This window comes from Copadichromis virginalis, linkage group LG10, assembly GCF_057382275.1.
Source record: "Copadichromis virginalis isolate Kocher_CV1m ecotype Utaka linkage group LG10, C_Virginalis_male_GT1.1, whole genome shotgun sequence".
Lineage (NCBI taxonomy): Eukaryota > Metazoa > Chordata > Actinopteri > Cichliformes > Cichlidae > Copadichromis > Copadichromis virginalis.
The window spans coordinates 825448-945000 of NC_140627.1; the positions used below are offsets into that span (position 1 = coordinate 825448).

General features: G+C 44.1%; 3 protein-coding genes and 2 pseudogenes across 10 annotated transcripts in view; 2 read left to right on the top strand and 3 right to left on the bottom strand.

Moving 5' to 3' along the window:
- Positions 1-15311: 15311 nt before the first annotated feature.
- On the bottom strand, positions 15312-76640 carry sim2 (SIM bHLH transcription factor 2). Its single transcript, XM_085469345.1, has 11 exons — positions 76466-76640; positions 70028-70110; positions 39216-39305; positions 38867-38975; positions 30827-30912; positions 28582-28781; positions 28170-28276; positions 27731-27878; positions 27499-27652; positions 20450-20771; positions 15312-16052 (listed from the first exon to the last, which is right to left on the bottom strand). Exons 1-11 carry the CDS (start codon positions 76638-76640, stop codon positions 15364-15366), a joined length of 2163 nt encoding a protein of 720 aa, XP_085325471.1. The 3' UTR covers positions 15312-15363.
- Positions 45269-46576, bottom strand: LOC146699594 (uncharacterized; annotated as a pseudogene).
- On the bottom strand, positions 46745-56911 carry LOC146699595 (uncharacterized; annotated as a pseudogene).
- Positions 76641-89432: 12792 nt separating the features above from the next.
- On the top strand, positions 89433-97864 carry riox2 (ribosomal oxygenase 2). Of its 4 annotated transcripts, none has more exons than XM_085469355.1 (10): positions 89433-89656; positions 90219-90665; positions 92289-92408; positions 92490-92618; positions 93755-93858; positions 94719-94821; positions 96346-96511; positions 96588-96676; positions 96773-96883; positions 97612-97864. In XM_085469355.1, exons 2-10 carry the CDS (start codon positions 90228-90230, stop codon positions 97762-97764), a joined length of 1413 nt encoding a protein of 470 aa, XP_085325481.1. In that variant the 5' UTR covers positions 89433-89656; positions 90219-90227; the 3' UTR covers positions 97765-97864. The 4 variants fall into 4 exon arrangements, with proteins under 4 accessions (XP_085325481.1, XP_085325483.1, XP_085325484.1 ...); XM_085469357.1 differs by having other exon boundaries at positions 89433-89644; XM_085469356.1 differs by lacking the exon at positions 89433-89656 and adding an exon at positions 89663-90089.
- A 1285-nt stretch (positions 97865-99149) lies between these two features.
- Positions 99150-119553, top strand: part of tiprl (TIP41, TOR signaling pathway regulator-like (S. cerevisiae)) — a 21556-nt gene continuing 1152 nt past the window's right edge. The window contains exons 1-11 of one of the 5 annotated variants that reach the window (XM_085469365.1): positions 99171-99254; positions 100155-100282; positions 100710-100889; positions 101207-101306; positions 101380-101511; positions 101606-101701; positions 101799-101861; positions 115767-115859; positions 116324-116500; positions 117044-117115; positions 119030-119072. In XM_085469365.1, the coding sequence (XP_085325491.1) occupies positions 100158-100282; positions 100710-100889; positions 101207-101306; positions 101380-101511; positions 101606-101701; positions 101799-101861; positions 115767-115859; positions 116324-116500; positions 117044-117115; positions 119030-119072 (1081 nt within the window). In that variant the 5' untranslated portion in view covers positions 99171-99254; positions 100155-100157. Of the gene's footprint in view, positions 99255-99276; positions 99513-100154; positions 100283-100709; positions 100890-101206; positions 101307-101379; positions 101512-101605; positions 101702-101798; positions 101862-106737; positions 107295-114202; positions 114322-115766; positions 115860-116323; positions 116501-117043; positions 117116-119029; positions 119073-119553 lie in introns of those variants that run through there. The other 4 variants (XM_085469361.1, XM_085469360.1, XM_085469362.1 and 1 more) reach the window with 4 other exon arrangements.

Consider the following 119553-nt stretch of genomic DNA (forward strand, 5'->3'; position numbering starts at 1 on the left):
TAAAATTTTAATCACGTCAGCAGTAATGACACCCGCTTATGTCAACTGGACATCACTATTATATTTCAGTTCAATTCAGTTTATTTATATAGCGCCAAATCACAACAACAGCGCTTTATATTGTAAGGTAGACCCTACAATAATAGATACAGAGAAAAACCCAACAATCATGTGACCCCCTATGAGCAGCACTTTGGCGACAGTGGGAAGGAAAAACTCCCTTTTAACAGGAAGAAACCTCTGGCAGAGCCAGGCTCAGGGAGGGGCGGGGCCATCTGCTGTGATTGGTTGGGGTGAGACAAGGAAGACAGGATAGAGACATGCTGTGGAAGAGAGACAGAGATTAATAACAGATATGATTCAGTGCAGAGGTCTGTTAACACATAGTGAGTGAAGAAGAAACACGCAGTGCATCATGGGAATCCCCCAGCAGTTTCAGTTCAGTTTTCAGTTTTATTTGTCATATGCAAGTTAGCACAGGGTCAACATCGCAATGAAATGTATTTGGCGAGCAGAAGACAGTCACTCAGCAGAATGGTACAGTAGAAAAAAATAAAATAATAAATAAATAGAAAAATAGTAAGAGCAAAATATTAATTAGATATAGTAAAAGAAAAAAGAGATTTTCAGTTAACTGACTAAATATATATGTATGTATATATAAATATATGTACACACTAGTGATTAAATAAAGAAAATCTTAAATAGGAATGTGAGGGGGGGGGCAGATGGGATATTGCACAGGAATGAGCAGCGGTACAAACTGAACAGTACAAAAGTTTTTGGTTTTTGTGGCAGTTGTTACAGTGTTGCACTTTTTTAAAATATAAATATCAATGAAGTGGAGTGACCAGTGCAGCCTACACCTATTGCAGTATAGAGCGAAGTGCTCTAATAGGGTGATATGGTACTACAAGGTCATTAAGATAAGATGGGGCATGATTATTTAAGACCTTGTATGTGAGGAGCAGGATTTTGAATTCTGGATTTAACAGGAAGCCAAAACAGGAGAAATCTGCTCTCTTTCTAGTCCCTGTCAGGACTCTTGCTGCAGCATTTTGGATCAGCTGAAGGCTTTTCAGGGAGTTTTTACGACTTCCTGATAATAATGAATTACAGTCGTCCAGCCTGGAAGTAATAAATGCATGAACTAGTTTTTCAGCGTCACTCTGAGACAGGATGTTTCTAACTTTAGAGATGTTGCACAAATGGAAGAAAGCAGTCTTACATATTTGTTTAATATGTGCGTTGAAGGACATGTCCTGGTCAAACATGACTCCAAGGTTCCTCACAGTGTTACTGGAGGCCGAGGTAATACCATCCAGAGTAAGAATCTGCTTAGAGACCATATTTCTAAGCTTTTCAGGGCCGAGTACAATAACCTCAGTTTGATCTGAATTAAGAAGCAGAAAAGGCTCACTCCTGGTGGCCGATTGGCGGGGCCTGGCGCCTGTGGCCCGGCTGGGCCCCTTCCGGGGGTGGGATGCCCTCAGGCCTCTGCCCTCTGGGCCTGAAGCTCGGTCGTCTCTGGCACAGCTGGCTGCCAGCAGAGCCCGCGGGCACGCCACTGCAACCCCCTCTGGCCTCTGCTCCGTAGCTGCTGGGTGACCTCTCGTTTGGGGCTCTACTCAGCTCTTCCCAGGAGGGTGGCACGGTTCCCCCCCCCCCTTTTGGTGGTCCTCCTCGGGTCCTTGTACTCTGGGGCCTCTGGATATCTGGGGCCTGGATCTCCTCCATACCTGCTTCATACCCTGGTGGACGGGGCTATGGCTCCCCACACTCCCTAGCAGATCGTTACATGGAGAAACCTTTGGAATGCAAGCATGCTGATCCACACAGGTATGCACACAGGTGTACACACGGGTGTTCACAGACGCGGACTACAGCTTTCTTGGCTGCTGCCTCAAAGCACATTGTGCGCTGTCTATCTTGCGTGCTGCACAATATCGTTTAATATTTAGTATCTACTGTTATCTACTGCTAGCTAGTTTATTGTGATGGTGCTGTTTTTTATTATGTTGCTCTTTGTTGTTTGCTTTCTCTTCTGTTTTTTTTCTCCATACAGGTGATCCAGGTGTTTTGTTTGTTTTTTTTCTTTCTTCCCCCCTTCTCACCGTCTCTTCTCCCCTCTGGTTTTCTTTCTCTCCCTCTCTTTCTTTCATTCTTTCTCCCTGTCCTATCCCCCAGTCATGTCTGTCCCGTTTGTAGCAACTGAAAATAAAATAAATTCATAATTATAATAAAGGTCAATCAAATGGACCAATATGGCAAGGCCATGATGATCCACTTGGTAAAATAAATCCACTTGGCATCTTTCTTGGCCCTAAGACAACAATTCTGATGCTAAAGATCCAAACGGGACACAAAAAAAAAGAAGCAGAAAGTTAGCGGCCATCCAGGTCTTTATGTCTTTAAGACATTCCTGCAGTTTAACTCATTGGTGTGTGTTATCTGGCTTCATGGACAGATAGGATTAATATTAAATCAGTGTGTAACTTTGCCAAAAAAAATGTGGGCCCATAGTTTTCTGTGGTCTCCTCCCCAACGAGTGACATGTTTAGCTGCACGTTCTCCTTCAATTGGTGGCTGTCTGAGTGGTGTCCAAAAACCTGCGTGGGCTTTACTGACTCTTGGGAAATCCACCCAACTCTTCCAAATTTGTTTTTTTTCTTTTCTTATCAGATTCTCCTTTTTGCAACACCTTTTCTTCATCTTTATACTTATCACCACACTATGCTTATCTCCTAGAAAGATAAATAATTTCCTTGTAAATAAAAACAGTAACTCATCTGCCCAAAGCATTTTGTAGATTGTATAGCAGCAGTGGCAATCTCCACTTTTTAACTTTTTTCTTGAAATTGAATTCCACCTTTAATCTCAAAAAGTTGGAATTCAACATTCTCGCAAAAGTTGAATTCCAACAATGGCGGCAGCTACTTAGTTGTAATATTACTCTTTCTGGGTCTCAAAATACACTTTTAAGATATTTTGAGGCGTGAATGTAGTTGTGTAAATGTCAGATATCTGCTCGGTTTACAAGACATCACATATTTGCGTCTTAATTAATGTCCCCTGCAGGGCTCCGTACAATGCTCTGTAGTAATTATTAGACTCAATTATATAGGCTCAATATTAGACTTCTTCAAAATACAAAAGAACCCACCCACCACTTTAATCTCACTCTGGGCCTTGTTTTGACATAAAGGATGGAAAATGAACATTTAACAGTGTTTCCTCTTTTGTGATTATTTCCTGATAACATTTACAGTTTTGGGGGGAATACATCACAGCAGATGTCGTTCTGAAAGTGCTGTAACTAACAGTGGGTGGATTAAGAATATAATCCACCCACTGTTATCATCTTCAATGCCCTGTACACAGAGCAGAGCAGCTATCTGAACACTACTCCCACAGAGGCTGATTATCTTGTTAATGGTATTATTATCTTCACTGTATAACTCTGAATACTGTGGGAAAAGTCAGAAGTACTTAACTCTGATAAAACTCTGAAAAAATAGTTTATTTATCTATTTAGAAAAAATACCCTTCATAAACCATCTTACTCTTCATCACTTTAAGAAAAAGATCAACCCTAGGCGTCCCCTCAGCACTGTGGCCAGGCTGACCAAAAGTCTGAACTGCCAACCATTCCTTTAATCTGAACTAGACTTCATGAACTTTTTAAATCATTAGATAAAAACATCCATAACCGTAACATTATGCACAGCTGCTTTTAGTAAAATTGATATTACAAGCAAAGCGTTGAATAGACACGCCGGTCCACCGTGTCCAGTCATGCTTTGCTTCTCCAAAACGTGATGTATACACACATGCAGGAGTTGCAGTTAGCTGCGGGAACAGCAGAGGGAGATCATCATAATCACGGGAAAGCATTTAAACAGACATTATTAACACATTTACATGCAAATACATACTAGGAGACTAGCTTCATTGTTTCTGGCTATTAAGGACCCTGGAATGCACTTTATAAGGTTTTTGCTCACTATCGACTTTGTGGATTTAAATATATTACCTCCCCCTGTAGGGTGGAGTGCCCACTCCGGGTCGGGGATGAGTTCCTGCCCCAAGTGGAGGAGTTCAAGTATCTCGGGGTCTTGTTCGCGAGTGATGGGAGAAGGGAGCCGGAGATCGACAGACGGATTGGGGCTGCAGCTGCAGTAATGCGGACGCTGCACCGGTCCGTCGTGGTGAAGAGGGAGCTGAGTGTAAAAGCGAAGCTCTCAATTTACCGGTCGATCTACGTCCCTACCCTCACCTATGGCCACGAGCTGTGGGTAGTGACCGAAAGAACGAGATCGCGGATACAAGCGGCAGAAATGAGCTTCCTCCGAAGGGTGGCTGGCCTCTCCCTTAGAGATAGGGTGAGAAGTTCGGCCATCCGGGAGGGGCTCAGAGTAGAGCAGCTGCTGCTCCACATCGAAAGGAGCCAGCTGAGGTGGTTCGGGCATCTGACAAGGATGCCCCCTGGGCGCCTCCTGGGTGAGGTGTTCCAGGCATGTCCCACCGGGAGGAGGCCCCGGGGCAGACCCAGGACACGCTGGAGAGATTATATCTCTCGGCTGGCCTGGGAACGCCTTGGTGTTCCCCCGGATAAGCTGGAGGAGGTGGCTGGGGAGAGGGAGGTCTGGGCCTCTTTGCTTAGGCTGCTGCCCCCGCGACCCGGCCCCGGACAAAGCGGATGAAGATGGATGGATGGATGGACCTCCCCCTGTATTTCCATGACACTGGGTTGGATATTTAGTTAGACTCCTTCGCTCCAGTTTATGTTTCTGAGTTAGTTTTGATTATTACTTCCTCCAAATCATCAATGTGTCTTTTACACCCCGTTCCTACAAGACTCAAAGAAGTCCTGCCATTTATTAATGTTTCAATCTTAAATATGATCACCCTATCTCTATTATTGGGCTACGTACCATAGGTCAAAAAGCAGTATTCAGTATTGTAATTCATTATTATCTGGACATCCTAAAAACTTCCTGAAAAGCCTTCAGTTGATCCAAAATCTTGTAGAAAGAGGAACAGGGACTAGAACGAGAAAGCGTATTTCGTCCATACTGTCGTCCCTTCATTGGCTCCCTATTAAATCCAGAAGCAAATTTAAAATCCTCCTCATCATAGAGCTTGAACAGTTGGTCCCCGTCTTACCTTAAAGACCTCACAGTACAGAGCCTGTCAAACAGAGCACTTCTCTCTCAGACTGCTGGTTTACTTGTGGTTCCCAGGATATTTAAAAGTACAGGGTGGGCCATTTATATGGATACGCCGTAATAACATGGGAATGGTTGGTGATACTAAAGTCCTGTTTGTGGCACATTAGTATATGTGAGGGGGCAAACTCCTCAAGATGGGTGGTGACCATGGTGGCCATTTAGAAGTCGGCCATCTTGGATACAACTTTTGTTTTTTCAATAGGAAGAGGGCCATGTGACACATCAAACTTATTGGTAATGTCACAAGAAAAACAATGGTGTGCTTGGTTTCAACGTAACTTTATTCTTTCATGAGTTATTTACAAGTTTCTGACCACTTATAAAATGTGTTCAATGTGCTGCCCATTGTGTTGGATTGTCAATGCAACCCTCTTCTCCCACTCTTCACACACTGATAGCAACACCGCAGGAGAAATGCCAGCACAGGCATCCAGTATCCGTAGTTTCAGGTGCTGCACATCTCGTATCTTCACACCATAGACAGTTGCCTTCAGATGACCCCAAAGATAAAAGTCTAAGGGGGTCAGATCGAGAGATCTTGGGGGCCATTCAACTGGCCCATGACGACCAATCCACTTTCCAGGAAACTGTTCATCTAGGAATGCTCGGACTCGGCACCCATAATGTGGTGGTGCACCATCTTGCTGGAAAAACTCAGGGAACGTGCCAGCTTCAGTGGATAAAGAGGGAAACACATCCTCATGTAGCAATTTCAAATATCCAGCAGCCTTGAGGTTTCCATTGATGAAGAATGGACCCACTATCGTTGTGCCCCATATACCACACCAAACCATCACTTTTGTTGTTCCAACAGTCTTGGAGGAATCCATCCAATGTGGGTTAGTGTCAGACCAATAGCGGTGGTTTTGTTTGTTAACACCATTCACATAAAAGTTTGCCTCATCACTGAACAGAATCTTCTGCATGAACTGAGGGTCCTGTTCCAGTTTTTGTTTTGTTCATTCTGCAAATTCTGTGCGCCGATCTGGGTCATCCTTGCTGAGATGCTGCAGTAGCTGGAGTTTGTAAGGGTGCCATTTGTGAGTAGCTAATATCCGCCGAAGGGATGTTCGACTAATGCCACTCTCCAGTGACATGCGGCGAGTGCTACGCTGTGGGCTCTTGCTGAATGAAGCTAGGACAGCCACTGATGTTTCTTCATTAGTGACAGTTTTCTTGCGTCCACATTTTGGCAAATCCAACACCGAACCAGTTTCACCAAACTTAGCAAGCAGTTTGCTGACTGTAGCATGGAGATGGGTGGTCTCGTAGGGTGTCTTGCATTGAAATCTGCTGCAATGACCCGGTTACTGCGTTCACCAGATATCAACACAATTTCGATCTGCTCCTCACGTGTTAACCTCTTTGACATGTCAATGGCTGTGAACAAAGAGAAACTTGTAAATAACTCATGAAAGAATAAAGTTACGTTGAAACCAAGCACGCCATTGTTTTTCTTGTGACATTACCAATAAGTCTGATGTGTCACATGGCCCTCTTCCTATTGAAAAAACAAAAGTTGTATCCAAGATGGCCGACTTCTAAATGGCCACCATGGTCACCACCCATCTTGAGGAGTTTGCCCCCTCACATATACTAATGTGCCACAAACAGGACTTTAGTATCACCAACCATTCCCATGTTATCACGGTGTATCCATATAAATGGCCCACCCTGTAGAATGCAGAGATGATCGTATGATCGTTGTTGTAAAGGCTCACCTTTTAGCATTAATTAATAATGCCTTCGCTACAAGTCACTTAGCACTTTCAGACCACACCTACCCCGTATCCTCTCTTCAACGGAGATACAAGCATCTTCAAGGTATCCCATTAACCTTTACTAACAAAGCAGCTCCACTACTGCTCATAGGCTCTGATCATACCCACCTTATTACGCCTATTGCACCAGTTAGACATGGACCATTTGGATCTCCTGCAGCAGTCAAAACCCGCTTAGGATGGACACTCCAAGGTCCAATCACAGACTTCCAACCCCAGAGCAGTTCCACGCATGCCCAATGTTTATTCACATCTTCCAGTTCAGGTTCAGGAGAACCGCTCCAGCACATCCTTGTGTCCGCTGATGGCTCTGAATTCATTCAGCCACTTCATACTCTACCATCAGCAGTACCTATGTCGTCACCGGCAGTGCCACTATCACCAGTTCCACCGCCTGTGGCTGCCATTCCGCCAGTGGTCAGGGCGCTGCCTGCTCCTGCATCACCTGGTCCTGCCTCTGCCAAGCCCCGTACATTGCCCCCAGCACCTGCAAAACTGCCCAACGGTCTGCAGGTCTGGGCCTGCCGCTGCATCCCACGCGGTTGGCATTTGGACCTGCTTTGCCGCCACCGCTGGCTACATGGTCGGCCCCCTGAACTGTCTGGCCTGCATTGTCGACCTCTAGGTCGACCCCCTGAACTTATAGTAGACCTGTAGCATGTCTGATTCCTCTGCCCCCGCTTTGAGAAAAGGAGCATCTCTAATCCTTTGAACATATTTCTCAGTAGAAATATGGGAGCGGCTGTTGTAAAGGCTCACCTTTTAGCACATTCACTTCACCAGATGCACCTTGTTTCTTTTCCTCACCTTTGATTGGGTGTGGTGCTTGGCCTTAATTGCACTCACCTACCCCTCACTCTTTCTTCACTCCCACATGGGGCGGCAGCTGAGAGAGAGCAGTCCATGTGTGTCTTTCTTTCCTCTCAGCTGCATTTGAATAAAGCACCAAATCCACACTTTAAGCTTAAATTTCAAAACTTACATTTTAACTACTGATTTTATCTACTGTTCTGATTTTATCTGTTTTGATTTTATATACTGTTGTTTGTTTGTTAATTAGTTAGTTAGTTTATTTGCTTGTTTTAATCAATTGTAAATCATGCTTTTTATTTGTTCTTGTTTCTAATGTCTCTGTAAAGCACTTTGAATCACCTTATTGTTGAATTGTGCTATACAAATAAACTTGCCTTGCCTTGCCTTGCCTTGCCTTTACCCGTTATACAATAAAACGACAAAACCTGCAAATGATGACTGCTTATTCTCATTCTAATCCGATGAGCCCATGATGATGACTACTGAAACCCTGAACCTTCCTTCCTCCAAAACATGGTCCTCCGAGCCGGAGTAGCGTTAGCGTCATGGATTCACAGCAGCCATTGACTGAAGATTTGAGACGTTCCGGTCGTGATAGTCGACCTCCTGCCTACCTGCAGCAGTATGACGTTCAGTACCCTGGAGCTAGAAGAGCTACATGTGAGACAGAGAGTCAAACAGAATGCCAACATAGTGACAAAGACACACATGGGCTGCAGGATCCTGTCGGAGAGTCAGAAAGACAACCAGAGACATCCCCTGCTCCTTTACCCACCAATCAAGATGAGGTGATGAGGGAACTCCTGATGACAATGAGGGAGATTAGGCAATTCATGATTCAGTTATCTCCTCCCCATTCTCGCAGTTCCTCCAGATCTTCAATTCACACTGTCTCTGATGAAAGCAAATCCTCTGTTTGCGGTTTACAAGCCATTCCCCAAACACATCAGCAACATGAGCAGTTCCCAGTGATTGATCCAGCAACATGTCAATCACCCTCTCAGCCCCCCCAGGTTAGCCGTCACTCTGGTGCAGTTCTGGCTGCTAGCCCTCCTTTCCCTAATTCAACAATATTAGATGCTGCAGTTCCTTCAAGTGGTTTGCCTAGACCAGTTTTTCCGACACCAGATGAGACTCCTTTTAATTTCCTGGCCACACCACTGCAAGGTCCCCACCAGATTTCATGTGTTCAACCTGCTGTTCCTCTAGATGAAGACCCCGCTCAACCTCTCGTTTGCATTCCAGAACCAAGGCAGCACCCTCCTGTAAAGCAGCAACCAGCTACATCTGATGGTTTGCATGCACAAAAACCTTCAGTACCCATTACTGCTAGTTCTAGTCACCCTGTTAGCACTAGAACACATGTGTATAAGCTTGAGGGTCCTTCTTTCCCAGACCTTACCAGAGAAGATGAAATCCAGTATAGGCTGTTACGAATGGCCCTTACTAACCTGCTTGACCCTCATGAGACGGAGCACTTTAAATATCATGTCCTCCTCGATCATCTGAAAGTAGACCAAGCTAAACGGTTAGCTATTTCCTTTTCCTATGCTCCTGACCCATACACTCAAGCCATCAAAGCTCTTGATGAGCGTTATGGGCAACCAAGACAGCTAGCATTGAAAGAGCTACGGAATATACTGGAGCTTCCTCCTATCAGAGCAGGTGATGGTCGGACTCTGGATAACTTTGCTCTTCATGTGCAAGCTTTAGTTGGTTTGCTTAGCACTATGGGTGATCAAGGACGGACAGAACTAAATTGTGGCTCCCATGTCGATCGCCTACTTGAAAAGTTGCCCCCAGAGCATTCCAGTCGCTTCAAACGGCACATTTACAGGGAACAAGGAGATGTGACGTATGACTTACCTTTGTTCTCATCCTGGTTGCAAATGGAATGCAAGGACAGTCCTGTTTCATCCTTTAACCAGCCACGACCTGCCCATAAGTACACCTCTCCACTCACAACAATATTACATGGGACAAATGCATCCGATCCTGTACAGGCAGCACAACCCATCATAATGACTAAGGCAAGATGTGCATATTGCTGCTCACCTGAACATCACATTAGTAAGTGTCCCGAGTTCATTCAGAAGACAAAGGATGAGAAAATAAACTGGATAAAAGCAAACAAACGGTGTTGGCGTTGTGCTAGGACTCATCAGGCCGCAAAGTGTGACCTGAGGAAAGCATGTGCCACCTGTATGGGACTACATCTACAGATCCTATGTGATGTAAATAAGAGATCTAAAACTGAAACTAATCCTGTAGTGAGGACACTACACTTTGATAGATCTAGTGATTGTCCCAGTGTCCTTTTAAAGGTTGTGAAAGTGCTCCTGCGAAATGGCAAAAGAACTCTTGAAACATATGCAGTACTTGACGATGGCTCCCAGCGTACCATTCTTCTGACATCAGCTGCACAGCATCTCAATCTAACTGGGGAAGCAGAGAGATTATCACTTAGAACGGTCCGTCAAGAAGTTGAAACTATTCAAGGTTCTTCCGTAAGTTTCAAAATCTCACCCATCGCACATCCAGAGAAAACATACACAATTAATAATGCCTTCGCTACAAGTCACTTAGCACTTTCAGACCACACCTACCCCGTATCCTCTCTTCAACGGAGATACAAGCATCTTCAAGGTATCCCATTAACCTTTACTAACAAAGCAGCTCCACTACTGCTCATAGGCTCTGATCATACCCACCTTATTACGCCTATTGCACCAGTTAGACATGGACCATTTGGATCTCCTGCAGCAGTCAAAACCCGCTTAGGATGGACACTCCAAGGTCCAATCACAGACTTCCAACCCCAGAGCAGTTCCACGCATGCCCAATGTTTATTCACATCTTCCAGTTCAGGTTCAGGAGAACCGCTCCAGCACATCCTTGTGTCCGCTGATGGCTCTGAATTCATTCAGCCACTTCATACTCTACCATCAGCAGTACCTATGTCGTCACCGGCAGTGCCACTATCACCAGTTCCACCGCCTGTGGCTGCCATTCCGCCAGTGGTCAGGGCGCTGCCTGCTCCTGCATCACCTGGTCCTGCCTCTGCCAAGCCCCGTACATTGCCCCCAGCACCTGCAAAACTGCCCAACGGTCTGCAGGTCTGGGTCTGCCGCTGCATCCCACGCGGTCGGCATTTGGACCTGCTTTGCCGCCACCGCTGGCTACATGGTCGGCCCCCTGAACTGTCTGGCCTGCATTGTCGACCTCTAGGTCGACCCCCTGAACTTATAGTAGACCTGTAGCATGTCTGATTCCTCTGCCCCCGCTTTGAGAAAAGGAGCATCTCTAATCCTTTGAACATATTTCTCAGTAGAAATATGGGAGCGGCTGTTGTAAAGGCTCACCTTCTAGCACATTCACTTCACCAGATGCACCTTGTTTCTTTTCCTCACCTTTGATTGGGTGTGGTGCTTGGCCTTAATTGCACTCACCTACCCCTCACTCTTTCTTCACTCCCACATGGGGCGGCAGCTGAGAGAGAGCAGTCCATGTGTGTCTTTCTTTCCTTTACCCGTTATACAATAAAACGACAAAACCTGCAAATGATGACTGCTTATTCTCATTCTAATCCGATGAGCCCATGATGATGACTACTGAAACCCTGAACCTTCCTTCCTCCAAAACAATCGTTGTCCGGTCTTCTTCCTCTAGCCCCCCACCCCGCCCGGAACAGGATTTTCCAGAGGCTTAATATCCAAGTGTCTTCAGGCAATATACTGAACCCTGGGTTTCCTCTAATGTGTGTGTGCGCGCGCGCGTTTGTGTGCGTGTGTGCGCGCGCGCGTTTGTGTGCGTGTGAGTGTGTGTGTTATTAGGTGAGGCTTGTTGGCATTATATGCGTACCAGTCGAGTGTTCCTCTCATGTGGCTGATGTGATCACACACAGATCTATTTCTTGACTCTTCATTTGTCTCCAGCACCTTACACTGCTGAGCTCTCCTCTCCAGATGAAGTGGCAGGAAATGTGCAAAGTGGACGCAGCATGTTGCTTTCATGGGACCTCAAAACTTCCTGTATCTCAGACATAACAGGCCATTATGGAAGTCATCATAGTGACACTACTGTAGTGTTGTCGGTTCATTCACAGCATAAACGGACTGGTTCTCTTTGAGATTGCATTTAGATTAGTTTAGTAAAAATGCCAGTGCAGCAACTGCACCATTCAGCTGTACTGTAAACAGGAGTTTGTGATGATGCACACACAGATTTACACTTGATGTGCACAAATTCACCAAAACTGAATCAAAGATCATTTAATCTTTAATCTCCTAGATAAAAGGTCAGTCTTAATTATTTATGACCACTTTATAACACTCCCTTTCTTCCTTCATCCTCCTGTACCATCACAATATTATGAAGGTCATTTCTGTTCTCAGTCCTTTAGCCCACGGGTTCTTGTGTGACAGAAGCAGATATATTAAGTAAAAGGGGTGAAGAGACACCGTTAAGCTGCTGTTGGTGCCAAAAGCCATCTGAAGATTATTAAGCAAATGGCTCTCTGTTGGATCCATACTCTCAACATCCTATTAAACAACTCAAGTCTGCAGGTTGCTGGGGTCAAAAGGAAGCGCTCCCTTTTTGTATTAAGTGTGTGACACACATGTACAGCCTCGTCGGTGGACACGCACACACAGTTCAGACCATTAAAGCGCTGTGATGACTCTTCAGAAGGCAGATTTTAAACTGAAGGAAACAAAACCAAAAGAAAAATGACACTTAGCTGCGTGTGGCTTCATTTAAGCACCAAAGTCACTCAGTCTGCTTCGTGTGATCGGTAAATGAACCGGTTTTTTTCTCCTCTCAGGAGCTCAGTCTGGGTAGAGCTTTTTTTCTCCTCCTCTCTTGTGTATTTCATAGTTTTTCTCTGACCTGTCTTCCCAATGTGATGTTTGTACAATGTGTGTATAGTCGGTAACATGTACATGTAATGATGCAAGTGACAACTGAAGGCATAATCAATCAATCAAAGCGTTTTATACAGCATGCCTCATTCACCCATTCACACAGGCACGATATTCTGCACTTAAGTGCTTTCACACACATTCATTGGAGAGCAACTTTGGGTTTAGTTCCTTGCTCAAGGATATTTGGCATGCAGCCTGGACCTGCCAGGGATCGAACCACTGATTAGCAGATGACCTGCTCTACCTCCTACAGCCAGCCTGTCTGCACGAACGCTAGCTGCTCGTTCAGGACCTATTAGGACTGAAAGGTTTTACACTAGCTCCAGTAAACTAGGCCCTGTTTACTGGTACTCAATCAAGCCCATCATTGCCATAGTCATGAAATCCTCAGCTGGCAAAAGTAAAATACGGACACTGGGCACTCCTCCTTCACAGAGGTGTGTGTCAATGATTGTTAGCAAAGAAACCAATAACTTCATAAATATCAAGATCATTTTTAAAGCTCTTAGAAAGCTGAAAAATAGGAGTTGTACAAAAATATTTGTGCTTCTCCAAAATGTCCATGTGAAAGTAATAATGGATTGGATTTATATAGTGCTTTTCAAGGCATCCAAAGCGCTTTACAATACCACTATTCATTCACTCTCACATTCACACACTGGTGGAGGCAGCTACAGGTGTAGCCACAGCTGCCCTGGGGCAGACTGACAGAAGCGAGGCTGCCATATCGCACCATCGGCCCCTCTGGCCATCACCAGTAGGCGATAGGGTAAAGTGTCTTGCCCAAGGACACAACGACCAGGACAGAGAGCCCGGGGATCGAACTGGCGACCGTCCGGTTACAGATACGCTTCCCAACCCCCTGAGCCACGGTAACCAAAGTAACCAAAAGGAGAAACTGCACATGATGCAGCAGCCTGAACATGTTGTCCTGTGCCTCCACTCTGCACCAGTCTTCAGCAAGCATAACACAACACAAGTCAAATTAATGAGAATACAGTGTAAAAAAAAGTCTGAATACTGTGTTTGAACAGGAAGGGCAGCAATGACCACTCACATTTGTGTTGAGGTGGCAACAGAATATCCACTGGAAAACGTAGTTTCACTTAAAAACGTCTTTAAATTTAGGAGCGCTGAACTTTGTTATGGACAGATTGTCAATGACCACATAAAGAAACAGGAAGAACTGATTTGAAAAAATGTTTTTTTTAAAAATAGCTTTATTAATGTAATTTTGATAAATTACAAATGTTACTGACATGCTGGTGTAAAGCAGGTTGATAGTGTGGTACAGTCTGGAATGAAAGTGTTTGGCTAAATTAGCAGTATGCAGTACAAAGTTAGCTCCGGTCAGTAACAGGTTAACTAAACACACCATCAGGAAACAGGAACAAACCAGTCTCTTTCCAAAGCTATACCAGTCCTTGTTTGAATAATATAATATTACAAACCCAGCTTATTACGCTTGACTTTAATTTGATTGCTTTCACAGAAAATTATTGTTTATAAAAAAAAAAAGTGCAAAGGATGAAAAAACACAAGCAGACAAACATTAATATTTAGGGTTAAAATGCTGAACACCAGAATACTTATAATAATAATTTTTGGCAAATGTTTTTAGGTTTTTGGTCGTCATTATTCAGCCTTAGAATGAGTGTTATCATAAACAAACCAACGTGATTCGATTTATATGAGTAAACCTAACCCTAACCCTGAAACAAGCCCCTGTTAGAAGACAGCTGTTAACAGTGAAATCAAATATCAAGTCTTCTGATCTGTCACAGATTTGAGTTTTGATAGTGTTTCATCCTGTGTTGGTCGTTAACTTATCATATTTTGAGTTTTAACGAATAATTTCAGCTATGCAATAAATATATGAAAATTCACAACACGTCTGCTATGCAGTATTCATGGCAGCACAAGCAAACACAGCACAGCTAAAACACAGGCAGACTAAAAACATCAAACTTTACCAGTTTGACAACAAGTTCAAGAGTTACAGAAAATGAAGGTGAACAATGAAATGAGCTGAAGACTAAACTGTTCCCATGGAACCATGGCTGACTGTGACCTACACCCGTTTCCACACCTTGGCTCGTGTGATTAGGTAGGGGGTCCATTGCCCCTCTTGGGGGGGACACTCCCACAGGGCTTAAATCTGTGACTCTCCACAATTTGACCCTAGAACTGAAGAAGCTTCTCGGATGAGAGGTGAAACGTCTTCAAGCAACTTAAAGAAGTCCAGAGGCTTTTCTTTCCGAGCTCCGTAGACTACGATGACCTGGATGACTGAGGCTTCACAGACATGTTCCCATGGAAGTGACACATGGACAAACACACCTGCTATGAAATGACTGAAGTAACAGTAGTAATATTTGCATTTCAAATATTCTGATCACATGATTCAGACATTATTCCATCTTTAAGTCCTAAGTTTAGGTTACGATCAAATCATTCATTCATTTATTCAGTAGAAAGTAAATAAAATACTTTCAAACGCTGCATTACTACATATGCTTTACAGAAAAGTTCTAAACCTGTTTTAACATGATGTAATCAGCTGCAGTGTCAGAGCTATGTGTGCAGACACGGATAAAGCCTGCTTCTCTTTCTGGGTCACCTCTCATTCGTGATGATGACAGATGTGCCAGTGCGGTGTGGGGTCTCTCTGTGGCTCTCAGGAGATGAGCTGGAGCTGGGACTCTGGCTAGTACAGTTGTAAGACACCATCTCTTTACCTTGGTAACAATGGCCATCTGTTATATTGCTCAGTGAGGCAAAAGGGGAGGCCTTAATAGGACCAGGTTTGCCCAAGACTTGATGAAAGTTTAAAGACATATATGGAGCTCCTATACCTGTCAGCATTCTTGTGTCGTCTGCAGATCTGGACTGTGGCTCCGTGGCAGCTCCAAACTGCTGCTGGTCGTCAGCAGGTTGATGATATTCTGCAGCAATGTGACTGTAAGGGGTCTCCATCATACAGAGCATCTTCTTCTGCTCAAGCACTATCTGCACAGGGAGCGACTGGCCTATGCCATGCAACAAGCCACCATGCTCACCTTTACCAAGTACCAGGCTGCTGAGCACAGGGCAAGCCAGGGCCCTGTCACCTTTTGCATAATGTTGCATGTCCTGGTTTAAAGCTTTACTCCCCTTTGCGGCATGAGGCTGGGCATGTGGACAAACTTTGCTATGGACGAGTGTGTAATGTTCACAGAATTCGTCCTTTAGCCTGCTGTTTGAAAGAGGGTTCATTCCACTGGGACAATCATCCTGGTACCTACGGTCAGCTGCCAGTACAGGCCCTATTAAAGAGAAGACATGTTCAGAAGTTGGCTTGCACCTTAATTAAAATGACATGAGCACTCTGCTGAATGGCTCCTAAGGAGTTTACAGTGTTATTCATAAGATGTCAGACTGTCAGTGTTTTAATGAATCCACCTATGATGTTATTGACAAATGCATGTTTTCCTGAGCTTGCATTCACTACTGCAGACTAAGCTTTAGTTTAACATTCTTCCATTCTGAAAACAACATGAATTGTGTGGATATGAATATGGACTTGCAAGTTAAAGCTACAGCTTTCTGTTGTTGGTGCGAGTGGCAATGCCATTGAAAGCCTATCTGTAACACTGCAGAGATCAAGAGGACCGAATGCATTTCAGAACAGCATCAGCTTTACAAGCTGGCTAACCTGGAAAACACAGAACAATTCAGAAAAACACCAGACTACAAAAAATGATTCTGTTGGCTTCAATATGGACTTCCTACTTGTGTTTGTGTAGTCTGACATTTGTTCAGAACCAGAACTCCAGACCCTCAGTCCTCACTGGACCATTATATTTCAAGCAGCTTGTGAAGCCCAACTCCTTTACCACTGCTTTCACCAGTTGCCTCTTCAGGAGAAACTTAACTGCTGTTTCCCTGTGTACAGATTGTTCTGCATAGAGCCAGCAAGCTATTTTGTGTTCTTGGGAGACCTGTTTGTGGGCACCTTTGCCATCAAGCTGCCTCTTCTAAGCCTGGACATGAAGGAAAAATACATACTTCTAGCTGCTGGGCTCACTCACCCGTCTTCCTGACCTCACAGCGCAGGCTTTTTCTTTTTGGAAAAAAAAGATCTGAATGACAAAATTCATCAACCACTGGGAGGTGGCACGAGCATTCTTTATCCCAAACGGTAGCACTTTAAACTGGTATAAGATATCATAAGCCACAAATGCTGACATCTCACAAACACGTTCTGTCAGTGGTACCTAACAGTACCCTTTCAAAAGATCAACCTTACGTACTTAGCCCTACCCACTTGGTCAATGCAGTCTTCCAGCCGAAGTATGGGGAAAGCATCTGAATTCGTGACATGACTGACCTTCCTAAAATTCACCTTCCAAAAATGATCTGATCATCTGCTGGTTATTAATATCTTGTTAAATGGCATGAGTCACTGTGAATTAGTCACCACCAGCACTGTGTGTGTGTGTGTGTGTGTGTGTCTGAGCATTTTAGTTCATGTTATTTGTTCAGTTAAATGTTTGCATGCTCTCTGTCTTTTGTTCATCTGTTCTGTGACAGAGGGGAGGTCAGATGAATTTGTGTAAATATCCCTCCTTAGCAGCTAACAGTACAGGTGAGCTCCACGCCCCATCTGCTGGCTCAATCACACCAATCTGGAGCATGTAAAGCACTTCCTCCTTCGCCACCTTCCATTTGTGAGGGGACAGATGATACATGTTGTTTGATTGGGACTGCCTCTCCCACATCCACATCATCAACAATCCTATCAGATATTCCAGGCACATCCTGAAATAGCTCAGAATAGCAGTCAACTACCTCCTGCCTCTGGAGCTGCTCTGGCCTCTGTTTTATATAGTCTGGCATTAACAACCTCAGACCCACATAGCAAGCAGGTCTGGCCCAGATTGGTGTCATGGCAGAGTGTATGTCAACCAGATGTGCGCCATGTCTGACAATGATGGCGCTATTTATGTTCCTTTTTTCCTATTTTAGTTAGAAGACCCAAATGCCATGTTGCAATACTATACTGTTATGGCAGCCAACGTTTCAAATGCAGATTTGACAGGTTTGTGAGTGTACACTTTATCCAAAACCTAGTGAGGGTTTACTCATGTTTGCCAGTGAGTGGCTGTAGCTCAGGAGGTAGAGCAGGTCACCTACTGATTGGAAGCTTATTGGTTCGATCCCTGGCTCCAACAAGGTCCAACAAAGTCAACCATTATGTGAGCAAAAGGCTCATCCTCAACTGGAAAAAGTTGTAATGGTGTTACTGGGTTAGATACACTTGGCTCTTCGACAACCTGACAAACATGGCAGCGGCACCAAAATAATTTCATATCCTTCCACATACTAGGCCAATATAGGTGTTGGCTAAGTTTCTCCAAGGTTTTCTTTGCAGCCATGTGTCCAAACAATGACGCATGCACCAACTGCAAAACCTCCTGGCGACAACACTTTGGCAAAACGACTTGTTCTGTTGTGGCCCGGTCCTCATCAGCTGGCCTAGAAGGAGGCCTCCACTTCCTGAACAATGTGTCATTGTGAAAATAGTAACACTTTGGCACATCTTTAGCCTCCTGCACTTACTGCTGACCTCATAGCATGTTCCAGGGAAGGATTATTCTGCTGCTTCTGCACCAGAGACTCCCAATTCAGAGGGTCCTCCTCATGTTTTACTCACATGACCTGTTTATCTCTTCTGACAGCTGTGAAGAGCACCCATTCCTGGGTCATCACCTATACCACCACATGCTTTATTCCCATCAACAGATTGCACATCACAGCCATTCCAAGTGCTTAATAGGGAATCAGAGAGGTTAGTAAAAGGGTGGTTCACAGGGGGGCCACACATGCAGGAAAAACTTCAGGAAACTCCAGCTCTCTTGTCTTGGGGGAATCCACTGCGTAATCACTGACAGACAGAGCAACTTTAACCCAGGCCACATCATTGGCCATAATCAAATCGATAGATCTAAAGGAGAGATTTGTGACTCTGCTACATTACAAAGCCTGTAACCAGCTCAGATCTCAGGTAAAGCTTGTATACCTGCAGGATCTCATGACCCCTCCTACACCTCGCACAGTGGTGAACTGTGGGAGACAGTGGCCTCAGACATAAATCCATCATATCCCTGTAGTTCATTGAGAGACTCCCGAGCTATTGTTACAGACCTACCGGCCTGGTATTATTTTGCCTTCTTGGTAACCAGGGCACTGATTTTTCTTGTGTGTAATTTATGGCGCCAATAACAACGAGGCTCTGCAGGAGAATTCTGGCTCCTACTTTGGAATAGAGCTGATCCACTGGGCTGTTGTATCAAACTCTTTTCTTGTCCTGACGGGTGCCAGGTCCTGCTTCCACCCTGACCATATGGACCATCCTCACTCCTATCCTCATTAACTCTCCTCCTCCCCAGACTGACTCCCACCTTAAATCCACGGGCAACTTCATAACAATCGTCCAACTCTGTGGCCTCCGGGGGCTCACAACATCACATTCATTGAGATAAAAGTCAACCTCCCTGGGAGCACTCACTTTAAATTGCTCCAACAACATTAGGTCCTTCAACTTATGATGATGACCAAAAGCCTGAGATGAATTTATCCAACAATGCAAAGCAACTTCCTGTCTATGCCACATATCCAAATAAGACTCACTTGGTTGTCTCCCCAGCTCACGTCACTGCCTGCGGTAAGTTTACGGAACACCTACCATAAGAAGGCGTCATATTTCAAAAGTGGCATCTAGCGCTGCTACTGCTCTGAACCATCAAAGCCCACTTGTCTTCAGGCCACCCACTATCTATAGCAACTTTTTCAAACATCTCAAAAAACACATCAACAGCATCTTCATCAAATGAAGGCATAAAAACACGAGCTCTATTCAGATCGAATCTATCATCACCTTGGCTTCCTTAGCTTTGTTCACCTCTCATTTACCTACTCTCTCCAGGCAAGTCCCTTCCCTCTTTTAACTCTTTCCCTCCTTTTGCTCCATTATTTGCTGTCACTTTTCTCCTCCACCAATTTTCTACGTTGCCTTTGCTCTAACCGCACTTCTGGCCGCAAAACCTCCATTAGGTGCAGCGCAATTGCAGGTTTAGCCAGACCTTCCTCCAGCGAAACCTCCTCTTCTCCTGCCAGATCGATCAATTCATCCTTCTTCAACCTCCTGAACTGCTCGCTATGTCCACCTGTTCCTGATGTCCTCGTTTATAGCCACTATTTAAGGTAGCATCAGTCCTCGCTGGACCATTATATTTCAAACAGCTAGTGACGCCTGGCTCCTTTACCACTGTTTTTGCCACTTGCCTGTGAGAGAGAAACTTGCCCGGTTCCCTGTGTACAGATTGTATTGGAGAGACCCTTGCTAGAGAGCGATGAGCTATTGTGTTCTTGGGAAAACATCTTTGTGGATTTGAATTTTTTTTATCACTGTAAATAAAATCACTGAGCTGTAAAAGTGAGTCCTGCCTGCCCAGTGATCCTTGACGCCCAGGCTGCTTCCACCACAAATGGTTTAGTGTTAGGTCCCCACAGTGGCAATTCTACTGAGGTGGTTTTAACAGAAGTGGGGTTGGGTGAGAGTAGTTAAAATATGGTAAAACAAAATCTAGAATATGGAATGTCAGAATGAGATTTAATCATAGAAACCTAGACTATAAATCAAATTAAATAAAAACGTAACCTTTGTATTTGTTGGCTGCTGTGGAGTTGCTGATGTTCCATCCATCAGTCCTTTTACTATGCAGGGAGCCGATGATTTGTTGAGATAGCTGAGAGGAGGGAACTGAGCTGGGCAGCTGGCTCTGAACATTCAGATGCTGATGATGGGATGGGTAATGGAGAGTCAGATTGTAAGTGGGGCTGCAGGACACCTGAACTCCTTCAGGTCTCAGGTTGGTTCTCGTCTCCTTGCAAGGGGTCATTGGGTACAGGGATCTGTCTTTCAACATCCCCTTTTGTGACGAGCAGTATGAGAGGTCCGGCTGGAAGAGGCGAGGAGCCTTCTGATGTTCATAAAAAATACAGGGATGGTTACTATCTTAGGATAACACTTTATTTCAGTATTTATCAAAGTAGCTCTGTAAGACAATAAAATATTTGATTATCTTTTTCCTACTAGATCCCTTGTAAGCCAAAAATGGTTTGAATTGTTCTTTGTTCGCTGTAATCATCAGGGTCAAAGCTCTTCTGAGTAAAATTCAGCAGAAGCTTAAATGACATCTCAACTTATTCACTGTCGGTGGGTAAAACATTCTGTGTTAGTTCAGAAAGTATTCAGCACTTCATGTGCTTCAGTGTTTGTCATATTCTAAAACTGAATCCTTATTCTAAAAATTCATTTTTCATCTCAAGATTCTACACACAATACCCCATAATGACAACGTTAAAGAAATTGCTTCAAAGTCTTGCAAATTTAGTAAAATTAAAGAACAAAAACATAACACGTATATTATGTACCTGTTGTACATCTTGTTTCCACTGTTCATCTATCAAATGTTTCTACAACTTGATCAGAGTCTACTTGTGGTAAATTCAGTTGATTGGACATTACATGTAATTGGATTGGAAAGTACATGTAACACATTTTAATAGTTGGGATACAGATTTGAATATTTTCATGGGTACTGGACCACTGAACTTGCATTTCTTCACAACCTTAAAATCTCAACATGAATAATCACTTACATATATAATAAAAAAAAACAATTACATCAACAAAAAAATAAACAGAATACACCCCCAGCGGATGTGATTCAGCCCACATCTCTAAGTTGTGTGAGTCCAGCAATAAAATCTCTTCTTGTAGAATGTGCAAAGGAGCAGTGAAGTGCAACTCTGTCCTGGGACTTAAGTAGAATTTGTAAAGTTCATGGCTTGTCCAAAGAATTTCAGTTTCTTCTCAGATCAATCATCTCAACAAATCCTGGAGGGGTGGCTCGCCATCTTTGGACTGGTACACCCAAAAAACCTGAGAAAACGGGTTCTCCTGAACCCTCAAATAGGCGAGGGTGCGGCGTCATAGCACAACCAGAAGAATCCCAGCAATAATAAAACTCTCCTCCAACTAAACAACAGTTGCCTGGCAGCTTGTTTCCTCAGCAAAATCCGACTAAAGAGGCAACAACGTTTCTCACTCAGAGGACCTGACTTTTTTTCTCCCCCCTCTTCTTGATCTCCGTAGCTGCTTCAGGTAAAATGCAAGGAGGCAGTACTCCCAAACTGTGTACTTTACAGACCATTGGGACATCATAAACACCGGCTCTTCAGTTATTTAAAAAATAATTTTACTTAATTAAACTTGATAATGAAAAAAAAGTCAACCTCAATGATAATGCACTGAAACCCTTAGTAACTAGGGTTACACCCACACCTGTCTATGTAAGGTCCCACAGTTGACAGTGCATGTCAGAGCACAAACCAAGCCATGAAGTCCAAGGAATTGTCTGTAGAACTCCAAGACAGGGTTGTACCGATGAGAGGGTCAGTCTGACAGAGCTCCGCTTGATCTGTGGAAAGAGGAGACCTTCCAGACAACCATTTCGGCGGCACTCCACCAATCAGGGCCTGTATGGTAGAGTGGTCAAGGTGGCCATTCCTCATTAAAAGGCCCATGACAGCTAACTTGGAGTTTGCTAAACAGCACTAGAAGATTGTCAGACCATAAGAAAAAACATTCTCTGGTCTGACACGACAAAGACTGAACTTTCTAGTGTCATGTCTGGAGAAACCAGGCTCCGCTCATCACAAATCCGTACAGTGAAACTTGGTGACAGCATCATGTTCTGGGAATTCTTTTCATCACCAGGAGCTGGGAGACTGTAATATAACCACTGTGTGGCATGCAGCCAGGAAGTGGACCCCAAAGCAGGACTTGTCATAAGACAAGACTTAAATTTATAACAACTGGCAACTGACAGAGCAACAAAAACAATAGTGGAGCAAAATGATCAGAAACTGGGACTAGAGGTAGGCACAAACCTGGGTTTCTAAATATGAGGAAAACGAAATGCAGAAATAATACCTAAAACTCCAAATGCTGGGTCCCAGTCCCAGGATCAAGACTGAGATTAGTCAAGGTTGAGGGAAAGATGAATGCAGCAGTGTACAGCAGTGAAGAGTTGCTGTAGCACAGCTGGTAAAGCAGGTCGCCTGCTAATCAGAGGGTTGGTGGTTCAATTCCAGTCTGTATGCCAGACTAGGGCAAGATACTAACCCCAATTTAGCGTCTGAATGTGTGTGAATGTTAGGAGTACTGACATAGAAAAAAGTAATTGGGTAAATGGGTGATTAAGGCAAGTTGTGCTCGTAGTGGAAAAGTACTATATAAGAACCAGTCCAATTGTTATTTGCAAACATCCTTGATGCTTCAAGTACAGTCCCAATCAAAAGTTTAGGACCACTTGATAAATGGCAAAAACTCGTATTTTTAACATGGATCTTAGCAAGTTGTTAAGATCCAGCATTGCAAAATATGAGTTTTTGCCATTTTTCAAGTGGTCTTAAACTTTTGATCAATCCATCTCTAATAATGGGCTACATACAACAGACCTTTGAGGTGGCAGAAATTATGGCTTATTTGAGGAGTTTCATTCAGGTTTCAGAGCCCATCACAGCACAGAAACAGCTTTAGTGAAGGTTACAAATGATCTTCTTATGGCCTCTGACAGTGGACTCATCTCTGTGCTTGTCCTTCTAGACCTCAGTTTAGCACGATATTTTTTTTTACATAGATTAGAGCAATTCAATTCTGTTCAGTTCAGTTTCTTTTATATATTCCCAAATCACAACAGCAGCCGCCTCAAGGTGCTCTATATTGTAAAGTACTGACTATGTATTTATACACCACTCTGCATTTAATCATTATTTATTATTAATCTCTGGCTTGCTTCCACACTGTGCCTTTTATCCCATTTTCCTCCCATCATCCCTAACTGGTGGTTTCAGATAGCCACCCCTCTTTAAACCTTGTTCTACTTGTGGTTTCTTCCTTTTAAGAGTTTTTCCTTCCCACTGTCGCCAGGTCCTGGGTTATAAAGGTCATCTCATTGTTGTGGTTTTCTCTGTATTATTGTAGAATCTTAACCTTCCAGTATAAAGTGCCTTGAGGTTACTGTTGTTGTGATTTGGTTCTATATACATAAAAATGGATTTAAGGGAATTTAATAACCTGCCCCAGAGCTTCCAACACAGCAATAACCTTAAGCACACAGCCAAGATAACAAAGAAGTGTCTTTGGGACAACTATGTGAATGTCCTGAAGTGGCCCTGCCACTGCACTGACTTGAACCTGAGTGAACATCTCTGGAGAGATCTGAAAATGGCACCAATGCTCTGCATCCAACCTAATGGAGCTTGACAGGTCCTGCAAAGAAGAATGGAAGAAACTCCCCCAAAATAGGTTTGCCAGACTTGTTACATCTCAAAAAGATATGAGTGTGTCATTGCTGCCACAGGTGTTTCAACAAAGTACTGAGCAAAAGCTATGAATACTCTTGTTCATCTGAATCTTTATTTGTTTATTAATTAATTTCTATTTGTGTTATTTCAGTTATTACATTATATGTAGTATAGTATGATGATGTATAAGGCAAGACAGGCAAGACAAAAAATAATATAGAGGCTAAAAATCCTCCAAACATACAGCACCTGGAACACAAAAATTAGAAAATACTCGGCTACCTATAGTGAGAGAGAGAGAGAGAGAGCGAGAGAGAGAGAGAGAGCGAGAGAGAGAGAGAGAGAGTGTGTGTGTGTGTGTGTGTGTGTGTGTGTGTGTGTGTGTGTGTGTGTGAGAGTGTGTGTGTGTGTGTGTGTGTGTGTGTGTGTGTGTGTGTGTGTGTGTGTGTGTGTGTGTGTGTGTCTTTATCACACATATAGTTGATAATGAGGGTGGGAAGCTGTAGTGATGCCCCCAAAAACCTGGAAGGAGAAAGAGATGGAACCAGGACAACTGTGCCATCCACGGCCCCCAAGAGTACCAAAGACTCAATGCCAAACATTTTCCGTACATAGGCTGTGAATACTTGTACATGTTATGGTTTTGTTCTTTTTATTTTTAAGAAATCTGCAAAAATTCAAAGCAAATGTTTTGGACTTTGTCAAAATGGGGTATTGTGTGTATTTTTTGAGGTCAAAACTAATTTAATCCATTGCAGAATAAGGCTGTATCATGACAAAATGTGGAAGAAGTAGAATGCTTTCCAGATGGTAAATGGCCTGTATTTGTATAGCGCCTTATAGCGCCCTAAGGACCCCAAAGCGTCATCCTGTCATCCACCCATTCATACACTGGTGATGGTAAGCTACATTGTAGCCACAGCCACCCTGGGGCACACTGACAGAGGCGAGGCTGCCGGACACTGGCGCCACCGGGCCCTCTGACCACCACCAGTAGGCAACGGGTGAAGTGTCTTGCCCAAGGACACAACGACCGAGACTGTCCACTGTTGATATCCTCCTCTGCTCCCCTTCATGTGGGGTCCCACAGGGCTCCGATTTAACACCCTCACCCCAGCCCACCGCCTTTCACCCAGGGCAACTCCAGACTGAGACAGAGTCCAGCCCCTCTCAAAGAGACTGGTTCCAGAGCCCAAGCCATGCTTTGAGGTGAGCCCGACTATATCTAGTTGCTACCTCTCAACTTCACGCACTGACTCTGGCTCCCTCCCTGCAAGAGGGGACATTCCATGTTGGAACTGCTAGTCTTGGTAGCTACGGCATCTCCTGTGCATGGTGGGCCAACAGGAGGATGGGCCCATGTTCCTTTTCGGGCTGTGCCCGGCCAAGCCTCATGGATTAAGGGCCAGCCACTAGACACTCAACCTCGGGCACCCTCCACAGGCCTGGCTCCAGGGCAGGGCACCAGTAACCATATTGCTGGCAGGGTGAACTGTTCCCTTGATCTTATACTCAGAGTGTTTTGAATAGTTCTTTATCTGGTCCTTCACCCAGGACCAATTTGCCATGGGAGACCGTACTGGGGGCAAAAGCCCCCCAACAACATAGCCGCCGGGATCCCTGGTACTCACAAACCCCTCCACCAAATCAAGGTAGCCATTCACAGAGGAGATTGGCAGACTGGGGTGGTGGTTCCCATCTTTGAGAAGGGGGACCCGAGGATGTGTTTCAACTATAGGGGAATCACAATCCTAACCCTCCCTGTAAAAGTCTTTGCCAGGGTGCTGGAAAAGAGAGTCCATCTCTTAGTCAAATCTCGGACACAGGAGGAACAATGCGGTTTTTGTCCTGGTCATGGAACACTGGACCAGCTCTTTGCCCTCTCAAGGATATCTGAGGGTGCATGGGAGTTTGCCCAAACAGTATACATGTGTTTTGTGGACTTGGAGAACTCATTTGACCATGTCCCTCAGAGTGTCCTATGGGAAATGCTGGAGTATGGGGTGTCTGGCCCAACAACTGTTGCAAGAGCTTGGTCCACATAGCTGGCATTAAGTCGGACCAACTTAGACGATGTACTCAGCCAGGCCTGCCCTTTGTCACAGATTATGTTCGCACTTTTTATGGACAGAATTTCTAGACGTAGCCAAGTAGCGGAAGGTTTTCATTTGGGTGGTCTCAGAATCTCATCTCTGCTTTTCGCAGATGATGTGGTTCTGTTGCTTCATCAGGTGATGGCCTCCAACTCGCACTGGAACAGGTGGAAGCTGACTGTGAAGCCGTGGGAATGAGAATCAGCACCTCCAAATCTGAGGCTAACGTCTTCAGTCAGAAAAGGATGGGTCAGGGAGGAGTTCCTGCCCCAATTGGAGAAGTTTAAGTATGTCAGGGTCTTCTCTTCTTAGGCTGCTGCTCCCACATTTCAGCCCTGGATAAGTGGAAGAAGATGGATGGATGGATGGATGGATGGATGGATGGATAGATGGGAGAAGAAGAGCAGGAGATTGACAGATGGATTGGAGCTGCAACTGCACTGATGTGGCTATATCGGTCCATCGTGGTGAAGAGAGAGCTGAGTGTAAAAGCGAAGCTCTCAATTTACCGGTCGATTTACGTCTCTACCCTCACCTATGGTCACAAGCTGTAGGAAGTGACCGAAAGAATGAGTTCGTGGATAGAAGCGGCGGAAAGGCCTTCTCCAATGGGTGGGTGGCCCTGAGGAGTTCGGCCATCCGGCAGGGGCTCAGAATAGAGCTGCTGCTCCTCCACATCGAAAGGAGCCAGTTAAGGTGGTTCGGGCATCTGACAAGGATATCTCCTGGCCCCCTCTTGGGTGAGTCCCACTGGGAGGAGGCCGGGCAGCATGTCCCAGGACATGCTGGAGCGATTATATCTCTTGACTGGCCTGGGAATACCTTGGTTTTATCCCGGGCAAGCTGCAGGAGGTGGTCGGGGAGACGGAGGTCTGAGCTTCTCTGTTTAAGCTGCTGCCCCTGCCACCCGATAAGTGAAAGAAGATGTATGGATGTTCTATTTTTACGCTTGTATGAGCAGATATGTGTTGTTATTGTTTGTTTGTTTTTTACTGTGTCTTATATTTATTCTGCTGTAGACCACTTTGGTCCTTTCTGGTTGTTTTAAAGTGATTTAAAAGTAAAGTTGGTATGGTGGCTCACACAAACACAGTTTCCCTAGTTTTGTAGTTTGCAATATTAATATTTCTGTAATGAAACTGATATATTATTTTTTGCTATAAGAAAGGTGGGAAATATTTCATTTATTTCTATATTTCTCTGGAATCTTAATAACTTCTAGGTCACGTGGAAGTCCTACCTCAAGATAGGGAGCTTCTCTTAGTTTGGTCTTCATCTTGACTGCTTTGGTTCTGAATTGTCTGCTGTGGTCCAGAGAGGAAGTGAGACTTACACCACACTTAGTGACTTGACTCTGATCTTCAGATAACTGTAGTTCCTTGCTTTCAATGTCACTGTGTACAATAAAACAGGTATATAGTCTGCATTGTTTCATGCAGGTTTTACATTTTAGAAGGAGGCTGCTGACTCACGTGAGGACGTAGTTCACACTGACAATACAGTGAGGTCTGGATGAACGGCTGTTGTGGACAATGGTAGCGTAACTCTGCACCCATACCCAACCTCCATGCTTTGATAGCAAGCGGTAATACTTGGTGGTGACCTGACCCTTCACCAGCACTGTAGTAAACACAGAGATAAACTGGTCAAATCTCCCTATGTAATTATCTTTAGGTTAGTTCTTTTAATTTAGTTAGCATCTAAAATTATTATTTATTTGTCAGTAACCATGCACAACAACATTGTACCAGATTGAACTACTTTTCATCCTCAAGGCAAATACATACAACATTAATCAAGCTATAAATGCAAAATACAAATCAAAGACAATGTTTTAAACTCCTCACAAATGTTCACACATAAGTCACTCCATCCTCCCCCATAAATACCACTGAAAATATTTAAACTTACATAAATGATGAGCGTATCGTAGATGGAAAATGTCACAGGCATGAACGTGGTGGTAAAGAGTCTTGTCTATCAGGTCCTGAGGCTCGTAGCCTGTCAGCTCTGCCACCCTGACTCCCCAGAAAAGAATAACAGGTCAGGGCTGATTTGAACATTCATATGTGGAAGTGAATCATAATGTTCATTTAACAGCCCTAAAATGTTTTAAAATAGCTTTTTGTTAAGCTTATATACCAATATTTTTTTAAAGTGAATATTGTTTAAATTGCTTAATGTATTATACCTGCATTAATCCTTATTACTAGATTTATCTTTACGTTGCTCATTTATTGTGACGATGAGTTTTAACAGGTGACAGAATATCATAATGTCATGGTTTTCCTTTATCTACCCACCTTCTCAACATGTCTCCTACCTCATGTCCAAAAAGATGAGCTTGAAGTCCAGGCTGGCTCTGAACATGAACATGTTACTATGGAGTTTGATCTCAGTGATACCACTGGGAGGCAGGGAGTGTCCAACTGCTACCAGGCCCATAGTCTGATAGCATGATTCATAGAGCACCATGTCCACCATGTACTGACGCACTTTCAGGTAGCCACTGCAGTGGATGACCTGGGAAACAACGGTAGGAAACAAACGTCAATGCATTCAAAAGGAGCTGGGACTTTTCCAAATCAAACTTCATTGTTTAACCAAGTAGCACTTTATGAAACAACTTTTATAGGATTAAATTTTGACAGTTAAACTATCATTTAACAAACCATAATGTTCAAATCACAGTCACCCAGATTCCACTGTGAAATGCAGCTTTCGTATTTGCGTGCATTTCATGTGGATCACATGCTCCTTTTTGTCGGATCTGATCTGGGCTCTAGAGAGGATGCTCAAGAAATATGTGTGCCACAGATGCACTGATTGTGCCCCTTTTAAGTTAACTTCTCAGACATACAGTATCTCAAAAATGAAATGTGTTCATTTAACAATTTAAAAACAACCCTCCTGTGCCGCTCCAATAGTAGTAGTAATAATGGTAATAAATATTTAATATTTTCAATATTTTAATATGTAAATATTTCAATTTTACTTCTATATTACTACAATATAAATTTTATAATATTTTTATAAAATGTAATTATTCAAATTATCAGAATAATATTGAAGTATAGAATTACAGCTTTAATTTAAGGGGTTAAATAAAATGATACATGCACTGGTACTGAAATAGCACTTTAATATAGCACCTCATCTAAATACACAAAGTGCTGTCTTACTACAAGCCTTATTCACACACACACACACACACACACACACACACACACACACACACACACACACACACACACACACACACAGGAAAGTGCTTTTAACCTAACACATGCCTCCTCCACGACTCCTCCCGGCTGCATACCCTTGGGAACTATACTGGAACCTGAGTTGCCCTTGATGCATCCATTGCAGTGTAAATGAGTGTCAGAATGTTTGACATTCATGCACTCCTTACATAGAAAACAGCAGCTTTTTGAATTAATGAGTAAGCTTATAATTAACTGTTTGTTTAGCATTTACATGCATGTGGACATTGGAGCACTTCGCTCTCGCTCTGCAGGCCTACTTGTTGTTCCTAGAGTATTTAAAAGTAGAATGGGAGGCAGAGCCTTCAGTTTTCAGGCTCCTCTTCTGTGGAACCAGCTTCCAGTTTGGATTCAGGAGACAGACACTATCTCTACTTTCAAGATTAGGCTTCAAACTTTCCTCTTTGCTAAAGCATATAGTTAGGGCTGGACCAGGTGACCCTGAATCCTCCCTTAGTTATGCATGTTTCGTATTCACTCACCTTTTTCACTCACTATGTATTTATACATCACACTGCATTTAATAATTCAGTATCATTAATCTGGCTCTTTTCTGCAGCATGTCTTTTGTCCAGTCTCCCTCCCCTCGCCTCCAACTGGTAGATGGCTGCCTCCCTAAGCCTGGTTCTACTGGAGGCCTCTTCCTGTTAAAATTGAGGTTTTCATTCCTACTGTTACCAGGTGCTTGCTCATAGAGACAAAATAGGACAAAAAGTGTGCTTTAAAGTTCCCTGGAGCTTGTGTGCTATAGCATACTACAAAAGCAATCCAAGAGTTTTGCAAGGCAAGAAAATTGAATATATGTTAATGGAAAGTAAGTCATCTGATTTCAAGCAAAAAGAGCATTGCTTTCAATAAGTTCAGATGAAACTGAAGGCAGAGAGACCCACAAACAAAAAGCCAATGAAGGCAGCTGGAGTAAAAACCTGACAGAGTATCTCAAGGGACTAGACAGAGCATTTATTGATGTACATGCGGACATGGGTTTTCATCCAAGCATTAAAGACACAAACACACAATGTGTGCGGTGTGTCTGTGAACAATCTATACACTGAACTGTATTCAAAACACCATGAACATCCAAGTCAGTTAGTCAATCAGTAAATCTATTACAAAGGACGGGGGTCTTTGTTTTTCGTTAAAAAAAAAAAATGCTAAAAAAAGGACTGGAAAATCATCAATAGGAAAAGGGAAAATTATTTTCATGTCACAAAGGAACCAAGATAGGAAGAAATTAGAAACAAACGCACCCACTGAACTTTGGTGTCCTTGTTGGCAGATTTGTCATCCACTGGCTTTACATACCTTATATCCTCCACATGTCAGCCCTGCATTTCGTTTGGCAAGAACACACTTCATCCTCAAGAAGAAGGACCGCTCAATTTCATACTCTGTCAAGAAACAGACAAAAAATAGTTCAGAGGCATTACGCATGTTATATTATTTATATTATGTTCCATTTTTAACACTTCTTCAACAACTTCCATTTCTCACCCGGTTGCCACTGCACAACCTTACCATAATCCTGTCCAAAAGCTCTGGGACAAGAGTTTCTTAGGAGTACAGTACAGTAAAAAATTGGGGTGGGGGTGGAATGCTCTTACGAAAGCTTTCTTTGTCTTTAAGCAGTTTACAGGAATAGTGTCCAGGCTTGCAGGTTTGTGGAAAGACATCCAAAGCTGGTGGATGGTGGCTACTTTGTGTTCCATTCTCGATCACACTGCTTCAGTAATACTGAAGTCCGGGATCTGGAGAGGCCAATCCATAGCTGGTGGTCTTTCGTTGTCTTTTTCTTTCCATGTATGCTTTTACTGTATTGGCAAGATTTCTGGAATCATTTTCATGCTAAAAAATAAACCTCTTGCCAATCAGGTGCTTTCCAGAAGGTATTGAATTGCATTGTGGATCTAAATTCAAGCATTTGGTGTATCTTTTGTGTTCATAATACCATTAACTATAACAAGATCCTTAACACCACTTGCTGTACCCCCAAAACCATGACTGAGTCCCCACCGTGTTTACAAATGGCTGCAGATAATCACTGTTTTACTTATTTTCCTTTGTCCTCTGTAGATTCTGACAATGATTTGAACTAGAAATTTCAAATGTAGACTCATTACTCTGTAAGATTTGTTGCCACAGATTTTCAGTCCATCGCTTGTGTAATTTGGCATACTTCAGGTATTTCCCTTGCTTCCCTTCCTTAACCCTCTCAAGGCAGGCGTTGCCGATTTGCAAAAGTAAAAACTAACAACTTGATTACCCCACATACATATTTTATGAGGGTTTTTTTTTTACTCAGAAGTACCACTGCAGGACTTGGTTGTGCATTAGCAACAAAAAGTTTAATTTGAGCCTGAGAGGGTTAAGAATGGCTTCTTGACAGCCAGACTTGCACTGAGATTATTTCTGGTGCGACTTCAACAAATAGTAGATGGATCAAGTGAAGGGGCAGATACATATCTCAGGTCGCATGTCAAGTCTTCACTGGATTTTTTTCTGTTTCATAAAGACAGAAATTTGACCCATTTTCATCTCCTGTACACTTTTGTTTTGTCTTCTACTTGTCCAGTTATCTCATTGTTTTAGGATATATGACACAGCATGCTGAGATATACCAAGTTAATAGCTAATAGCTCTTTGTGAATTGTATGGTTACATTGTAACTTTGGTTCTCTGAGTAAGAGACTATATCTATTCTTTTACATATTCCATATGCATGGGAAATGAATGGGAAGGAAGTACCCGAAAATATATATGCCTGCTGCATGATATCTACAACCCAGTGAGACAGTCTGGCCTTTGACAAGCGTCTACCAGGACTCCAAAGTTAAAACAGGTAAAAAGCTGATCAGTCTTCCTAATGGTCTGAGTGCACCTAATATACTCTGTCAAGACTCAGACAGAGCACAGAGCAGCCTGGCACAGGCTGTCTTCTGTCCTGAGTTGGCCTGTAGGGTTGGTACGGAGGATAAACCCTGCTGCTTCCAGTAAAAACCTGCAACAGTCTTTATGGACTAATCACTAATCCTTCTGGAAAATGTTATGTCTATCAGAACAGCTGTTTTGAGGGAAATTCAGTTCAAATCAGCATCCTTGAGGCTTGAAGGCAGGTTGGTGAAGTGCACAAAGGTCTGAATCCAAATCCCATAGGGGAAGTGGGGATCTAGACTGGTGAATTGTCGCCCTCTGGGTACCTTTTAAAACTGGGAGCTGATTCATTACCACTGAGTGGAAATGAATCACCTCTGATTCACTCCGGATGAGTGATCATATTGGTCACTCAGCTGGAGGTGAGTGACCAATATAATCTGTCTTGATCAATGCCACAATACCTCGCAGGGTAACTGCTGATTTGCACGCCTCCAGTTAGGATTGCAAGAACTGCAGGATGATCTCCACTGTAGCCTCATGGTTGGCCATCTGGTGGGCCATGCATCAGGAGCCAAACAGTCCCCAGTGATACAAGTAGGCAGTCCTAGTGGGTTCTTGCATAGACTCTTGCATAGTTTGTACCACCAGTTCTGGTAGCCACAAGGCAAGGAGCCTTTTCCTCAGGGGCCACACATCAGTCTGTGGGAAAGGGGAGAATAGTGTTCCATTCACCTAAGACAGGAGTTTCCTTCAAACCAGGAGCTGGCTTGTCACAACCTGGTTGCCAGCTTGCAGAGGATGTTAGAGTCTAGGCCCCCTTCCTGTTGATGTAGGCTGCTGTGACTGTAGTTACTGTGCTGTCTGTACTGATGATGACATGATAGCCTCCCAGTCTTAGCAGGAACTGCTGGAGTGCAAGGAACAGAGCCATTAGCTCCAACACATTTATATCCAACACATAACCCTGCTCTAATTTGAGAGTACCTTCAAAAGTGGAGAGCTCAGTGGAGCCTCTGTGGCACCAAAGTCCCTGCCTGATGAGACTGCTGTGGGCAAAGGCCCAAACTCAGAAGGCATTGCTGAACATGCCATGAGGCCCATGAGGCAAAGAGCATTCCCCAGCTGACCCAAAAGTGTAGCCTGAAGAGGGCGAGCCAATGTCTGAGTGGCCCTGTTGGAGTCCAGAGTCATACCTAGAAAAGTTGTGACCTGGGATGGGTGGAGCTTGCTCTTTTGGTAGTTCAGAAGCCAACCCACAGGCTGGACATGTTCTAAGAGCACAACTACATGGCTGCAAGACTATTGTTCTGAGACTGCACAGACCAGCCAGTCATCCAGATAATTCAAAATTCTGAGACCTCACAAACTCATAGGTGCAGGAGTAGTTGTTACAGGGACTCTGTGTGAGAACTGTCCATGGTATCTAAGAATCACAGTGGACATCGTCCATGGTTTGTCCCTAAAGCCAACTGTGCTGCCCTCTGCTGACCTGGTGGCACAGTGAGACTGTATGGAGAGTTCAAGGCCACTCTCAACACACAGCTCTGCATGGATAAGTACCCAGTTCCACACATTGAGGACCTGTTTGCATCCCTTGCAGTAAGTTAGACTTATCAAATGCCTAACTATAGATTGATGTAGAAGAGAATTCAAAGAAGCAGTTGACAGTTTACAGTGCTTTGAGGTTCTCGAAAAGCGCTATATAAATGCAATCCATTATTATTATTATTATTACTCAAAAAGAGCTATTCTGCTTTAATTGTTTCCCCTTTGGGATAACATCATCACCAGGCTTATTTCAAAAGGCTATGGACCAAGTGCTTTTTGAACTACCATACACTCATTGTTACCTGAACAATGATGCTAAGCTATTATGTACATTTCATTCCTGACAGTGGCTACACTGTCCTGAATGAATTGCTCAATAAAGAGAAGAAATGACAGTAGACATCATACAGATACAGAGAAACTGGCAACTCATTGGTAGAAAAGCTTGCTGCTGCATTTGAGAATGATAGATAAAGAAAGAACCTGGCATCCCAGTGCCAGAAGGGTTCATTACAGTGAACCCTTCTGGCACTGGGATGCCAGGTTCTTTCTATATCCATCATTCGTAAACTGCAGCAGCAAACTTCCTACCACAGAGCTGCCACTTTCTCTGCACAGATGTTTAAAAAAAAAAAAAAAAGGCACCGGGTTACCAGTTCCCCTTCTCTCTATCCCTCCTTTGGGAAATGCAGCATGCTTTTTGGCACCAGAATGCCAGGTTCTCTTCCCTCATTCGCAAGCGCAGCAGCAAGCTCCTCTCCCAACGAGTTGCCAGTTTCTCTGCATCTGCTCTCCCCCCGCTTCAGGACACCTACACCAGGAGATGCCGGACTAGAGCAGCGCAGATACTGAAGGACCCGTCCCATCCTGGCAACAAACTGTTCCAACTTCTGCAATCTGGTAGAAGGTTCCGCATCTTCCGGGCAAGGACAGAGAGACTCAAGAGGAGCTTCTATCCCCAAGCCATCCGTGCCCTAAACACACACACCCGCCCTCTCACATCATCTATAATTGACTGAGACAGGACTCTTCCAGACACTAAACCAAGGCACAATGTACATTTCAATTCCTTTAATTTTAAATATGTTTATATTGTCTATCCTGTAAAATAGTCAGATATCTATTCATATTAATGTACAGAATTCACCTGCTTGCTGCTACTACTGCACATTCACCCAGTACATATACTATATGTGTGTATATATATATATATATAATGTTCTTCCTCTACACCCCCCCCCCCCCCCCCCAATTTTTGCACATGTCGAGGAGCGTGTCAGGCTACATTTCACTGTGTGTTATACTTGTATAACTATGCATGTGACAAATAATAAAGAACCTTGAACCTTGAACCTCTATAATTGCAAAAAGCAGCACCGAACCCTTTTAGCACTGGGATGCCAGCTTCTTTCTATATCCATCATTCACAAAATGCAGCAGCATGCTTTATAGCACTAGGATGCCAGGTTCTCTTTCTCTATCCCTCCTTTGCAAACAAAGCAGAATGCTTTTGACATCAGGATGTCTGGTTCTCTTCACGTATTTGCAAATGCAGCAGCAAGCTTTTGGCACCGGGATGCCAGGTTCTCTTTCTCTGTCCCTCATATGCAGCAATAAGCTTCTCTGCAGCTATCACTGCAAAAAGCAGCAGGGAACCCTTCTGCCTTCAGGATGTCAGTTGTCTGCCATCTGTCGTTTGCACAAAACAAAAACAAAAAACTTCCTGATACCAGGATGCCAAGTTCTCATACCAGTTTTTTGCTCTACTGTCCCCCCTTTGCAATTAGAAGTAGCAACATTTTCTGGCTCCGGGATGCCAGTTTCTCTTCACTCTATCCCTCTGTCACAAATGTAGCAGCAAGCTTTCCTTTCTGGGATGCCAGCTTCCCTGCATCTATCAATCTTTCACAAAATCTAACAGTGCACATTCCTGGCACCGGGTGCCCAGTCTCCTTCACCATATCAGTCATTTGCAAACACAGCAGTAAACATTCCTCACACCAGGATGACAGTTTCTCCGTTTTGTTCCCTCCTGTGCAGAATGCAGCAGCAAACCCTTGTGGCACCGGGATGCCGGGTTCTGTCCTCTATTGCTCCTTTTAAGAGATCTGAACTCCACCATATGCATAATTCCTCAAGGCGTCCCTTTTGAAATCGGCACAGTAGTTATTGCTACCTTACCCAAAGCAAATTAACCAGCCAGGCATCCCCTCTCCATCTTCTGCCCCAAGACAAGCTCACTTAAGCGTTTATGACCCCTCAAGCCATTACTTCAAGTCTCAAAATCCCAGCATACATCACTGTTAGAGCTTCAGTTCCGAGTCAAGTCATGTTGCTACATGATGAAGGGTTCCCCTTAATCATCTATCAAGGTCTTTCGTAATTTTGAAATTCCTTTGATCTCTTCTCCTGCAATTTCTTCCTAATTTTTCGAGCTCATCCGCTCCACTCTATGGAATCCTCCACCACCTTATTGAGGCCATGGGCTACTTATCTTCGCTAGCCTGACTACCAGTTATATTACTGCAGAGGTCTTTGACCTTTGTAAAGCACAGTTATTACTGCTTTTAGGGGATGCCTTCTTTGGGGATCTGCCATGCCCAGGAGCCGCGGCCAGTCCCCTCCGAGGCCTTCCCCAAACTGCAGCTCAATTCATGTTTAAGCCATTCACCTTTGTCTACTAAATTCAATTCAATTTAATTCAATTTTATTTATATAGCGCCAAATCACAACAAAAGTCGCCTCGAGGCACTTCATAGGTACAGAGAAAAATCCAACAATCATATGACCCCCTATGAGCAAGCACTTTGGCGACAGTGGGAAGGAAAAACTCCCTTTTAACAGGGAGAAACCTCCTCGGGGAGGGGCGGGGCCATCTGCTGCGACCGGTTGGGGTGAGAGAAGGAAAACAGGATGAAAGACATGCTGTGGAAGAGAGACAGAGGTTAATAACAGATATGATTCAATGCAGAGAGGTCTGTTAATACATAGTGAGTGAAAAAGGTGACTGGAAAGGAAAAACTCAATGCATCATGGGAATCCCCGGCAGCCTACGTCTATTGCAGCATAGCTAAGGGAGGATTCAGGGTCACCTGGTCCAGCCCTAACTATATGCTTTAGCAAAAAGGAAAGTTTGAAGCCTGATCTTGAAAGTAGAGATAGTGTCTGTCTCCCGAATCCAAACTGGAAGCTGGTTCCACAGAAGAGGGGCCTGAAAACTGAAGGCTCTGCCTCCCATTCTACTTTTAAATACTCTAGGAACCACAAGTAGGCCTGCAGTGTGAGAGCAAAGTGCTCTAGGGTGATATGGTACTACAAGGTCATTAAGATAAGATGGGGTCTGATTATTTAAGACCTTGTATGTGAGGAGCAGGATTTTGAATTCAATTCTGGATTTAACAGGAAGCCAATGAAGGGAAGCCAAAACAGGCGAAATATACTCTCTCTTTCTAGTCCCTGTCAGGACTCTTGCTGCAGCATTTTGGATTAGCTGAAGGCTTTTCAGCGAGTTTTTAAGACTTCCTGATAATAATGAATTACAGTAGTCCAGCCTGGAAGTAATAAATGCATGAACTAGTTTTTCAGCGTCACTCTGAGACAGGATATTTCTAATTTTAGAGATGTTGCACAAATGGAAGAAAGCATTCTTACATATTTGTTTAATATGTGCGTTGAAGGACATGTCCTGGTCAAAAATGACTCCAAGGTTCCTCACCGCGTTACTGGAGGCCAAAGTAATGCCATCCAGAGTAAGAATCTGGTTAGATACCATATTTCTAAGATTTGGTCACATGGCAAGTGGATGTTGACCACAAGTTGGTGCAGTAAGACAGAGGAGCTGCCACACAAATATATCACCCCAATGTGGCGAGTGTGCTAAATAATTGAGATGAGTTGGGGCTGGAGGTACTAAATTCACCTATTCCACTATTTCAGCCCTATTAGGGCTGGCTGGCTGGCAATTCCTGGTGGTTTGTTCTGAACTTTGCGATGCCAACAAGGCCCTTGACTGACTTCATCTGAAAGGTTACCCCAGACCTGGTCCAGTGGATGGAGCAGTGCAAAATGCCTTTCTTGAAGGTGAAGAAGGCTCTCTGTGGGGAACCACTGCTCCACACACCAAACCTTTCCCTCTCTTTTATCCTGCAGACTAACACCTAAAGCAGAGGCCTGCCGTCAGCAGATAAGGGGCGGTCAACTGCCCAGTTGTGTACATCAGCTGGAAACTGTCAGAACTAGAAACCTGGTATAGTACTGTTGAAAAAGAGGGCTTGGCAATCTGGTGGGCAGCACACTCTCTTTGTTATTACCTCCTGAGATGCCCATTCACCCTCTGCTGGATTGTACCCCACTGCAGTGGCTCTGTTGCATGAGAGATGCCAACACCCAGATCACCCAGTGGATTTTGAAACTTCAGCCTTTTAAATTCAAGGTGGTCCATAGGCTGGGGACTCAGGTAGTTGTAGCTGATTTCCTTTCACAGGAGGCAGAGTTGGCTTGTACACACAATCCGAACATGGGGCACATTTTCTTAATTCTATGTTGTTGTTTTCAAATTCTATGTTGTTGTACTTTTTCAACATGTTCAAAATAAAGATTCAATCAATCAGTCAATCAATCAATCAATGACCTCTGCAAACATGGGCATATATTATAAATTTTTAAAATATCTTTTGTATGTATATCACATCATAACATCATTGTAGTAGGAGGGGTGTTACAGATGGTGCCAAGGGAGGCTGGCCAACACAGACGGTTCTAATCATGCATCCCATACTTCAGTAGCACACCGCAACCGGAGGAGAGACAAGAGGAGCAGCCAGGCATGGACAGCATCGAAGAACAAACAGTTAATTCACTTCAAGAATAAAATATCAACTACCACTGTGTGGCACACAATGGAGAAATAAGGTCTTTAAGTACCTGGCAAGAAATGTTGCTGTGGGGCCTGGCGGAGACTCAGCACTGCTGTCATCTCATCATGGTCTGATGGGTGGATGTACTCAAATATACTGTTTCCTGTTAGCTCCACCTGTGGCACACACATTTGGAACATTTAGTGATTAGTTGCACAAATGCATTAAATTCATATAGAAACAAAAGAGTGTTCTATTTATGCCATGTCTGAAGTGTGTTGAAAACTCAGTTGTTACATGACACATGCTTCTATGTTACTTATACATTTTTCTCCAGATTGTTTGGTTCAGAAAATCTAAACTTATTCCTGGGTATACTAGTCCACATGAGAGAGTGCTGAGGTGGATTGTCTTACCTGTGACAGACCAAGGTGCACTGATGCCGTTTCTGATATGTACATGATTTTTCCATCTGATGCAACAACAAAAACAAACCCATCTAGAGTCTGAGGGAGAGAGCAACAATGAAGGTACTATTAACAACAAGTTATGTTGACGATAACTACTAGACCTGCCCTGAGGTCTAGTAGGACATGCATAGATATGGGTCTGCTGTTATAGTCCATAAGAAAATCTGAAGCCGGACTGAAACTCTTGAAATAAATAAATTCCTCTGTGGATGATCAGTTAGGTGTTTACAGCTAAAAGGAGGGTTGGAGATTGGCCTATAATTAGCCAAGACAGTTGGGTCAAGTGATGGCTTTTAAAGTGATTATAATTACTGCCAACATAAAGTTCATTAACTGAAAGAAATTTTTCATATTTAAGATTGATGAATAAATTAATGGTAGGGCTTCTTTGAGCAGTCTTGTAACAATACAGTCTAAGAGATCTGTTGATGGTTTGGAGGAAGCTGAAGTTAACTCAGAAAAATAATTTGGAGAGAAAGTATCCATCCATCCATCTTCTTCCGCTTATCCGGGGCCGGGGTACAGGGGCAGCAGCCTAATAAGAGAAGACCAGACCTCCCTCTCCCCGGCCACCTCCTCCAGCTTATCTGGGGGAACACCAAGGCATTCCCAGGCCACCCGAAAGATATAATCTCTCCAGCGTGTCCTGGGTCTGCCCCAGGGCCTCCTCCCGGTGGGACATGCCTGGAGCACCTCACATAGGAGGCGCCCAGGAGGCTTATCAGATGCCCAAACCACCTCAACTGGCTCCTTTCGATGTGGAGGAGCAGCCGCTCTACTCTGAGCCCCTCCCGGATGGCTGAATTTTCCACTCTATCTCTAAGGGAGAGGCCAGCCACCCTTCGGAGGAAGCCCATTTCTGCTGCTTGTATTTTCGGTCATTACCCACAGCTCATTACCATAGGTGAGGGTAGGGAAGTAGATCGACCAGTAAATTGACAGCTTCGCTTTTACACTCAGCTCTCTACACCATGATGGACCGGTACAACGTCTGCATCACTGCAGCCGCTGCACCAATCTGAAAGAAATAATTTAAATAAATAGTAATAGCATTCTGCAATTCTGGCAATAAAGCTGATGACAAGTTTAGTCCCACTTCTGGGTCCTGCATTTTGGGTCCTATCCTCCCTCCCACACACAGCTTCTCATGACAGATTTGAATTGAATCAGTTGGGTTATCACGTGTCAGTACAACTCTGGGTCTTGCCTGCACAAAAGCTCTGGCTGTACAAATAACTACCATATACCACAAAATGTGACTTCATGATCAAATTAGTATTTCGCACCCATCCATGAATCACCACCTTATCATGATGGAGAGGTTTGTGTGCCTATAGGGGCTATGTTGTCTGGAGCCCCTGGTAGGGTCTCCCAAGACAAACTGGTCCTAAGTAAAGCGCAAGAAGAGCACAGAGATGTCGAGCTCAATGCACAACTGGAGGTCTACTGGAGAGGGGTTAAACTCTTTTGTTGGACTTATGTGATAACCACAGTCTGCATAACTAACACCATGTTTGAACATAATTTATGTGTAAGTGTGTATGGCAGCAGATCATGGTAGACTGAAGATTGATGTTTGAATTTGTAATCGTACACTATATTGCCAAACTTATTCCATCGTTTGCCTTTCATATGCAAATTAACTTGAGTGGGATCCTATTCTTAATCCATGGGGTTGAGTATAATGTCAGTCCACCCTTTGCAGCTATAACAGCTTCAACTCTTCCGAGAAGGCTTTCCACAAGGTTTAGCACCTTAACGCCTAGTGTGTCATATTTGTTACATACAGGGTTTTTTGTGAGTTTTTGAGACTTCAACATCATTAATGTGATCCTTTCCCCCCCTGAAAAACCTCAATAAATTGCACATTTTTAAGCAAAATGCCACATGTAATAAATATGCCAAAATTAAAAGTCATGCATGGAAATTAAAATGTAATTAATTTTTTAAAAGACATTTTTTCTGATGGTTCAATAAACTCCTTTTTTTTAAATGGTTGAGAAAGCCTGGCTTGCAGTCTCCACTCTGCCAAATGTCTTTTGGTGGGTATTTTGCAGCACTGAGAGTTTCTTCCAGTGGAACTATGGGGCCGTGCCTGGCTTCTGAAAAACAACGCCACAGCAAAATCCCCCTCCACCAAACTGAGTTGCTATCATTCCCAATCTTTTTCACCTTTTTAACAGTTACCTTTGGAATATTTTGTAGTGAGGTCAATCAATCAATCAATCAATCAATCAATCAATCAATCAATCTTTATTGGCAGACTTCATGTCCATAAGAACAAGACAGAAACACCCCCCCCCCCCCATAAAATAAAACACAAGGTATAAACCTTAAAAATATATATATGTATATACATATAAACATATAAAGCATTTGTAAAAATATAAAACCATAATATACATAAAACACAATTACTTAAAAGAAATCAATAAATACACAAACACTTCAACCAGTGCTTTCTCAGACTGGATGAGTAATGGGAACCACTCACTGTCGGATCTGTGAGCGCTAAAATTATACTGTTACTAGAGCCATCCAGTCATTCTCTAAAATTGAACATTAACTTTCTTAAAAGTGTTTTAAAAGTCCAAACACCCACAGCTACAAACATCTGGCTGGCACTACCCCTTCTAGGTAACCTGCAAAGGATTCTCATCGCATCATTTTATGCAACATGCAGCTTCTGCATGCTACATTGTTTGTAGGATGACCACAAGGGGGCAGTATATAGCGGTGTGCAATACGCTTTAAACAAAGCCACTTTAACTGGAAGTGAACAAAAGCTGAATTTGCGAGCAATAGTATTTGCCTGCACATAGAGCTTACACCGCTGTCTGTATATGTCGTCATCATCATTCATTTGCTCAGTAATAAACCTGGCTGGAGCCTACAAAGCCACACCCCTCCCCCACATTGGACAATCGGACCATCTCTCCCTGTTCCTCACACCTAGGTATTCACCACTCATCCAACGTGTGAAACCTGCTGTGAGGACAATTAAAGTGTGGCCAGAGGGGACAGACGCAGTGCTCCAGGACAGATTTAAAAACACAGACTGGAATATGTTCACGCACACAGACCTGGACCAGTATGCCTCATCTGTACTGGATTACATCTCCGAAACCACAGACAGTGTCACCACCCAGAAACGGATCACCATGTACCCCAACCAGAAGCCTTGGATGAACCGGGATGTTCGTCTCCTCCTGAAGGCCCGCAACACTGCCTTTAGGTCAGGAGATGCACACGCCTACAGCACAGCCAGGGCTAATCTAAAGAAGGGCATCAAAAAAGCCAAACACCATTACAAAAAGAAGGTAGAAGAACACTTCTCCAACTACAACCCCGACGCATGTGGCAAGGACTCCAGCCCATCACACACTACAGGACCACCAAACCCTCCCCCGCATCCTCTGATGTCTCCTTCCTCAACGAGCTCAACAACTTTTATGCTCGTTTTGAGCGAGGGAACCCCACAACCACAACCAAAGCAGACATGACGCCAGACCACCAACCTCTGACTCTCTCCCCCACCGATGTAGGAGCGGTGCTGAGCAATGTCAATGTCCACAAGGCTGCAGGCCCTGATGGCATCCGCGGGCGTGTTCTCAGAGCGTGTTCTGGGGAGCTTGCAGGAGTGCTCACAGACATATTCAATCTGTCCTTGGCCCACGCTGTGGTACCGGCCTGCTTCAAATCCACCTCCATCGTCCCGATACCCAAAAACTCCAACCCATCTTGCCTCAATGATTACCGCCCAGTAGCACTCACCCCCATCATCACTAAGTGCTTAGAGCAGCTGGTCCTAGCACACTTCAAATCCTGTCTCCCCCCCACCCTGGACCCCCACCAATTCGCATACCGCCAGAACAGGAGCACAGAGGATGCAGTCTCCATCGCACTGCACTCTGTCCTCTCACACCTGGACAACAACAACACCTACGCCAGAATGCTGTTTATAGACTTCAGTTCAGCATTTAATACAATCCACCCCTCACAACTCATCAGGAAACTGACAGACCTGGGTATCAGTTCCCTCATCTGCAAATGGTTACTGGACTTCCTGACCAACCGCCCCCAACATGTCCGGCTGGATAACCGCTGCTCATCTACCATCACAATGAACACCGGTGTACCACAAGGCTGTGTGATGAGCCCTTTCCTCTACTCCCTCTTCACCCACGACTGCAGACCTGCTGATGGTTCCAACACCATCATTAAGTTTGCAGATGACACCACGGTGATTGGCCTCATCAGTGACAACGATGAGGCCGCCTACAGGGAGGAGGTGGATCGTCTGGCTGAGTGGTGCGACACAAACAACCTGCTGCTTAACACCGAGAAGACCAAGGAGCTCATCGTAGACTACAGGAGGAATGCTGACCCACATCCACCCATCCACATTAAGGGGATGGCTGTGGAGCGTGTGAGCAGCTTCAAGTTCCTGGGAGTCCACATCTCCGAGGATCTCACCTGGACGAACAACTGCTCCAAGCTGGTCAAGAAGGCTCACCAGCGCCTCTTCTTCTTGAGGACTCTGAGGAAGAACCACCTGTCCTCAGACATCCTGGTGAACTTCTATCGCTGCACCATCGAGAGCATCCTGACCAACTGTATAACAGTCTGGTACGGGAACTGCTCTGCCTCGGACCGGAAGGCGTTGCAGAGGGTCGTGAAAACTGCCCAGCGCATCGCCGGAGCACCACTTCCTGCCATAAAAGACATCTACAGGAAGCGGTGTCTGAAAAGGGCTGGGAAAATCATCAAAGACACCAGTCACCCATCACATGGACTCTTCACCCTCCTGCCCTCTGGGAGGCGCCACAGGAGCCTCCGGACTAAGACCACCAGGTACCGGAACAGCTTCTTCCCCACAGCTGTCAGACTCCTGAACTCTGCCTCCTGACATCTGACCCACGTTAAACTCATGGACTGAACATACACACACCCACAATGGACAACTGTACCCTCAAACACACAATAATAACATGGACTGAACCACCACTCACAACCACCAGCACTTTATATAGCCTCTGTAGAAACTATCTACACCCTCACTTATCTTAACTGCACTACTGTATAGCTCTGTGTAAATAATCATTCTGTGCATTCGATAATCTTTAATCCTACAACTGTTTATAACTTGCATAGTTCCCATTTCTGTATAGCTGTATATCTCAGATTCTGTAAAGTTATTTATTTCATATTCTGTATAGTTTTTCATATTTATATCCTGTCCATAGCCTGTACATAGTTTGTACTCACTACAGCCTGTACATACTTATAGTTATAGAATATTCACAACATACTTCATACCGTGTACATTATAACATACCATAATAGACCCATTGCTGTAATATACTCACATATCTATATTATTGCTAATATATATTGTAATATATCTATATCACTAAAGCACTTCTGGATGGATGCACACTGCATTTCGTTGCCCTGTACCTGTGCATGTGCAATGACAATAAAGTTGAATTCTATTCTATTCTATTCTAAAGTGACCGAGGTATTCCACCTTTTTATGAACTTCAAGAGTTTTTGGGCCAGTTTAAACAAAGGGAAATTTAGCTGTTTATCCTGCTTGGTTCTACATATCAAAACAGCACTTTTAGCAGAATCGTACTTTATGTCATATTGCACACCATATTCAGTACAGACATTGAGAAGATCCTGTAACCCAGCACTGCTTGGACTAAAAACAACCAGGTCATCTGCATACATAAGATGATTTATCAATGTTTTACCTAATATACACCCAGTGTTACAGGCTCTCAGCTGTATGGACAGATCATCAACATATAGATTAAATAAAATTGGAGACAAAATCCCACCCTGTCTAACACCATTGCTGACACCAAAGGGGGAAGAAATACTGCTTCCCCATTTAACCTGCATGTTCTGATGAGCGTACCAGTAAGAGAGAATCCTCACCATGTATTGAGGAACTCCCCGTGTCTTCAGGTTATCAAAAAGTTTTCTGTGGTTCACTCGATCAGAAGCCTGAGAGGCATCAATGAAACACATGAGGACAGATGAATTTTTAGCCCTGTACAAACTGACTATTTCCTTAAGTGCATATATGCACATGTCAGTGCCGTGCTTTGGTTTGAAGCCAAACTGATTATCCAGAGAAGAGATGAACACACTAACTCTGTCAAACAAGATTCTTTCTAACGCCTTAGATAAAATACTGGCTAGTGCAATCGGCCTGTAATTATCCAAACAGCTCACTTTTGCAGCTTTGTCCTTCATAACTGGTACCAGTAAAATACACAGCACTGAGTCTGGTAATATGCCATGAATCATAAACCCAGTGAAGCAGAGCGCTAAAAGAGGAGCTAGCCTTAAACTAGCATGTTTTAAATGTTCTGCCGTGATGTGATCCAAACCAGAGGATTTATTATCAGACAACCTATGAATGGCTTCATATACTTCATGTGTCCTTACACTTATTGTGTCATTACTCATGTCAAAATTGTCCTCATATGGTTCACTTTTTATACAGTTAAACAATGCACTGTAATGCTGTCTCCATAATGCTGCAATGTTACCGGCCCAGAAACACCTTCAACAGTTGATGGTAGAGATGGTTTACAGTTATTAAGAGCTTTCACCTCTTTCCAAAAATCTGCCATATTATTACACAGCATTTTCCAAAGAATCCGCTCTCAGCATTTGCTCATGTTTAGTTATAAAGCGAACAGCGTACTTATATCTGGCATTCGCACATTTTTTCTGTTCAAATTCTGGGCCTTGTTTAGGTCTTCCAGCCATGGCCCAACATTTATAAGCTATGCGAGCTTCATCATGGTACATGGATACATGTTCTTTCCAGCCAGGTCTGATGTTAGGTTTCTTATGCTTATATTGTTTATCAAGCAGTGTACCACTTTCATGCAGAGCAGTCACTATATCATCATACACATGCAATAATCCTTTCTGTCATCGTTGTATTTTTACTCAGTTGTATATAGTATTTGTATTTGTATTCTATTTTTATCTTATTGTATATTTATTTTATTTTATTCTACTGTATATAGTATTTTATTTTATTCTATTCTGTACAGTTGTGTACTGTATTTATTCTTATTGTATTCTAATTTTTGCCTCATAACTTTTGCACTGTCCACTTCCTGCTGTGACAAAACAAATTTCCCACGTGTGGGACTAATAAAGGTTATCTTATCTTATCTTATCTTATCTTATCTTATCTTATCTTATCTTATCTTATCTTATCTTATCTTACACGGAGCAGAGTAAATGTTTATGCACAGCATTCTTACAGTTGACATCTTTACACAAAATAGCTTCTTTGGGCAAAGAAATGTTGTTCAGATGTATATCGGTATCACTATGATAAGCTAAGAAATCATCTTCACCAAATGTTGACCAGTCTAATTTTACACTGGTAGCAATATTAGCAATATTATTTCCAGTTGTTGCTGGCATTTGTTCCACATTCACAGTAAAACCAAAAGTGTATGGTCTGACAGAGTTACCTCATACCTGATAGTCATGTTTGCTAAAGCTGCATGTCCATCAGCTGTACAGATACGGTGGTCCAGCCTGTCACGGCGGGGCGAGCTATGCACAGTAGCTCGGCATGCCTGTGTAGCGTGCTGACTAGACCCAAGCGCGGCTACGGCTAGCGGTGGGTTTGGAGCAGACACGCAGTTATTCTAGTAACGATCAGTGCGCGAAGCGTGGCTTCGGAACTGTCGTTACAGACAGAGAGCGAGCGGAGCCGGGAAGAGAAAAAGGATTGAAGGGAAAAACACTCACGGTTGCTGAATCAGGCGGAGACTGACGTCGGCAGAGTTTCGGAGCTCCTGACACGAAGAGAATGATGTCTGAGCGGCGAACAGGTGGGTGGCGTCTCTCTTTTAACCCCGGCCCCATGATCAGCTGATCACAGCTGTTCACCGGCTGACAGGAACCCCCCCCCCCCCCCCCCCCCCCCCGAGGACCGGCACCCGACAGGCCAGGACGGCGGCGACGGAAATCCGAGATGAGGGAAGGATCCAAGATGAAGCGGGACGGCACCCAGGAGCGCTCATCAGGGCCATAGCCAGCCCAGTCCACCAAATACTGGACCCCCCGGCCCCGGGGACGGGAGTCCAAGATCCGTCGGACAGTGTAGACAGGACCCCCATCGATGATCCTGGGCGGGGGCGGGGCCCGGGAGGGGGGCGCCAGCGAGGAAGTGACGCGCCGCTTAAGCTGCGAGACGTGGAAAACCGGATGGACCTTCATGGCGGGTGGAAGCCGGAGACGGTAAGCCACGGGGTTGAGCCGGGCAGTGACTTCGTACGGGCCGACGAACCGGGGAGTGAGCTTCTTGGACTCACCGCGCAGCCGCAGGTGCCTTGTGGAGAGCCAGACGCGGTCCCCCAGCTGGAAGCGGTGACCCGGGCGGTGGCGGCGACGATGCTGCCGGGTGTACAGAGCGTTGGCCTGGGTAATGGCAGCCCGCGCCTTGATCCAGGCCTGACGACAGCGGCGGACCATCCGTTCAGCAGCAGGCACGTCGACCCCCGCTTCCTGATGGCTGAAGATAGGAGGATGAAAACCATGACAGACCTCAAAGGGCGAGAGACCGGTGGCGGAAGAGACGTGAAGGTTATGAGACAACTCAGCCCACACCAGGTAACGAGGCCAAAGCGACGGTTGGGCGGAGACGAAGCACCGTAAGAAGCGCCCCAACTGTTGATTGGTCCGTTCATCCTGCCCATTGGTCTGAGGGTGATAACCGGACGAGAGGCTGGGAGACGCTCCTGCTAACTGCAGTCGAGTTAGCAGGCCGCACGCTACACCGGCATGACAGAAACAGCAACTCAGGTAAAAGCAGAGGAGGGGGGCTATGTGTTTACGTGCATAACGAGTGGTGTTGTAACAGCAGGATCATTCACACACACTGTTTTCCTGATTTGGAGGTTCTGGCAGTCTCGTGCAGACCTTTTTACATCCCGAGGGAGTTTACAGTAGTTATTGTGATAGCTGTTTATATACCGCCGGATGCTAACGTTAGCACGGCTCTCAGCCTCTTGCTCAACACCATAAACAAACAACAGCTTGCCCACCCCGATGGGGTTTTTATTGTCGCCGGCGACTTTAACAAAGCGTGCCTAAAGACTGTGCTTCCTAAATTTGTCCAGTTTGTGGACTTTGCTACGAGAGGAGAACACACTTTGGACCATGTCTATTCAAACATCAGGCATGCTTTCAGAGCGACACCCCTCCCCCACCTGGCTGGATCTGACCACCTCTGCATGTCCCTCACCCCCACCTACACCCCCCTGCTGAGAAAAACAAAGCCCCAGACAAAGACAATAAAAACCTGGCCTGAAGGAGCCCTTTCTCAACTGCAGGACTGCTTCTCAACAACTGTATGGGATTTATTCTCCAGCCACAACCTCCAGGAGTACACGGACACTGTACTCTCGTACATCAGGAACTGTGTTGACAATGTCACCGTCAACAAAAGGGTCAGGGTGTTTCCAAATCAAAAACCCTGGATGAATAGCGAAGTGCAATCCCTCCTAAAAAGCCGCAACACTGCCTTCAAGTCAGGGGACAGGGCTGCGTATAGGGCGGCCAGGGCAAACCTGAGTAGAGGCATCAGGAAAGCTAAGGCTGCCTATAGGAGGAGGATTGAAGATCACTTTGCTGACAACAACCCCAGAAAAATGTGGCAGGGGATCAATCACATTACCAACTACAGAAGCAATAACCAGGCAACATCTAGGACTGATGCCTCACTGGCTGAGGATCTAAACCGTTTCTTCGCCCGCTTTGAGACGACCAAGCCCTCAGCTGCCACACCACTTCCACCCGCCCCCAGCACTGGCACACTAACACTTAGGGAGCACCAAGTGAGGTGTGTTCTAAGGTCAGTGAATCCCAGGAAGGCGGCAGGTCCTGATGGAATACATGGAAAGGTTCTCAGAGCATGTGCTGACGAACTGACCGGAGTCTTCACTAAAATCTTCAACCTTTCCTTGTCATCAAACACCGTCGCGCCCTGCCTCAAAACCTCCACCATCATCCCCATCGCCAAGAAGACAGCTGTGGCCAGCCCAAATGACTACAGGCCTGTTGCACTTACGCCTGTAGTGATGAAGTGCTTTGAGAGACTGGTCTGTCAGCACATCAGGGCCGGTCTGCCTCCCACTCTGGACCCCCACCAATTTGCCTACAGGACAAATCGTTCCACCGAGGACGCTATCACCATAGCGCTCCACACTGCGCTGAGTCACCTGGAGCACCGAGGAAGCTATGTGAGAATGCTCTTTCTGGACTTCAGCTCAGCATTCAATCATATCATCCCGGAGATCCTGGTCCAGAAACTGTCTCACCTGGGACTCTCCACCCCCATCTGCCTCTGGATCAAGGACTTCCTGACAAATAGACCACAGTCTGTCAGACTCTGCCCCCACCGGTCCAGCACCATCACACTCAGCACTGGGTCTCCACAAGGATGTGTTTTGAGTCCCCTCCTGTTTACGCTCTACACATCCGACTGCTCCCCTACCCATCTCTCAAACACCATCATAAAGTTCGCGGATGACACCACAGTGGTTGGACTCATCTCAAGGGGGGATGAGTCGGACTACAGAGATGAGGTCAACAGACTGACTGAGTGGTGTTCAGTTAACAACCTCCAACTGAACACCACGAAAACTAAAGAACTTATCTTGGACTTCAGGAAGGGCAGAGCAGACCCGGCCCCACTTTACATTCACGGGAGCTGTGTGGAGAGGGTACACTCCATGAGGTTTCTGGGCGTGCAGATATCTGATGACCTCTCCTGGACTGCAAATACTACAGCGGTGGTTAAAAAGGCCCAGCAGCGTCTCCACTTTCTGAGAGTGCTCAGGAGAAACAACCTGGAGGAGAGGCTGCTGGTGACATTTTACAGAGCCACCATAGAGAGCATCCTAACGTACGGCATAACAACATGGTATGCAGGGTGCTCAGCTGCAGACAGGAAAGTACTGCAGAGGGTCATCAACACAGCCCAGAAGATCACTGACTGCTCTCTGCCCAGCCTGGAGGTCACTGCAAACTCTCGGTACCTCAGCAGAGCTGGCAATATCATCAAGGACCACTCTCACCCCAGCAACCAACTGTTTGAACTATTACCGTCAGGCCGACGGTACAGGTCACATAAAACCAGGACAAACAGATTCAGGGATAGCTTCTTTCCCAGAGCTATCACCGTAGTAAATAAGCACAAAAACAATTGAACCTATTCCATACCGTCACTGTCATTATATTATGCTGCTATTCATACTGTCATCATATTAATGCTGCTATCCTGTATATATTGTACATACTATTGTTTGAGTACTTACGATTGTTGTTTTTTTTTGTACTTTTTATATTTTACATTTATATTTATTATTGAAACTTGCACCAAGGGAGTGGCACTCCAATTTCGTTGTACTCTGTACAATGACAATAAAGGCTATTCTCTTCTATTCTATTCTATCAGGCGGCAAAAGGCTTTCCAGAACCTGGCGGTGAACTGGGGCCCCTGATCGGAGACTATGTCCTTGGGGAATCCGTGAAGCCGGACGACATGGTCCAGGAGGAGCTCGGCCGTCCGTTTGGCGGAGGGGAGGCCGGCCAGGGCGACCAGGTGCACCGCCTGAGAAAACCGGTCCACAAAGGTGAGGATGGTGTCAAGACCGTCTACAGATGGGAGGCCGGTAACAAAGTCAAGACCGACATGGGACCAGGGCCGTCTCGGCACAGGGAGAGGGCGAAGGTCGCCAGCAGGCGGCTGGGTGGAGGACTTGGCCCGAGCACAGGTGTCACAGGTGGAAACGAAGTCATGGACGTCCCGAGTCATGGAGGGCCACCAGAAGGCACGACGGAGGAGCTGGAGGGTCCTGTCGGGCCCTGGGTGACCAGAGAGCGGGGAGGAGTGAGCCCAGAGCAAGGCCTCCTGACGGCACCGGGATGGTACATAGAGCCTCCCAGCCGGGGTGTCAGGCGGAGGCGGTTCGGCGGTCAGGGCATCCCGGATAGAGTCCTCCAAGGGCCACCGAAGGGGGGCAGCGAAACAATGAGACGGTAGGATAGGTCCAGGGTCTGACGTGAGGCCGTCCTGGGCGAACTGCCTGGAGAGAGCGTCTGCCTTGGTGTTCTTGGAGCCAGGGCGGTAGGCGAGGTGGAAGTTGTAAGGTTCGAAGAATAAGGCCCAACGGGCCTGCCTTGGGTTGAGCTGCTTGGCAGAACGAATATGGATCAGGTTCTGGTGATCAGTTCAGATCAGAAACGGTTCTTTCGCTCCCAGGAGCCAATGCCGCCACTCTTCCAAGGCCCACTTGATGGCCAGGAGTTCCCGGTCACCGACACCGTACCGTCGCTGCGTGTCAGAGAATTTCCTCGAGAAATAGCAGCACGGGTGAAGTTTCCCATCTGGGCCGTGTTGAGAGAGGACGGCGCCAGCGCCAACATCGGAGGCATCCACCTCCACCACAAAATCTCCGGCAGGATCAGGGTGGAGCAGGACGGGAGCCGTAGCAAACCAGCGGATAAGGTCTCGGAATGCCTGTTTCGCACCAGGGGGGAGGCAGAAGGGCTTGGGCAGGTTAGCTGGTTTGGTGAGGGATGTCAGTGGGGCGACAATGGTGCTGAAATTGCGGATAAAGCGCCGATAGAAATTGGCAAAGCCCAGGAAGCTCTGTAGCTGCTTAAGGCTGGAGGGCTGAGGCCACTGGGTCACGGCTTGGACCTTTTGCGGGTCCATGGTCAGGCCATTGGAGGAGATGGTGAAGCCCAGGAAGGTGGTGGACCGCTGATGGACGGCACACTTTTCCAGTTTGCAGAACAGCTGGTACTCGAGCAGCCTGCTCAGCACGGCCCGCACATGGCGAATATGGTCCACTTCGGTGCAGGAGTAGATCAAGATGTCATCCAGATAGGCGAACACCAACCGGTCCAGCATGTCCCGCAAGACATCGTTGATCAGATGTTGGAAGACAGCAGGGCTGTTGCAGAGGCCGAAGGGCATCACCAGATACTCCCAGTGCCCGTTAGGGGTGATGAAGGCCGTCTTCCATTCGTCCCCTTCCCTAATCCGCACCAAATTGTAGGCGCTGCGTAGGTCTAGTTTGGTGAAGATGCAGGCCTGGGAGAGGGAATCGAGTGCGGTGGATAGCAGAGGAAGAGGATGGCGGTTCTTAACAGTGATTTTATTCAAGCCCCGGTAGTCTATACAGGGGCGAAGCCCGCCGTCTTTCTTCTTGACAAAGAAGAATCCCGCAGCTGCAGGGGAGGTAGAAGGGCGAATGAAGCCCTGTTGGAGAGCCTCAGCGACGTACTCCTCCATGGCTTTGTTCTCTGCGGGTGACAGCGAGAACAGGCGACCACGAGGAGGGACCGCTCCCGGGAGGAGCTCGATGGCCATGTCGTAGGAGCGATGAGGAGGGAGAGCAGAGGCTCGCTTCTTACTGAAGACCTCAGATAGGTCATGGTAAGCCGGAGGGGTCTTATCCAGATCAATGGGCTCCGGGGGTGACGCCTCTTCTGACTTTGAGTCCTTTCCAGTGCGGAAGAGAAGGCAGCGGCGTGAACACTGGGGACCCCAGTCCAGGATCTGGCAGGAAGACCACGAGACGTGGGGGTCATGTTGACGGAACCAGGGGTATCCGAGGATGAGAGGAGAGGAAGTGGCCGAGACTACTAAAAACCGGATCTCCTCCTGATGATCCCCGACAGACATGCGGACTGGCTGGGTCTGGAACTGGATCGGGTAGGGTTGGAGTGGTCGCCCGTCTACTGAGGTCACCGGGAGGAATCGGTCGACGGAAGTCAACGGAATGCGAAGCCGAGAGGCCAGTTTTTGATCGATGAAGTTCTCAGCAGCTCCGGTGTCCAGGAGGGCTTCAGATGAGAGCCGTTGGTGTTTCAGGTGAAATGTTACCGGTAACAGAAAACGAGAGGGGTCAGAGGAGTGGGAAGGGCCACAACTTAGACATTCACATTATTCACACTCTCATTACACATACATATAGGATCTTGGGGGTGGGCACAATCACGGAGTCCAAATCACCATCAGGGTGTATACCTCACCCCTGACGTCGTTGCCCACCTCTCAATTTTAAATACACTTAGTCATTGAGGGTTAGCAGGAGGGACTATGCGCTTACCTGCTGCTCCTTGGCAGGTAGCTCCATGCCCTCCTGGGTTTTAATTGCACCTTAGAACACATATGCATCAACACCACAATGAGCGGGTGGAGGGAGGTTTGGAGTCTTCTCCCACCCCCATTCTCTGCGGCCTGCTGGAGCGGGAGGGCTAGTAGGAGGAGTTGGCCGTCCGACTGCGGTCTGGGGTGTGGGGCCTCCCTGCTGCTGCGGAGTCGGGGTGGTCTGCCTCTCCCCACCGCAGGGAAAAGGGTAACACCACCTGGGTCTGGGTGCAATTCCCCCCTCCAGGGGCAAGGGTACCTAGACCCGGTTTGTAGAGTACGCTTGGGGAGTGTGATTGTGTGTACAGCGTCTCTTTATGTCTGTCTCCACGTTGGTTGAGTGTGGAGTGAGTGCATATGAGAGCATGAGGGTGGGAATGGATGTTTGTGTCTGTGTGTGCCTGTATGTCTGTGTCTATATGTCAGGTTGGGTATCAGACGCCACCTCTCTGGGGACACCTCAGGCCCTCCAAGGTTTGGAGGCCTATCTCCACCCACCACCACTTCCCATGCCGGTGGCGGACTCCCTCAGGTGTCGGTGTGTTGGTGGTTCTTTGTGTCTGGGGGTGGGCGTCCGGGTACACACCGGCTCACTCCTTGGCGGCCGTTTGTCGGGGCCTGGGGCCTGGGGCTCGCTCGGGCCCCTTTGGAGGTGGGGTGCCCCCGGCCTCTCGGCCTAGGGCTCGGTCACTCAGGCGCAGCTGGGGGCCGGCGGAGCTCACGGGCGCGTCACTGCAACCCCCCCTGGCTTCTGCTCCGTGGCTGCTGAGTGAGCCCTCATCTGGGACTCTCCTCAGCTCTTACTGGAACAGTGGCGCGGCTGCCCCTCTGTTGGTCTTCCATGGTCTCTTGTGTTCTGGGGGCCTCTGGATGTCTGGAGTTTTGATCTCCTCCATACCCGCTTCACACCCTGGAGGACGGGGCTGTGGCCCCCCCACACTCCCTAGCAGATCATTACATGGAGAAACCTTTGGAATGCAAGCATGCTGATCCACACAGGTATGCACACATGGGTATTCACAGACGCGGACTAAAGCTTTCTTGGCTGCTACCTCAAAGTACACTGTGCGCTGTCTATCTTGCGTGCTGCACAATATCGTTTATTATTTAGTAAATACTGATATCTATGACTAGCTAGTTTATTGTGATGGTGCTTTGTTTTCTCTATTATTATGTTGCTCTTTGTTGTTTGCTGTCTCCTCTGTTTGTTTGTTTGTTTGTTTGTTTTTTTTTCTCCATACAGGTGACCCAGGAGTTTTTTTTTTGTCTCTCTTCCCCCCCCTTCTCACCGTCTCTTCTCCCCTTGGGTTTTCTTTCTTTCTCTCCCCCTCTCTCTCTCATTCATTCCCCCTGTCCTATTTATTAAAAAAAAAAAAAAAAAAAAAAAAAAATGACAAAGGATGAACTGAAGCTCTGCCATCACGTAATGTCGCATACTGCTGTTTCTGATGTCATTTAAAAAAAAAGAAAAAAAAAGAAAAAAAAAAGGAAGGGCCAGGTGGGACACCCCCGCAGTCTACCTGGCGTCGTCGTTTCCCGGCCGTAGCGGGCACTGGGGACGACGGTGTCGAGCTGATCCACAGTAGGCGCAGAGGCCCTCACGCCAGCGTCTCTCTTTCTCCTCTTTGGGGAGTCCACCCAGCTGCATGGGCTCCTCGCTGAATGTGCTGCTTGGGCTAGCCGTGGCTCCATCAGAGGGGGGTGGAGGTCGCGAAGACGTGGTCCTCTGAGGCTGGAAGGGTTTGAAGACCCGAGGGGTATGGCGAGGCCGCGACATCACACATTGGTCAATCTTCAGTGCGAGGTCCACGGCCTCATTCAGGGTTTTAGGGGCCTCACGGCCGGTCATCTCGTCTCGGATGTAGTCAGCCAGTCCCTCCAGAAAAATAGAGCGCAGAGAAGCGTCTCCCCACTGTAGCTTAGCGGCCAGGGTGCGGAATTGAGAGGCAAAGTGACAGACGGGTCGGCTGCCCTGGCGTAGATGAAGCAGCTGTGACTCCACTTCCACTTCGCTGCTCGGGGGAACAAACGTCTTTTTTAATTCCTCCACAAACAGGGCATAGTCATTGCAAGCTGCCGATTTATTGTAGTAGAGAGCCGCGGCCCATTCCTGAGCCTGGCCAGACAAGAGAGAGGTTAGCAGTGCAACCTTTGCACGGGCGGTGGCGTATTTAGTGGGCTGACACTCGAACAGCATGTCTAAAGTGGCAAGCAAACCATCAGGCCGGCCATCAACTCCGTTCCACTTGTCTGGTAGTCCAATCCGGGGTTCCGCGCTCACCGGCGCCGGCTGACGTTGCAGCGAGGTGACGGAAGTGGAAAGTTGGAGGACAGTTTCGGTGAGGGACTCCACTTTTGTGCACATCCGATCTACCACACCGCGAAGATATAGAACTTCGGCTTTCAGCCGTTCGAATTCCGCTGGGTCTATAGCGGGCTCAGACATCCTGTCACGGCGGGGCGAGCTACGCACAGTAGCTCGGCGTGCCTGTGTAGCGTGCTGACTAGACCCAAGCGCGGCTACGGCTAGCGGTGGGTTTGGGAGCAGACACGCAGTTATTCTAGTAACGATCAGTGCGCGAAGCGTGGCTTCGGAACTGTCGTTACAGACAGAGAGCGAGCGGAGCCGGGAAGAGAAAAAGGATTGAAGGGAAAAACACTCACGGTTGCTGAATCAGGCGGAGACTGACGTCGGCAGAGTTTCGGAGCTCCTGACACGAAGAGAATGATGTCTGAGCGGCGAACAGGTGGGTGGCGTCTCTCTTTTAACCCCGGCCCCGTGATCAGCTGATCACAGCTGTTCACCGGCTGACACAGCCATGATGTACTATGCCAGGCTTCACTTATGTATGTATAGCTGTCTGCAGGCAGTAACACTTTGGTAGACAGGATAAGATTGTTAACTTCACAAAAGTGGGTTAAGTGGTCAGCAAACCGAGAACTGCTGTCTGTGAGATCAGCATTAAAATCACCCAAAACATATATACTTGAATACTTGAATAAATAAAACCAGCCTACTGAGGTATTCTTGCTCATTTTGACAAGATTCATAGGGAGTATAAATATTAAGAATGATAAAACTGATATTATTCTGTGTATATTGTATACACCAGTCTACATTCAGTCTAACGGGCTTTATCACAGGGTCTATTTTTTTGTCCCAAAGCACAGCAACCCCTCCAGGTATTCTGCCTCTGACTATAGCTGTGCTGAGATCAGTTGTTGATTCCCCCACTCCCAAAAAACTTGCCTTTAGACAGTTAAGTTTTCCCAGGTCGTGTTTGGACAACCATGTCTCCTGCAAGCATAAAATGTCACATTCTGCAAGCAGACTGTCCACAACAATCCGTCGAGCTCTATCCTCTGCACTCTGTCCCAAACGTAGACCATGACAGTTGTAAGATAATACCCGGATAGACATCTTCATGTTGATACGTTGGTACCAGAAGGCGCAGTTATCTCCCCTGCTGGATCCACTGTGCTTGGCACCACCGTACCGGGCTTACGAGGTTCATAAAAACGCCGGACCAGAGCCCCTTCAGGCCAGAGTTCAGGATTGTACATTTCACCCACATCATTACATTCAGCAGTAACCTTGAAAGAGCCGAACCTGCTATGTTTACTAGCAATTTTTTGACAGGTCACATCTCTTTTGAGTTTCTCTCTCAAATACAGAGCAAGAGTTTCTGCATCTACATCCAGGGCAAATTTAGTGGCAAATACGCTCACCAATTTAGTTTTCACAGTTCTGATTGTACTCACAGCTCCAGGGCCGATAATCGATACAGGTCCAGGCCTCTTATTGTGTCCAGTGGTAGCAGCATGCATTCCTGAACCCGAATTAACCTTCTCCAGCTTGTGACGAGGCTTGCCATTTTTCACAACTTTACTCCATTGTGGGGAGCATGTAAGAAGCACTGTCTCAACGGGATCCTCCGTTGTTGCAGTAGTTTCCATATTACGACCTGAGGCTGTCGTCGGAGCCCGATCTTGATCACATAGCAACATCTCCGGACAAAACGCTGAAACTGTCCCAGTCCTTGAAGCAGCCAAAGCTCCAGCTCTCTGCCTTCCGCGCGGGCCGCCTTTACTTCGACTCCCCCACTGCTCCTCTGGGTGTTTCCCCAGGGCAGGGGTCAGCAACCTTTAACATCCAAAGAGCCACTTGGACCCGGTTTCCACGCAAAAGAAAACACTGGGAGCCGCAAATACTTTTTGAAATCTAAAATGAAGATAACACTGTTTATATTGTTTTTTTTTACCTTTATGCTTTGTGTGAACAACTAAAGTAAGTAAGTAAAGTTTATTTATTAAGCGCTTTTCACAGACAGGCAGTCACAAAGCGCTGTACACAAATATTAAAATAAACAATACAATCAATAGACATTATGCACAATGTAAAAGATCAAATGTAAATAATGTAAAGAATATAAAATACTCAGATCAACAAAAGGCTTGTTTGAAAAGAAAGCAACTAAAGTGTGTTGCTTATGAAATCCATGAAGTGCTACAGAGCAAATTACATTTTATTTATGTAATTAACACATTTTGAACTCTTAAAGAAATATAACAAAAGGAAAGCTGAACTAAAATGATCCATGTAGCAAGGAAAAACTGTTGTGAGCCGCCACCCTCATATCGCCTTTGGGCTTTTGGAGCCTTGACCTGACTTTTAAAAAGTAATTGGAAAAAAACCACTATGCTGCTAAAAATAAATAAATAAATAGATATTTGCAAAAAAAGTCTGGCGCTGAACAGAAATTGTCGCGCTATGCTCCTTTGTTTATTGTGCATAAATAGTGAATTGTCCTGACACGATATTGTGTTTCGCTTCTGTTATTATGGTACATTGACAAAAACATATACTTTTATTCACAGGATAAAACAGTTGGTTTGTATCACTAATTGCCCAGTACGATTACAGCATACAGTCTTATTGTCACTGCTACATTTCTGTAACGCGTACCAGAAATTATTTCTACTACTAATTAATTACCATTGAGTTCAAAGGTCCTATTAATAAACGGTTAACGAATGTGTATTTATGAAGAAGATTTGTGAGACTGGTAAACTTATGATACGTACGATGGTCTTTCGTTCTACACGGTGCATTTCAAGGTCCTGCACCCATCCGTCGGTAAACTGTACCTGGGCTTGTTGCAGTGACCTGAAGTTACTAAACTTCATGAGTGTATGCACTCACTCCAAGAACTGTATAATTATAAATATGAGCGTGGTGAAAGTTGGGCAGCACGCTAACGTCTTTTGTCCCTCTGTGTGCTCGTAAGGATCTGACACTTTCACTGGTTTGATTTTTTTCCTTGTATCTTTTCTTTGACTTTTCATTAAGTCTGTCTTTGTACGGACCGGCATTGTTCTCCTTCGTTTTGTACATACCTTTTTGGGGGGCAAAGAAAAAGCAAGAATTTATTGGAACCGAAGAATGAACGTTTTGCGGTGCTGCAAATGCTTGCATTTGATGCGGTACTTGGATTGTTTTGCCACGAGTTCCCGGCATGCAATGCGCGAAAGTCACGTGGTCTTTCAATCTCTATACTGTTGTGTTGGTGTGTGTTGGGCTGTGAGCTGAAAAGCTACAGCCGGCTGTGTGCGCACAGCAACCGTGTGTGAAAAGCGGTCAATAAAGAGATGCTGAAAAGCGTGTTCATGCAAACATCGTCGGGTCTGCTGTGATATGTTTACAATAAGACTTATGGTCCCAGGACTGTAAGCTGTCAACTGTGAGGCGTGAGCGGTGTTTGTTTTTAACATAGTTCAGGGTGGAGAACAGCTGCTGACATAATGTGGATCCGAAGATCCATAATTGGCCTACCTGGGGTTGAAAGTCTCGATAAATGCACGGCGTTTCGGGGGGTACACCGCTTCCGCGAGTGTGACGCTTATTTTCAGCAATGAAAAAATAATAAGATATAATTTTATTTTTATATTTCAAAATCACAATAATCTTCCAATTTAGAACTACAAGTTAAAAAAAGAACTAAACACAAATAAAATACACTTCAGCTAAATACCTAAATACTAATTTATTTTCCCAAACCACCCGGAGCCGCAAAATAAAGACTAAAGAGCCGCATGCGGCTCCGGAGTCGCGGGTTGCCGACCCCTGCCCCAGGGGAAAGTGGGAAGCGGTCCCTGACCCCATTCAGTGTAACATGCTCAGCCGGTACCTCAGGCCGACACTCAAGAGCAGTCACACGTTGGTCGACCTCCACAGCATTGGTCATAACTTGCTCGCAGACATCCGCCTGTAGTTTAACTACATGTTTTAAAGCACCCACCTCAGCGCACAGCTGGTCCATTCGCTGTAGTAGACAACACATCCATGCTGGAGTATGTAACAGGCGGCAAATCATCCAGGTGATGAGAGACAAATCTTGGGATATTCTCCCCACACTCATTCAGCACTTTAAGACACAAATTAATATTGTTGGTGTCTTTATGCTGTCCTTTATATCAGCGGTCCCCAACCTTTTTTTTGCGCCACGGACCGGTTTGTGACGACAATATTTTCACGGACCGGTCTTTAAGGTGTCACGGATAAATACAACAAAATAAAACTAGTACCGGTACCGAAAAAAAGAAGATTTATTCATAACACATGTGAAAAGACCCAGGAAAACCGAGTTAACGAAAAAAAACGCTAACAAAATAACGCTGAAAACCGATAAAAACCCTGAAAACCATACATTTCACACCCGACTCTCACTCTCGCGGCCCGGCACCAAATGACTCACGGACCGGTACCGGTACCGGTTGGGGACCGCTGCTTTATATCCAACGACTGTGAGGTAGTGAGGCAGAGCTCAAACAAAACTTTCTTGGAGGCTTCAATCCCCTCAGATTCAAATGTGTTCGTGGCCAACAACAGAATTTCATCCTGACTTAAAGTTTTGATTTTTACAGCAAGGAAATTAAGTAGCTCATCCTCTACAATTACCTTTCCATCAGTTGTTTTATATGATCTGGTTTTAATCGTAACCGTATGAAAGTCGGAGCTACGTCTGCACCACCACCTGCTACATCCGCCATCTTGCCCACAAGGTATTTTCATGACTGAACTTGTTGCACAAATGGCATCCTATCATGATACCATGTTAGAATTCACCAAACTCCTCAGAGTGACTCTTCTTTCACAAAAGTAGAAGCAGTCTAACTCATGCCTAGGTGCTTGATTTTATACACCTGTGGCCATGAAAGTCATTCTGACACCTGATAATGATTTGGATGGGTGAGTGAATAGTGTCAACATAGTGTAATTTCAGATTTGCAGCTGCATGTTCTGGACTCTCGGGTGAAGAGAAGATGTTCCACACCTCTGTTGGTGAGGCGGCTATGCAGATCTGTAGCCTGAAATCTTTGGTGCTTGTCATGACAGTATTAGCCGCGCCAAACAGTATTACTGAAAAAGCTACACATAGCTTTTGGCACTGATGGTGCTTTTCCAGATGTGCAAGCTGCCAATTTCACAGGCACGAATGCACCCCCTTCCTATCAAAGGTGCAGGTTTCGAACTGAGTGCTGATAACAAGCTGGAGTCCTTAGTCCTGACAAAAGTTAATTTTAAATTAGCTTTGGCCCAGAGAAGATGGCAGTGATTCAGAATCAAGTGTATTCTTCTTTGTATGATAGAGATTTATCACTATAGGTGAATCACATTTTGCACCCTCACTGTGAAAGTCTATGCCACGAGAAGAAGATTCCGTTCATTAGTCGAACCTCGGATACAGGAGGAACAATGCGGTTTTCATCCTGGCCATGGTACACTGGACCAGCTCCTTATCCTCTTGAGGATACTTGAGGTTCAAGGGAGTTTGCAAAACCAGACTACGTGTGTTTTGTGTACTTAGAGAAGGCATTCAACCCTGTCTCTCGGAGTGTCCTGTGGGAGGTGCTTCAGTTTGCTCAGTACTTTGTTCAAGTACCTTGGGGCGATTGTGGCTCAAGAGTTGGGAGTTCGCCTTGTAATCAGAAGGTTGCCGGTTTGAGCCCCAGCTCCGACAGTCTCGGTCGTTGTGTCCTTGGGCGAAACACTTCACCCGTTGCCTACTGGTGGTGGTCAGAGGGCCCGGTGGCGCCAGTGTCCGGCAGCCTCGCCTCTGTCAGTGCGCCCCAGGGTGGCTGTGGCTACAATGTAGCTGCCATCACCAGTATGTGAATGGGTGGATGACTGGATGTGTAAAGCGCTTTGGGGTCCTTAGGACCAAGTAAAGCGCTATACAAATACAGGCCATTTACCTTTGGCCACAATACAGCCTCAGTTTTTTTTGAGTATGATGATACATGCTTGGCACACCTATTTAGGGCAGTTTCTCTCACTCTTCTTTGCAGAACCACCAAAGGTCCATCAGGTTGGATGTGGAGCATTGGTGCACAGTCACATGCATGTTTAGATCTCTCCAAAGATGTTCAACCAGGGTTAAGCCTGTGTGCAAGTCTGCAAAGAGTTCAGTCTCTGTTTCATCTGACCAGAGTATTTTGTTTCTCATGGTCTAAGTATCCTCCAGGTGCTTTTTAGCTAACTCCAGGCAAGCTGTCATGTGTCTGGATGTGTTACTGACTACGATGACCTGGATGACTGAGAACCTTCACAGACACGTTACTGAGTAATGGCTTCCATCTGGCCACTCTACTATGCAGGATTGACTGTAGGAGTGCTGCAGAAATGGTTGTCCTACTGCTAGGCTCTCCACAGAGCAATACTGGAGTTTTGTCACAGTAACCATCAGGTTCTTATTCTCCATAACTAAGACCTTTCTATCCCAGTTGCTCAGACTAGTCGGGTGGAGGTGGCCAGCTCCAGAAAGGGTCCTGGTGGTTCCAAACGCCTTCCATTTATTGATGATGGAGGGCATTTTGCTCATTTGGATGAGGTGGAATTTGAAGACAATTCAGGTAAACATACCTTAATGACTGCCAAAAGCTGCCGGTTCTCCCTACAATGCTCTTGTCCAATGTATAGTCCTTATGGAAAAAGATGGATGAGCTAGAAAGCTTGGGTCACACTGAAACATGACGTGAAAAACACTTGTGGCCTTCATCAAGACATGGCTCTGTATCCAGATCAGGAGAAGGAGCTGGCACTAACTGCATCCCTTTGTGTCTGGACCGTTCAGTGGAAACCACCAACAAGCAATGGGGAGGTGTGTGCTTCTACATCAGAAACGGTCCTTTAACACTGTGGTGGCTCGTGAGAAGCTCTCGTGACATTGAGCTGTTAACAGTCTCACTCCGACGCTTCTACTTGCCCTGTGAATTTCGCCAGATGTGTTTCACAATTATTTACACTCAACAAAAATATAAACGCAACACCTTTGTTACTGCTCCCATTCCCCATGGGATGGACGTAGAGACCTAAAATTCATTCCAGATACACAATATAACCATCCCTCCCAAACAGTGGTCACAAATCAGTCCAAATGTGTGGTAGTGGGCACATCTGCTATATTGAGATAATCCATCCCACCTCACAGGTGTGCCACATCAGGATGCTGATGTGACATCATGAGTAGTGCACAGGTGTACCTCAGACTGCCCACAACAAAAGGCCACCCTGGAATGTGCAGTTTTGTCTCACAGCAAAATGCCACAGATGCCACAAGCAATGAGGGAGCGTGCAATTGGCATGCTGACAGCAGGAATGTCAACCAGATCTGTCGCCCGTGCATTGAATGTTCATTTCTCAACCATAAGCCGTCTCCACAGGCGTTTCAGAGAATATGGCAGCACATCCAACCGGCCTCACAACCGCAGACCTCGTGTAACCACACCAGCCCAGGACCTCCACATCCAGCAGGTTCACCTCCAAGATCGTCTGAGACCAGCCACCCAGACAGCTGCTGGAACAATTGGTTTGCACAACCAAACAATTTCTGCACAAACTGTCAGAAACCGTCTCAGGGACGCTCAACTGCATGCCCGTCGTCCTCATCGGGGTCTTGACCTGACTCCAGCTCGTCGCCGTAACAGACTTGTGTGGGCAAATGCTCACATTCGATGGCGTCTGGCACGTTGGAGAGGTGTGCGCTTCACGGATGAATCATGGTTCACATTGTTCAGGGCAGATGGCAGCTGAGAATGTCCCAGTTCTTGCATGGCCAGCATACTCACCGGACATGTCACCCATTGAGCATGTTCGGGATGTGCTTGACCGGCGTATACGACAGCGTGTACCAGTTCCCACGAATATCCAACAACCTCGAACAGCCATTGAAGTGGAGTGGACCAACATTCCACAGGCCACAATTGACAATCTGATAGACTCCATGCGACGATGTGTTGCACTGCATGAGGCAAATGGTGGTCACACCAGATACTGACCGGTTCTGGGTCCCCAGACCCCCAATAGCGCAAAAAACTGCACATTCCAGGGTGGCCTTTTGTTGTGGGCAGTCTGAGGTACACCTGTGCACTACTCATGATGTCAGATCAGCATCCTGATGTGGCACACCTGTGAGGTGGGATGGATTATCTCAATATAGCAGATGTGCCCACTACCACACATTTGGACTGATTTGTGACCACTGTTTGGGAGGGATGGTTATATTGTGTATCTGGAATGAATTTTAGGTCTCTACGTCCATCCCATGGGGAATGGGAGCAAAAACAAAAGTGTTGCGTTTATATTTTTGTTGAGTGTATATTCATCTGTGTGACGATGCCTCTGTTGCATCTCTGCTGATTGCTGATGTAGCACAGAGGCTTGACACAATTTGTCCAGATGCCCAAAAGTGCGTCATCTTTGATTTTAAACATTTAAAACTGAACATTTGTGACAAGTTGTGCGTCCACGTCGTTGCCCCTGCCTTCCCTTCGATCACCATACCACAGCAGTGTGTATTTATTGCACCCATACACCCTCTTCATGGAGACTCCCATGTGAGGTATAACTTGTGAGATGCTGGTCAGAACACAGCATCTCATCTCTTCAGGCTTGCTTTGGCTGGTATCATTTTTATAATACATGTGGTAACAACATTAATGATCTCTGTTAATCTGTCTCATCCGATGTTCCCTCTAATGTTTCATGTGTCTGAGCGAACACACAAACTCCCGGAGCGTCCCTTGGACCACTGTGAGCAACAGCAGACGTGTGCACTGTGGTCACGCCAGCATCCAATCCATCCAAGTTACATGTTTATTAAAATAATCAAATTACTACGGAGCCCCGCAGGGGACATGGGAGAAAAAAAAATTAAGACAGACTTTTGCGAGATCTCGCAAAACAAACTCAGGATCTCGCAAAAGTTTTGCGAGATCTCGCAAAAGTTTTAGCCGCATTCTTCCCGTTAGCTCGAAGCTAACGGGAGGTCGAGACCTACTACAGCTGGGAGGAACACCGCTTTCCCGGCACATCGTGCCTCGACCGCCCGGTCAGCTTCGAGCCGGCGTCCGAAGAATGTGGTTAAAAGTTTTGCGAGATCCCGAGTTTGTTTTGCGAGATCTCGCAAAAGGTTTGCGAGATCCCGAGTTTGTTTTGCGAGATCTCGCAAAACTTTTGCGAGATCTCGCAAAAGTTAATTTTTTTTTCTCCAATGTCCCCTGTGGGGCTCCGTAAATCACAGCATTTATGTTAGACTACTTTTAATTACCTGCTTTAGTCCACTTACAATGAAAATTTAAATAAATCTAGTTCATGACCTGTGCAGCATTTTAACACTATTGGAAGGAAAAATAACCTGAACTCCAATTTCGAAAACACAACTTCTTCTTTTTTATTTTTTTATAAAGCTCTGACTGTATTATGAGTCTGTGGTCTGGGAGAGAGTCCTGTAACTCTGTCTGCAAATACAGTAAATAATGACCAATGTTGGGCAATTAATTACATGGTTACTTCTTCAAAAAAGTAACTGAGTTATGCAAACAACAAAGTTTTTTGCAGCTGTTTACCTAAAAATGCAGCCAAAGCGTTTTTTAAACAAACATTTCAAACTATTTACAGAACAATCAGCTGTTCTGCATCAAATCTGATGCCACACAAATTATTTGTGCTGCTCCAAAAAATAATTTCTGTCCACTATGAGATGAAGGAGAACAACAGCCTGATACCTGCAGGCCTGACAGCAGCAGATGTATCACTGCTGTAACACCTGTAACACTCAGCAGGCGCCTCATTGTTCAGTAAATAGAAACAACGACAGTATTCAGGAAGAAAAACAAACATTGCAGATATTTTATCATAACTCTGGTTTTACGTGGCCGATCAACACGATTTAAAAACTGCTATAAAGTCCACACTTTGTCCGTCAGTTGTTCCGTCTGTCCTGCTCACATCTCCAATGGTTGGACACGTTGTCATTAACGTGGCTTCACTCCACATCAGCCGCTTTGCTAAAACACCGGCACATAAGGACGCTGTCATAGCCTGTCAACCACGTTGATTAGCTGCATACGAATGTGAATCGCATCATTGGCTGGATTATGGCATAAGGTGGCATCGTTCTAATCCCATCCAGGAGCAGCCAGTCACTGACTAACATGCAGAACAGAATTGTTAACGGATTTATTTTCATTTCAATTCAGGTTAGATTTTTTTTTGTGTGCAACGCAGATTTTCTGTGCGCAGAGAGCGAGCCAGCATTGCGCAGCTTAGAGGGAACATTGGACTCATCATATATCACTTTTGTCTGGACTCCACCTAAAAAGTTATTTATCCAAAAAAGAAACGTTGGATAACCAAGGAAATCAAAGCATTCATCAATAACAAAGAAACTGATATACAGATGTGGAGACGTTCCTGAGAAAAAAGCTTTCTCCAGAGAGGTACGAAATTAAAAACGCTAAACAAAGTATAAGGCTAAAATTGAGGTGAATTATAGAAATAAAAACCTTACAGCTCCCTGGCAGGGAATCAAAAATATGCCCTCCATTAATCAGTATGCTAATGCATAACAGCTGTACTTGCATGACTAGTAATGGAAACCTTTGAAAAGATCCTAAAAAGTGTTATTGTGTCCTTTAAGGTCAAGGTCAAGTTTATTTATATAGCACATTTCAAACAGCCGATGCTGCACAAAGTGCTTAACAATATAAAAATGGTATTACAAAGCAACAATGTAATACAATATTAACAATAAAAAACAATAATAGGACAATAAAAGAATTAAAACAATAACTAAACTAATTCAAATAAGACCAAAATGCTTGGGTCATAGTGTGTTAAAAGCCAGGGCATAGAAATGTATCTTTAGTAATGATTTAAATTGCTCAAGTGTTTGTGCAGATCTAATATTTAAGGGGAGACTATTCCAAAGTCTGGGACCTGCCACAGAGAAGGATCTATCACCACGAGATTTGAGATTAGTCCGTGAGATGGACAACATTAGTTTTGAGCTAGACCTCGTGGTTTTTCCTGGAGCATAAACAGAGAGGAGCTCAGACAGGTAAGGAGGAGCTCAGGCATTAAGTGACTTAAAAACAAAAAGTAAAAGTTTAAATTGGATCCTGTAGGAGACAGGAAGCCAGTGTAAAGAAGCTAAAACTGGGGTTATATGCTCTCCCCGTTCGGTACCAGTTAACAGGCGAGCAGCTGCATTTTGAACCATCTGAAGACGATGGATGGAGGCCTGATCTAGACCATAACACAATGAATTGCAGTAGTCCAATCTGCAAGTAAGAAAAAGGTGAATAACACGCTCAAAGACGTTAGCCGGGAGGGATGGCTTTACCTTGGCCAGCTGTCTTAACTGAAAGAAGCAGGACTGAACTGCTGCACTCACCTGCTTATTCAATTTAAAAGAACCATCAATGTAGACACCAAAAAAAACCCAGACACAATAAGCAGTCTGAGACATGAAAACGGAGAACTTATACAGTATATATAAATCGGTCCACCACTCATTTACACATTTGCCAGTTCTTTTTAGTATGTAAACCAGGGGTGGGCAACTCCAGGCCTCGAGGTCCTGCAGGTTTTAGACGTGTCCTTGATCCAACACAGCTGATCCAAATGGCTAAATTACCTCCTCAACATGTCTTGAAGTTCTCCAGAGGCCTGGTAATGAACTCATCATGTGATTCAGGTGTGTTGACCCAGGGTGAGATCTAAAACCTGCAGGACACCGGCCCTCGAGGCCTGGAATTGCCCACCCCTGATGTAAACCAACAGCTGCTGGACTTGGTATGAGAAAAGATTTATAATTACGTTTTCTGATGACACTGTCCTCTTGTCCTTGCTTCAAGGCAGGGGCGGATCTAGAGGGGTGGCATGTGCCACCCTAAACTGATCTCTTGCCACCCCTATGCATATGACAGTGTTGTTTATTAAAATAAGGTAGCATTAACACTTTGATCCCAGCAGCAATTAAAATTGAATAAAATTGAACTGACCACCACCACAAATGGTTCAGCCCATAGCGTGGACTGGCTTTACTTCTTGTTGTCAGTAGCAACAGATGCCTATGACCGTGCCAGAGCACATTTGAACAACAAATGGTGGGTTGGTCTGGAAATGGAATGAAGGTGAGTGTTATTAACCATCTGTGGTCCACGGACACGCTGCACCTCCAAATCACATGACTGATGTAAGCTGACATAGCAACAAGCTGCAGCCACGCTGAGTCTGTGTTTCAGCTTGTTTTGAAGGTTCGGACTTCAAAGTATACACCAGTTTTTACATTTTAATGACAGGCCACTAAATCCAGAGTTATGATTAAAAAAAGAAGTATAAGCAGTTTTTAAAAAAGCATTTTCTCAGGACAGCATAAAAAACAGTAAAGAAAGAACAAAAGCCACCTCTTTCCTATCGGTGGAAAAATGTACCATAGATAAATAGTTGTATATAACTTTACTGTTTACAAATATGTGCACAGCTTTTTCAAAATTTACACGTTAAATTTGCATTTCAAGTTATATATAATAAATCATTTACTAAACATTTCTGTGTTTTTCACAGTAAAATAATATAACTACTACTAGGATCTTATATTTTGTGTGTGATTTCAGATCAGTTGTGTTAATACAGTATGTCAATGAAAAAATAACTGCAAATTCAGACACGTGAGGTTGAGCTGAAAATGATGACAAAAAAAACATTGTGAAATACAAATGTAAAATCAAAAGCAGTGAAAACTGGACATTTTGGACCTCAGAGGGTGAAATCATGAAAAAATTAGATTTAAATTCTTGTTCATGACGGTGCAGATTTCTGACATTTGGTGTAAATTTAAGCAACAATTTTATTTTTTCTAACAAAAACTTCAGTTAGACTTGTGTTTGTATGTGAACCGCCCCATGTTGTGTAGCTTTCTGGATTTTATACTTATTGGGCTACATATTTATTCATTATACAGGCTGTACAGTACATCTAATCAAAGTTCACATGTGTTATGTAATTGAAATGTTTAATTATGTGGGCTACAGAAATAACTAAGTTATAGAAACACGTGTATACTTACTGCATTTGAATCATTTAACCATATGTAACACCTGCATATGAGTTTGTTTTTTTAAAGGCTTTAATTTGGCCACCCCATTTGATTTCCATGCTTCCAGGTCCTGAGCCTGTCCATGGCCCTGTTTTACCCAAATTTGTGAAGTGGAGGTTACAAACAGAGCAGTCTTTGACCATCAACTCAAGTTTGATATGAACACATAGTCCTTCATAAAACAGGTTCAACAGAGAATATACTTGTTAAGAAGATTGAAATCTTTTAATGTTAATAAGAAAGTTTATATTGTGCATTTATAGAAAGTCTTAAAATGTTCTTTTATTCAGTGTTTTTCTATCAAGGGCAGAAACTCCCTCAGCAGTACTGTTAAGCCCTGCTCCAAACTCACAGGGAGAAGAGAGCTTTGGGTTCACTCTGGGAAAATAAAGAAGGCAAGAAACATGATTATCCATCCTAGACATATTTTTTCATCTGAGTCCAGGATGTTGTCTCAGGTCACCGTAACCTTGTAACCGAATGTAGAACAAACAGAAGCTTAAAATCCTTCCATCCCTCAGCCGTTAGATGACTTAACGCTGACAGGGAGTATTTAGACATTTGTACTTTTAATATATTTATTCTTGACCTCATGGTTTGTTGATCTGTACCTTGACATGCATCAGTGCTTGTGATTAGTATTTAAAGACTGCAGGTTGTGTGAGCAGGTAGTTTGGATATGCTGTAAACAAACTGGGGTTAATAGAGTTATCTGAATCTGTCATCAGGATGGCTGTGTGCAGGAGGAAATCATCTCGTGTGTCCCAGGAAACTGTTAGCTATGTGCTGACACCATCATTTAATTCATATGATATTCTTATCTTTCTTCTGCAGAGATATGAGGACCATATTGCATCATTGCATCAAAAGTCATTCCCAGATGTGGTGTAAAATGCAAATGTCAGAGGAACCCAAATCATTTAAGGAAAAATAATCGTTTAAGTCCAAATTTAGCTCTTTGTCATATCAAAGCACACCAGCACTCGCACGCAGTAATCTCATTTTACACACGGCATCAGTTTCATACAACACGTGATAAGTTAGAGGAAACTGTGTAAGAGCATAGAACGATGACATGGTGGGTTATTGGTTATACTGACTTGTAAAAGGTGGGTACCCAGCTCCTTTGCCATGTTGTCCAGAGGACTGAACCTTGTTGACTGCCCCCATCCATCACCCAGACCTGCACAGAGAGACAGACACAATCAGAGAGACAAAGGCTGGCTCCATCGGTCACACGAACCAGACTACGGGACAAATTAAAAATATATCTTTGACAAACACGCACACGGTCACTAGAACAAAGTTAATGTCACACATTCATTTTCTTTTTTACATGAAGAAAATATTCTTTCACAAAGTTTTTGGGCAAATGAAGCCGACCTTAATAAGATTAAATAACTGAAGCATCAGACATGCTGATTTTTTATTTCACTACAAAGCCAAGCAGTGGAAACTTTATTTATTTGATGCTGATGCCATCAGAAGAGTATTAAAATAATGTGTCATGATTTATATACAAAAGGTTGTTGGAAATTTGTCATTGTTTGTTTTCATTGGAAGAAAAAACAAGTTGGGTTTTTCGTAATTTTTACAATCTGGGTGGAATTAAACCAAAAATATTTAATCTCTAGAAAAACTTTTAGAATATTTGGCACATTTTTCTACTATAAATGTTTATTTATGTGTCTAATTAAGGGTAAAAACATGATATTTGTGACACTGTTGCTGCTGTCCAACATACAGGATCAAAAGAGTTCAAAGCACTTTGCACAACTTTCCTCATTCATTGAATTCATACATGTGCTTTTTTCTGTTTCTGTTTTCCATTGAAGTGCTTTCTATCTGACATTTACACATATTTATAATGTGATGGCTGCATCGGAGAGCAGCTTCGAGGTTCAAGGATATTTGGCGTGCAGACAGGAGCAGATTGAACCACTGCTGTTCTTCTAGAATCGGACCGTGTAGTATTAAACATAATTCAATTTTCAGATCAACAGGAAATCTCTAATGTTAACTTTCCTTTTCAAGACTATTCTCCCACCTATGCATGAGATTTGCCTTCAGCTGTGTATTCTGTATGTTGGCCAGCTGACATACAAAAATGAATCAGTGGGAGTATTCTGAATATTCTGAAAATATGTATTTTACTATATAAAGTTATTACAGTGTTCTATAATTGAATAACATTATTGAGCTGCATCCTTCTTTGTATACACAATGGAACGAATTACTACCTACTGTATGTAGGTATGCTGTGCCGTATTTACACAGTATGTGTGGGAAAATCTGAAAACGGACAATAAGGGGGCGATGAAATATGAGAATCGGCCTGAAGCGTTAAGGCTTGACATAATTCATCTAAACTCTTTTTTGTCACCTCGTCATGGTGGTGTCCCAATCACACAGTGGAAGGTTTGGTTTGGTTTTAAATCTATGACTTGGAAACTAAGTGAAGCATTTTCAGGCTACATAAATATGGAACAGTTCATCTCTGCACAGTCAGGTCCTTCAAAGACAGAACTGTAAACCAGTGTAGAGATGGACCGATCCGATATTACGTATCGGTATCGGTCCGATACTGACCTAAATTACTGGATCGGATATCGGAGAAAAATAAAAAATGTAATCCGATCCATTAAATATCACGAAAGCACCTCACAAAACTTGCAACACGCCGTAACTCACCTCAGAACGTATGCATCACGTGATAGAGCAGCTGTGGCATGCAGGACCTGTCAGTGGTCTGGATAGCATGTGGAGCTTCGCTAGCAACCTGGCATTTCATCTCCGACAAAGTTATCCCCGAGAGAAGTAAAGCAAGTGTGTAAGTCCATCTCTGAATGTTTGTAAAGCATTCCCACGTTAAGCTTAACAAGCGACTGCCTCTCGCTCTCCGGCTGCTACTTCAATCGTGAAACTGCTTAAATGATCAGCTGATCAGCTTTTCTGTCGCGAGTCTGTCTCTCGTTTGTTTTTGGTCCACTTTGCGCCAGAAAGAGCAAACCAGCGGCTGAACAACAGCAGCACGTTTAAGCTTGATAAGCTGTTGTTAGAATGTATTTAATATTTCTTTCTACTCGAGGATCTTTTTCTACGTAGCTGACGGCTGGTAACTGTGCAGGGGCGGATCTAGCAAAGTTTAGCCAGGGGGGCCGATAGGGCATGAACAGGGAAAAGGGGGCACAAAGACATACTTTTCTTTCTTATTCTCATTTAAAATGTCTAGCTTTTAATAAATAATTATCTGACACCCAAAGTTTTAATTTGATGTAAAATGAATAGAAGTCAATTACTGTACATAGTGATTAAGTCTAATATATATACCCTAGTAAGCTATAGTACTTTTTACTTTGGGAAGGTACCATCTGTGCAGTCTGCAATTTTGTTGAAGAAAGATGTTGAATCTATTTAATATTTCTTGAAAAATAATTGATTTCTGTGCATTTTTTTTTCACACTGCATCAAATTAAGGTTGATTACGTCGATTAAGCATCATGAGGTGGCGCGTGAGGGGTGGTTCCCTATTTTTTATTTATTTAATTTTGTTGTTGCTGGGAGTTGGAACCCTATTAGTTAGGTTGCTTAATATTTATGCTAAGTACTCTTTAAAATACCAGAATAGGGAGGATGGTGTAGGTCTAAGTTTATTAGATTGATCAGTATTGCTGAACTATGAAATATTTTTTTTGTATACAGGTATAACAGAATAGCTTTAGTGTAGTTGTTGTTTTAAACTTGAGTATGAACTTGCAGACTTGCAAAATGCAGCAAGATATTTTAAAAAACAGTTTTGTTGATTAAAAAACACTATATCGGATTCATATCGGTATCGGCAGATATCCAAATTTATGATATCGGTATCGGTATCGGACATAAAAAAGTGGTATCGTGCCATCTCTAAACCAGTGTCTCTGCTAATCAAGCAGTTTGAACTAATTCTGCTTTTAATATCAAAGTTATTTCACATGAAATCTGCTGAAAGCCAGTGAGTTAAGAGATGTGAGGAACACAAAGTAAGTGTTTGAAAAAAGAAGGAGAACAAAGTTAAATTGTTGTTGTTGTTTTTTTACATATTGGAGTGAATTGTGTTATTGTGTCATTAATACAAAAACGTCCAGTTAAATTTCTCTAACTATGCCAGTAATCTAGACATTTGCTGCCAGCACAATAATGTCCTCACAGTCAGTCCTGACTCCAGGCTCTGCTGTGGACTGGTGTGTGCATGGAAAAGAGACAGAAGCAGCTTTACATTGAAAAAGGTTTTATACTGCAAGTATAAAAAGTTGACCTGCCATCAAATGACTTAATATATGTTTCTGCATTTTTCACACTGTATGTCCGTGCTTCACGCTGCTATCATGAAATTTAACCATACGTCTGGGACAGACACATTTTAGCTGTTAAAAGACATGAAAAGTATCCAACAAAATGAGACATAAAAAGCACATTTTTAAAAATCCATATTGAGACAAGTGAAACAAATAAAAAAAAAACAGTGAGGTACACTCTACAGCGTGTTAATACTGAAGAAAGGTTGTCTCGATGCATGCTCGAGAATCTGGGCACAGAAATCAAGTTGATTCTCTTCATCCAGGTCTGAAAATATCCACAAAAACAGGATCAAGTTTCTGGGAATGCAAAAAGTATTCTCTGAATTCCAGTAAAAAAATAATGCTATCCTCTATTAGAGGTCGAATAAACTGTAAAGAGTAAAGAATATTTCTCACAACCTCAGTTTGAGATTGTTGGTATTTTCTCTGGATTGTTGTTCACTCTCTACATTACAATATAAATATAATGTCATAAACAGCACAAGAAGCTCATTTCTCTTCTGCAAAGACACCTGAGTGACCTGCTGTCCCAGCACCCATCAGAGGTCAAACTGAGGTACGATTTCTTCCCCAAGGCCGCTGGAACTACAGATGAAATCAAATAGCAAAATCAGAATAGCCACTGTGTAGCTTTCAACATGAGTACTGACATGATACAGTTTCACTCTGCAATACTATAGCTTTTACTTTTGAAAAACAGCATATATATATATATATATATATATATATATATATATATATATATATATATATATATATATATATATATGGTTTTTACATTTATTTTTATTTATTTATTTTACATTTATCAGTTGGACATGTTGGTATTTGAAATTATACTACATTTAAATTAGGGTTGTTGCTTTTTTAAAACAAAATATTAAACCATTCAAATAAACTGTAAAACAGTGATAGGAGTCATCTCACAGCCCGCCAAGCGTCCACTGAGGAAATAAAAAAAATCAACAGAGTTTTTATTTTGCAACAGTCTCTGGAGGAGCGACTGGAATCGGGTTACACTTGCCTTCATTACTCACAGAAGGCTGAAACGACACTAGTCATCTTTTAATAAAAAGAACGTGTGCGGACTAAAGAGTAGTACACGTGTACCTAATACTGCGTAAACTGTAATGTTCATTTAAATGGAAGGAAAATAGAGCAAAATAGGTCATATTAACCCGCAACACTTAAAAAGTCACGTAATCACACTACTATAATAGCATGTAATTATATGTAATTATTTAACGTAAAGAATGTTTGTATGTTCACATTGTTTTGATGTCAGGTGAGTATTTCTACTTTGCTTCAAAGCCAAACTAATGTGACGGTAACTCGATTTCAATCCTTTGAGTTCAAAGTTTATTTTGCACAACGACACTGATGAGCTAATAAGACCAGAACAGTTTTACAAACGAACAACAGATATTAATAATTAATAATAATCAATAACGCAATAAGATCACGTGACAAATATATTTCAACGTGTATGTGACAGCAACAGAAGTGAAATGTATGCTTGTGTATTTCTTTTGAATTTATGTATATCTCGGTATGTGGGTAATATTTTTTAACACATGTAAAACTGACAATTTGATACAAAAAGATGTTTTTTCATGTTTACATTCCACTTGAAATTTCAATTGAATGAAATATTTTCTGTTTTTTAACTGCAAACAGAGAAAAACAAGAGTCCTGCATTGTAACTGTTACAGTTGTTGTAATCCTGTTCGTTTTAACAGATGACGCTGATGTCAGCCTTCAGCCGGGATAAATGCTGTCAGATTATCCCGAGGCTCCCGATGTGGAGCGTTTAGCTTCAGCCAAAATGATGCCAAACTAAACTCTGAACATAATAAACATTTAGCAGAAGAAATAAGCTCTCCGTATCAGAGCGATGCAGTGAAAGAAACAGACTATCAGAGACAAACGAAGCTTCCTTCGTTAAAAGCAGCCTCAGCCGTGCAGTAACAGGCCCACGCTTATCGCTGCGCTCACTTTAACACAGGCTCAGCGCTGCTAACACGTTTAACTTTGTCACATTTACAGACACGAGTCATTCTTTCACAGATCCACAGAAAGTACAGGCCACATCTGGAAGCTGAAACCCATTTTCAAATGTAAAAAGAATGCAAGCTGCGATCTCTGCTGGCGAGAACAACAACAACAATAATAATAATAATAATAATAATAATAATAATAATAATAATAATAATAATAATAATGAAGCGCTTCATAACCTCGCTCCTCCATATTTATCTGATCGTCTCCATACAGAGAGTTTCCCTTCTGTCTGTTCCACCTGCCCGCCTGACTACCGTGGGGCTACCGTGGGACTTGTTCTGCCCGAGTCTTTGGATGCACTTTCAGCAGATCTCCGGACTACAGACCTCCTCTCTACTTTAAATCGCGTTTTAAAACCATTGATTCTAAGTCGATTTTAACCTTGTTTAGTTTTTATACTTTCATTTTTGTTTTTTTATTTTTCATTTACCTTTTGTTTTTATTTTGTTGTACTAATGTAAGGTGACGCCTAGAAATCAAATGTATTATTATTATTATTATTATTATTATTATTATTATTATTATTATTATTATTATTACATTCTATTTTTATGCAATATTATTAAACCAAATAAAGCTCTCCGTATGGAGACGATCAGATAAATATGGAGGAGCGAGGTTATGAAGCGCTTCATTATTATTATTATTATTATTATTATTATTATTATTATTATTATTATTATTATTTCAAAGATCGTTGGACTTCCAGCATGAGAACACGTTTGTGCTGAAACACAGCGGCGTCCCTGAGCAGGACTCTGTCTTTCGTCTATGACGCCTTTAGAAATCCACGTCTCGTGCATCTGTATGATGAAACTTTGTTGTCATTCGTGGATTACAGCTGGATTAGTCTTCAAACTCGGTAAGAATCCACGCGAGAACGACCAACGGGCAGGTCAGTGACTGAAGCAGACTTTCCGAGTGTTGACAGAGTTTTCCCGCACTGCCCCAGTGCCCACGGGCACTAATGAAATAATTCATCTTGATAAATGAGTCGTTTGAAGCAGACATCAGTGTTTAAACTTCCAATCTACTGTGTCCATCTAACTAACAAAATAGTGATTAATAATTATTGTTATTATTATTGGAAGAAAACCTCTGTCTGAATCGGCTACAAATGAAAGGGTGTCGGGTGCCTACCGTCGGGGAGAATGCTCCGCATCCGGAGGTAGCTGCTCGTCAGCCGGATGATGGAGGCCTTGTCCAGCTGGGAGGTGATGGCCGCCGGCAGAGGCAGCAGCTTGGCCAGCTCATAAAACTCTCCGTTCTCTTTCTCTCTGCGCTTTTTCGCGGCATTCTTTGATTTTTCCTTCATTTGAAGAACTTTCAGTTAAACGCTGCTTGCATGAAAACACGCGACGAGTCAGAAACACGGCGTTTCCGTGAGAACGACTCGCTGTGTGTCGCTGCAGTGCGATGTGCTGAGTGCCGGAGAGGTCCGAGAGTCCCGGGCCTCCTATGCCCGTGCAGCAGCGCAGCTCCCAGCCCTGGCAACTTTACACTCTCACCTGTGCCACGGCACGCGCTTTCACAAGCTGCAGTCCAAACTCGCGAATGCCACGTCCACTTCACCCGGTTTCCGCGGCCCTCTGAGCTACAGCCTTACAACTATTCAAGCACAGTCACATCAGAATATAGACAGCAGACCTGTCTCTCCGCCCGCTGCTCACTGTGTGTGTGTGTGTGTGTGTGTGTGTGTGTGTGTGTGTGTGTGTGTGTGTGTGTGTGTGTGTGTATGTGTGTGTGTGTTTCTATTTGTCCTGTAGCTCTGCAGTAAAACCAGTATAAGTCTTCTGCGCACTGAACCTTAAAAAATTAAGAAGATAAAGAAATAAGAAAATATTTTACACATTAAAGTTCACTAAAAATCACAGTTTTGCCACTAACTGGTCTAAGTGCAACCAAAAACCAGTTCAAATGTTTTAAAGTAGCAAGACTATTTCTCAACAAGCAAACACAGGTCACAATGTTAACAACACAGAACACACAACAACACATTTACTGAAACGTTATGAAGGCCTCAGCATAGCAGGCGTTTCCCCAGACAGCTCAAACATGAAGCAGAATCCTGCAGACTTCCTGGAGAGGGTCTCTGTCAGTGAATCATTCATGCCACCAAAACTGTAACACTTATTCCACACAATAAGATGACAAAATTGTATTATTTTAAAATAATTGTATTATTGTAAATCATTCTCATTAGCAGAACAAGAAGGAAAACCTCCTGACTTCTGTTTCTTCCCTTTGCCACACATCCACACAGCCTCCATGTTCACGACCTGCACCTGTGCGCTCACAGCGTTTGATAGAAGACGTGAGAAACTACATTCAAGTTTCTGTCACACGTGTTTCAAAGGTTGCCCACCGAAAGGACTGATCTGTGACGACTTCACCAACAGAGTGATTCTGACACATGTTGATGATGTTGGAAAGAAGGTCAGCGGTCAGAAGCCCGAGTGGGTAAATGCTAGTTCAACAATCGTTTTAGTGCTCCAAGGTGTCACAGAATCAATTCATCAAAGTCATTTTACTTTATAACGAGAGGAATTTCATCCTAGCCGCAGCAGCTGAGTGTGGACTGGATAGTAACTGGAAGAAAAAGGTTTCTTACATTCCTGTAATCAGGCCATTTATTTGCACTGGCAGTAACAGCACAGCTATCGTTTTCTGCACGGCTGTCTGTGGTGATGGATGAACATTGCTCTGGCTAGATTGGAAAAATCTTTCCAAAGGTACTTCCTGTAGACTTCTGAATCTGGGCTTGCAGTGTTTTAACAACCAGATTGGACAGTTAATATGTTTTATGTCATTAGTTTCATCGACACGTCTGTTCATTATTAAAACACCTTGGTACAATATGACATAATTCAACTGGATCACACACTGCAGCCTCGAAAGTACACAAAGATTTAAACCAGAGAGCAGAATGTTAAACAGCCTGTGCCATATTATTAAATACAGCAAGTACCAAATGTGTTTCTACAATACTGTCTGCATCGTTACTGTGAATTCCATCCGTTTAGATTAGCCAGTGTGTAAAGCAGAGCATGAAAGGAATTAAAATGAACTGTTTGATTAAACGGAGGACTTTGAGTATCTGTCACTTTTATGGTTGGTGTAGGCGAGCAGCAACTGTTGTGTTCACACACTTCCATACATTCATCATCGTCTGCATTACAATACAAACTGCAAACATTAGTGAAGCATGTCTGAGTGATTCACTCTAATATTCTCCTCGTGTAAGAGAAAAACACAGCTGGCAAAAAGTAAGCCACAAAACATTCCCGTCCACAACGTTCATACTCGTGTGCCTCGTTAGCAAATCCACTACCTTGGTAACATTTGAAGAGAGCTCTGTGCTGCTGAGACGGTCAGTAAATCTGGTCCCTCATGTCCTCCAGATGCACAGTGAAACTAACCAGCAGTGTTCAGGCTGTTAATGCTCCACAGGTAAGAGTTCTGTTTGAGTAAAGAAGGCCTGTAGTTTAATTTTGTTCTTGTAAATGAATCCAGGGTTTGTATACTAAACTTGTGAAACTGCCTCTGCATGTGTGAGCGCTCTGTGTCCCATGGTGCTTCTCCAATGAACCTTGGCGCTGTTTTGTGATCTCAGGTTTGTTATTTTAATCAATTAGGTCACCAGAACTGCTCTCTACTATTTAAAACATATATCAACACTTTGAAAACAGACTCCTACTCCAATCAGTGACGTTATCAGATGACTGTTATGGGGATTAAAAATCTCTAAAAAACAAATCTGGTGATTTGGCACACAGAGCAATGAAAGAAACATTTTAAGTCAAGTGAGTTTTTTTATTGAGTGCAGTCTCAGTGCTTAATGTCAGATGTTGTTTAAATGTATCCAGTTTTAAGTTGATACATTAAAGGTTACTGTCCCATATCTCACAAGAAGGATGATAAATAATAACAGACACATGGACATTTATTTAGTTTGCAAAAGGGAAATTCATTTGCTTGGTTTTATTGATTATTTTTGGTATGTGTGCAATTGATGATCACCGAAGTGCAGAACACTGTAAAAGTTTATTCAGGGCCCCAAAGTGTCGACCAGGTATCGCAGGCTTCACAGTTTCAGGTTTCGAGGTTGATCTGCACAAACAGAAATCTGACTCCAGACGATCACAGACCGAGAGCGTACCTGCCTGATGCAAAGATCCGAAGACGACTGAACATTTATTCCAACATTGAGCAGACGGCTCATTGTGACTACGAAGGGCCACACAGGAAGGTGGAGAGACCGGACGACTCACATTTAAAGAATTTACTTCTGGGTCACTGAGCTTCAGTAAACTAAATGAAGTATCCTTCCACAGGAGTAAAATCACACTGTTGCCTTTCATGTTAGCTAGGTAGTATAATAATAATTGTATAGTGCTTCTCAAATCCCGTATCAATATTAAAAGATTAAGATGGAGATAAACTAAGAATGTTCAAAAATATCAAATCTATACTAAAATATATTTATAAATATAACCTTATGATATAAATGAGCCTTTAACAATGAGCTGAGGCAGATCAGTCCTCACAGCAAACGCTCAGTGGCTTCTGTCTTTAAGCTTGACGTATGAAAAGCTAGCACATTACTGCCCGAGGACCTGAGGCTGCACATTGGTTGGTTCAGGAACAACAGCTCGTGTCAGTAAAGATTTGAACAGTAAAATCTCAACGTTAGTTCTCAAACTAATGGGCAGCCAGTGCAGAGCCATTAAGACTCTGCTTGGTTTTCTTGGTTCATGTAAAAAGCCTGAAGTTAATTTCTGATACGTAAAAGTTGAAATACCATGACTGAGAACTTTCACAGACTAAAACTCAATATTCAACTCAAGTCAAGTCAATTTTACAATATAAAGCACATTACAAACCAACAAGCGCCGACCAAAGTGTTGTACAATTTGGACAATATCAAAAGAAAGACATTATTTAGACAGGTTTAACAGCCTGGAAATAAACTAGGTTTTTAAATGAGTTTTAAAAAGATCTGCCTATTCCACAGTTTCAGCTCAGCTACTGCAAAAGTCTGGTCTCCTCTATGTCTGGTATTGATCGAATGCTGCTGTTTATGTTTGTACAGGTTGAGATTCGAGTCAAATATCACACCAGGTCTCTGACAGCTGATTTTATATAAACCGATAAAGGATGAGACGAGAGGATCACGATGGTCTGAACACAAGATCAGTTTTGTATTTTAATGTCAAAACATCTCCAGTGGAGCACAGGTCAGACGGGAGAGCGATAACAGAATCCAGAGCTGTTTTGGATTTCATTTCAAAAGTTTAGAAAGTTAAGACATTCTACACTACATGCTGTGGTTTTATTTGCAGTGGGATGAGCAGGAGGTGGGTCTGGGTTCAACCTGCGGCCCTTTGTCACACGTTTCTTTCCCTCCACTTTCCTGTCAGTCTTCACCGTACCCATCCAATGAAGTCAGAAAAAGGCCAAAATAATCATTAAAAACACAAAAGATACAGCACTACAGGATTTCAAAAAAGAATTCAGTGTTATACAGAAAGAGCTCTGGAGCTCTGAATCAAAGTGCTAACCGGATCATAAATGAAGCCGTTAAAACCATCGAGTTAATACTGAAGCCCTGCATAAAGTCCAAGTAAATGGCCTGTATTTGTATAGCGCTTTTCTAGTCCCTAAGGACCCCAAAGCACTTTACACAACCTGTCATCCACCCATTCACACACACATTCGCACACTGGTGATGGCAGCTACAATGTAGCCACAGCCACCCTGGGGCGCACTGACAGAGGAGAGGCTGCCGGACACTGGCGCCACCGGGCCCTCTGACCACCACCAGTAGGCAACGGGTGAAGTGTCTTGCCCAAGGACACAACGACCGAGACTGTCCAAGCCGGGGCTCGAACCAGCAACCTTCCGATTACAAGGCGAACTCCCAACTCCTGAGCCACGATCGCCCCAAGTTTACACATAGTCATGTTGTTTTAAATGAAATGACACATAGTTCACAGACAGGCTCATCTTTTTCTACGATGTGATTTGAGCTGATCTTAAAAATAAAGTCATTTAAAATATGAGTCTTGCTGACTGATGTCAGGCTGCCATCTACTGGAGTGGAAGAGTTTGCACAAGTCGTGTCTGGGGAGGAGGGCCTGTATTTCACTGGTAGATTGGATTTAGAAAACATAAACACATTACATCCTCCAATGTGTTTGTGTTTCATTTAGGTGTGTATACCATCAGCATAGCACAGGTGGAAAGTGTCAGAACCAGAGCGCTCAAAGACAAAGAAGAAGAAAAGACATGATGGGTAATCACAAAGATTCACATTGCAAGGAAAACCCGTTACACCATAAGCAAGTTGAGCCTGTGACATTTTCCAACTATTTACTACTTCATTGTTCAGTGTGGGTGGCTGCTCTGTGACTGTCAGCCAGTCTCTTCTTTCTGATGATGCGAGGGATCTGAACTGAGTTTCTTTAAAGGAAAATATATTTGTGTATTTAAAGCACACGTACACACTGCAGTGGCTACACAGCCATAATATCACATCCACTACAGACAAAGTTACAAAGTCAAATGCGATCAGATTGACACCTCAGTGTCAACTATAGATGTTCAATTTGTGTAACTGGGATTCCTGTGATTAGAGCTACTTTGTAACTGTGAAATATCTCATATTAAATGATAAATGGAAGGTTTTCTACTCTACCTGACTCAAACAGCTTTAAACTACTGGGCTCATTATCCTATTCATACACACACTTTCAGTGCTCTCTGTCTGTACTCTGATGGATGCACCGGAGAGCAGCTTGGGTTTCTCCCAGGAATATTTGTCATGCAGACTGCGGCAGACAGGAATCAAACCACCAACCGTCACATTTTTATTTCATTTAGTTTAGTGAGTTCATGTTCTTACTAACTTGGAGTAACTGTGGCCTCATAAAGTATTCTCATTCTAAACTATGACACGTATACAGAGCTAATGCGAGGGGGAAACATTTTTAACATACTGAAAAAAACCAATCATTAAAAGTATAGGGCTTTAGAGCGTGATGTCACAGGAGGGGGCGTGACCGCCGAGGCGCCATTTTAGCAGGCCAAACAAAGGGCTAAAGGAGCGAAAGCATCAGCAATGGTTCGCCCTTGTTGTGTTGTCAGTTGTTAGATCACACGATTGGGAAGAGAACAAGCTGGAAAATTTTAACCGAGACCAGTAACACAGAGCTCTGTCTGACCATGTTAATCACAGTGTTTTAAGTATGAACAAGTCTTCTCTCTGGACAGGCTGGAGATCTGCTGTACTTTCCTCGGGGAACCATCCATCAAGCCAGAACCCCGGCAGGAGTGAACTGCTCCATCCACTTAACTCTCAGCACCTACCAGAGAATGTAAGCTTCTTCTTCTTCCCCTTTTTACCCCAAGCCCTAAAAGGCTGATAGTAGCAGATAAAAATTTTGCGAATGTGCTAACTGGAGACCGAGGTAGTTTCAGATTGATACCATAGGTCAGGGGTCTCGAACTGCAGGCTTCGAGGGCCGGTGTCCTGCAGGTTTTAGATCTCACCCTGGGTCAACACACCAGAATCACATGATGAGTTCATTACCAGGCCTCTGGAGACTACAAGACATGTTGAGGAGGTCATTTAGCCATTTAAATCAGCTGTGATGGATCAAGGACACGTTTAAAACCTGCAGGACACCGGCCCTCGAGGCCTGGAGTTCGAGACCCTGCTGTAGGAGCATCTACTAACTCAGAAGAGTTCAAATTCCATGGCGTTGACCACATTGATATGAAAGTCTGCAGAGACTCTCACTCGGAGGGAGTCTAGGCTGAGCCCTATGAAAGTAATGCATTGAGTTGGCGTCAATGTGCTCTTTTCCATGAGCGGGGCCACTGCTGCCTCGGTGCATTTCACAAACACCCTTGGGCTCAGTGAGAGACCAAAAGGCAGGACTACACACTCGTATGCTATCCCCTGGAAAGCAAATCTCAGATACTTTCAGTGTGGGGGATATATGGGGATGTGGAAATAAGCATCCCTCAGGTCGATTGATGTGAACGAGTCGCCCGCTCGTACAAACCGTAGCAGCGAGGCGTGTGTCAACATCCTGAACTTGTATGTCCTTAAATGCCGGTTCAGGGCACGGAGATCCAGAATGGCTCTCATCCCCCTCCCCCCTTTCTTTGGCACAAGGAAATACCTTGAATAAAATCCACTGTGCATTTCCTCGGGAGGGACAACTCTTATAGCTCCTTTGTCTCTCAAGGTGGAAATTTCCTCCAGGAGAAAACTGGCGGACTCGCCCAGAGCACGAGAGTAAACGAATTCTTTGAATTGTGGTGGAGCGACACTGAATTGCAGCCTGTAGCCCTTTTTCAATGTCCTCAGCACCCATGCTGACTGAGTGCAGGTGGCCCAGCTCTTCATGTGGAGAGACAGAGGGCTCACTGGCCACTCCACCGAAGATGGCGTTTTGGCGCCCCCTTGTGGTCGCAGCGCGAACCATACGCCATTTTGGCGTCCCGTCACCTCTGTCACAGGCGAGCGAGGTGACGGGCTCATCTGCGTCATCACAGCCATGGAAACGCGAGTCTCCACGGGCTGCGTTATGGCAGACGGTGCTCTGTTTTTCAACATTTTTTTTCATGTGTTTTGCAACACTCGACAGCGCCCTCGGCAAACTGCCTGGATGCGCGTGTCGGGGCTTTTTAATACAGAATGCACGAAATAAGTGCCCGTGAAACAACACTGTGAACTTTAGCAGAGTGAAGCTGACCCCCCACCCACTTGAAACGTAAAGGCAAATAGGCGGAGCGGTTAGTGCTACGTTTGTGCAGATTTGTGCAGGTAAAATTAGCGTTTGTGCTGCTACGGTTTCCGAGATATTAAACTTTATTTTATAGGTCATTCAAAGGTCACCATCCCCCCAGACTGCTCCAAAACGGGCCAAAATGGTCTACTTTTTTAGTGCTACGTTTGTGCTGGTTTGTGCAGGTAAAATTAGCGTTTGTGCTGCTACTGTTTTAAAGATATTAATGAAAATGTAAAGGTCAAAAGGTCAACCAGCCCCCCCACATTACCCAAATCCAACAAAAGTGGTATCAAACGTTTGTGCTACGTTTGTGCTGCAAAGATTTTCGTTTGTGCTGCTATCATTTTAAAGATATTAATAACAATTTCTAGAGGTCATCAGAGGTCAACCAGCCCCCCCACATTAATTAAATCAAACAAAATGGGTGTCAATCAACTGTGCTACGTTTGTGCTGGTTTGTGCTGCTAAAATTTTCGTTTGTGCTGCTTCTGTTTTAAAGATATTAATGAAAATGTAAAGGTCAAAAGGTCAACCAGCCCCCCCACATTACCCAAATCCAACAAAAGTGGTATCAAACGTTTGTGCTACGTTTGTGCTGGTTTGTGCTGCAGAAATTTTTGTTTGTGCCGTTATTATTTTAAAGATATTAACAAAAATTTCTAGAGGTCAACCAGCCCCCCATATTAATGGAATCAAACAAAATGGATGTCAAACGTTTGTGCTGGTTTGTGCTGCAAAAATGTTTGTTTGTGCTGCTAACATTTTAAAATGTTTAATAAAATAACGTCTTGATGCGTGCTTAATCATCCAGGTAAGTAAATCCCAAAAGGTTGATTCTGTTCATCTGGACATTTTCAGTTGGAGAAACGTTTCGTCACTCATCCAGGTGACTTCTTCAGTCTCAGCTGACTGCAGGTTTCCTAACCTTATAAACAGTACATTTGCATAGTGAAGGAAACTAGCGCCACTGAATGAACAATGTGCCGGGGGGTTAATTCCATGATTGTTAGTATGCAAATTCTTATGACCATTGATCAATGACAACTAATCAAAGCCTATTGATCAATGGCCATGAGTACCATTCACAGAAAGTGGGGAATGGCTACAATCACAGCATTGTAGGATGGCGAAAGATGTACCCTTGGGCCCCCCTTCTCGATCCAGAGATGGTCAGCATCCTGACAGCCCAATGGACGAAGCTGTCTCTCAGTCTGCTGGTTCTGCCCCGGAGGCTCTTCAGTATCCTTCCTGATGGCAGCAAACTGAAGACGCTGTTGAAGGGATGAGTGGAGTCACCTGTAATGGAGAGGACCTTCCAGATGAGGCAGGTGCAGTAGATCTCCTGGGGAGGGAGGCAAGAGAGGTCCCCACAATGCTCTCGGCTGCTCTCACTACCCGTTGTCATTTTTTCCTGCAGAACCCAATGCAGGAGTCATACCACACAGTGATGCAGCTGGTGAGGATACTCTCAACTGTGCCTCTGTAAAAGGTGCTCATAATGGGGGTTGAATCTCTTGTGCTTCTCAGTTTGCAGAGGAAGTAGAGTCACTGTTGGTCTTCTCCACATTCAGGGACAGGTTGTTGTTGCTGTACCACTCTGGCAGATGGTTAACTTCACCCCTGTAGTAGATCTCGTCGTGGGTCAGCAGAGTGAAGAGAAGGGAGCTCAACACACATCCTTGGGGAGCCCCCGTATTCCGTGTTCTTGGGCTGGAGGTGTTGCTGTTGACCCGTACTGTCTGCTGTCTTCCTGTCAAGAAATCTAGCAGCCCGTTATACAGCAAGGTGCTGATCCCCAGCAGATCCAGTTTGTGAATGAGTTGCTGGGGAATGATGGTGTTGAATGCTGAACTGAAGTCTATGAACAGCACTCTGACATATGAGTCTCTAGTGTTCAGATGTGTGAGGGCTGAGTGAGGGGCAGTTGAAATTCCATCATCGGCTGAGCGTTTTGACCGGTATGCGAACTGAAATGGATCCAGGTTGGGGGAAAGCGATAATTTGATTTGATGCATGACTAACCGTTCAAAGCACTTAATAATGATGGAGGTGAGTTTGACAGGACGGTAGTCCTTAAAGCAGGAGATAGATGACTTCTTGGGTTCAGTAATGATGGTGGAGGGATCTCCACACACTGTCTGGGGATTGTGTCACCACGGTCTGTAGAGTGGGCTTGTAGTCTGTGATGGTTTGTATTCCTTGCCACTGCCTCCAAGTATCTCTGCTGTTGCTGAAGCTTTGCTATAGCTGATGCCACGTGACAGGTTTGCCCTTGCTGTTCTTAGACTCACCTAATTCCGGCTCTGAAGGCTTGCATTTTTCAACTTTAGGAGCATTTAAACCTGACCTGTGAGCCATGGTTTCTGATTGGCCCAGACAGTGATAGTCCTGGTCTCTGTGACATCATCGATGCATTTTGGGATGTAGGCAGTGACAGTTTCTGTATATTCCTGAAAGTCTGTGGTGTTGTCGTGTGTGGCGGCCTGTGGTGGAAAAGCAGTGCCTCTGAGGACCCTTCTGGCCACACCTGTACCTGCTTACGAACTGGTTTGGTGACTTTGACCAGGGGCCTGTGGGAACCCATGGCACACCTAGATTTCTGCCTGTACTGACCCTTATGCAAAATAGGTGGAATTAAGACAGTTCCAAAAGCAAACACAACTGATCAGTGCTGAGAGTGGTCCTGTTGCTGAGGTTGGGATGATCCTGTAATCTCTTATGAACGACCTCCAACGCTTCTATGACTGGGATGCAAGTGAAGACAGATGTAACATCTCTCTCACTGTACATGTACTGTTTATAAAATTAGGGAAACATAACCTGCACAAACAAAATAATTTGCAGGACAAATGTTTGGCATCAATTTTGTTCGATGTGAAGAAGGTAGGGGGGGCAACTTCACTCACGGGTGTTTATATGGTTGGGGAAACCTGCAGTCAGCTGAGACTGAAGAAGTCACCTGGATGAGTGACGAAACGTTTCTCCAACTGAAAATGTCCAGATGAACAGAATCAACCTTTTGGGATTGACTTACCTGGATGATTAAGCACGCATCAAGACGTTATTTTATTAAACATTTTAAAATGTTAGCAGCACAAACAAACATTTTTGCAGCACAAACCAGCACAAACGTTTGACATCCATTTTGTTTGATTCCATTAATATGGGGGGGCTGGTTGACCTCTAGAAATTTTTGTTAATATCTTTAAAATAATAACGGCACAAACAAAAATTTCTGCAGCACAAACCAGCACAAACGTAGCACAAACGTTTGATACCACTTTTGTTGGATTTGGGTAATGTGGGGGGGCTGGTTGACCTTTACATTTTCATTAATATCTTTAAAACAGAAGCAGCACAAACGCTAATTTTACCTGCACAAACCAGCACAAACGTAGCACTAAAAAAGTAGACCATTTTGGTTTGTTTTGGAGCAGTCTGGGGGGATGGTGACCTTTGAATGACCTATAAAATATAACTTTTAATATCTCAGATACTGTAGCAGCACAAACGCTAATTTTACCTGCACAAATCTGCACAAACGTAGCACTAACCGCTCCGCCTATTTGCCTTTACGTTTCAAGTGGGTGGGGGGTCAGCTTCACTCTGCTGTGAACTTTGGCTCTCTTTCCCTCTGGCGGGTCCGGTGACAGGAACGCCGGCCCGAGTTAAGCACTCTGTGTGGAACATGTCCCGTTGAACTTGCTCTGGAACGGAGCTGGGAGGCGGCAGGGTGGCCCATGAAGGGGGAAACTGGGTTCAGACTCCTATAAACTACTAACCTATACTTTCACTGCTCATCGTCATATAGGAATGTTGAGTCATATTGCAGAAACAGTCTTTTTTCTTGAAAGGAAGATTGATCCACTGTAATGTAAGGTTGGTCCAGGACATCTCCGAACTGAAGACAGTCACTCCTCTTCTCCACTCCAATAAAACCTTTAATTCAGTGGAGCATCATTTTATGTTGACGGTACCTGAATTTTCTTTGTGGAAATAAATTCAGGTGACTATCCAAAGGCACCTCTCCCCCTATTTAATACACACACACACACACACACATACATATATATGGAAGAGAGAGAGAGAAAATGAATTACACAGAGAAAATGTAGGACGCCATTAAGTCTGTCCCATCTCTCTGTATGTTTTCATACTGGTCACTTAATTTAAAAACGTGTAATGAAAGTCAGCGGTTATTTCAGTAACTCTTATCTCTGCTTCCTGTGGGCAAACCTGCTGTTCTAGGCTCCAGGACCTCACCTGCTCAGGTCTTCCCATCTGTGAATATCACCCTGTTGTCTTGTCCCACAGCAAATTCAATTAATGACCCTGGAAACACATGAATTTGAAAATAATCAAACGTTTTTTAACAATCCCCAATAGGAATAGAAATGAAATAAAAAAACATTTGGTAATAAAAATGTAAATCAAGTTCAAAATAACAAGTTTCCAGAGTCCATGGTGACGTCACTAATGCACTGCAGCTGTGATGTCACGGAGGGAAAGCTCCGTTTTACAGTCTGTATTTCACTTGATTCCGTGTCTGTGAAATGCTTTTACACCCTAAACGTGTTCACAGAGCGACGCTGGTGACCGTCAACAACTTTCAAGGCCGTGACTTGTTTCCGATGCTGGGGGAGAGCTCCCGGTGTCCCGGTACAGCAGCCGAACACGTCTGCGTGTTTTCTGTGAGTGGGTTTGTTGAGCCTCCGCTGAATGACTGATGGTGCCGGTGTTGTGCCAAAAAGTGATTGCCTGCCAAAAAGTGATTTCCAATGTTTCCGTGTATTTTTTATGTGTAATATCTTTATGTTGGTAAATAGACTTCGGTGAACAGCGTTTACAAAGGGGTTATATATAGAATTAAAAGATTATCTGTTTTTTCAAGTATCTTTATAACTCTGTGTTATTGTACTCACATTATAACCAATCCGGTCCTTTTCCCCCACTTACAATATTTTTACTGAACTATTGTAATATTTGCTGCCATTTCTGCTGTCTTACTCTTACAAAAGACATTTTTAATGTTAATGAGATTTTTTTTAACTGCATAAATAAAGTTTCTATAAAAGTCGCTGCCAAAAACTGATTGCGGCTTCTACCTTGTTACACGAATGTTGTTTGTGGCTCAATATGACTTTGTGTCATCCATGAGGGATGCATTTGACATATGTTTCACATATTATAGCCCAACAAGTTACTTATAGCAGTTTAAATACGAGCAATCAGTTTTTGGCAAATACCGGAAATCACTTTTTGGCAGACAATCACTTTTTGGCACAACACCGGCTTTCTCCAGCGCATGCGTGTCGCTGGTCCCGACAGCGAGCAACGTCCTGCTCCTGTTTTCCTCTCGGACCATCTGACACGTGTAAAACGCTAAAGTCCCCGTTTGTGTCTCACTACATGTCCCGTGTTCTGACGCTGGTGTGAGTTTCCAGTCGGACATAATTTGGAAAACACTTGTGAAGTCACACGTGTGGCTGACCGGGGTCGTCATCGAGCTCGAGTGGAGGTGTGTTGGGAGGTGAGTGAGTGCGTGGGGTTGTTGGATGTGGTGATGTGGAACATAAAGCCGTCGCTTTGCTATGGCTGTGATGGAGCTGTCACGGCGTCTTCGTGATCCGAGCACCGCTTTATGACCGAGCACCTTCACCGGTGCTCCGTCAGCCCATCCTGATCCGGGACCGTCCCAAACACCGTTCGGGTAGAAAACTCTGTTCGCAGCGATGCTTGCGGTGTGGGCTGTGCTGTGTGTACAAGCTTGTATGGACTGAATCTGAACGTTACGAGCTTCTGTGGGTGCTATTACTCCTTCTGACCAGAGGTGTCGCTGTGTGAGCGGTGAAAGAGGCGGGAGAAGCTAAGAGTTTGTCTGCTCCACACAGCTGATCCACAGACTGGCTCAGTGGGATGATCAAGTGTTCCCAGTTTGCTCCAGCAGACTTTGGCCAGTTTAAGTAAGACACAGCTCAACAGCGCTCACCGTGCAAGAAAAGGAATTTGATATAGGAATGATCAGATAATGAATTCAGTAACCTTCAATGTGTTGCTTTAACTCTAATAATATTCTCTGGACTTGTGTGCAGACTGAAAAGATGCCAAAGAAAAGCAAAACTCCGAGTGTGAAGAGACTGATCGCTGACCAAGAGCAGCCCGCTGTCAAACGAAGCAAAGAGGAGCAGAGCGACACTTCACCCCTTTGCTTCCAGAGCCCAGCCACACTGTTCGAGAGCCTCATCCAGCCGATGGGGACAGATCGGTTCTTCTCAGAGTATTGGGAGAAGAAGCCTCTTCATCTGCAGAGGTCTGATCCTGGCACAGCCTCGTACTACCAGTCCCTGTTTCAGCTGTGTGACCTGCAGAGCCTGTGTTCTCAGGGTCTCGAGTACTACAGGGACATCAACGTCGTTCGCTGCGTCAACGGCAAGAAAAAGCTTCTGAACAAGGAAGGCCGAGTGAAGCACAGTGTTCTCAATAAGATCATGAGTCAGAACAAAGCCACCGTCCAGTACCACCAGCCGCAGAGGTTCAAGGTGAGTGTCATGGCTTTGCTGCCTTTAGACCAGTTTGCATTCATGGTTCATCCACCTGTTTCCTTTTTGTGTATGCAGTGTGTTTGGTGCGCTGCCGATACATGGCCAGCTGTGATGAGCAGTTGTTGTCTGCACAGCTGTGTTGGCGCCCTCGCCTCTGGACCACACACATCACCAGTACATGAAACTGAAGACGTTTCTATGGCCGAGCATTGTTCACAAACCCGTGTCTGGATGTTCCATGTACACATTTCTCTCAGACCATCTCATTTCCTTTTCACCAAACAATTTCATTTCTTGCCGAGCACCTTTGTTTCTTCTTTTCAACATCCACCACCTCATGTTAGACTAAACCAGTAGCACTGCATCCTGGTCTCCCATGAGGCCTCACGGGTGGGGGCTCAGTCAGGCTCGGCTCACTGTTAGTGTCTGCAGCCTGTTTGCTGCTGTGCTCAGTCGTGTTTCGTGTGATATCTGTGTTTCTCCATCCATCCTGACCACCTGATCTGATGTGTTGTTGAATGTAGTGGGGGATTTGTCTCCCACTGAGTTTCTGCCCTGTGCTCATTGATCTTCCCCCCTCCTCCTCATCTGTGTCTCTGTGGGGATTTTCCTCTTACTGTCCTTTGAAGAGTAGCTCTGCCGGGCTCGTCCCAGTTGTGGATTGTGACGTCCTTCCGGAGTTCCTTTTTCCAGTCTAACCCCTCGGATTGTGCGATGTGCATTCCTTTTCACGTCACTGTTTACTTGTGTCCACGTGGGTGTCAAAGATAGGAACTGTGTGCTGCTGTGTGTGGATATTGTGTCTTATTTCTGCTTTAATGTCACCCTGGACATGTCTGCACCCACTCCCAGCACATCTAGTTGAATTGCAGTTTCCTTGCTGAGTATTGGCTCTCCTGTTGCTTGATGCAGTGAAGTCAGCTGGCATTACAGATCTACTTCACCAACGGTACATGTCACTGTGTTTGATCTCTCATTACAAACGTATAGTTTGGCTCTGATTCTGTTTGCACACATCTCACTGTTGCTTTCCACTGTATTCTCTACATGATCGTCCTGAGGCACGCCTGTTCCTTAGCAAAATGACCCCCACGTTTATCTGTTTTCTCTTTCCCATCTTCACAGTGTTTGCTTGTATTAAAGTTCCCCTCCATCGCTGCCATCTGCAGCTTTACTCGTTCACACTGTTCCTTGATCTCTGAAGTTCAAACCAGTGTCACGTTGGCTTCTTGCAGCAACTTTCCCTTCACATAGTCGAACATGTGTCACCGAGGCATCCACCTCCTCGGTCAGCTTTCCGTCTGTGGTCAGCCGCCTCGTCGCCCTGCAGTCCAGCACGACACGCTCGGCGTAGCAGTCAAACTTCAGCAAAGGCTTGTTGTCATATTCCTCGATGAGCCTGTGCTCATAAGATCTAACTCCGGCTCGGCGCTGTCACATGTATGCGACACAGCTTTTGTTCAGATTAAAGTCTTCACTCCAATCAGCCTGAACTGTTTAATTCAACACCCACTGTGAACATAGGCCAGATTTCAAAGATCATGACACTGTCCAAGTACCTGTGGAGCTAACACTGTGCATGTGGAGGCCGCTCTCAGCAGGTCTTCTGTGTGTTGTCAGGATGAGCTGTGGAGGATTCAGGAGAAGCTGGAGTGCTTCTTTGGGGCTCTGGTGGGCTCGAACATCTATATCACCCCAGAGGAGTCGCAGGGCCTTCCACCTCATTATGATGATGTAGAGGTACAACAATAACTGTGGATGATGTGAGTAATGTGCGGTCCAGCATACGTGTTGCTAATCTCCATGGTGCTCTGTGCACAGGTGTTTATCTTGCAGCTGCAGGGACAGAAACATTGGCGTCTTTATAATCCTACTGTTCCACTGGCAGCTGAATACAGCGTGCAGTCAGAGGACAGTATTGGCATCCCAACTCATGATATTATACTGAAGGTACAGCACTTTATATCAGCTAAAGCAAGTATGATCTGATTCTGCAGTACATCTTCTGTTCAAGGTTTAATGTTCATTTTTATTCAAACGTATGATCATCTTTGGGAATGTCTTTGTAGGAATGGGCAGGGGTGCAGAAGTCCCTGGAGGAGCAGTAGTAATGGTTCCTTAAACATTTCTCCCACAGAGGCGGAAAAGAAAAGGAGCTCAAATCAGACGTGCTTGACTCTGTTGTCTTTGTTAAATCCAGAATCAAGGTTGAAATCCTTTGTCTCGCACATGGTCTCAAATAATCAGACCCAGTCGTATCTTACAGACCTCATAGCGTGGTATTGCTTCAAGCAGAATGGGAGGCAGAGCCTTCAGTTTTCAGGCCCCTCTTCTGTGGAACCAGCTCCCAGTTTGGATTCAGGAGACAGACACTATCTCTACTTTCAAGATTAGGCTTCAAACTTTCCTTTTAATAAAACATGTAGTTAGAGCTGGATCAGTGACCCTGAATCCTCCTTCAGCTACACTGCCACATGAGAACAAAGGGCTGGGTTTGAATTAGGAATTTCATGTGAATTTTACTGATGGGTCAGTGTAGCACAGACCTACTGCTGGAAGGCCAAGATAATTCTACTACAACAGCAAGACGCAAGTCACTAAGTAAGAAACAGAACCCTCTCATAGGATGTGTCCCTATAAAACACTACAGCCCCCCCACCAACAGGCTGGGGAGGTGGTCCGAGACAAAGGAATGTCTTTGATCCTGCTGCTTGAACTAAGACTTACAAATTTAAGTAACACAATGACAACATGTAACAATTTGACTCAACATTTACAAGGATGGGTCACATTCCAAGTATTGCCTCATTGTGTGAGGACTACTTGTGGCTGATGTCACTATGAGGTCATACAGTTATTATGAAACAAAGATACTTTTTGAAGTTTTTACACAGAACAAAGATTTTTGATTTGAATTCTTAAACTAAGTTTGAACAGTCATGTCATTGTTTTATTATGTGAGACATAATTGAACTTATTCTGTGTTTATATGTACAAAACCTTTAACCGAGACCAGTAACACAGAGCTCTGTCTGACCATGTTAATCACAGTGTTTTAAGTATGAACAAGTCTTCTCTCTGGACAGGCTGGAGATCTGCTGTACTTTCCTCGGGGAACCATCCATCAAGCCAGAACCCCGGCAGGAGTGAACTGCTCCATCCACTTAACTCTCAGCACCTACCAGAGAATGTAAGCTTCTTCTTCTTCCCCTTTTTACCCCAAGCCCTAAAAGGCTGATAGTAGCAGATAAAAATTTTGCGAATTTGCTAACTGGAGACCGAGGTAGTTTCAGATTGATACCATAGGTCAGGGGTCTCGAACTGCAGGCTTCGAGGGCCGGTGTCCTGCAGGTTTTAGATCTCACCCTGGGTCAACACACCAGAATCACATGATGAGTTCATTACCAGGCCTCTGGAGAACTTCAGGACATGTTGAGGAGGTCATTTAGCCATTTAAATCAGCTGTGATGGATCAAGGACACGTTTAAAACCTGCAGGACACCGGCCCTCGAGGCCTGCAGTTCGAGACCCTGCTGTAGGAGCATCTACTAACTCAGAAGAGTTCAAATTCCATGGCGTTGACCTGAGAGGTTACACTTAATGAAAATCTCATGAATCCAGTGACTTGACAACAAGGCGATGTAGAATTTTGAAAGTGATTTGTTTGTTTGTTTGTTTGTTTTTACAAAGTATCAACTTTCATAAAAAAAAAGATTCTGTTGAAATCGCACTTCCTTTTCCTTTATTGGCATGTCAGGGAGTAAGTGTGCAGTAAAACTACTGCCCACTGATCCGGCACACAGACTCGTACTCGACTCAGTAGAACAGACGTCTGCTCAGCAGAGTAAAGTCAGGGTACATCATCAGGTTTTCAGCCAATAAGAAACAGAAGAACTGGTCCTGTTCAAAGCTCCAAACACTGATAACAGATGGGTTTGATGATGATTGTTTCTGTCGTGCTCAAACAAAACTGGTGTGTGAATGAGATCCAGAAGAGTTCTCTGTTGCTAATCAGTCCCACACTGTCTCACTGTCCCCGCCTGCTGTCAGGTCATGGGGAGATTTGCTGTTGGACGTATTTCCCAGCTTACTGTGTGGCCGCAGCAGGAGGGAAGTCAGCCTCAGAGAGGGGATGGCCAGAAGACTCTTACTGGTAATCACGACAGTATGAACACCATCTCTGTATTCCCATGACATATTATTCCAAACTGATCCTGACAGATGCTTTTTCTGTCTGTGACTGCACGCTGAAGAATCTATGGCAGTATATGAGATGGTTTCATAGTACCAGTCAGGAGTTTGGACACAGCTTCTCATTTAATGGTTTGTCTTTAGTTTCATGACTGTTTACATCGTAGAGTCTCACTGAAGGCATCCAAACTATGAATGAACACATGTGGAATCATGCAGTAAACAAAAAGTGTGAAGTAGCGGTCAAAGCCAGCCTTTGCTTTGCTCACTCTTTCATTCTCTCCATGAGCTTCATGAGGTCGTCTCCTGAAGTGGTTTCCAACAGTCTTGAAGGAGTTCCCAGAGATGCTGAGCACCTGTTGGTCCTTTTGCCTTCACTCTGCGCTCCATCTCATCCCAAACCATCTCCACGGGGTTTAGGTCAGGTGACTGTGGAGGCCAGGCCATCAGGTGCAGCACTCCATCACTCTCCTTCTGGGTCAAACAGCCCTCACACAGCCTGGAGGTGTGTTTGGGCTCATTGTCCTGTCCTGTGGCTGCAGGATGCTGTGGTAGCCATGCTGGGTCAGTCTGCCTTCAGTTTTGAATAAATCCCCAACAGCGTCACCAGCAAAGCCCCCCACACCATCATCACACCTCCTCCATGCTTCACAGTGGGAACCATGCACGTAGAGACCATACGTTCACCTTTTTAGCAATTTTATGCACTGACTGACCTTCAGTTCTTAAAGTAATGAGGGACTGTTTCTAACAGTTGTCAAACAGGCCTGTCAGCTGTGCACCAACCTGATACAAACAACAGATGGTCCCAACGTCATTAAGAAGGCAAACTCCACAGATGAACCCTGACAGGCTCACTGTGAGGTGAAACCATGTCAGGTGACTACATCATGAAGCTCACTGAGAGAAGGCCGAGGGTTTGCAGCGCTGTCAACAAAGCAAAGGGCGTCTACTGTCAGGAATCTGAAATATCCATCCATCCATTCGCTACCGCTTATCCTTTTCAGGGTCGCGGGGGGCGCTGGAGAATCTGAAATATATGTAGAGTTATTTATACATTTTCTCTTTGCTACATAATTCCACCCGTCATGCTTATTATATTAATGTCTTCAGTTTGTATCAGTTTGAAGAAGTAAAAATAAAGAGAAAGCATTAAATGAGAATCTCTGTCCAAACGTTTGACAGGTAGTGTGTGTAACATCTGCAATGTGCTGTTTTTAATTGACTCATAATTACTTAAAGCTGTTCTGTGATCTTTTTCCCTGAAACTGGAGCAATGTTGAGGTAAACGGGTCCTCATAATGCACTGCTTTCATAGTTTTTAGAAGATTTATCTTCTAAGAATGAATATAAAACGAAAATAGCTTCAGAAGAGAGCGAGGTCTGTATTTGTGCCTCTGTCATTACAGCTCAACTTCTAATGCTTTCTGAATTATGTAAAATATGAATGAGATGCATTCACAGTCACATGCATGTCTGTGTGTAGAGCAGCAGTGCAGGCCTGCACACCAACCAGCGGCTGGCCGCCAGCCTCAGAGCTCTGGCTGACGAGATGGAAACTGGGGCGCAGGACCTGGGCTTCACTCACATGAAGAGAGACTTCATCATGAACAGACTGCCTCCTTACTGCCAGCAGCAGCTGTCTTCACCATGTATGTCATGGATGCATTCAGATCGATTTTTCAGTGATGTACATTTGTGCATATAAACATATGGTGTGTGTCACAGCTGGAAAGAGTCCTGCCTTGGAGGATACAGTGATTCTGACCTTTAAAGACCACGTGGTAATAACAGTGGAGCCCCGCCCACAGAGCACAGTGAGTCCTTTAAGGCTGTAAGTACAGAAATGTGCAGCCCTGTTGGGGTTCTGTGCGTGCGCTCTAACAGTGTGCTCTGAACTGTGTGTGTTTCAGGACGACGCCACAGAGCTGGTAGTATTTGTCTTGCATTCTTTGAAGAACCAGAGAGAAGGTCACATGATGGGCGACAGCTGTGATGACCAGGAAGAACGCAGCATCTCCACGGTAATGCCATACCTCGCTGATGGTCCTTTCATATTCATAACACATGTTCAACAGTGTTCTGCTGCAGAGGTGCAGAAATCCACCGCCACAGATATTTATCCTCTGTGACGAAACCTCGAACAGCCACGAAACAGTTAGTGTGACCCGCGAAAACCGAAACATTTGTCCACGTTTGGTTTAAAACGAGTGTTTTTAAGGGTTTTTATCCTCAACTGTAAAAGCTGGTCGGGTGCTGTCACTCGGATCAGGCAGTGTAGGAGGTTCACACTGACACACAGGTGCTGCTGCTGAAGAACTGGACCAGTTCAAGTCTGTGACCTCAACATAAAGGTCAGAGGTCATGTTCTCTGAAAGTCTTGTTAATGCCATAACTGGAGAACAAGCTGACGTAAGATTTTGACCCGATAGGTGTGTGTACTGGGAGGCTGAGGGTTAGCACTGGCAGCTTTATTTATACAGCACCAGTTCACAGCAGTTATCTCAAGGTGCTTTACATTCCAAGGTAAAGACCCCAGACTGTGAGGCTGAGCGTCACATGCTGAAAATATCCACCAATCAATACCAGTGAGATGTGCAGCTGTGTTATATCATCAGGTATTTGAAGAAGGACCTGGGTTTACCTTCTGATTGGACATGGACAGTGAGACAATGAAGCGCACTATATGGATGTGTGTTGAACATGTGTGTTGAAAAAGGTCTCCACCCCAACCATATGTCTGTGTCTGCAGGGCTTGCAGTTTCCCCTGTCCTACCTCCAGGCCCTGCGGCAGCTCCAGCTGGCAGAGCAGCTGGTTGTTGCCCAGCTTCAGCTGCCCACACAGGAGGACAAACTCAACCTGGCCCTTGCTCTGTGGAGTGAGAACCTGCTGCGTGTCCTGTAGTTCACCTGCAGTCAGCTACTGATGTACACCTGATTGTTATCAAAACGTCGTATTTGTCTTTGACCTCTTTTCCTGAATAAAGCTGGTATTTAAAGATTGACCTTTACAAAGTTTTGACAGTTACTGCTTGAGTTCAAATGTCTTCTTGTATAATGAGGATTAACAGGAACGTCACTGGGAAAACCTGCATGGCTCTGTGTGCCTGTGCAGTAACAGTAGTAATAGCTGCTGTGTTGTAGCCTCTCACTGCTGTAACCATAGACTAGACTTGTAAAATCGACGGGCTCATCTAGTTTGTTTTTAATATAATTATTGGTTTCTGTTATTAGTTTGAGTGTGTCAGTAATACAGCAGTGCCAGGAAAACACAACGGGTCATTCCTGCGACGACGTGCATACAAAAACAAACGGCGCCTAATCGATGCACAAACACAATCCGCCATCACAGTCAGGAGACCTGACCCCAAGCAGGAGACGGGGAGGCGGCCCACACGGAGCGGTCGCCATCATCATGATCTAATGTGACATATATGCATGATTGTGTCATTTGTATAAAATATTATAAGCTGTTTATGCAAAGCTTCATTAAGAATGGTGCAACCGTACAAGACGAGATGCTACAGTCATGATGAATGTAGATGTTGGCCAGTTCATGGAAACACTGATACCAGAGACCGAGGCCAATCTTCACAGACAGGTTCATAACATTTTTAGGATTTCACCTCTGAACATCACAATAGTGGTTTTTCAATGAAGATGTGATTTAAGAGCAGATTTTCAGCTTGGTTTCACAAGTATTAAGTAACTATTTAATTACCATTTCCACTGCCATCTCTTTACAGCTCTCCATTTTCAGAGGCTCAAATGTAATTGGGCAAATGCCATGTCCTTCCTTGAGATGCTGCTAGACCTGTACTGCAGCACCTGTGACCTGCTGGTTACAGAGGGATTGAATAGGACGGCTGAATCTGCAGCACATGAAAGGAGGAGGCGACTTGAGACACAGCAGTAGGGCTCACAACTGTTTGACTTGGAGCATGTCACAGGCATAAATGCAGAGGACTGCATCAGGATCAAATGTTTTCCAAATCGAGCATGCATATCATCGTTAAGATTTCAGTGCTGAATAAGGCATGGCTGCTTTTGACCGAGGACAAAGGAGGAGGCTGGGGCCAGGAGACCAGAGGAAGGAGGGGTGGGCTGAAACCGGCCAACAGTAAGACCGACAGCCGCAGTTCTAAAAACAGACGATTAACTCTCCGAATTTATTTCAAAATGTTTTATGTTAATGAAACACTGTGAATTCGTGTTCACCTGAAAACTGAATTCGTGTTCACCCACAAACACCGAAAAATGATTGTTATCTTTTTTTTTTTAAAGAAAGGTTTGAAAGTGGAACCAAAGTGCGAGCGTCACAAACATCACCGGGCAGATTTCACCGGCGTACCCGGGAGCCTCCAATGACAGGTAACGCTCGACAACAACATCAAGGTAAATGAATGTGTTTGTGTGTTTGTGTACAGCCTGTGTGTTTGACCGCAGAGCTTTACGTTCACAGCCTAAACTGGGACGAAGCATATGGAGCTGCCTGAGCGAACATCGAGTCAGCGCAGGGAAACAAACGTCCGGCGAGCCTTTGTGCTAATATTTGTTTCTGTAACACGGCAAACACGCTGTGCGTGAACCGAGCCTCAGCTACTTTAAGTGTGCAGATCGTGCAAGTTTATAATAATACGAGTCACAGATTCGGTATGTTCACTCATAATAAAGCTGCTGACGGCCTGACCAACATTTAGTTATTGCTACAAACCGACCAGCTTGTAGGAATAACTAAATGTTGCACGGCTGACAAGAATTTCCTTTTTTTAAACCTCGGATGTCTCTGTTATTTGGGATTTTTATCCTCTTTAGCAAAATGCGCTGCGCAGTGATTTTCTCGGATTGTTGTGCAGCAGCTGGCGGGCACGGAGCTGACCCTGACTGTAGTCACAGCTCTTCACTGGCACAGTGCTGCTCTTCTGTCTCGGTGCCCACGTTTGAGCAGCTTTGAAAACCCTGACCAGGGATCATTTGGATGGTCAGCATCTGTGGGCCACTTCTGCAAATCATCAGCGGGTTTCCCACAGTCGAAATTTCCACAACTACTCCTGTGAGTGGTTTCAACTTTGGGACCAGCTACAGCCAGTAAATCGCCCTTTTAGTGAAAATGTCTGGAAAGGGATTTTGCATCGGTGGAAGGAGCTCACTGTGTCCTTGCCAGATTCTAACAAAGACAACACATGACAACTACAAAGTCATCGCATTTAAACAGACAAACACACCATAAGCTCTGAACAGCAGATACTGTCCACCTGTTCTGTTTGGACAAACCTGCTGATGTTTGTCTTGCAGTTGATGCTGGCCTCTCTGTCCATGATGATGTCACATGGTTTCAAGAGCAGTAAGCAGGACTTCAACTTTGGACCATGGAAAGTGACTGCTTCCAAAAACCACATCATGAAGTCCAAGGACATTGAACGGTGAGATATTTGTCACATTTTAATATCATCTAAGCTGTGTTGGGTCCAGCCTGTGTAACCAGGCGGACTGTCAGAGTACCAAACAGTAGAGTCTGTGTGTGTCCACATGAGTCGTGTTTACATGATCAGCTGTTTTTGCCTGTTTATTGCATCACAAAAGCTGTAACACGTCCTCTTCATCAGACAGCAACGCACCGAGCATCATCACATCTTCTCGCTGTGATGTGATCACATGGTGGAAAAATAGAAATAACCATAAATGAATAATGTAGACACTGAAAGAAGCAGCCGCGACACGTTAAAGAAAACAAACTAATATTGTTGCAGGCGCTGCTCGATTTGTTTCTGATGTTTTGAATCCTCCCAAAACGACTAGAATAGATGAGAAAACCTGATTGATATCAGTCTTCACTGTTTGACTTTCCAGGCTAGCAGAAGACATGAACATGCCTTCTCTTCCAGAGATGTTGTTTGGAGACAACATACTGCGCATCCAGCACACGGACGGTTACGGGATTGAATTCAATGCTGTTGATTCCCTGAAGAGAGTCAGCAACATGGAGGATAGCGTCAAGGTGGCGTGTGCTCAGGAATGGCAGGAGAGCAGGTAAGACGCTCACTGTTAGCTTCTGTCAGATAATCTTCTCTGCTTGGATAAAAACCCACTTTTAGACCAGTACTTGGGACTCGGCGTGCTGCTGTGTCTGTCTACGGCGTTCTGCGGCAGATTTTCTGCGACGCCGCTGCGTTGCACCAATTTTCTGACTGTCAGCTACTGTCCAATGTATTTGACAGGTCTTGGTGTTTCAGTCATACCCTAGAGAACAAAGTGTGGTGCGTTCATTCTGTCAGCTAAAGGTGTAGTATAGGCTCAGGGTCACACTGGCTTACTGAGCTAAACATCTTGGATGATATCCCTTCCAGAGCTGATTCTGAACACTCTAAAGATGTGATCCGACCTTATGACTGGACGTACACCACAGACTACAGAGGCACTCTGACAGGAGAAAGCATGCAGATAAAGGTAGGCAGGTTTGACACTGTTCACTCTTCAGTCACAGGTTTGTAAGAAAGTGATGTGAGGTTTTCGTGTGAAGGTGTCTGAGACTGCCGAGCGTATTGACATGGAGAAGCTTAAGGCTCGGGAACACATCATGTTCTTTGATGAGGTGCTGCTGTTTGAAGATGAGCTGCACGACCATGGAGTCTCTATGCTTAGCGTCAAAATTGTGAGTGCCGTCTTCCTGTCCCGTGGGACTGCCAAATCCAAATGAGCAGCCGATTTAACACTGATGATGACGATGATGTTTCTTGTTGATGCAGCGAGTGATGCCGACCAGCTTCTTCCTGTTGATGCGTTTCTTCCTGCGAGTGGACGGAGTGCTGATTAGAATAAACGATACTCGACTATATCACGAGGTAAGTTGTTTCATCACCTGAGAGTGTGCTGCCAGACTTCATCACGGGCAGGTGACAGACTTCAAAGTGACTCACGTGATGTAACGTTTGGTTTCAGGCTGGGAAGGATTACATGCTGCGAGAGTTCACTACGAGGGAAAGCAAAATCTCAGAGCTGAAGGTGAGCAGTGACACAGAGCTGTGATTCTGTTATTTATTTCCACTTACTGGCTTCTTCGATCCAAAGCAGAGCCCGAATATTTTCATGTTCACGAAAGGCTTTGTGTGAGTTTGAACGTCGTCTGGCACTTTATTCTAGCACCGACTCCTTTTGGATTTGTTAATAACTGTGTCTGTTCTTGTGATGAGATGTTTACAGAAATGTTTGTGTTTTTTCAAAGGAGAACTTTATATCTGAAGATCCAGCTTATAAAGAAATCTGTAGCTTTTATAGACTGGCACACATCACATCTCAGTGGGGTTGGACATCTAACAATAATAATAATAATAATCAGGGCTCGCAAAATCGCTAGCCCGACGTCCCGGGGCTAGTGATTTTTCCAGTCGGGCTACCAAAATCTATCTCTTCCCTGCCCGTCGGGCTATCGTAGGAAAAATATATGTCAATGCTTTTGCATTCTTTCAGAAATGTAGCTGGGTAATTGTGTCATTGGCATCGGTGAGCCACTGTCAATATGTGACATATTGAAATCGCGTTTGAATTTGCGCTTGTTTTTTGCTTTCACTTTGCAATCGCGTGAACTGTGTATAGAGAGCGACAGCACTGATCTGTGAGTGATGATAATTTGTGCACCAATTCCTCTGACATCATCTTATTAATCGTTAGCTTACTATGCAAACATGACAAGTGAAATCTCCCGCAGCTTAAACATGTGAGAGGTTGATCGCAGAGAATCGCTGAGCTTATGTGAGTGAGTGTGTAAAAGCAGCAGGATATATATTTTAGTTCTGCTGAGCCAAATAAGACAGGTCAGGGTGAAGAAGTGACAGCCAAAGAAAAGCTTACCACAAAACGGAGAAGTTATGACAAATCAGACTATAAGGCAAAAAGAAAGTGCAGCTTTATGGTTTCATGGACAAAATAATTTCTGTGGCTGCAATATGACGAGCTAAATAACCAGGGCTGCACATAAGTGGTCCGCAGGTGCGCATTCGCTGTCAAAATAAAAAACACGCACAAGATAAGAAGTTGTAACGCGTGTTTGCGTACATAAGATTTTCAGGAGGAGGACAGACGTTTGTTTAGAACTCTTAAAGATGTCGAAGAAGCTCCTTTAAGCAATTACTTTGGTGTTCCTCCACCTCCAAAGAAATGTCAGGAGTCCGAACCACAAAAGAAGCGCGTATTCTCGGAAAAGTGGTTGCAGGAGGTGAGCTGGCTTCAAACAAATGATGAACGCACAGAGATGTGGTGCAGAATGTGCCGTGAAAATCCCACTCTAGGACAAAAACAGCCTTTTATATGGACGCAAACGCGCGCTGCAACTTCTTATCTGGTGCGCGTCTTTTATTTTGACAGCGAATGCGCACATGCGGACCACTTATGTGCACCCGTGTAAATAACATAATGTTCTGCCGGGTGTGTTGTTGGTTTTCCCTCGATTTCTGAGTCGACAAGCGCCTTTGTTACTGGGACCAGTCATTTTAAGAAAGGCCCCCATTAGAACCCATGAGAAATGCAAGAAATGCATTATTGCTCAGTCTGCAATATCTTTCCCAGAACAAACACCAATTGCAAATAACATATTAAAAATAAACCTGAAAAATCTGTTTAGAACAGCTACTATGTTGCAAAGAGTGAACTACCACTGGCAAAATTTAGCAGTCTTTGCAAACTTCAAAAAGCAAACGGCCTCGATCTTGGTTCCACTTGCCTCTTACCGTGACTTCAGTGGAAATGTCAGATTCAGGCTCTGACACAGACTGATTCGTGTCCTACACAGTTCTTACAAGTTCATAGAAATTTCTGTTCAATTAGAACCAAGTATTTGAGTTGATGATTGTCATTTTTATACAATGTTGTAATTTGTTTTTCAACAATTTTTTGATTAATGTTTTGTTTCCGTTACAATATTATACTTTAATGTATAATATTGTAACGGAAACAAAACGAGAAACAAAACATCAATCAAAACATTGCTCTCTTTTTTATTCGGGCTACTTAAATTTATTTTGGGCTAAAACTGAAGAGTCCCTGCCCGAAGGGCTACCAGGGAGTTTGAAATTTTGCGAGGCCTGATAATAATAGTACATTTTAAAAGCACCTTTCAAGACAACCAAGGACACTTAACAAAGAGTAAAACACATAATAGATCAATAACAAGATGAAGAACAATAAAAACAAAAAAGCACAAGATAAAATGAACAAACATTAGGTTCACAGTGAATATGCAGATTTGAACAGATGGGTTTTGAGTTGAAATTTAAATTGGGGGAGAGAAAGTGTTTCTTATATCTGGGGGAGAGAGTTCCTCAGCCTGGGAGCGGAGCAGCTGACGGCTCTGCTTCCCATGGTGGTGAGGCGGAAGGAAGGCACAGCAAGCTGGACAGAAGAAGAGGATCGAAGTGAACGGCAGAACAGGTGGTGCTTAACAGGTCAGAAAGGTAAAAAGGAGCAAGGTCATGAAGGGCCTTGAAGGTGAGCAGAAGAAGTTTGTATATTATTCGGAATTTCACAGGCTCCCAGTGAAATTCCTGAAGAACAGGGGTGATGTGCTGGTAGGAGGGGTTCTGGTAATAATCTGGTAATAATCTGTCTGGTAATAATGCAGGCAGCGGAGTTTTGAACCAGTTGAAGCTGATGGAGGGATTTTGGGGGGAGACCATGTAAGAGAGAATTACAATAGTCAAGGTGGGAGGTAACGAGACTGTGGATGTAGACTGGGTGCAGGATGTAATCTGTTAATGCTGCATAGATGGAAATGGGCAGGTGAGATTATTGATGTGAGATTTATAGGACAGTGAACTGTCTAGGATGACACCAAGGCTCTTAACCTGAGGAGAGGGGAAAACTGGAGTTATCGATGGTGAGAGAGAAATGGTTCGCCTTCAAAAGGTTGGATTTGATGCCTGTAAGGTGGATTTCAGTTTTATCCTCATTGAGCTTTAAAAAATATAATCTACTGACTGGACTGGTTAATGTGTTAGAAAAGGAAGGATACCACAACATGAAATGAAAATAATCACAGGCTGAATTCAAAGACAAGCTGTAAATCAAAGTGAACAAAAATGTGCACCAGGCTAGTGCTTGTTGCCAGAATGGGCCTCAGTAGTGTTTATGCCGCCACATGCATGCCTGACAACATGGGACCATGCTCCTCCGGTGCACTAGCAGCTCTTCTCACAGATCTGGACCGAGCTCCTGGACAGTCCGAGGTGCAACCGAACTATGATGTCCCTGAGGTGTTCAGTTGGATTGGGGTCAGGTGAGGGTGGGTATCCATGGACATGCCTCCGTAGACCATCACTGACCCACCGCCAAACCGGACATGCTAAACGATGTCCTCCATGGATGTCCTTCAGGGTAAACTTGCCAATCAGGCTCCTCGGTCCTGGGCAGCAAACACAGCGCCCCCTAGAGTACGTCATGTCCTCGTGAAGTTGGTGAAGTCTGTTCTGCTGCTTAGATGGAAACAGGATAGAACAATATGAATGGGTGAATAAAGCATGTTGTATAGATCACCTTGAGTGCTGTGGGAGAGAAGAAAAGTGCTATATAAGAATCAGTCCATTTACCAATACTGTGTCGATGGTAGTTTTGCTAAAAAGATGTCAGACTCTGAAGCTTTCTGTGGTCCCCTCTCCACCTGGACTAGTAGCGTTCTCCTGTCTGAGCAGTGTCCAGAAAAACAACGTGGGTTTTATTGGCAAACTTTGTGGGAAAACCTGGACAGATGGTGTCCATCTGTTTCCCTATGAATTAATGCTTCGGGTTTTAACAGGATGAATCTGTCTTTATTAACAGGTTACATACCACGGACTTCCAACCCTTACTTGATCCAGCTGCCTTGGCTAATTATAGACTGATATCTTATCTTCATTATAGACGTTTTGAAAGAGAAGTAATCAAAGAGTTAACTCATCATCTCCAAAAGAGGAATATTATACTTGGTCCTAAAAATGTTAAAAGTTGATGTCCAACCTGATACTTGGCTCAGATGGCCTCAGGTGTACTTTCAACAAATACGTAGAGCTCGCCTGATTCATTTGTGCAATGTCATTAAAGTTAGAAACATCCTGAGTCAGAGTGCTGCTAAAAAACGGGTTCATTATTCTCAGGATGTCCAAAACATGACCTGAAAAGCCTTCAGTTGACTCAAAGCTCCGCCCACTGGCACTGCAAAGAGATTATTAGCTTCTCTTCAGTGGCTCCCTGATAAATTCAGACTTGAATTTAAAATCCTTCTCATGTTCAAAGTCTGTTCAGCCACATCCTCAACACCTCACAGTTATTATCCTGACAGCACGTCGCTCTCAGACCGCTGGCTTACCTGTGGATACTTGTTGGCTGATGTATCAGTAGAGGACGCTCCAAGCTATCAAAATGTAGGATGAAATATTTAATTCTAAAAAAAAAGAAATCAGAACAAAACAGTTAAATTCATGTTGTAGAGGGCTAAGGGTGACGATGGAAATGTACTAAAACTGTATCACAACAACAATAATAATGAAACCAGCGTCAGACAGCTGCCTGTGCCCGTCCTGGGACGAGATGTCAGTGTGCAGAAGAACCCCAGCATGTTAGCAGTGTGTTTGCAGAGGAAGCTGGGAGCTGTGGTGAGCTCAGTGTACTCGTGTTGTCTGAAGCAGCACCAGGACTGCTCACACTGACATGCTGACTGCACCATCACACGTTCATGATGCTGTTTATACAGCATTTAGGATTTTTGTTTTTCATGGGTGATTCTGAAGTACATTATTATTTGTTGTTTTTTATATAAATATGAATATTCAGATCAATTTTTACTTTAATATGTGGTTTTTATTTTGACTCCAGATTAGTTCTTCAGTTTGATTCGTTGTGTCCTCCTCTTCAGAATGTTCCGGCTCCACTGTTCACCGATCCCAACGAGGTGGCCCAGTACTTAACCCTGAAGATGACCGAGTGTGAGAAGCTGGAACTTCCTGTGCTGCAGACTCACACAGCTGATAATAAAGTCATTGAGTGACAGTATAGTGAAAGATCCGCGCTAACTGTTCTGCATAGTGACAAACAGAAATATTAGTCTTAAACTGTTCCTTTATCTCACACCAACACAAAGCCACGACTGCTCTTACAATTATCTGTACAGGAACAACTTTTTTCATATAGTTTGCCCTTAAAACTAGAATCTGCTTCCTGTTTTGTTCATATTTGACATTTCTTATTATGAGACTTGCTTTGTAACATAAAGCATTGTAGAATAACTGTTTCTAATATTAGTTCATCGGTACAAAACAAAACAAACAAATCCTGTATTTTCCAAATTCAAAATCAACAGTTTGTGTAAATATCCCTGCTGAAGGTGAAGAAGTGTATTTTTCCTTTGTGTCGGAAGCACCTTCAGATTCAAATGTCTCCCATATGGCCACATAAATTTTGTTTGTGTAGTAACTACGTTGCTTTGTGTGTGGTCGATAGTTCTTTCCTGACAAAACAGTATCAACATTTTTAAATCATTCCCTCTATCAGACAGCGTTCCGGTTGGACTCCAGCTGGGAGCGCTTTGAGCCTCACCAGGTGAACAATGAGAACATGTGATGATAGTGTTTTGTAATAACAGCATAATGGCAGTAATAATGTTGCACAAAAAATGTTTAAAATATGAATTGTTATTACATTAAATAATGTAATTTATAACAGACATAATCGTCATTATCCAGAAAGAATTCCCTGAGTGTGTATAACAACCATGAAAGAGAGTTGGGAGCTCCACTCTTGCACTGGCAGAATATACAGAGTCGTGTGTGATGATGTGAGTGCATCATATTTTTAAGAGCATGTTGTTCCAGTAAACCTCTGCCACAGGATTGGTGGTAGCTGGCGTTTTCTAAAAGGCCTGTTACAGTACCCACCTCCTGTGGAAGCAGCTCCCAGATCAGACTCAGGAGACAGACATCTGCTCAACTTTCAAGATCAGGCTTCACATCTGTCTTCACTGAAGGTGGTCCGTAAGAGATGACAGGATGACCCCAACCTCAGCAACAGGACCGCTCTCAGCACCGACCAAGTGTGTTTGAACTGTGTCTTCATTCCACCTACTTCACATACAAGGGTCAGTTCCACAGGCAGAAACATGGGTGTGCCATGGGCTCCCCAGTTTCATCCATTGTGGCCAATTTGTACATGGAAGAAGTGGAAAAGAGGGCTTTGCTATCCTACCCTGGAACACCACCAAGCCATTGGTTCAGATATGTGGATGACACCTGGGTGAAAATCTGATCCGTTTGTCCGGGTTGGAACCCGGTTAATTGCATAAGTACAAGGAGGCGGGACCTCACAGCAGAAATATACTCCAAAATGTGTTGTACATTATTATATGTATATTATATGTAGCGTGGTATTTTTTCAATTATTGTATTTACCAACATCGAGAAGTCACAAGCAAAGACCAAACCATGGTGCATGTTTAAACAAGGAAAGTTTACTGGTCAAAATTATTTATTAAAGAAATAACATTTTTTTCACCCCCATAAATACACGTTTAAAGCAACACAACGGTGGCCCAATATCAGGCAGAACTCCACTCTATCGAGTGGGCAATCATAATGAGGCAGTTGGTTTTATTTTGTGGATTCAAGCTGCTCTTCATATATTTGGCCACCAGATGTCACCAGAGTGGACTGTGTTGAAAAGCTTCGAGTAATGAACCGTTTTTCTATCCGGTTGTTCAGTCTGACGTCACTAGCAGTGTCTGGGCCTAAACTCCGCTGCAGGTCCATATATCAAACGATCACTATGGCATTACTGAGAGTTGAAAAACTGTCTAAAGTCTTTCATCTTTAATAAAATGATCAGCGTTCTGCTCTACCAGGTGTAACAATTGAGTTTAACATCCAGGCATCCATGAAAACGGAATTTATGACATTTAACGGAGTTAGAAGTTAGCAGGGAGTTAGCTCGCTAGCTTCTATCTAAATACAATATAGCATGTCCTGACTGCGGGGTTTTGGAAACAAATTCAAACGTACAGCTCTGTTATCACTTCCAGCATAAATGAAGACAGAAAACTAAACAGCAGTGACGTTTGTAGGGTTACTGAAGTTGGGCTAGCTGGTATATAATGATGTGCTACGTGACCGCTAGCGACACAGCTATGTTAGCATAATATAAACAAGCTAACTTTTTTCCCACTCGATAAAAGTTAACGTGAGTGTTCTCGGTGGTCAGGAACAAATGTAATCGCGTGGCAGGATGCTGTAAAAGGACCAAATTTCAGCCAGGAGAACAACTGAGATAATCCATCCACAATACGAGGTTAGTCATTCATATACTGCTGCATGGGCTGGGCTGTAGTTACATCCTAAGGTTTTAAAAACTGAGCTTAAATAAATGATTAGTGGTAATAAAAGCCGAGGGAGGTCAACGGTGATCACTGACTGTTTTAGGAGCTTTTTGAGATCAAATAGAAGAAAATACATAACATTAAACATGTTAACAACACAAAAGCCATATTAAACGCAGACTACTTTAGACCCGGAAGTAGGATTCGTTGCGTCATCACTGAACAACAGTATAGAGATTGAAAGACCACGTGACTTTCGCGCATTGCATGCCGGGAACTCGTGGCAAAACAATCCAAGTACCGCATCAAATGCAAGCATTTGCAGCACCGCAAAACGTTCATTCTCCGGTTCCAATAAATTCTTGTTTTTTTCTTTGCCCCCCAAAAAGGGAATGTACAAAACGAAGGAGAACAATGCCGGTCCGTACAAAGACAGACTTGATGAAATGTCAAAGAAAAGATACAAGGAAAAAAAATCAAAGGAGTGAAAGTGTTAGATCCTTACGAGCACACAGAGTGGACAAAATACGTCAGCGTGCTGCCCAACTTTCACCACGCTCATATTTATAATTATACAGTTCTTGGAGTGAGTGCATACACTCATGAAGTTTTTAGTAACTTCAGGTCACTGCAACAAGCCCAGGTACAGTTTACCGACGGATGAGTACAGGACCTTGAAATGCACCGTGTAGAACGAAAGACCATTGTACGTATCATAAGTTTACCAGTCTCACAAATCGTCTTCATAAATACACATTCGTTAACCGTTAATTAGTAGTGGAAATAATTTCTGGTTCGCATTACAGAAATGTAGCAGTGACAATAATATTGTATGCTGTAATCGTACTGGGCAATTAGTGATACAAAAAAACTGTTTTATCCTGTGAATAAAAGTATATGTTTTTGTCAATGTACCATAATAACAGAAGCGAAACGCAATATTGTGTCAGGACAATTCACTATTTATGCACAATAAACAAAGGAGCATAGCGCGACAATTTCTGTTCAGCGCCAGACTTGCTTGTAACCTATATCACCAATTATGTTATGAAAAATGACGTATTAACTACAACAGAAGACTGACCTTTGTGGGAATGCTTGGAGCAGACTAACATGTGAGCTGGAGGGTTCTGGGACGTTATATTTGATCTTTGAATGGCTGCAATCCAGGCCATCCGTCGCCTCTTTGTTACTTCGGAAACATGGCTCGAACAATTTCTCTTCAACGACGTAATCCGATAACAACCGATCTCTTTACCCGTCGGCTTCCCGTGGCTGTCATGCGACCGGCTATTGCAGTTAATAATACAACAGCTTCTTGCCATTTTTTGTGTTTCTTTTTATCGCTGTGTAATGTAATTTCAATTGAAAGCCTGTGTGGCAAGAGGTACTAGACGAGTTCCCATAATCCTTTGCGGTTTTACCCCTGAATGACGTCACATTTTCAATCTCTACTGAAAGCCTGCGTGCGCTAGTACCTCTTGCCACGAGTTCCCAGAATTCTTTGCGGTTTTACCCCTGAATGACGTCACATTTTCAATCCACATAATATAACACACCCTGTGCAGTACAGCGGAACAGTGGTTTGCTCCGTTGCCTGGCGGGAGGAGCGCCCTGAATTTGAATCCTCCATCTGACCCGGCTGTGTTCTCCCGTGTCTGTTTGTTCTCTCTGGGTGCTTTGGCTTCCTCTCACAGGCCAAACAAAGCGGTGAGAAAAGGTGTAAATTCAAAATGTTTGCTATCTACGTGACTGGAAGGCATAATACCTGAAAATGTGAAGATTATGGAAAGAAGAACATAACGCACCAGGTTATTTATTTAATATAATGCGAGAAAGAGAAATGAGAGAGGAGGTCGGTTCGATGTGTCTGTAACTCTCAGGAAGTAGTGATGTGTCGGTCGCGAACGAAATGGCTCTTAGAGCCGGTGTTCTGACAAAACGTCCTACCTTGTCAAAACATCCTACCGTAGCGTAAATTTACTGTTCTTTGACGTGGACGATGCGAGCCGGCTCCTTATGGCGAGCCGTGGGTTTTCTTTTTTCTTTCTCTCACTCTCTCTCTCTCGCACTTTTTTCCCGCTTCACTCCGCACTCGAGCCTTGTGCTTGCGCTGGGAAGAGGTGGGAGGGGCAGTAGTTACACTCTCAGTAGCACAGGAACAGAGCGGGAGGGAGAGACAGAGAAAGAGAGCCAGGGACAACAACGTCACAGGGCTCTAGAGTGCGACCAATTTGGTCGCAAATGCGACCAAATTTCTCCATGGTGCGACTAATAAAAAATACTTGGTTGCACCGGTGCGACCAAGTAAAAAAAATACTTGGTCGCACCGGTGCAACCAAGTATTTTCTCGGAAAAAAAAAGTTTCAGCAACCCTGAAAGTCTCCGTGTGTTCAACAACAGACACACATTATGCCCATGTCGTGTTCTAAACCAATCAGAGATACTCAGAGGCGGGGACCTCTGTGATTGGCCGTGGTCCAGATATTCCTGCAGACCTATTTGTGTTTACGTTTGAAAGTGCAGGCAGATAGAGATGGGTGAGTAGCCCAGGTCAGAAGTGTATGAAGTTGGTATTGAGAAAATATGAAAAGAACAATTGATAACTTTTTCGTTAAGTTAAGGCCTGATCAGTCCAAAATTCTGAGCCAGCGCTCTGACACGGAGCCATCAACCTCTCCGTTTTTGTCAAACACTGGTCCAGAGACGGCATCAGAAAATGAGCCACATACGATCGACTCCCAGCCGGAGTCCACTGAAAGTAAAAGTGAGAAAATGTATAGATTTCGAATCGAGTGGCTTGACCAGTTTCCCTGGCTAAGATACAGCCAAGCTGACAATATGATGCACTGCATTTATTGTCGCGAGTGTGGAAAGACCATGGCCGGCAACACAGCATTTGTCACTGGTGCTAATACGTTTCGAATTGAAACGCTGAAAAAGCATACAGCATCGAGAAGACACATTATATGCCGCGATAAATGCTCTGCCAAAATGTCCCCGCTCCCCACTGCCTTTCAGCGGCAGGCAGGAGTAAACAGGTCATCGGAGGAGGCCGAGATGATCATTAAGTTTAACATCGCCTACAATATTGCAAAAGAAGAAGTTCCGTTTACTAAGTTCAAGTCAGAAATAACTCTTCACAGGAAAAATGGCTTGGACATAAACCCCACATACAGCAATGATGTTGTGTGCGCCCAGTTTATAGGCGTAATCGCTGACACACTGAAAAAAAAGACGTCAGTGGAAATTGCGAACAGTACATACATGGCCTTCCTGATCGATGGAGACACAGACATCGCCACAAAAGAATGTGTCATTGTGTACGCTCGTATCTTGCAAAAAGGAAGACCAGCGAATATACTGATTGGACACATTGAGGTCCAGCATGCCCATGCCCAAGGTAAGCCATGTCATGTCACGTAGCCTATGTATATGATTAATAATATTACATCGTGTTACTGAATTAACCATATCTAGCATCATTGAAAATTAAACATAGCAATAATACATGAATATAGAAACTCAAACTGAAAAAGACTGCATTGTAAACTCTTGATCTGATAAGTAAATGTTTTTTTTTTTTTTTTTTGTTTAGGAATTTATGCTGCCTCAAAGAAAGCATTTGCTGCTCTTGGGGACCAGTGCAGTAACTGGTTGGATAAAATCATTGCTATGGGGGCTGATGGAGCTGCTGTTAATTTGGGCAGCAAAGGGGGTGTCAAGTTAATCATTTTGAAAGGTTGTTAGTTAATCATTTACAAATCAAAAAAAACGTGAACATGTAAAACTGCGGTGTTAAGTAATGCAGTTAAAAAATTTGGGTACGCCTAACTTTTGTGCTTGTACGACTAAATTTTGTGCTGGTGCGCCTAAATTTTATTTTTAGGCGCACCAGTGCAACCATGGCAAAAAGTTAGTCTAGAGCCCTGCGTCACATTAGAAAGGTATAGTAATCATCCACAACTATTTTCAGTTGCGGATGATAACGGATACAGAAAGTTTATTCATGCAGGCCCATATGACAGAGAATATGCATGTTCTTTTTGTTTTCATATTTTAATTTATATTTAATTGTGTTGTGGTTTGCAGTGTTTTGTGTTGTTTCATTTTAAATTTGTTTAAAAGGAAAATTTAAATAGATAAAAGCTGAAATGTGAATAGTTGGTTTTTGTATTATATGATTTATTTATTACATTTTATGTGGAGTGAATAAATAAAAGTATATTTACGGTGGCCACTAACAAAGCACATACAAACTCCAAAACATGTCCGAACTCTGAAGCACGTGAAAACTCCAAAACATGTACAAACTCCGAAGCAGGTACAAACCCCGAAGCACGTGCAAACTCCAAAACACGTACAAAAGACAACAGAAGTTCTCCAGGATGCTAGGGCGCAGTGTTGAGCTTTTGTTACCTAGTGGCTACACAAGCCAGCAAGTACCAACGACCGGATTTGGTGTGTGGTAGTAACAGGTAAATGAACTTTTTTTTTTTTAATTGTTTGAATATATATGAGTGCTGGTGTATAAATATACAAACAATACACATATGCTTTCAATGTGTAATTTAAGTGATCTAGGTAGCTCTGTTTTGGAAGTTAAGTTAACGCTAGAAATGTGTTTTGGAGTTTGTACATGCTTTTTGGAGTTTGTACGTGCTTTGTCTCTAGGGGCCACCGTATATATTTATATATAAACATATATAAATAAAGCCACTTTTTTTTTACATTAGTAATTCCTTTTGTGCATAATTTTATATTGTTGTTAATAATAAATTAACTAAAGAAACAAAACAACCTAAAGAGTCGGTTAGGTGCCGAAAGTATCGGGTCCTTTTATTGAGTCGAGCTGAAAGAGCCGGTTCTCTAAAAAGAGCCGGTTCTCTAAAAAGTTCCGGAATCCCATCACTATCAGGAAGATCCTAAAATGTTTCAGCAGGACTCATCTCACTCCAAGCCAGAGGGGGGCGCCAAACACAGAAACAGACTGGGAGTAATATGGCGCACAGCTCTCGGCTCTGACACACGTCCAATCAGCTTTCTTCCTTCCTGACAGCTGGCCAATCACAGCGCCCACGTTCAGGGTGAAAACTGTTCAACATGGAGACAACAGTTGAAAAGCTTGAGGCGATGGTAAGCACAGCGTCAAACTCCTTTTCCCGACTGTATCTTTTGGCTGTTGAACCGCTATTGATCGTAGCTTTGCACACGGTGTGCCGCTCACAGCAGGCGACTCACGGTTCTCTGCTAAGAAATAATCCAAAGTCAGGCCCATCAAATACCGCAGGACCGCGAAGGAGCTCGGCTAGTTTCAACATCGCCGCCACTCGAACGTCACAGAGCAACTCGGAGCAAGCAGTCCGCAGCGGGACCAAGTGTAGCATCGCTCTGTTGTTTTAGGACTTTTATTCACAGATTGTTTGTTTTTCGAGACCGTCTCAAACACCAGCTGTCTCCTGCACATGGCTCAGTGCATCAAGTCTCACGGTGCCAAAGACAAGCGTGCTTACTTCCCCGTAACTCTTATTGCAGAAGGGAAATGGGAGGATGTGCAGCCTGTAGCTGAGCTCTGTCTGTCTGTGCTGCTGACCATCTGTACAGGTTGTGCAATCCTGGGACTATTGCAAAGTTTACCGTGTGTGAACCTCAAGCTGTTGGCAGATGCTCTGACTTCATTGCACTACTGTATCAGACAACTAGTAGTGCAATAGTATTGTCAAAGCATCTGAAAACTGCAAGGACCACCTCTGTGTTTACACACCTTCAATAAATGCATTAAAGATGCACTTTATTTACCTCACAGCTGGAATAAAGTCAATATCAGATAATTACTTATCTGTAATCCAAATGTAAATACAGCCATTGAAAATAAGTCTAAATACAAATATTACCTTGTAATACAAGAACAATATTTAAAATAATAATGTGTGTGTGTGCGCGCACACATCGATCCTTACTTCTGCTCAAGCTGGAGTAATCTACACATTTGTGCTCTCTAAACAACGAATCAGACGACTTCCTTCTTAAGTTCGCTCCGATGTGGCTGCAGTACAGCTGTCAGGGTAGCAGCAGTGACGGTGCTCTCTGAACCACTCAATCACTCATCAAATCAGAAACTTGAACCACTGGCCCCCTACAGTGAGGAGATCTGATGGCTGATGTTGTCTGGGGACTGCTGGACCATAGACCATCTTTATCCGCTGTCCCTCCTCTGCACATGTCCAGACCTTTGCAGCCTTGTGTCTCTGTCCTGAGAATGCATTGGTCAGTAGGTGGTGAGTTCATACCTGTTGATCTCTGATCTGGAACGTTTCTTGGTGATTTCCACCCAGTGGTACAGAAGACCCCGGTTTAATCCTGAAGCTACCTGGATATGCCAAAGTCCTGCTGCCTAGTACACACTCTGTCCTGGAACAGGAACATGGGCGCTGCACTTGATATAGTGTAACATGATGAGGTTCACATAAAGCAATGAGCTGTAAGTGTGATTCCACCAGGAATGTTGAGTCAAACAGCAAAGAATCTGAACATGGTGCAGGAAGTTCAGTGCCACAATGTGATGCACTTTGTCTTTGCAGTTTCTGAAGGCAGAGGCAGACCTGGATTACATTGAGAAGCGGTTGAAGCTGGACTTCATCAACAGCAGTGCAGAAAATGGATGTCCAGCTGAGGTGACTAACAGATGACATTTCTCCCAGCATCTGCAGGCAGATCTAGAGAAAATCAAAGAGCTCTTAGTGAATTACTGGCTGCTAACACTGCGGCCTTTGTGCTTGGAAGTTGCGTATTATTTGTCTTTTGTTAAAAAAAACATGATGTCATCAGGATACACAGAAGAACAAACTCCAACTAAAGTGAAAGTAAGATGAACCGGCCTATACCCATAAAGATGCTAATAGTTATAACCGTACCAACCAGTACATGTAATAAGACATAGAAGAGGGACGGAAATCCCAGAGCTATCATTCAGTTCACCTGGATGCAGCGCTTCTAGTGGGAAAAACACTTTGTCACTCAGTGATACGAGTGATGCATGAGGTAGAACATTTCATGTTTGCAGAAAGGCAATAAGAGAAAATCAGGTACACACCTGAGCATGTAGTCTGTGGGCTGATGATTGACCATGTGCTTGTAGAACAACCTGGCAGTGGTGCTGGAGAACCTGAAGTCTATAAAGTCCAAACACTCAGCCCTGTGCTCGCAGGTGAAGGAGCTCACGAGTGCACAGAAGGAGTCTGTAGACTCGATCAGAAACAACCTCAGCGGCGTCATGGAGCTGCTGCAACACTTTGAACAGACCACTGATATGGAGGTGGGTAGATCGACACCTTATGACTGTTTAACATAGCTCACTGATACAAGTACTACTGCTGTGGGAGGTCAGATTTGATTAACCATCTCATCAAAGGGAAAATGTGCAAAGATACGTTGTGGTGAACTTGGCGATGAAGTGAGGAAGGCGTGAGAGCACTTGAAGTGCTAATTCAAAGTTTAAACTGGTCTTCCTGTCCCAGAGTACCTGCGCTTGGCCCAAGAAAGCATCAAAGTTGAACACACACAGAGACTGCAGAGAGCGCTTTGACGTGTCCTAGGTGTGGTGTTTTCTTTTCATTGGTTTAATCACAGTTAGCTGCCTCCAAACACGGTGCAGCTACTGCAGTTATATCCATAACATGTGTGGAAAGCAGGCCTAATGACATTTAATCACATTAATTGTGTGTATTGTTCACGGGTTTGTGCACACACCTCCATCCTGCTGCAGTTTGTGGTTATCGTGCAGATCGACATTTCTCCTGAATTCTCTTTAAAGTTTCCATTCAGGATCTGCTGTGTTTCCTTGTTGGTGTCTCTGCAGGTTGGGACACTGACCGAGTCAGAGCGAGAGTCTGTAGCACTGCTAAGTGCTGTCAGTCGCACCACAGCCGAGGTAAGCAGTACGACACCTTTAGACAGCACTTCTTTGATAGTGGACTAGAAGCATATGCTTGGTTTGCTTCAGTGGGAGCTTAACAGGAGGAGCCAGGGCTGGACTGGCCCGGGAGGCCAGTGGGTCGATCGAAGGGCCGCTGAGCAACAAGCCCTTTGTTCATTTTCATTACTGCCCTATCACATCTCCTCCCTGTGCGCCGTGCAGAGCAGAGTTTAGTGTAGAGAGATGTGGAGCCGAGAGAGAAAAAGTCAAACTAAGTACAGCAGTGGTAGCTGCACCATCATCCACAGTGGTGCCAGCAGCACCTGCCATTGAATGTGTCCCACGATGTATCATTTTAAATAAATTACACGAGTTTACATGTCAGTAAGGAGTAAGAAGGATGTAATCCCAGCCCTTCTCCTCACAGTGAGCCACAGAACGTCTCTGCTTCCAACCTGGACTGTGTACATTCATCATCATCATCATCATTATTCTTAGGTTTATTTCCTGCTGGTCTCGGTGCTGAGTTCAGTCCCAGGCTCCTCATTTCACATTTAAAACCTGATAGTGGCCCCCAGTGATCCCCCAGTCCACCTGTAATATTCACAGTATGTGGTGTTGTAGCATAGCACTGCTCCCCACCCGCAGCTTCTTCTTTTTTCCTTTTTTGTTAATCTTTGCCACAAACGCGACTGTCACTTCACCAGAGCACATCAGTCTTTGTTTGCTCTTTTTAAACATAGCGACAGAAAGATGCTCTGAGCCTGAAAATGTGGAATCGTAAAGAATCAAAGGCCATGTTCGCACTAATGTGTTTCCGTTTGAAAACGCATCTTTTTCCCTCCGTTTTGGCCTCCCGTCCACACTGAGGCGCCGTTTTTGCTCAAGGAAAACGCAGCGTTTTGAAAACGCTCTCCAAAGCGGATACATTTGAAAACGCCGTTTTCGTGTCGCAGTGTGAACAGCGAACCCGGAGCCTTTTTGAAAACGATGACACATGTTAGTCATGTGATGCAGTCATGTGACCAATTAAACTAAGATAGCGGAGGGCGTTACACAGCAGCTGTTTTGTTTGACAGCCCTATTAAAGATTAATCAGTCTGCACGTGCTCCAGAGAGCTTTTCTTCAAATTCTTTAACTCGCACTCGCTTTTGCAACTTTATACTTTTGTGTTACTCACAGCTACAACTCCACCTCATTGTGAGTCCATTTAACAAACTCGGTGCTTTTCCTCGACATTTTGCCGCCACGTTTCAAAGAGCCTGAAAGTAAATGAACGGCAGACAGAAATGAGGCGGGCTGAATCTTCTTGCGCTTCACACATGCGCAGGACTGGACGCACACCTTTATGAAAACGATAGTGTGGACGCGTTTTCAGACGAAAACGCCGTTTTCAAATTTATCTGGGGCTAGTGTGGACGTAGACAAAGTGTTACATAACTTTAATACTTTTACACACAGCAGACGGCTGCAGATACTTGTAGTGAAACACGGCTGAAGATTGAATTTTTGGTATAAAAATGATTTTGTGCTGTTAAACAGAACGAGGACATCGTTTGCACATAGGAACTGAAATCCTTTTTGCTGAATAACAGCCTCACACACGTCTGCTGAGCGATCCCAGTCTCTCAGCTTTATCTCATTTGATGGTTTTCTGACGTGGACTCTGGTCTCCAGTTATACATTTGAAGTTCCCACTGGCTGAAATTTTTGTTGCCATGTGTAAATTAGACCTTCAGTTTAACTTGATGTTACAGAACTGAAGCCCATCACAGTGGTTTATGCTGTGGATCAATAAAAACCGATAATATTGACCCTGGTAATTCTGTTACTCTGTACAAAAATAAATGTCGATGAATATGAATCAGTGCTTTACCTTTGGTCAGAAGCTCCTGTTTCACTGCTACCTGCTCCATGTTTTCTTCCAGGTGTGTTCAGCTGTAGCAGCTTCTCACCACGAGCAGCCACAAAGTAAGTCTGTTACATTCAAGTTACATTCTGCCCGTCTGCTGATTGGTTCAGGCTGAAAAGTCTTTGCAGCTGTTGGATGGACTGAACAAAACGCAGATGTTAGTCCCCACAGCTTCAATTGTAGTAACGTTTCTCTGAAATCGAATATGTAGATTTTCTAAAATGCTTCAATTTTAAATTGTAGATTTTTATTATTGTAGAGTCTCAGTGCTCTCATAAGATCATTTGAAATCATCTTGGTACACTTGTGGTGAGCCACTGGTATTTCGTCAAATATTCGTAGCCTTCAGAACCTAAAGTAACACTTATTAAAATTTATGAGCACACCTATTCAGCGTTGGTAGTTCATGGTAGTTTGAGGGTTTGAATGATTTCTTTGAACATTTCTTCAGCATCACCCTGAAACAGGATGTTTGCATTTTGACAGCATTGTGCAGCAGATGAAACGAGCCGGTCCTCCAGACCTCTCTGTGTGTGGTTA

Excerpts from the sequence above, each read along its gene's own strand:
- sim2 (XM_085469345.1), bottom strand. The coding sequence starts at position 76,640 with ATGAAGGAAAAATCAAAGAATGCCGCGAAAAAGCGCAGAGAGAAAGAG. Across the intron at positions 38,976-39,215 it reads TGCACCTTGGTCTGTCACAG|GTGGAGCTAACAGGAAACAG; the intron begins GTAAGACAATCC and ends TGTGTGCCACAG. Across the intron at positions 28,782-30,826 it reads TGACATGTGGAGGATATAAG|GTCATCCACTGCAGTGGCTA; the intron begins GTATGTAAAGCC and ends GTTGTTTCCCAG.
- riox2 (XM_085469355.1), top strand. The coding sequence starts at position 90,228 with ATGCCAAAGAAAAGCAAAACTCCGAGTGTGAAGAGACTGATCGCTGAC. Across the intron at positions 93,859-94,718 it reads CTCAGCACCTACCAGAGAAT|GTCATGGGGAGATTTGCTGT; the intron begins GTAAGCTTCTTC and ends GCCTGCTGTCAG. Across the intron at positions 96,512-96,587 it reads GCAGCAGCTGTCTTCACCAT|CTGGAAAGAGTCCTGCCTTG; the intron begins GTATGTCATGGA and ends TGTGTGTCACAG.